Here is a 144,179-nt window from a genome sequence, read left to right as displayed (position 1 = left end):
ATTTGTACAAACAGAACGTTTTGACTACATATGGTAAAAAAAAAAAAAAAATAATAATATTTTCAATATGACAGCTTAATGATATCAAATTTTGTGAAATACCTGTGGGTTCAAAATGCTCAAAAAATACCCCTAGGTAAAATTCCTTGATGCATCTAGTTTTCAAAATGGGGTCACTTGTGGGAGGTTTCTGATGTTTAAAGTACCTTACAGGTTCTGCAAATGCGACATGGTGCCCACCATCTATTTCAGCTAAATTTGTGTTCCAAAATTCAAATGGCTCTCCTTCCCTTCCAAGCCCGGCTGTTTGTCTATACAGTGGTTTCTAACCATATGTGGGGTATCGGCGACCTCAAAAGTAATTGGGTAACAAATTTTGGGTTCCATTTTTTTATGCTATTTCATGTAAAAGGGAATAAATTGGAGTTAAAGCAACATTTTTAGGTAAAATGAAAAAAAATAAAATAAATTCCACTTTGCATTAATTCCTGTGAAGCACCTGAAGGGTTAATAAACTGTGGTTTGGGGTACTTTGAAGGGTACAATTTTTAGAATTGTGTAACCTTTAGGTATTTTCTGTCACATAGGCACTTAAAAGTCCCTTCAAATGTGATGTCGTCTCTAAAAAAATTGTTTTTGGTGGAAAAAGTAGATATTTCTGATAAACGTTTAACTCTTCTAACTTCCTAACAATAAAAAATAATGTTTCAAGAATGGTGCTAATGTAAAGTAGACACGTAGGAAATTTTATTTATTAACTATTTTGAGTGACATAACTCTCTGGTTTAAAGGACATAAAAATTCACAGTTTGAAAATTGCAATATTTTCAGCATTTTCACCAAACGTCCGATTTTTTTCACAAATAAACACAAAAAATATTGTCCTAAATTTACCACTATCATGAAGTACATGTCAGGGATCGGGTGTAACGGATGACCAAGGAAGACAGGGTAACCTATGGAGACCCTAATACTGGGGTCCCTGAGCTCATTCTCACACCGGAGATACCCTTGGTCTGGGCCCCCGACCTAGCCCTGACTCCTGTCCTGATCCTGATGACAAGTCCCCACCACACCCATCACCCAGTGGACTGTCCAGGACAGAGATCCCCAAAACCCCTACAACAACGAACTACAGACAGGAGTAAAATAAAAACTCATACACATCTAAAACCTACACCAGGGAACAACCAAGGATATACGGGTAAGGGATGACAAGGGAAAGGAGGTAGTACAAAAACAAAACAACTTGCAACAAACCACAACAGACAACAACAACTGCAACAACCACATCCTCTCTGCGCCCAGGCTAGCTCCTAATTGAATAGAATAACAAGCACCAAGTCCAGAAAGTAGAGGGCTTAAATCCCAGCCGGAAGATGATTAACTGCTGCCAGCTGAGCAAGTCTGCTGCTGCACCAGAGAAGTAATTAACCCTTAATGTGTCAAAAGGAAAAACTAGTTTAAAGTGCATGGTCCCAGATAGAAAGGTAAGAGCGAGCCCCGAGCCTGTCCCTATACAATTGACAGTACAATATGTCAAGAAAAAAAAAATCTCACTGGCATTCATTGAAGTATTCCAGAGTTATTATCTCATAAAGTGACACTGGTCAGAATTTTTAAGTTTAACCTGGTCATGAAGGTCAAAATTGGCTCCGTCATCAAGTGGTTAAGGTACACAGAAGGCCAGGCACAAGATTGGTAATTAGAGTAAAGCAGGCATTCCATTACTCTCGTTAGTGTCACAGGAGCTTCAATTAAGCCATTGTACTCCCAACCACTAGTCCCATTATGGGGATGGTAATAGTAGATCCAGTGGACCCATCACCACAAGGGGTCTCGGCCTCATGAAAATACCTCCACCAATGCACAGTTAGCATTGGGGGAGTGTTTCGCGGGGGCTGGGCTCAAACCTTGGTGGGTGGCTTGGGGTGCTTAAGACACTGAAGAGGGGATGAGGGGTTGTTGCAGTCTGGGGTTGGAACATGCGTTACGGTTGTATCTGTCGTCTTAAGGAGCATAGGCTGTGACTGCAGACCATACCGATGAGAGATACAAAAGCTGAAGGGCAACCAAACGTTTGGTAACAGGGGGTATCGCCTGGTACAGGGGCAGTGGAACTACCGGTCCCAGTTTGGGATTTCGTGGACAGGGAGTATTTCATTCTGGCCATCTACCCAGAGTTGCTGTAAGATCGTGGTTGGAAGAATAAAAATTATTGGCATTGTTAATCTGATTAAGGAATTAATACAATCTGCAACCTCAGATTCTCACAGTGACCTACTACATTTATTATCTGTTGAAAATCTTACAGCAACCCTCCTCTCTGTCATAAAAAGTATGTACATATTTGAAATTTATAGTCACCCTACTGAGTGCCCTCCATTTGCTTCCCAATGCTTCATTCACTAAGACAAGCATTTCAGTCCTCATGCATCCAAGATGTCGGCCGCAGTGGTAAGCCCAAACCTTTCCTTTACAGCACAGGAAAGGAAAGGGAGGCATGCTTCAGACTCATTACTGTGCTTTCTATGCCACTGTGCCAGTAAAGATGCAGGATGACAGGAGCACCCGTCTCAGCGGAGGCAGTGGGAAGCAAAAAGAGGACATCAGGTAGAGTGATTATGCTACCATGGATTGAGGCTTCTCAGGAATTGTCTCCCATTGAGCAACCCTGGTTGTCATTGGTCGGCAACTGCAAAGGAGGCTGCCAGCAGCAGATCTTGTTGATTTGTTTGCCAAAGTCCATGCAGCGTGGCTTAACATTCCTCAAACAACCATTAATAATCTCATTGATAGCATGTGAAGGTGTGTAAGTGAGCATGTTATGATGTATTGTGCTCATGCTTGATGCTGAATACATTGTGAGGTTTTGAAAATTTTGTTTCCATTTTTCATCATTTGCATATTATTAACTTGTCTATCAATCCTGTGATTTCCATAATTCCATTACTTTTCCCTCTTTCTGTTGCAATTTCAATGTTGAAGAGTATATGTTTGTCCTATTTATCTATACATAATATCAGGGTCAGCATCACCAACTGGCAGTAGTGGTGACCTTCTGTGCGGGCCCCCCCGCAGATTCCCAGGGACTGCAGTGCTCAGGCCGGCAGCCACATTTTGCTGGCTGCTGGCCCTTTAAACCTATTGCGTTGCGAGCGCACGCACTCAGTTTTCACTGCTGAACACTGCGCTGCGTGCACATGCATTGAAGAGCGGAGTTCACCTGTGGGTGGAGTTATCACGCAATGCACTTCCGTCACACAGATGAAAAAAGGATCAGCAGCTCCATCATCCCCCAGTTCTGTATGTGACCCCAGAAATGTGTATGCCCCCATAATGTCTATGCCATCCCAGTAATGTGTATGCCCCTCTCCACTGATGTGTATGTCCCCCAGTGATGTGTATGCCCCCAAGTGATGTGTATCCCCTGCCAATAATATATATGCCCCCAGTAATGTGTATGCATCCCCCAGTAATGTCTATGCCCCCAGAGTAATATCTATGCCCCCAGAGTAATGTCTATGTCCTCCAGAATTGACTATGGTCCCCTGGTGATGTCTATGCTCCCCCAGTGATGTATATGCCCCCCAGTGATGTATATGCCCCTCAATCTCCCCTGTGATGTATGTGCCCCCAGCCCCTCCTGTAATGTACATATTGTAAACACCATGTCTTCTGTGATGTATATACAGCAATCTCAGTGTGCACTGTGCTGCCTTGTCTAATAGCAAATGAGGTTGCCGAGCCAGCATACAAACAGAATTATTGTTACAGTGCATAACCGGCAGCGTCACTGCTAGCATACACGGCCTCATAGTGCACTGTGTGCTACTATGTCTGTTAAAGTGACAGCCATCAATCAGCGTGTCCTGCAAACCTATATGTCCTACAGGAGCTGGACATAAGACAAGCAGGGGAGGTGAACGAGACTTGTTGCCATCTTCCCGTATTAAAAATATGCATAACGTGTCTGTGTGTGAACGTATGATGTGTAAATCTATGTATGACAGTGTAAATAATCATGTCTATTTATATGGATTTTTGAGAATTTGTCTTCAAATATGTATATGTATGTATGCCTATATGTCTACGTATCTGTGTATGTGCGTGTCTGCGTGTTCTTGGGGCCCACTGAGACTCTTTTGCCCGGGGCCCATAAAAACCTGTAGCTGGCCCTGCATAATATAGCTGAACACCAGTATAAAACAATTAGTATTTTTTGTAAAATAGCACAGAAAAATTAGCAGTAAATAATTAATAATAACTTGCAAATCTACAAAATCATTTAATTCTTTATCATTTATTCCTTTATTACAAACAGCTTGTTTATTACCCTAGTTATTGTTAATAACATTGCACCCATGGTAACAATGAGATTTTATTGGCTGCAAGTAAAACAAACTTCTGCCTGGCGTACATGACTGCTAATTTAACCAGTTACAGTATATTCAAAAGCAAATTTTACATGAGTATAATCTAAGATTTAATGGACAATATAAATTCATGTAAGGCCTCTGACACACATCCGTGCCTTCGGTACGTGTTTGCCAGTTTTTTCACACACCAGCGGCATGGAGAAACGTACACAAATGCTACCCTATGGTAGCTGGCACACACACGTAAAACCACATGGAACGTGTGTCCGTTTCCGTTTGTACGTGTTTACGCTGACATGTCCGTTTTTCTCCGGCAGCACGGGTGTCACACGGCCCGCGCCCGTACCACACGGATGTAGTGTGGATGCGGTCCCATGTGACACGCGCCGGAGAAAACTCACGTGTCAGAGAAAAAAATAACAAACCTTTACTCACCTTCTCCAGCCCTCCTGTCTCTTCCGCTGCTGTCACTTGCTGCCGACCACTGCTCATTATGCTTATTTAATATTCACTTTACTCCGGCCAGCGGCAGCAGCAGCGGGGAGTCGGCAGGATCGGAGACCGAAGATCAGCACCACGGAAAGCAGCAAGGACCACGTGAGTATGCAAATTACCGGTTCTCCGTGTGTTATCGCGGATAGCACTCGGAGAACACACCTGGCCCGCACGTACCGGAAACACGTACTTATCTACACGCAACACGCAGGGAAAATACGTGTCTCGCGGCTCGTGCATGATTTTCACGTCAGTGTGGCAGAGGCCTAACAAAGCGAGAACAGAGAAGAACAAATACAGAGTTTTGCAAATTTTGAACAGGTTTGTAACTTGTAAATAATGTTAGAAAACAAAATGTTACGTTTCCAACTATGCTTAAAAAAGCAAAAGAAAACTTGTCAGTCAAATCAGATAACTCAAAAAGCAAAATAAACAGAACAATACATACTGTTATACAAGATCAGTCCCTAGAAGCAATTCAAATTACTAGAAAGGGAACAGCACATGGACTTATTGCTGGAAAGAGTAATGCTGATTTATTTATCACATAGTCGCAACATTTCGGCTCTACAGTAAAGCCTTTCTCAAGCAGCTAAACAGTTGTCACAGTTATAAAATAGGTATATCCTTATGTAGCATTGAGTAATCATTTTCTATAATGTTCGTTTGTTCCTTCCGGTGTTGTCCAATATTGACTATAGTAAATTGTTGCTAAAACAAAGACTAATGCGGGCGTCACACGAGACGAACCATCGTGCGATATGTCGTCGGGGTCATGGTTTTCATGACGCACATCCGGCATCATTTGCGACGTCGTTTCGTGTGACACCTACGAGCGTCTCAGAACGATCGCAAATCTGTTACAAATCGTGTATCGTTTACACATCGTTTATTTTTAAAAAATTGTTTATTCTTCTTTGCGCCGGTTGTTCATTGTACCCAGGGTAGCACACATCGCTCCGTGTGACACCTGGGGAACGATGAACTGCAGCTTACCTGCGGCCGCCGGCAATGCTGAAGGAAGGAGGTGGGCGGGATGTTTACGTCCCGCTCATCTCCGCCCCTCCACATCTATTGGCCGGCGGCTGTGTGATGTCGCTGTGACGCCGAACATCCCTCCCCCTTCAGGAAGTGGATGTTCGCCGCCCACAGCGACATCGCTCAGCCGGTAAGTACGTGTGACGGGGGTTTAACGACTTTGTGCGCCACGGGCAACTAATTGCCGTGACGCACAAACGACGGGGGCGGGTACGATCGCTCGTGCGATCGCACGATAGATCGTATCGTGTGACGCCCGCATTAAATCAGTTGAATCATTTTGGTTAACGGTTAAAATTGCAAAGTGTGTGTAAGAATAAGCTTTTTGTTCTTAAAATGGAACTGTAATTTCAACAAACTTTAAATAAATGAACAGTACAGGGAAACATAGGAAACTATATAATATATATATATATATATATATATATATATATTATATTTTAGCAAAGAAATCAGCTTTCTTCCCTACTTATCTGCCACCCCACTTCCACCTCCTAAACCTAAACTTATCATCCACTGTTTCAAAAAAAATAAAGCTCAAATCCATTTTACTCAGACAAGAGAGTACAGGTGACAGCCCATTATACTTTGTGGAAAGGAAATTGGGGATGAGGAGAGAGGAGCAGAGAGAGGAAACAGGCAAAGGGAGACACAGAACCATTATGGTGAGCTTTCTAAAAGTCTTTTTATCTCACTCCTGAGTTGAATCACATCACATCAGGACTGTTAAATAATTTTCCTTTGTGCTGCTGCTTGTCTCTGTGTGCAAAAAAAATGATTAAAGAGTGGGAGTCCCTCTCTGTGTGCTGTGCACTGCAGCTAGTCACCCCACACTAGCTCACAGTGGATTGCAAAGTAGAGACAGAGCCTGTAGACGGGTAAACTGGTTAAAATGCAGGATACAAGTAATGTAATGGCCAGATATAGTGCCATTTTTCATATACACGCACATATCCACTTATTCTGATAAGTTACTTGAAAGTTCCATTACCCTTTAAGAAGTGAGAGATTTTTTTTAATTTACACATTTTTGTCTTCTGCCAGGGTTACTAGTAAGCTATCAGAAGAGGGCATTTTACTGGGCAACGCACCCTCTGCTTGCAGCATAAAAAAGTGCCCAGGTCAGACCCCTGTTTCAAGAAGTCACTTATCTAAACTCTGAGGAATGCACTTCCCAGCAAGCAAGAAGCTGGGAAGTAAAGGATGGGTGCATTAATGGAGACAGACAATAAGAAAAGATATTAGGTTAGTTGTTTGTTTGTTTTTATTTATATTTCAAAGCTCTCATAACAGTTGATCTACATTAAATACATAAAAAGCACCTAATTAGTTATCTTCATGATAAAAAGATAAATTGAGTCCAGTTATCAATAGTTCTTTATACATTTTTATTATTGTTTATTCTTAGGATCTATCACCAGATTTCACAATACAAACTGTTTATAATAAAACAGATCGCTTAGACTTGAGGATAGTGAAATCCATGTCATAATCACTATATAATCCTATATATAAAACATTTGAGATCAGTGAGAGTGAAATATTAGACTTAAAAAAGCATGACTATTAGGCTAAAGTAGCCGAATCCACTGATATTGGCGTATTCTGCTGACACGCTCTCATCCTAACAGATGATGTCAAGAGAGAAAAGGATCCAGAACATTGGATTTCCATCGACATTGGATCTCTGATAGAGAACAAGGGAGCCTATGTAGAGAGGAGTTGGGGTATATAGCTGTCAGCTAAATGATTGTTCAATCGACAGCTATCTAATGTGTATGGAGGGGTTTTAGACAGTTACATGTTCATAAATTGTAGATTTGTTATTCTTTCTAGATTTAGCAGGAGATTCCGAGTCTAAAAGGTGCTTTACATGCTGCGACATCGATAGCTAGTGGTGTCGTGCGCAATAGCACCCGCCCACGTCGCTGTTTCGTCTGAGTGGTGATCGCTGCCGTAGCGAACAATATTGCCAAGGCAGCGTCACACGCACATACCTGCTTAGCGACGTCGCTGGAGACACCGAACAATCTCTCCTTTAAGGGGGAAGTTCATTCGGCGTCACAGCAGCGTCACTAAGCAGCCGCCCAATAGCAGAGGAGGGGCGGAGATGAGCGGCCAGAACATGCCACCCACCTCCTTCCTTCCTAATTGCCGGTGGACGCAGGTAAGGAGATGTTCATTGTTCCTGCGGTGTTACACATAGCGATGTGTGATGCCGCAGGAACTACAAACAACCAGCGGCATGCAACACCAACGATATTATGAAAAGGAGCGACGTGTCAACGATCAACAGTTTTTGACGTTTTTGCGATTGTTGATTGTCGCTCCTAGCTGTCACATGCTGCGATGTCGCTAACGACGCCGGATGTGCGTCACTTACACCGTGACCCCGACGATATATCGTTAGCGATGTCGCAGCGTGTAAAGCACCCTTTAATCTAGACCAAATTCTTAGCAATGGGAATGTGAATGGGGTGTTTTGTGCATCATTTACATGTTCTGGAACATATTTGGTGCAGAATAATTCCCACGCAAAAGATTTTATAATCTGCAGCATTCTTAGGCTAAACTCACAGATATGCAGTGCTCTACACTGAGAGTCAAAAGCAATAGCTGTTGGTTGAAGTAAAACTATTTATAGTCTTGTCACCTTAAGATATAAATATAAATATAGGTTCATTGGCTTTATGTGAATTTGAGATTGTGTGAGATGTGCTATACAAATAATGTAAAGTTCTAATAAAGACTATGAGGTGTGAAGCAGTCTTAATAATAAACACTGAAATAATGGCTTGATCTGATTTAGTTTTACATGTGAGTAATAACAACTTGCTGTTTTATTGCAGTCGTATGTCTCAAGATAGTATAAATTAACTGGATTTATTTGCAAATGCATATATCAATTTGGAAAAGCAGATTTTGGACAAGCGGATGATCTTATTCTGAATTGATTAAAAATGGATAAATAATAAGTTCTTAATGAAGGATTAGAGAGGTAATACAGTAAAGGATTGCACATACTGTTCATGTAGGTAAAGCACATTGTGATAAAGAAAGCCGTCTCCCCAGTTTTGTATATACTGCAGTGGTTGTGTTGTGAAGACATCTGGAGCATTAAGATTTCAATCCTTGAGGACACACTTGGCAGGAAACATATAAAGAAGGCGACTCCAACCAATATGATACATTTCACAGCCCTTTTAATCTTTGAATCTTTGTCCAAGTTCCTTTGTCTAAGTTTCCAGATGATGCTGCATGAGCAGAACAGGACGATGCACAAAGGGAAAAAAAACTCAATAATGAAGAGGAGGTCATGCCAATGGGAGTTGGCTGGACACACAAGAAAACTGTCACAGTACGCATCCCTGAATATGCTGGCACCAGTGTGGTCTTCTGTAAGAATAAAAACAGTTATGGCTATAGCAATAAGCCAAATGGAACAAGCAACAAAAACGGCATTTCTGACAGAGATGGAGTTGACTTGATGATGCGGATGGACCACTTTAAAATATCGGTCCAAGGCAACAAGTGTAAGGAAGAAGATGCTACCTGCCCTGTTCATGGCAAGCATAAAAAGCATTATTCTGCACGGGACATCTCCATAAATCCAGGTCTTCTGCTTCAGATAGTAGTCTATTCTGAAAGGCAAGCAGATAATCAAGAAAAAATCAGCTATTGATAGGTTGAAGAGATAAACTGTGCTGGATCTCCAAGACTTGACACGAAAGAAGAAAGCCCATAAGGCGGTCCCATTAAATATAGATCCTAGCACAAAAATGATTATCAAAAGCGTAGGAAGCACATTAGTCAGTACAGGATCCTCAAAAAAGCAACAGGTGTCATTGCTGTGGTTAGAAAATGAATGCGATCCATCCATTGGCATTGTATAAATCTTCTTAGCTGTGTGTGCTACCATAATGCGTATGTTGCCTGTTCTGTTAGGGAACTGGAAGTTGTTTAGAGAGGGACAAAAAAAAAGAGTGGTGTGAAGCAGCCTTGAGGAGGCTCCGTGATTCTAAGCATGTTTGCATATCTAAATTTAGCGTCTCTGTGCCATGACATACAAATAGCTCTCACACGATTGTGGTAAATCAATTCAAATGTGGTCATAAAAATACTGGCTCTCGTACAATATTAGCACTAGTAAGGGAAAACCATTTCATGTTTATGTCTTATGCATTATGCTGCTAGAATTTTTCCTCTTCCCCTGTAGATTGTAAGGCACACGTGTAGAGTACTCTCTGCGGTTGTATTGTAGGACATGGTCAGATCACCCCACTCCTACAATGTACATATGTTGTTAAAATGTTTAAGTGCTGCTGTCCGGCGAGTACAGTTGGTGATGAAGCAGAGTCAGAGCAGTGCAGCGGTCAATTTTACACTACACAATGTGTTTATTGTGTAGTGTAAAATATGTTAATGTTAAGAATGGATGTAAGCACATAGGTATAAGATATAAGTGAGGATTTTAGTATGTATAGCGTACTAGATACATCCTGGTTGCTTAGGGAACTAAAGCCAAGATTGGAGAAGTGTCAGAGAGCACAGGGTTAGTTTGTGAGACAGCCCAGGAAGAGAATCAGTTCTGCCAAGTGTTGCTGAAGGAAGGACAAGCTCTGTATCCGAGTCTGTTGCGGAACCAAGAGGTAACCTCCAAAGGTGCAGAGCCTACGGCTCACCTCAAGTCGGGCTTACAAGAGTCCAGGGACCAGTCGGGCAAGTGTATCACCGATGGATCCATCTACAGGTCGAGAGGCTAGAAGCTGTTGTCGCGGGCGGGGAGGGCGCCGCCGCTGCGCTCGCTAACGCTCGGGTCCGGCGCTGCTGCGATGGCTGCTCGGTGGCTCGAGCGGTGGGCCGGATCCGGGGACTCGAGCGGTGCTCCTCGCCCGTGAGTGAAAGGGGGTAGTTTGGTTTGGGGATTTGGTCCGTGACGCCACCCACGGGTTGTGGTGAGGTTGGGCACCACCGCTGCTGGTAACGGGGATCCCGGGAGTGATGGCAGGGAGCAGCTGGGATGTTGTTCTCCCCCTCCGTGGGTAGGGGTTGGTGGTCCCGGGGCCCGGTAAGGTGAGGCAAGGTCGGGAAGGTGCAGGGTCGCTTGGACTGCGCAGCGCGGTGCCGGATGGCACGGTAGTACTCACTCAGCCACAAATGTACGCAAAGTCTCTGGTAAACCAAACGGCTGGATGGACGGGTCCCGCAGCCGGCTGCTGTGGTTTCTCCCGGACGGTTGGTGGTGGCTGCCTTTCCTTGCACCTGTGTGTATGTTCGGTCCCGATGGATTCCCACCGGTAACCCGCTCCCCAGCGTGTATATGTGCCGGAGGAGCCCTTTTGCCCGCAGGCTCTGGCCCTTGGAACTCTAGCTGTGGCGGTAGCTGTATTTCCTTTTGCTGGTTGGACGGTTGCCTTCAAACGGGTCGTGGCTGCTAGGAAACCCCTGGGGTTCCGGTCACTGACGGATTTTACCTCTAATGGCAGCTCCAAGCCTGGTTGGGGTCCGCAGGCCCTGCCTGAGTGTGCTGGCTTCACTTCGCTCCCCGGTTCGGTACCGGCGGGCCACCGCCCGACCCCGGTCCTACGGTTCCGCGTTGATCTGCCTCTCCTGCAGACAGCCACCACCGTCTGCCAACCTTGCTCTTAGTGCCCGGGCCACACACCCGGACACGGTCAGATTGCTCCTCCACTACCACTTCACTTCTCTCACTTGCACTTCCCTAACTGATATGACTTCCTTTTCCCGCCTCCAGGACTGTGAACTCCTCAGTGGGCAGGGCCAAGCGCCTGGCTCCACCCCACCTGGTGTGGACATCAGCCCCTGGAGGGAGGCAACAAGGATTTTGTGTCTGGCTGATGTGCCTGTCTCGGGGTGGGGGTGTGTGTTGTAGTACCTGTGATGACCTGGCTAGTCCAGGGCGCCACACTGTCTGAGGTAGTGAAGTGGACCAGGGAAGCCACAGGAAACAGGGGAAACAGAAGGTTAGACTCAGCTACTGGAAGGCTAATACCCAGGGCAAGGGCTAGTGTAAGAAAAGTACCTCAGAATAAAGGCCGCAGAACAGAAGTGCATAAAGAAAGTGGCCATGTCTGTCCAGAAGATTGAATGCTCTTAAAGGAACAGTGCATTTTTGATGATCAGAGCTGTGTAGCTCTGATCAACAGAAATGCACAAGCAATTAGACTGCTGATCCATAAGGTACCCAAGGGGACTAGTGAAATAAATAAAAAATGTAATGAAAAAACCTTTAAAAAATATGAAAAAAATCAAAAAAACTAAAAGTTCATATCACCCCCCCATTCGCCCCTTTGAAAATAAAAGTAAAAAAAAAAATACAGACATATTTGGTATCGCAGTTGTTCAGAAATGCTCGATCTATCAAAATATAAAATCAATTAATCTTATCGGTACACGGTGTGTCGAGAAAAAAAAATGCAAATGCCAAAATTACGTTTTTCGGTTGCCGCAAATTTTTTTAAAAATGCAATTACAGGCGATCAAAACGTAACATCCGTACAAAAATTGAATAATTAAAAACATCAGCTCATGATGCAAAAAAATAAGCCATTACTGAGCCCCAGATGCTGAAAAATGAGAACGCTACTGGTCTCAGAAAATGGCACAAACAGCACAATTCTTTTTTTGGACAAACGTCTGAATTTTTTTTAACCCTTTAGATAAAAGTATACATGTTTGGTATCTACGAACTCATACCAACCTGAGACATCATACTGACACATTAATTTTACCATATAGTGAATACGGTTAATAAAATTTCACTGCACTTGGAATTTTTTTTCCCATTTTTCAATACACTATATGGTAAAACTAATGGTTTCAATCAAAAGTACAACTTGTCCTGCAAAAAAAATAAGCCCTCATGTGGCAAGTTTTACAGAAAAACACAAGTTAAGGCTCTTCACAAAAGGGGAGAAAAAGCAAAAACGAAGAAAAGGAAAATCGAGAGTGAAGGGGTTACCAGCATTATAATATACCGTACATTATATATATATATATATATATATATATATATACTATATATATATATATATATATATATATATATATATATATATATGTGTGTGTGTGTGTGTGTGTAAATATATATATATATATATATATATATATATATATATATATATATGTATATACATGTATATATACAGTGCCTACAAGTAGTATTCAACCCCCTGCAGATTTAGCAGGTTTACACATTCGGAATTAACTTGGCATTGTGACATTTGGACTGTAGATCAGCCTGGAAGTGTGAAATGCACTGCAGCAAAAAAGAATGTTATTTCTTTTTTTATTTATTTTTTTTTAAATTGTGAAAAGTTTATTCAGAGGGTCATTTATTATTCAACCCCTCAAACCACAAGAATTCTGTTTGGTTCCCCTAAAGTATTAAGAAGTATTTCAGGCACAAAGAACAATGAGCTTCACATGTTTGGATTAATTATCTCTTTTTCCAGCCTTTTTTGACTAATTAAGACCCTCCCCAAACTTGTGAACAGCACTCATACTTGGTCAACATGGGAAAGACAAAGGAGCATTCCAAGGCCATCAGAGACAAGATCGTGGAGGGTCACAAGGCTGGCAAGGGGTACAAAACCCTATCCAAGGAGTTGGGCCTACCTGTCTCCACTGTTGGGAGCATCATCCGGAAGTGGAAGGCTTATGGAACTACTGTTAGCCTTCCACGGCCTGGATAACCTTTGAAAGTTTCCACCCGTGCCGAGGCCAGGCTTGTCGAAGAGTCAAGGCTAACCTAAGGACAACAAGGAAGGAGCTCCGGGAAGATCTCATGGCAGTGGGGACATTGGTTTCAGTCAATAGCATAAGTAACGTACTCCACCGCAATGGTCTCCGTTCCAGACGAGCCCGTAAGGTACCTTTACTTTCAAAGCGTCATGTCAAGGCTCGTCTACAGTTTGTTCATGATCACTTGGAGGTCTGAGACAGACTGGTTCAAGGTTCTCTGGTCTGATGAGACCAAGATCGAGATCTTTGGTGCCAACCACACACGTGACGTTTGGAGACTGGATGGCACTGCATACGACCCCAAGAATACCATCCCTACAGTCAAGCATGGTGGTGGCAGCATCATTCTGTGGGGCTGTTTCTCAGCCAAGGGGCCTGGCCATCTGGTCCGCATCCATGGGAAGATGGATAGCACGGCCTACCTGGAGATTTTGGCCAAGAACCTCCGCTCCTCCATCAAGGATCTTAAGATGGGTCGTCATTTCATCTTCCAACAAGACAACGACCCAAAGCACACAGCCAAGAAAACCAAGGCCTGGTTCAAGAGGGAAAAAATCAAGGTGTTGCAGTGGCCTAGTCAGTCTCCTGACCCTAACCCAATTGAAAACTTGTGGAAGGAGCTCAAGATTAAAGTCCACATGAGACACCCAAAGAACCTAGATAACTTGGAGAAGATCTGCATGGAGGAGTGGGCCAAGATAACTACAGAGACCTGTGCAGGCCTGATCAGGTCTTAAAAAAGACGATTATTAGCTGTAATTGCAAACAAGGGTTATTCCACAAAATATTAAACCTAGGGGTTGAATAATAATTGACCCACACTTTTATGTTGAAAATTTATTAAAATTTAACTGAGCAACATAACTTGTTGGTTTGTAAGATTTATGCATCTGTTAATAAATCCTGCTCTTGTTTGAAGTTTGCAGGCTCTAACTTATTTGCATCTTATCAAACCTGCTAAATCTGCAGGGGGTTGAAGACTACTTGTAGGCACTGTATATTAAGGCAAAATAATATATATTTTTCTAAGCCAACATACAAAGAGGACGATTTTATGTCTACCAATCTAAAATATAGACAGGAGTTTAGCAGTAGTGAACAGTATAAATACACAGATCTCTCAATCAGTAAAAGTAAAGTCTGCTTTACACCTTTCAATTTCGCATACTATATCGTATGTGATGTGACCCACCCCCATCGTATGTTCGGCACGTTCAATTTTTTGACCGTGCCGCACAATCGATTAAAAGCTGTCACACGTACTTACCCGTCCATACAACTTCGCTGTGGGCGGCGAACATCCACTTCCTCGAGTGGGAGGGACGTTCGGTGTCACAGCGACGTCACGCGGCAGCCGGCCAATAGAAGCAGAGGGGCAAAGATGAGCAGGACGTAAACATCCCGCCCACCTCCTTCCTTCCGCATTGTTGGCGGGAGCTGCCGACGGAGGTGAGCTGTCGTTCAATGTTCCCGGGGCATCACACACTGCGATGTGTGCTGCCTCGGCAACATTCCCAAACCGCACATTCAATTTTTGAGAAATGAACGACGTGCATGCGATGAACGGATTTTCGTTCAATCGCAATTGCACGGAGGTTTTACACGCTACAATCATACTTACGATGTCGGATGTGCGTCACTTACGACGTGACCCCGCCGACACATCGTAAGATTTATTGTAGCATGTAAAGCGCCCTTTACAGAGGCCAACAATGGAAAATACCTCTGATACAATTATCTTTTAACATGTTCTTCTTATGGTTTTCTGTGCCGTGCACTGATTGCAATAATTCACTTTTTCTGTCTACTATTCTTGTAAATTTATTCTAATACTCTAGTTCCCAGACTTTTTTGGTGCTCCTTGACATTAAGATAGTTTATAGTGTGTTATTTTTAAAACTTGCTCATTATTAAAAGGGAGTTAGTTAGTTGCCAGCATGAAAGGCACAAAAAACCTCTAGAAGATTATTTCATACATATTCAGTAAACTCTATAAACTCAGATGACTGAAATATTAAACATGTACTTTTCATCCGTGTTTACCATTGAACTGCATGTGCCAAGTATCATTCAGCAAGACAGAAGTCAAAGTTCATCTGTGATGGTGGGATATTGTGGGTTATGTACCATGTTGTGTAGGTTTCTATTTTAGGCGTGGTTCACTGTCCATTCTGTATTCCTTGTGTGTACATTGTCCTGTTTGCAGGTTTAATCCCTCCCCTGCCAGGCTTTAATTCCTAAGTCGGGGGAGGGGGCGTGAGATCCACCTAAACTCTCTGCTTACCTGAAGAATTGGTCAGTCTGGCTGAGCAGGAGAAGAAAGAGGGAGTCTGTTTGAGAACTTGAAGAGAGAAGTATTGATCCTCTGGGAGAAGATGCGACTTCTCAGAGAGACCTGGACATTTATCACTGGACTAATTTTACCCTCTGTTTTGTGGATTATGTTATGGACCATTTGATTTGCTTGGAATAAATGCTCTTTGGATTGTACAGCCATCTCTCGCTCTGTTGATTGTGTGAGATGGGAGAAGGACCCCGTCACAACTGGTGGCAGCAGTGGGATCAACAGAGCACAGCCTAATGGAGATCCACCCACAGAATACAGAGACTGGACCGCATCCAGTCTACATGAGAGAGCCAGAGATCTGGGCCTGAACCTCCATAAACTGAGTAAAGAGGCCTTAATTGATCTACTGGTGGGTGCGAGCCAGACCACCTTCTCCCCGATGTCTGACAGACAAGCACTGGGGACAGGGATCCCTGCCCCAAAAAGCCAGTGGTTGGTGTGGTTCGAAGAAGAGATGGCAGCTCTGGGCCCAGGTGTATCTCAGGAGTATAAGGAGGAGGCTGCTCGTCGAGCACAGAGGAGACAAGAAGCAATGGAGTACGACAGAGGGAGTAATGTGAGTTGGAGTGTAAACCCAGCAATCTGGGATCCTGTACGGATCACCCGGGCGGCTTCAAGCCATTTGATGAGGCTTCCGGTGATGTGGAAGGGTTCTTCAAGGACTTTGAGCAGCAGTGTGTCATGATGGAGGTTCCCCACTCTGGCTGGATGCGTTTGTTAGTGGAACTTCTGAACGGAAGCCTTGCAGAGGCTTATCGCACCATTGACTCTCAGCAGAACCGGGATTATAACATTGTAAAACGGACTATCCTGGATTATCATGCTATCACCCCAGACTCACATAGGGCACAGTTCCGAGACCTCCCATGCACCACAGAGGGATCGTTTAAGATGTATGCCCATAAGATGTCCCAGGCATGTCGGAGATGGCTGGAAGCGGAAAATGCCTTCACTGTGGAAGATGTTATACAGGTATTTCTTATAGAACAATATCTTTACAAGTGTCCCTCAGAAATACGGGAGTGGGTCAGAGAGCGCACACCGTGCACCTTGGATAGAGCTTTTGCCCTGGCTTATGAGGCCCTTACTATCTTACCGCAATGGAGGGGGCTTCTGGACAATAAGCCACAGTCTTCTACTGCTCCCTGGCCCTCTCCAATTATATCTGCCCTTCCAACCAGCCACAGGCCGATGACAACCACGGCTCACAATCCTGGGCTACAACAGTTCCGACCACGCCCTGGGGGAATAACAGAGAGGAGATGTTATGGGTGCGGGCAACCTGGGCACATGCAATCCAGTTGTCCAGCAAGGACTCGTAGGGACCCCCACGCACCTCCATCTCGTCAGGTGCATTTTGTGCATTCCATCCCGCCTGAGGAAGAGTTACCACCACCTCCACCGGAGTGTACCGCTGACCCCTGCACCATAGATGCCCCTGTTGGAGTGTATGGCCTCTGGCCTTTGTCACCAGGTTCTCCTACTGCCTTCTCCAGAATGCACATTAGAAGGAGTACGATGCAGAGGAGATGTTATCGATGTGGGCAGCCTGGGCATTTGCAAAACACTTGCCTTGCTGGTCGATTGAGGAATGACCTTGCACCAAATCGACCTGTTCATTCTCTACAGCCACATACAAGGGGGGAAGAGTTCTCACCCCTTCAAGTTAACTTGCCTAATGACTCAGACACTCGTGGTAGACCACTAGGGGTTTATGGGGTGCAAGTGTGGCGCCCCTGACCTGGTCAGGCACCACTGAGTACTGCACCCATGCTGGGGACAGTACAATACAGGTAATCCAGAAGGCTGACAGGGGTGTGGTACACAGGCGCATAGTGATGAGCTCTCACACATGTACCCATGAGAGGACCCCTGGGGATCCCAGGAGGGGGAAAAGCCTTGACCTTCACTGGAATAGTGGAGGGGGCCAAAAGCCTCCATCTCCTCTCAAGGGGTGTGGTAAGAGAGTCTGGTTGCTAGGTGGCGTAGGCAAGAACAGGAGAGGAGGGGCAGTGAGTCAGTTAGAGCAGAACTCCATAGGGCTCAGTGAGGAGCAGACCTGTGGGGCTGTTGCTGTCTAACAGCGCCCGCGCAGTGGCTACTGACGGGGGAGAACGGTCAACTAGGAGTGCTACCCGAAATCCATCTTCAGCTAGAGAGAGAGCAACGGAGTGGGAAGTAAGGAGACTGCTAGAGAGAACCAGGCCCAAACGGGCGGCAGATCCCGAAGCGGAGATAGATCCAGCTTTCTTTTGCTAAACCTGCCGGTGTGGGGCTCTCAAAGCCCACGCCACAACACCACAAAAGCCGCAGCCACGTAGCCACAGTTAGGGCCCATAGCTCACAGGAGGCAAGAAGCTGGAGTGATCTGGCCCAGGCAACAAGCACACGGCAAACGAAGGGGAGTGAGGCTTCAGCAACTTCCCTGGGTGACCCCCATAGGGACTCAAAGTCGGGGTCACCCCAAACCACTAAGGGCTAAGGAAGGCGAGTTGGTAGTCACCCTCATAAAGTCAGCCTGAAGGATACCTGGTTCCCGCCTGGTTCATCCCAGCTACGCCCGGGTTACTCACCCTGCCATCAAATGTGAGTAAAGCCCTTGAAAGACAGTTCTGCCTGTGTGAGTCATTCTGCGACTTGTAGTACTACGCATCTACACTGGACCCTGGGGCATGCCTCACTCTCAGGAGGCTACTACATCTGACTGCACATATCATCAGCCCCAGGCACCCCTAACCTGCAGTGGCGGTCCCCACTGACCGCAATACTGAGAGTGGCGTCACGATCAAACAGAAGATTTCCTACCAGTGACGGAGATCCAGCAACGTGGAGTCCCTGAAGGTAATGCACCGACACCGACACTACACCTGTGGGGCTTCACATCTGGCGTCACGAACAGGATAAGGACTAGACCTGTTGAGACAGGTGACCATGTGCCTGGGCGGTCCGCTTGAAAAATTGGAAGCGCCGCCATATTGCCACCATGAAAAGCGCGCTGAAAAACAACAGCAGCCCGCGCTGGAAGAAGTTACCGCCCACGAAGAGGTGTGGCTACCCAGAGATCCCCTGCAGAGTTCTGACCTCGCTTGTGAAGAGAGCGGAAGCGTCCAGAGACGTCGGGACAGAAAGGGAGCCACAAGCCTGCTGCTGGGAGAGGAGCTGCTGAAAGAGGCAGAGCAGAAACTGAACAGCTTGCTATCAGAGGCAACGGCGAGTCCACAGCTGGAGAGTCGTGCAGAAGAGGGCGCAGAAGAAATGGCGTCTGACCGCAGAAATCCAGAACCGGGCTCCGCTGCCTGGTGGTATCGGGAGCTGGCCCAGTTCTGCGACCGACTGGAGACCCGGGTTGTGGAGCAGATCCGGGAAGAACGAATGGAAATGCTGGAGATGACCGCGGCGGTTCGGGCCTATGAAAGGAGAGCCGCGCGCCGAGTGCCAGACAGGACGGCGATGACGCAGACCCCGATGCTGCCACCGGTGGGTGAGTCGAGTGATGCCCCGGCCAGCGCAAGTGCCCCGACCCCTGCTGCCACGCCCGCGGTCCCCGAAGAGGCGTCCGGTGCGGCGACGCTGAAGCAGGCCGCAGCCACACCAGGTGCGGCCTTCCAAGCCCCAGCGGCCGCAGCGATGCCCTGCTCGGCCCACCAAGACCCGGTCCCTGCAGAAACGCCCAGTCCGGCCCGCAAAGAACCGGCTGCCACCGCGACCCTCATCCGCGCCGCAGGCGTAACGCTGACCCAGGCCGCCGCCCTGCTAGGCCCGGCCCGCCGAGACCCCACCGCCGCAGCAACGCTCGTCCGCGCCGCAAGTGAGGTGCTGAACCAGGCCGCAGCCACGCCAGGCGCGGCCCGCCAAGCCCCGGCCGCCGCAGCGATGCCCTGCTCGGCCCACCAAGACCCGGTCCCTGCAGCGACGCCCAGCCCAGCCTGCACAGATTCCATCACAGCTGCGACGCCGATCCAGGCCGCCGCCATACAGGGCGCGGCCCGCCAAGACCAGGCCGCCGCCATGCCGAGCGCGGCCCGCCAAGACCAGGCCGCCGCCAAACAGGGCGCGGCCCGCCAAGACCAGGCCGCCGCCATACCAGGCGCGGCCCGCCAAGAAGAGATTACCTCATCATTTACCCCGGCCTGCAAGGCCAGAGCAGACACCGCTCCCCAGTCCAAAGAGGTCCCTGCTAGGAAGACCCTGATAGGAGAGGACCCCGAATACTGGAAGCTGAAGGCTGACCTAGAGGCCCAGTTCCCACAAGAGATGGTGGATCGGTATCTGCTCCCTCCGCATACCCCCAAGGAGATTCAGGCAAGCCCTGCAGCCGCGCCAGAGAGTCCACCGCCCAGACCAGCTGAGGACCACTCATCTCCAGCGCTACCACAACCAGAGTGCTCAGAAGCACTAAGGGGGAGAGGAGGCCAGGAAGCTGAGGAGCTGACTCCGGAGCCACCGGCAGTGGAGCAATACTCAGAGCCGGAGATGTTACCCTATTCCCGTTGGGATGAGGAAGACCTGACACCGTCCGCTGACGAAGATCTGCCTAAAAGTCTCACCTGGGAGCTTGTAAGCTGCACTTCGCAGAATCCAGCCCGCAAGACAAGGCGTCGCAACAGAACAACGCTGTCCCCTGCACCACAGTCTCCAGAGCAGAGAGAAGTCACAGCCAGAGACCTACAGGAGAAAAGGTTCCTGAGAAGAGCCAAAGCCCAGGTCAGAGGACCCCTTTGCAGAGGAGTAGTAGAGGATTTCAATTTGAGAAGTGGATATGGATTCATTGTAGCCCCTGGTATCAAAGAAGGGATATTTGTCAACAGAAGAGATGTGAACGCTCATCTGCCTAGAGGACACCCTGGCAGAAACTTAAAGATGGGAAATACAGTACAATTCACTATGCATGAAGGCGAAAGAGGATTGTATGCGCTTGATGTAGTGCCATGTCCCAAGGAAGAAAGAAAAGACAGAGATACAGAAACAGATGCAGCAAAGGAAACAGATGAAGATCAAGAAAGAAAAGATAAGGAACCTACAGATGAAACTACCTCAGACGACGACAAAGAGCAAGAAAGCAGCAGGTGCCGCAGCCCAACAGGCCAAAGCCCTGGTATGGAGGAGTAAAGTAAAGAAAGAAGTTACCAGTTAAAGTTTTGAAAAAGTTTGTTTTGCAACGTTCTCAAGTTCAAGTAATGTGCCCACAAAAACTATTGTGAGAAATAAACCTTAAGGCTATGAACTGGCTATAGCCACAAACTCTCGCAGTGTAAATAGTTACACCAGAGGGCACCACCACCACCAGAGTCAGCCTGTTTAGGGGCTTGGCTCGTCTGCAACCAGGAGGAGCCCGTCCGTATATAGGGCCTTGGCTCGCCTGCGACCAGAGAGCATGCCTGTTTATGGGGCCTGGCTCTCCACCACAAAGAGGGTACCTGGTCAGCACCAACTGTGGAGGCCGCCTCTGCATCCTGCCAGAAGAGGCTGAAGGCGCGGATCCACCAGGCCAGGTATACCCTGAAACCACCAGCCCCTGGAAGCCGCCTCTACATCCTGCCAGAAGTGGCTGAAGTCGCGGCCAACGTGAAAGGGTTTTGGGTGGGTTAACGGACTTGTGGGTGGAGGGTGGTGATGTATGGTACCTGGTGCTTTTAAAAATGTTTTACATGTTTTAATGTTTTATGCATTTTAAAATGTTGTCTTGCAGCCCGAGGACGTGCTGGTGATAACTAAGGGGGAATGTGGCGCCCCTGACCTGGTCAGGCACCACTGAGTACTGCACCCATGCTGGGGACAGTACAATACAGGTAATCCAGAAGGCTGACAGGGGTGTGGTACACAGGCGCATAGTGATCAGCTCTCACACATGTACCCATGAGAGGACCCCTGGGGATCCCAGGAGGGGGAAAAGCCTTGACCTTCACTGGAATAGTGGAGGGGGCCAAAAGCCTCCATCTCCTCTCAAGGGGTGTGGTAAGAGAGTCTGGTTGCTAGGTGGCGTAGGCAAGAACAGGAGAGGAGGGGCAGTGAGTCAGTTAGAGCAGAACTCCATAGGGCTCAGTGAGGAGCAGACCTGTGGGGCTGTTGCTGTCTAACAGCGCCCGCGCAGTGGCTACTGACGGGGGAGAACGGTCAACTAGGAGTGCTACCCGAAATCCATCTTCAGCTAGAGAGAGAGCAACGGAGTGGGAAGTAAGGAGACTGCTAGAGAGAACCAGGCCCAAACGGGCGGCAGATCCCGAAGCGGAGATAGATCCAGCTTTCTTTTGCTAAACCTGCCGGTGTGGGGCTCTCAAAGCCCACGCCACAATACCACAAAAGCCGCAGCCACGTAGCCACAGTTAGGGCCCATAGCTCACAGGAGGCAAGAAGCTGGAGTGATCTGGCCCAGGCAACAAGCACACGGCAAACGAAGGGGAGTGAGGCTTCAGCAACTTCCCTGGGTGACCCCCATAGGGACTCAAAGTCGGGGTCACCCCAAACCACTAAGGGCTAAGGAAGGCGAGTTGGTAGTCACCCTCATAAAGTCAGCCTGAAGGATACCTGGTTCCCGCCTGGTTCATCCCAGCTACGCCCGGGTTACTCACCCTGCCATCAAATGTGAGTAAAGCCCTTGAAAGACAGTTCTGCCTGTGTGAGTCATTCTGCGACTTGTAGTACTACGCATCTACACTGGACCCTGGGGCATGCCTCACTCTCAGGAGGCTACTACATCTGACTGCACATATCATCAGCCCCAGGCACCCCTAACCTGCAGTGGCGGTCCCCACTGACCGCAATACTGAGAGTGGCGTCACGATCAAACAGAAGATTTCCTACCAGTGACGGAGATCCAGCAACGTGGAGTCCCTGAAGGTAATGCACCGACACCGACACTACACCTGTGGGGCTTCACACAAGCCTCTCACTATAAAAGTAAGCACTTACAGGAGTTTGTGCTGGATGGACAGAGAGTTATTGGATTTTGTGACTCCGGGGCATTTCTCACAATAGCTGACCCCGAGTGGTTTGGCTAGAGGCACTACATCATGGACCAGGGATTGTTATTGAATTGGCTGGAGGACAAAGGAAGAATATCCCAAAGGCGACTGTAGATCTGGACTTTGGCTTTGCGGTCAAGCCATGTATGGTTAGGGTGATGAGCAGCCTGCCTGCAGATATTCTCCTTGGAAATGATTTGGGAGATCTGTGGGTGCAGGAATCACAGTTTGAGTGAAGGAGGACACAAATTGAAAGTTGTCCTTCCAACCCTACTGATGTACAAGGGACTATCCACAGCTGAGCAACATGGACTTAAGTGAGGTGGCCAGAGGTCTCTGTAGACATCATGGCGTACTCACTTATTAAGAAGGAGGGAGAGGTTGTGATGGTGGGACATTGTGGGTTATGTACCATGTTGTGTAGGTTTCTATTTTAGGCATGGTTCACTGACCATTCTGCATTCCTTGTGTGTTCATTGTCCTGTTTACAGGTTTAATCCCTCTCCTGCCAGGCTTTTGTTCCTAAGTTGGGGGAGGGGGCATGAGATCCACCTAAACTCTCTGCTTACCTGAAGAATTGGTCAGTCTAGCTGAGCAGGAGAAGAGAGAGGGAGTCTGTTTGAGGACTTGAAGAGAGAAGGATTGATCCTCTGGGAGAAGATGCAACTTATCAGAAAGACTTGGACATTTATCACTGGACTAATTTTACCCTCTATTTTGTGGATTATGTTATGTTTCCATTCGATTTGCTTGGAATAAATGCTCTTTGGATTGTACAGCCATCTCTTGCTCTGTTGATTGTGTGATATGGGAGAAGGACCCCGTCACATTATCAATCAATATACCCAAATTAACACAAGAAAAGCCCCGAACCGGATGGTCTTCTTCCATAGATATTGAAGAAGTTGAATTCAGTAATTGACAGACCTGTATCACATCTTCTTAGATTCTCTTGTAACATGGTTGGTGGCACAAAACTGGAGGATGGCTGATGCGGTACCGATATTTTAGAAAGGGAAGAGGGAAAATCAAGGCTACTTCTGTCCGGTATGTTTGACATCAGTGGTATGCAAAATTTTGGAGCACATTATAAGAGATGACCTACAAAATTATATTGCAGAGAATAATATAATGAATGAAAACCAGCATGGATTCATAAAAGATAAGTCGTGTCCAACCAATATGCTGGGCTTCAATCAGGAGGGAAGTGCAAATCTGAATATTGGTCATGTGGTTGATGTCATTTATCTGAACTTTGCAAAGGCATTTGTAGGGTCGGACATATCACTGGTACAACATAGACACCAGCATAGTGGCCCGAGAAGTAAGGGGGCCCATTTTCACCTACAAAGAAGGTGGAATTTTGCATTATGATGAGCAATTGGACTACAAACGGCACATATACTGTTCTGGCACAGGAGCAGTTCTCTGTCGGTGTCCGTCTGTGGGCAATTGATTCTGGACTACACAACAGCCTTGTACTGAAACTTCAGATGCAGGTATTAGAGGACACTATATGTACATGGGAAATAATCAACTATCATATGCCTTTAACAGCTGTGGGTGAAGCAGAGCTCCGTCCATTGCTATTATCCTGATAAATCCCGCTGTCAATCTCTGACAGCAACATTTAACAAGCAACGGCAGGGGGAGCTCATGAATCCATGCTCCGATTGGCGCCCCCATGACATGATCATGGAGCACCAATGGATTGTCATGACTGCTGGGGTCCACTAATGACTCCTTTGCCGTTCGTTACAATTCCTCTGTGAAAACCATCCTATGGCTGGCATTCACTGGAGACTGTGATTTTAATTTTACATAGCAATGTTGATGCACTGATATGTATAGCACAAGCAATCAGATTATCGCAGCTTCAAGTCCCCTAAACACACTAGTAAATACAGTAAAAAGTGAAAAAAAGTTTTAAAAAATATAAAAAAGTTCAAATTACCCCCTTTTCCCGTTTTTGCGCATTAAAATAATAATAATAATAATAAAATACATATTTTGTATTGCTGTGTTTGTAAAAGTTCGATCTATCAAATATAAAATAAATCAATCCGATCAGTAAACAACATAATGAGAAAAAAAATGAAAGGGCATAATTATTTTTGGTCCCTACAAAATTGCAATAACAGGTGATCAAAACATCACATCTAACCCAAAATTGTGAACATGGTAAATAAAAACCCAAAAAACAATTGTGGAATTCCACTTTTTTTCCTGTTCAAGTTTTTTTTTCCTGTTTTTCAGTGCACTATGTGGTAGAATGAATAGTGCCATTGAAAAGTACCACTCATCCTGCAAAAAGCAAACCCTCATACAGCTATATTAATGGAAAAAAAATAAGACTTTTGGAAGAAGGAAAGGAAAAGACGGAAAAAAAAGGAAAATAGCCTCGTCATGAAGGGGTTATTGACCATGAAACAAAGAGTCATTATAAATGATACATTCTCTAAATGGGATAAAGTCAGAAGGCGGGACCACAAAGATCAATATTAGGACCAATTATTTTTTTCTCTCTATTAATGACCTGGGATGGGATTAAAAGTGTCAGTTGTTGCTGATGACACCAAACAATGTAGGATAATAAAAACTGAGCCAGACTATATAATATTACAAAAATATCTATACAAAATGTCTGCATGATCTAACATATGGCAGATGACGTTTAACCCTTTCGCGCCACAGCCTATTTTTGCCTTCTTGCCCAGGGCCAATTTTTTCATTTCTGACCAGTGCCCCTTTGACAGATTAGAATTCTGGAATGCTTCAACAGATCCGGGGGATTTTGAGAATGTTTATTTGTGACATATTGTACTTAATGATAGTGGTAAAATGAGGGCATGGTTTACAGAGGAGCTGAGCATTTGTGCTTTTTTTGAGCTCCTGCTTATCCCTCAAAAAAGCAACTCAAGAAAGCCTAAAGTGGATTAAAACAGCACATTAAGTGTACAAGACCTTCTAGACTAAGCCTACAGCCTTTATAAGAAGAAAATTGGGCTTAAAAAGATGAAATATGGGCTTTAAAGATAACAGCAAGAATCTCCGAGTCACCGCTGCTATGCAGGTAGCGATCACGTCACACAAGAAAGACTGCGATCCCCACAGTGAAAAGAATCGCATAGTGCCCATTGAAAATATAGATAAAAAGAAAGAAAAAAAAACAATACTTAGGTGGGGGTAAGGGTGGCCGCAGATACCAGACCAAGATGGGAGTAGGGAAAGGCGGAGACCCCACTGCGGAGTGCATCTGGTCCTGGGGATCGTGGCTCTGGGACCACAGTGGTGAAGCTGCTAGTGCCGAAGCGCTATCCCCGCTGCTGAAAAAGTTGATCTGTGACTAGCCAAAACGTGGATCACAGGGAAATAAAAGGGCAGACCCTAGTAGGACATACCTGTGGGGGACTGTCTGGTCCTGCATTGGAGGGGCACACTATTCAGGGACTCCGTCCACATACAGATCCAAACGTCCCCAGCTGGAAATGCTACAGCCGCAGTGAAACGGAATCAAACTAATGATTTTAAACAAGTTGTGACTCACCAGACAGTCTGGACTTTCATGTGATAAGTGAATTATGCTGACATAGCTTAATATAAATGAGGAAATACATTATACATTACGGTATACATATATTACAGAATAAGCTATTTTATGGTTTACCCATTAGGAGACGTGTTACGTATTCTTGGCTCCTAGCCAACTGATTCCTTTAAATGTGTCTTAACTTCCGTAATTAAACCAGTCATATTTTCTATGCAGATCCGTGTACATTTCTCATTGATGCAGTAAAGGCCTCTTCACACATAACGAGATCGTGAACGCGATCGTTGCTACGTCACAGTGTCTGTGATGCAACAACGACTTCACTAGCGATCTCGTCATGTTTGACACGTACCAACAATCCCCGCCCCTGCTGTGAAATCGTTGGTCGATGCTGAACAGCCTGGGCCATTTTTGGCTCGCTGGAGTCCTGCTGGGCAGGATGGATCTCTATGTTTGACACCTAGCTAACGATTTCGTTAACGACCTAGATTAGTGATTCGAGATCGGAATTGTTACCATAGCTGTTGTGTGACAGGGACCTGACGATTTACAAGATCGTTATATGGGTCGCATGCTCGTTCCTAAAGTCGGTGTGTGTGACACCTCACATACGATTTCACCAATGACTCAGCAACGATCTGGGAACTGTGACGTAGTCGCGATCTCGTTCACGATCTCGTTATGTGTGACTGGACCTTTACATGTAGCTGGAACTTGTACTAAAGAAATATGGAATGGGAGGGATGACCAGAGCCACAGCTATGGAGACTGCAACCCCCTGCTAAATCATGATGAGCCTGTCAATAACATTAAAGATAATAGTAAAAGTGGATTTCACTAGCCAGCGTACTTTCCTGATATATCCTATGATAGAAACGGATGTCATAGGGAAAATTTAGGGACCCCCTTTGTAAATATATCCGAATTGTCAGATGTGAAGCACTAATCACAGGATGCACCCACTAAACCCATTTTTATGGCCACCCAGATAAACAGTCCTATGGACATAACAAAAAATGCTGCACAGATCACTCCAGATCCCAAAACAACTATTATAATGACCGGATACCAACTAAAAAATAAAGAAGACCTTATTCAGAACTTATCTAAACTGACTACAATAGAGAACTCATCTTGGAGAACTGCTATTCAAAAATTCAGCAGCATATATATGAAAGGAATCAAAGATACACATGCTGAAAAAGATATGAATAAATATTTGAGATTTTTTTTGCAAGAGATAAAGAACAAAAAAGAGATCTCCTAGCTCAATATATAAACTACGGTCCATCTTCTATGCAAAAAAATGTTTTTAAACTGTTTTTCAAGAATACTCCCCACAAAAAAACCATACAACAAGACATATCCCCACAGACAATCAATCAATACAAGAAAGAAGTAAATTATTCAAGCTTTTTTCCAAACATTACGGACTCTAAAGTTTCTACCATGAAGGATAATGTCACGGGGTACGTACTGATGGAGCAGGGGCTCCTAGGCTGACCCCAAGACTGGGGCATCTGCGCTGTCCCTTATCTCGAAGGTAGGCTCGATGGTAGCCAGGTTTGAGCCCCCAGCGTGACCCTGTCTCCAGTCCGAGCCTTGATACTACCCCAACCCAACCAGGGAGGGGACAGGAAGCCCAGTAACGAAAATCCCACAAATAGGCACAGACAAGGATAAATCAAAACTCGTACACACTGCACTCAAACACAATAGAGGGACAGTATGTGAACTGGGGAGAATTTTAAAAGGGGTAGGAAATAAATGCACAACTGAAGAACTCACTCCACGCAGAACTACAACTTGTAGATCACCATAGAACTGGACAACCACAGGAATCAAGGTACCAGAATCTATATCCGGAAATCAGCCCCAGAATCCAGAACCTTATAAGGGGTGAAGGAAGCTGAAGATGGCAATCAGCAGCCTGAGCTTCCAGCAGATTATCACAAGCCAGCAGGAATTAACTTCTGCTGTACTGGGAAGCTGTGAAGCCAGAAATAGCCAATGCGCATGACAGGCCGTGCAACTAAGGGAACCCAGGCTGTTTCTCAGACCTTGTAGTGTGAACAGAGTCAGACGCAACAGCGAACACCACACGACAGTACCTATCCTTCCACGAGGGGCCTCTGGACCCTCTGAGACTATCAACCCCAGCTTCTCAGGATGGATGTGAAGAAAAGCCCTAACCCAGCGTTCTGCATGAAAATCTGATGCTGGTACCCAGGTCCTTCCAGACCATAGCACCGCCAGTGCACCAGGTATCACAGAGAACAATGAACCAACCGGGAAAAAAACATTAACGAAAACTGGAGGTGGAGGGGCAGGAATAGAGATCAACGAACCCACAGATCTCTTTAAAAGTGATTTATGTAATACAATATGGATCTTGTAGACCACCGATGATGCCAACCAGAAAGCCAGTGGATTGATGATGGCCGAAATCTGAAATGGACACATGAAATACGCTCCCAACTTCAGTGATGGTAACTTAAACTTGATGTTCCTAATGGGAGCCACACTCAATAACAAACACACAGGTCCATACCTGGCACACATCCACAGTCATCCACATGCTTATATCTAGTCCCCATGCTTAGCAAATGTCACTGAACATTACTTCAAGAGGACCCCAGTACAGATCCTAGCTGATCCTCCTCCGATACCCCGTAAGAGTGACCCCTACGTAAAGTACAAAATTGGGGATGTTGACCATAGACACAGAAAAATGGCGACAAACCAGAGGACTCATGACGGTGGTTGCTAATGGCAAACTCAGCCAGAGGAAGGAATGCTGACCACTCCTCCTGATTGTCCGAGACAAAGCAATGTAAATATTGTTTCAGATTTTGTACATACGTTCCGTCTGACCATTAGATTGTGGATGGAAAGCAGATGAATGCAACAATTTAATGCCGAAGTGAGAGCAGAATGCCTTCTAAAAATTTGTGATGAATTGTGTACCCCTATCAGAGACAATATCAGACGGAACACCATGGAGCCTGACAACCTCCCTTATGAATACCTGGGATAATGTATTGGCATTAGGCAAAGAAGGCAAAGCAACAAAATGAGTCCTTTTGGAGAGCCTGTCAACCACCACTAAAATCACCATATTACCAGCAGTGGAGGGCAGATCAGTAATGAAATCTATCGAGATATCCATCCATGGTTTGCTAGGAATGGACAACGGTAGCAAATACCTAGAAGAACGGGAGTGCGAAGGCTTAAGACCCATTTACACACAGCGACATCGCTAGCGATATCGCTGCCGATCGCACCCGCCCCTGTCGTTTGTGCGTCACGGGAAAATCGCTGCCCGTGGCGCACAATATCATTAGTCCCCGTCACACATACTTACCTGCCTAGCGACGTCACTGTGGCCGGTGAACTGCCTCTTTTCTAAGGAGGCGGTTCTTGCGGCGTCACAGCGACGTCACACGGCAGGCGGCCAACAGAAGCGGAGGGGCAGAGAGCAGCCGAAGGAAAGACATGCCCACCTCGTTGCCAGAGGACACAGGTACGGTGTTGTTCTTCGTTCCTGGGGTGTCACACATAGCGATGTGTGCTGCCTCAGGAACGACGAACAACCTGCATCCAGCACGAGCAACGATATGAAAATAAACGACATATCAACGTTCAGTGATTAGGTGAGTAATTTTGATTGTTAGCAGTCGTTCGTACGTTTCACACGCAACGGCATCGTTAACGAGGCCGGATGTGCATCACGAATTCCGTGACCCCAACGACATCTCGTTAGCGATGTCGTTGCGTGTAAATGAGCCTTTAGATAGTACATGCAGACACATAAGAGAAAACATCCCTACATATCATAGACCACCAAAAACGATGCAACAGGAGGTCCAGGGTACACTTCACCCCTGGATGACCAGCCAGAAGTGAATCGTGGTGCTCCCCCAATACCTTAAGATGAAGGTTCAAAGGAACAAATGACTTGTTAGCAGGAAACCCAGACGGTGCCTCATCCTGAGCCTCAGCAATCTCAGTCTCAACCTCAGTACTGAGAGCTGAAACTACAACATCTTTCTGTAGGATGGGCACTGGTTCCTCCTGGTGTTCTCCACCTGAAAAATACCTGTATAATGCATCTGCCAGGGTGTATTTAGACCCAGGGCAGTAGGTGACGATAAAGTTAAACCTATTGAAAAACAAGGAGCACCGAGCTTGTCTCGGAGTCAGTTGCTTGGCTGACTCAAGATCCAATAAGTTCTTATGGTTGGTGATGAGAACAATCAGGTGGACAGCCCCCCCAGGAAGTGCCGCCACTCTTCAAATGCCAACTTGATGGCAAGTAACTCCCAATTACCAATATCGTAGTTGCATTCGGCTGGTGACAAGATCTAGAAAAGAAGGCACAAGGACGGAGTGTACAAGGTGATGGACCCTGAGACAATACAGCCACTACCCCTATCTCAGACGCGTCCACCTCCACAGTAAAAGAAAGAGACAAGTCGGGCTGTATAAGTACCAGAGCTGACACAAAGCATTTCTTAAGACAATCAAACACTTGCAAAGCACTATCAGATTAGTCAGAGAAGTCCACCCCTTTTTGGTCATTTTGGTTAGGGGTCTTGGAATAGTTAAAAAATTCCTAATGAGTTTCCTATAATAAAAAAGCCTAAGAATTGCTGCAGTGCCTTCAGGTTCTCAGAACAGTCCCAATTTAAAACAGCCTGCACCTTAGAGGGATCCATTCTGAAACCAGTCGCGGAAATTATGTAGCCTAAAAAAGGTAGCTCCTGAACCGCGAAAACACATTTTTCAAGCTTTGCGTAAAGCTTGTTAGACCTGAGTAACTGCAGCACTTGTTTAACATGCTCCACGTGTGACCTAAGAACTTTGGAGCAAATAAGGATGTTGTCCAGGTAAATCATAACAAATTTACCTAAATGGTGAGAAAACATATCATTCACAAAATGTTGGAATACAGCAGGTGCGTTAGACCAAAGGGCATCACTAAGTTTTCATAATGACCCTCTGGAGTTTTGAACACCGTCTTCCACTCATCCCCTTCATGGACCCTGATAAGATTATAGGCCTCCCTAAGGTCTAGTTTGGAGAACCACCTTGCACCTGAAATCTGGTTGAAGAGATCAGAATAAGTGGTATGGGATATGGATCATGGACCGTAATCTGGTTGCACTCCGAAAGTCCAGACACGGGAGTAATCCACCATCCTTCTTTTTAACAAAAAAAAAACCTGCTGCAACCAGAGAGCATGAGGGCCTAATGTGACCTTTGGCCACACTCTCAGTAATATATTCTTTGAGAGCCAGTCTCTCCGAACAGGTTGAACAATCTACACTCAGCAAGTGCAACGCGAACACCGAACGAAAGATACACTGAAGAAACTTACAATTTCGTCCACAAGTGAAAATCCTATTAATAAACCTTTGGCAACTGAGAAAATGACAGATATAAGAAAAGGCCAGCAGGAGGAGAAGAAGAAAATAATTAAGTCAAGCTGTGGCTCATCTTCTACACAAAACAAATGTTTCCAAACTGATTCTCAAGAACATTCTCCACAAAAAAAAAACATACAACAAGACATCTTCCCACAGATCAATATATCAGAATCTGATTTATCAAGTGGATATGACCCCGACTTTATATATCCAAGGAAACGTATTCATAAAAAAAACAACGTTAACAATAAACTAAAACACCTATCAGCTACTAATAAACCATTACTCACAGCAAGTTGGGCTGCAGTGTGTACATCGCCCTGGCCAAAAACTGATGCTCTAGCAGGATACAGCTAAACCCCCACTAAGTGAAGGCATCACAGGTGCAGGAGAAGCAGATCACACACACACCTTCATGGAATGGAGGGGAGGTGACTGCTAGATGATAAAACTGCACACAAGTGGCTTGCATAGAGCGCTGTTCACATGCAGATGACACAGTCACAAACCCGCAGCCTATTAGGTAACGCCCTTCTATTAGATCAGGCGGGCTGCCAAGCCGTACTCCACTGTATATCATACACGGACAGACACTCTACAATGCAAGGCCCAACAGAAAGGGGCCTGGCTGTATCCTGTACAAACAAAAAAATATGAGGTTTTTGTTGGTATTTATGGCCATAAAACGTAAGCCTACACCCTCGTCAAGGGACCTCATGTCTGTAGGTCCCTACACTAAATATAAAAAAGCAACAATAAGAGGATAATGTCCTCCAAAAATCAAGTATTACTCACAGCAAGTTGGGCTGCAGTGTGTACATCGCCCTGGCCAAAAACTGATGCTCTAGCAGGATACAGCTAAACCCCCACTAAGTGAAGGCATCACAGGTGCAGGAGAAGCAGATCACACACACACCTTCATGGAATGGAGGGGAGGTGACTGCTAGATGATAAAACTGCACACAAGTGGCTTGCATAGAGCGCTGTTCACATGCAGATGACACAGTCACAAACCCGCAGCCTATTAGGTAACGCCCTTCTATTAGATCAGGCGGGCTGCCAAGCCGTACTCCACTGTATATCATGCACGGACAGACACTCTACAATGCAAGGCCCAACAGAAAGGGGCCTGGCTGTATCCTGTACAAACAAAAAAATATGAGGTTTTTGTTGGTATTTATGGCCATAAAACGTAAGCCTACACCCTCGTCAAGGGACCTCATGTCTGTAGGTCCCTACACTAAATATAAAAAAGCAACAATAAGAGGATAATGTCCTCCAAAAATCAAGTATTACTCACAGCAAGTTGGGCTGCAGTGTGTACATCGCCCTGGCCAAAAACTGATGCTCTAGCAGGATACAGCTAAACCCCCACTAAGTGAAGGCATCACAGGTGCAGGAGAAGCAGATCACACACACACCTTCATGGAATGGAGGGGAGGTGACTGCTAGATGATAAAACTGCACACAAGTGGCTTGCATAGAGCGCTGTTCACATGCAGATGACACAGTCACAAACCCGCAGCCTATTAGGTAACGCCCTTCTATTAGATCAGGCGGGCTGCCAAGCCGTACTCCACTGTATATCATGCACGGACAGACACTCTACAATGCAAGGCCCAACAGAAAGGGGCCTGGCTGTATCCTGTACAAACAAAAAAATATGAGGTTTTTGTTGGTATTTATGGCCATAAAACGTAAGCCTACACCCTCGTCAAGGGACCTCATGTCTGTAGGTCCCTACACTAAATATAAAAAAGCAACAATAAGAGGATAATGTCCTCCAAAAATCAAGTATTACTCACAGCAAGTTGGGCTGCAGTGTGTACATCGCCCTGGCCAAAAACTGATGCTCTAGCAGGATACAGCTAAACCCCCACTAAGTGAAGGCATCACAGGTGCAGGAGAAGCAGATCACACACACACCTTCATGGAATGGAGGGGAGGTGACTGCTAGATGATAAAACTGCACACAAGTGGCTTGCATAGAGCGCTGTTCACATGCACATGACACAGTCACAAACCCGCAGCCTATTAGGTAACGCCCTTCTATTAGATCAGGCGGGCTGCCAAGCCGTACTCCACTGTATATCATGCACGGACAGACACTCTACAATGCAAGGCCCAACAGAAAGGGGCCTGGCTGTATCCTGTACAAACAAAAAAATATGAGGTTTTTGTTGGTATTTATGGCCATAAAACGTAAGCCTACACCCTCGTCAAGGGACCTCATGTCTGTAGGTCCCTACACTAAATATAAAAAAGCAACAATAAGAGGATAATGTCCTCCAAAAATCAAGTATTACTCACAGCAAGTTGGGCTGCAGTGTGTACATCGCCCTGGCCAAAAACTGATGCTCTAGCAGGATACAGCTAAACCCCCCACTAAGTGAAGGCATCACAGGTGCAGGAGAAGCAGATCACACACACACCTTCATGGAATGGAGGGGAGGTGACTGCTAGATGATAAAACTGCACACAAGTGGCTTGCATAGAGCGCTGTTCACATGCAGATGACACAGTCACAAACCCGCAGCCTATTAGGTAACGCCCTTCTATTAGATCAGGCGGGCTGCCAAGCCGTACTCCACTGTATATCATGCACGGACAGACACTCTACAATGCAAGGCCCAACAGAAAGGGGCCTGGCTGTATCCTGTACAAACAAAAAAATATGAGGTTTTTGTTGGTATTTATGGCCATAAAACGTAAGCCTACACCCTCGTCAAGGGACCTCATGTCTGTAGGTCCCTACACTAAATATAAAAAAGCAACAATAAGAGGATAATGTCCTCCAAAAATCAAGTATTACTCACAGCACGTTGGGCTGCAGTGTGTACATCGCCCTGGCCAAAAACTGATGCTCTAGCAGGATACAGCTAAACCCCCACTAAGTGAAGGCATCACAGGTGCAGGAGAAGCAGATCACACACACACCTTCATGGAATGGAGGGGAGGTGACTGCTAGATGATAAAACTGCACACAAGTGGCTTGCATAGAGCGCTGTTCACATGCAGATGACACAGTCACAAACCCGCAGCCTATTAGGTAACGCCCTTCTATTAGATCAGGCGGGCTGCCAAGCCGTACTCCACTGTATATCATACACGGACAGACACTCTACAATGCAAGGCCCAACAGAAAGGGGCCTGGCTGTATCCTGTACAAACAAAAAAATATGAGGTTTTTGTTGGTATTTATGGCCATAAAACGTAAGCCTACACCCTCGTCAAGGGACCTCATGTCTGTAGGTCCCTACACTAAATATAAAAAAGCAACAATAAGAGGATAATGTCCTCCAAAAATCAAGTATTACTCACAGCAAGTTGGGCTGCAGTGTGTACATCGCCCTGGCCAAAAACTGGCTTACGTTTTATGGCCATAAATACCAACAAAAACCTCATATTTTTTTGTTTGTACAGGATACAGCCAGGCCCCTTTCTGTTGGGCCTTGCATTGTAGAGTGTCTGTCCGTGCATGATATACAGTGGAGTACGGCTTGGCAGCCCGCCTGATCTAATAGAAGGGCGTTACCTAATAGGCTGCGGGTTTGTGACTGTGTCATCTGCATGTGAACAGCGCTCTATGCAAGCCACTTGTGTGCAGTTTTATCATCTAGCAGTCACCTCCCCTCCATTCCATGAAGGTGTGTGTGTGATCTGCTTCTCCTGCACCTGTGATGCCTTCACTTAGTGGGGGTTTAGCTGTATCCTGCTAGAGCATCAGTTTTTGGCCAGGGCGATGTACACACTGCAGCCCAACTTGCTGTGAGTAATACTTGATTTTTGGAGGACATTATCCTCTTATTGTTGCTTTTTTATATTTAGTGTAGGGACCTACAGACATGAGGTCCCTTGACGAGGGTGTAGGCTTACGTTTTATGGCCATAAATACCAACAAAAACCTCATATTTTTTTGTTTGTACAGGATACAGCCAGGCCCCTTTCTGTTGGGCCTTGCATTGTAGAGTGTCTGTCCGTGCATGATATACAGTGGAGTACGGCTTGGCAGCCCGCCTGATCTAATAGAAGGGCGTTACCTAATAGGCTGCGGGTTTGTGACTGTGTCATCTGCATGTGAACAGCGCTCTATGCAAGCCACTTGTGTGCAGTTTTATCATCTAGCAGTCACCTCCCCTCCATTCCATGAAGGTGTGTGTGTGTGATCTGCTTCTCCTGCACCTGTGATGCCTTCACTTAGTGGGGGTTTAGCTGTATCCTGCTAGAGCATCAGTTTTTGGCCAGGGCGATGTACACACTGCAGCCCAACTTGCTGTGAGTAATACTTGATTTTTGGAGGACATTATCCTCTTATTGTTGCTTTTTTATATTTAGTGTAGGGACCTACAGACATGAGGTCCCTTGACGAGGGTGTAGGCTTACGTTTTATGGCCATAAATACCAACAAAAACCTCATATTTTTTTGTTTGTACAGGATACAGCCAGGCCCCTTTCTGTTGGGCCTTGCATTGTAGAGTGTCTGTCCGTGCATGATATACAGTGGAGTACGGCTTGGCAGCCCGCCTGATCTAATAGAAGGGCGTTACCTAATAGGCTGCGGGTTTGTGACTGTGTCATCTGCATGTGAACAGCGCTCTATGCAAGCCACTTGTGTGCAGTTTTATCATCTAGCAGTCACCTCCCCTCCATTCCATGAAGGTGTGTGTGTGATCTGCTTCTCCTGCACCTGTGATGCCTTCACTTAGTGGGGGTTTAGCTGTATCCTGCTAGAGCATCAGTTTTTGGCCAGGGCGATGTACACACTGCAGCCCAACTTGCTGTGAGTAATACTTGATTTTTGGAGGACATTATCCTCTTATTGTTACTACTAATAAACCAGCAACAGAAGTATTTGTAAAGAAAATGTTTAAGACATTTTTTAAACATAATAGCTAATTAATAATCCCTACATGATAAACAAGAAGTTTCAAATAAAGGAAATTAATGATTTGGAGGCAGACTACACAGATCTAAGGCTAGTTTCACACTTGCGTTGAACGGCATCTGTTGCATTGCATTGTGTGACGGATGCAATGGATGCGTTGCATATAGTGGCACAACTGATGCAACGGATCGTACAAAATTACGCAATCCGTTATAGGTTTTTTTTCTTGATTTTACACATCTGGGCATGCGCAGTTGTGTAAAGAGGGTTGCATTAACGGAATCCGTCAAATGACGGATTCTAACGGAACCTGCCCCCATAGGTGTCCATTATAAAAACAATGGACACCGACGGAATCCTGCCGGTTGCGTTTTTTTGATGCTCTGCCAAGCGCATAAAAACGCTACATGCAGCGTTCCATCCGCCAGGCGGATGCAACGCAGCGTCAGCTGACGGATGCAACGCAAGGACATCTGTTGCTATCCGTAGCTAATAGAAGTCTATGAGGAATAAAACGGTTTCCTGCAACGGTTACCATAATTCCTCAAGGCGGCGGATAGCAACGGATGCCGTTCAACGCAAGTGTGAAACTAGCCTAAGAAGTGAATCACCGCTATCATCCAACAAGGAATCTCAAAACTTCATATACCCAGTCAATGACAGATTAAGCTTTGATGAGGAAGAAGGAGGAATCTCACAAGAGATTCTAAAAAACTGCCGGACCCATACAGCTCAATTCTTCTGTTCAAGGACTTCTCGAAGGCGACTATCCAAGCCAGGAAATCTTACAGACAGATAACGAAAGAACTTTCACAAGCAGGTATTAAATACCAATGGACCAACTCCTCGACCCTACAGATTTATCAAGGCATCAAGATCACTTCAATCACTACACCAGAAGATGGCTTAGAACTCTTCTGACATTTGGGAAATGACAGAAGATCAAGATAAATATAAATCCATTTCCACCTTGGGACACTGAAGTGAATTAAAACCAAACTTTGCCCCCTACCAGATGGGATTTGTTCCCATCCATGACAAGCGTCAACGAAGCAAACCATGTTTACTGTATATCTATGTTACTAACCTTTTTTCTCTTTCAGCTTTTACAATTTCTACTTAGCAACGGTATTAGCAAAGTATAATCCATATTGTAAGTATATATATATATATATATATATATAGATATATATATATTAATGCTTGCCATTTACTTCCCTTTCTTTAAAGGGTACCTTCTTTCCTTAACTTTCCTTCCTCTCTTCCCCATTATTTCCTAATAAAAAATGTTTTCCTATCCCACCCCATGTGTTCCCTTTTCTCCCTTTTACTTTCTCCTTTAGTGGGTAAGTATATCTTAGTCTGTGTATACCTTTGTTTGTTTACGGTTATGTTGTTTAACTTTTTTTTGTCTTTCTTGTAGTTTTTAAATGAAAAATTTTAAATAAAAATAACATTGAAATTACGGTAAAATTACAATATATTTTGCGTTTATTTGTGAAAATATTGGAAATTTGGCCAAATTTTTGTAATCTTGAAATTTTAATGTTTATACCTTAAACTTATGTCACATGAAATAATTAATAAATAACATTTACCACATGTCTACTTTACATCAGCACAATTTTTGAAACATAACTTTTCTGTTAGGAAGTTAGAAGGGGCCAAAGTTCATCAGCAATGTCTCATTTTTCCAAGAAAATTTACAAAGCCATATTTTTAAGGATCACATCACATTTGAAGTGACTTTGAGAGGCCTAGGTGACAGAAAATAACCAAAAGTGATGCCATTCTAACAACTGCACCCCTCACACTGCCCAAAACCACATTCAAGAAGTTTATTAACCTTTCAGGGGCTTCATAGGAAGTTAAGCAATGTGGAAGAAAAAAAAATGAAAATTTTACTTTTTCCCACAAAAATTTTGCTTTAGCCTCAAATTTTGCATTTTCACAAGGGTAACAGGAGCAAATGCACCATACAATTTGTTTTGCAATTTATCCTGAGTACACTGATACCTCATGTGTGACGTAAATCTACTGTTTATGCGCACAGCAGGGCTTGGAAGGAAAAGAGCGCCATTTGAATTTTTGAAAGCAAGATTAGCTGGAATCACCATGATGTGTTTAGAGAGCCACTGAGGTACCTAAACAGTGGAGCTTCCCCACAAGTGACCCCATTTTCGAAACTAGACCCCTCAAGGAATATATAGATGTTTGGTGAGCACCTTGAACCCCCGGGAGCTTCACAGTTTAGAACGTTGAGCCATGACAATAAAATACATTTTTACCACAAAATTGTTACTTCAACCAGATAGCTTTTTTCACAAGGGTATCAGGAAAAAAATGCACTATAAAATTTATTGTGCAATTTCTCCTTGAGTAAGCTGATACCTCATATGTGGTGGAAATCAACTGTTTGGGCACACGACAGAGCTCGGAATGGAAGAAGCGCCATTTGACTGCAAAATTGGCTGGAATCATTAGCAAACGCCATGTCGCATTTGGAGAGCCCCTGATGTGCCTTAACAGTAGAGCTTCCGCACAAGTGACTCTATTTTGAAAACTAGACCCCTCAAGGAATTTATCTAGATGTTTGGGCACACGACAGAGCTTGAAAGGGAAAGAGCGCCATTTGAATGCAAAATTGGCTGGAATCATTAGCAAACGTCATGTCGCATTTGGAGAGCCCCTGATGTGCCTGAACAGTAGTGCTCCCGCACAAGTGACCCTATTTTGGAAACTAGACCCCTCAAGGAATTTATCTAGATGTTTGCTGAGCACATTGAACCCCCGGGGGCTTCACAGAAGTTTATAATGTTGAGCCATGAAAATAAAAAAATAAATTGTTACTTCCACCAAATAGGTTTTTTTTATTCATAAGGGTTTCAGGGAAAAAATGCACCATAATATTTGTTGTGCAATTTCTCCTGAATATGCAGATACCTCAAATGTGGTGGAATTCTACTGTTTGGGTGCACAGCAGGGCTCAGAGGGGAAAGAGTGCCATTTGAATTTTAGAGCGCATATTTGTCTGGAATAGATAGCGCACACCATGACGTATTTGGAGAGCCATGTGAGGTTTTGTTTTTTGTGGGATGAGTTGATGTTCCTATTGCTACCATTTTCAGGCACATAACATTTTTGGATCGTTTTATATGTCGGCGCTCTACAGTGCTCAGCAAGCGCCGACGTATATTTACTGTCGGCGGAATTGAACTGGTTAATATTGATAAACGTAGATTAATCTAGGCCACAGTTATTATATTGTTCCTAATACATTAAATGGAAATTTACTCGGGACTACAGAACAGAAGAAAGACTTTGCCATTCTGGTTACAAGTAAACTGTGATGTGGTAACTTGGGCCTGCTGGGGAACCCTGAAGTATCCTCCAAGGGTCAAGAGCCTACGGCTCACCTCGGGATGATCTTAGAACAGTCCACAGACTAGATAGATGTCCAGAGTGAGAGCACCGCGGGACAGGTCTAAGGAAGTCAAGTGACTAGAAGCCATCAGAGGCAGTGAGAGGACCACAGGTAGCCACAGAAAGAAGAACAGGAGATAGCGGGATAGGCCAAGCCGGTGTACCCTGGGGAAGTGCGGCAGAAGAATCGTATAAGTGTGGCCATGTCTGTCATGAAGGTGGAAGATGAAATAAACCATTTACAGTTATTTTGCCAAGAGTTCTCCAGTGTCCTTTATCTAACTACTACATCTATGATGGTGACTGGCTTCGGGGTGGTGGACGCTGCCCTGAAGAGTACAGTAAGTGTCGCACACCCTTCCCAAAATGGTCTAAAAGCACTGGCTTTTTATGCCGAACGAGTGCTGAGCCCTCGTAGCCCAGCATCCACACTTTTCTTCACCGGCGAATGTGAATAGCTGTATTTTACTGCTAATAACAGTCGCCGGAGTTGCAGTCCTGGATCGTGAATTATGTTAGAGCTTAGTCAGAATATTTTTTTTAATAAATTGGTGAACAATTTTTTTCCTGTGTGTGTGTTTAACTTTACACTTACAGGGGTAGTAATGGGGTTATCTGACAGAAACCTCTTCATTACTAATCCCTGCGCTTGATACAGGCTGACATTACACAGCTGACATCAATCCCATTAACCCTTACCCTGATTGCTGCAGTGGCAATCAGGAAGAGCCAGACAAAGCTCCAGAATTGGAGCTTATAATGTGATGCGCCAATTCTGGGATGACTGCAGGCTGCTATTTTTAGGCTGGGAAGGGTCAAATAACCATGGACCTTCCCAGCCTGATAATACCAGCTCACAGCTGTCTTCTTTACCTTGGCCACTTAGCAAAAATGGAGGGACCCCAGGCTGTTTTTTAAAATTGTTTATTTATAAATAAATAATTTTAAAAATGCCGTGGGGTCCCCTCTATTTTGATAAGCAGCCAAGGTAAAGCAGATAGGTATATAATATCCACAATGAACATTTTCAATGATGGCCTGACCACATAAGCACACAGATGGGGGACATGAAAGAGGATACAGTTAGGTCCAGAAATATTTGGACAGTGACACAATTTTCGCGAGTTGGACTCTGCATGCCACCACATTGGATTTGAAATGAAACCTCTACAACATAATTCAAGTGCAGATTGTAACGTTTAATTTGAAGGTTTGAACAAAAATATCTGATAGAAATTGTAGGAATTGTACACATTTCTTTACAAACACTCCACATTTTAGGAGGTCAAAAGTAATTGGACAAATAAACCAAACCCAAACAAAATATTTTTATTTTCAATATTTTGTTGCGAATCCTTTGGAGGCAATCACTGCCTTAAGTCTGGAACCCATGGACATCACCAAACGCTGGGTTTCCTCCTTCTTAATGCTTTGCCATGCCTTTACAGCCGCAGCCTTCAGGTCTTGCTTGTTTGTGGGTCTTTCCGTCTTAAGTCTGGATTTGAGCAAGTGAAATGCATGCTCAATTGGGTTAAGATCTGGTGATTGACTTGGCCATTGCAGAATGTTCCATTTTTTTGCACTCATGAACTCCTGGGTAGCTTTGGCTGTATGCTTTGGGTCATTGTCCATCTGTACTATGAAGCGCCGTCCGATCAACTTTGCGGCATTTGGCTGAATCTGGGCTGAAAGTATATCCCGGTACACTTCAGAATTCATCCGGCTACTCTTGTCTGCTGTTATGTCATCAATAAACACAAGTGACCCAGTGCCATTGAAAGCCATGCATGCCCATGCCATCTCGTTGTCTCCACCATGTTTTACAGAGGATGTGGTGTGCCTTGGATCATGTGCCGTTCCCTTTCTTCTCCAAACTTTTTTCTTCCCATCATTCTGGTACAGGTTGATCTTTGTCTCATCTGTCCATAGAATACTTTTCCAGAACTGAGCTGGCTTCATGAGGTGTTTTTCAGCAAATTTAACTCTGGCCTGTCTATTTTTGGAATTGATGAATGGTTTGCATCTAGATGTGAACCCTTTGTATTTACTTTCATGGAGTCTTCTCTTTACTGTTGACTTAGAGACAGATACACCTACTTCACTGAGAGTGTTCTGGACTTCAGTTGATGTTGTGAACGGGTTCTTCTTCACCAAAGAAAGTATGCGGCGATCATCCACCACTGTTGTCATCCGTGGACGCCCAGGCCTTTTTGAGTTCCCAAGCTCACCAGTCAATTCCTTTTTTCTCAGAATGCACCCGACTGTTGATTTTGCTACTCCAAGCATGTCTGCTATCTCTCTGATGGATTTTTTCTTTTTTTTCAGCCTCAGGATGTTCTGCTTCACCTCAATTGAGAGTTCCTTAAACCGCATGTTGTCTGGTCACAGCAACAGCTTCCAAATGCAAAACCACACACCTGTAATCAACCCCAGACCTTTTAACTACTTCATTGATTACAGGTTAACGAGGGAGACGCCTTCAGAGTTAATTGCAGCCCTTAGAGTCCCTTGTCCAATTACTTTTGGTCCCTTGAAAAAGAGGAGGCTATGCATTACAGAGCTATGATTCCTAAACCCTTTCTCTGATTTGGATGTGAAAACTCTCATATTGCAGCTGGGAGTGTGCACTTTCAGCCCATATTATATATATATAATTGTATTTCTGAACATGTTTTTGTAAACAGCTAAAATAACAAAACTTGTGTCACTGTCCAAATATTTCTGGACCTAACTGTATATCTTCCATAAAATGGGAACTACATATAGTTAATACAAAAGTGGAGGAGTTTGAAAAGAGGCTGGGAATAGCTGAAGACAGACTACCTCCATTAATCCGTGACCTGGGGAGAGCCATACATAATATATTGCTTCTGATTGCTAAAGTGGATGATCTTGGAACAATTAGCACATTGTAGGAATTCCTGAAAAAGCAGAGGGCAGGAATATGGTCACTTTTCTGGAAGCTAACAAACATGGGAAAAGAAGTTCTTTATTTTCCACAACTGAGAGAGCACATAGAGTCCCTTGCCACCCCCCTGGTGCTCCGCCATGTCCCATTCTCCTGAAATTGCTGTATTTCAAGGTTAGGGATTCTATCCTCCGGAAAGCCAGTTATTTAAAAGAACTCTCCATTGATGGCAATAAAGTTTCCATTTTCTTGGACTTTTCGCTTGAAGTGCAGAAGGGCACAGTAACAAGATATAAAGAAGCGTCTGGGGAGTCTTCAAGTACTCTATGCTATACTCAGCTAAATTACATGTGGTTGCTAAAGGGAACACTTGCTTTTTTGAATCATCCAGGGATGCCCTAACATGGCTTGGTGCCAATAAGAGAGACCTACGTAGGGGAGAGGTGTGACTTTACACTGTCCGCTGTTTGCCTTGCCTCCAGTTGGACTGCTGGCGATACACATTTTTTTGGTTCTGTTCTCCCTGTTGTCTGAAACAGGGAGACATATGCATCCAACGCACCTGCACTGTTACAAATTGGAATATAACTACTTAGTGTATGCCTCAGCCAATATTTGCCCCCACTTCTCTCGGTCTGAGAGGAATGTCAGTTTTGTGGTGTTGGACATGTTATGTATATATTTGTACTACAATTTCATTTGGTTTGTGCTTGTAACTATTTGCAATGATGATCTGGCTATATACAGTATTTCCCTGCATTGCCTGATAAGCTTACACTCATATACCTACATCAGAATACATGGGTTCGTTAGTGAATGTTTTGGCGTCAAATGTACGAGGCCTGGGAGAAGAATCTATATCCGGCAATCAGCCCCAGAATCCAGAACCTTATAAGGGGTGAAGGAAGCTGAAGATGGCAATCAGCAGCCTGAGCTTCCAGCAGATTATCACAAGCCAGCAGGAATTAACTTCTGCTGTACTGGGAAGCTGTGAAGCCAGAAATAGCCAATGCGCATGACAGGCCGTGCAACTAAGGGAACCCAGGCTGTTTCTCAGACCTTGTAGTGTGAACAGAGTCAGACGCAACAGCGAACACCACACGACAGTACCTATCCTTCCACGAGGGGCCTCTGGACCCTCTGAGACTATCAACCCCAGCTTCTCAGGATGGATGTGAAGAAAAGCCCTAACCCAGCGTTCTGCATGAAAATCTGATGCTGGTACCCAGGTCCTTCCAGACCATAGCACCGCCAGTGCACCAGGTATCACAGAGAACAATGAACCAACCGGGAAAAAAACATTAACGAAAACTGGAGGTGGAGGGGCAGGAATAGAGATCAACGAACCCACAGATCTCTTTAAAAGTGATTTATGTAATACAATATGGATCTTGTAGACCACCGATGATGCCAACCAGAAAGCCAGTGGATTGATGATGGCCGAAATCTGAAATGGACACATGAAATACGCTCCCAACTTCAGTGATGGTAACTTAAACTTGATGTTCCTAATGGGAGCCACACTCAATAACAAACACACAGGTCCATACCTGGCACACATCCACAGTCATCCACATGCTTATATCTAGTCCCCATGCTTAGCAAATGTCACTGAACATTACTTCAAGAGGACCCCAGTACAGATCCTAGCTGATCCTCCTCCGATACCCCGTAAGAGTGACCCCTACGTAAAGTACAAAATTGGGGATGTTGACCATAGACACAGAAAAATGGCGACAAACCAGAGGACTCATGACGGTGGTTGCTAATGGCAAACTCAGCCAGAGGAAGGAATGCTGACCACTCCTCCTGATTGTCCGAGACAAAGCAATGTAAATATTGTTTCAGATTTTGTACATACGTTCCGTCTGACCATTAGATTGTGGATGGAAAGCAGATGAATGCAACAATTTAATGCCGAAGTGAGAGCAGAATGCCTTCTAAAAATTTGTGATGAATTGTGTACCCCTATCAGAGACAATATCAGACGGAACACCATGGAGCCTGACAACCTCCCTTATGAATACCTGTGATAATGTATTGGCATTAGGCAAAGAAGGCAAAGCAACAAAATGAGTCCTTTTGGAGAGCCTGTCAACCACCACTAAAATCACCATATTACCAGCAGTGGAGGGCAGATCAGTAATGAAATCTATCGAGATATCCATCCATGGTTTGCTAGGAATGGACAACGGTAGCAAATACCTAGAAGAACGGGAGTGCGAAGGCTTAAGGCCCATTTACACACAGCGACATCGCTAGCGATATCGCTGCCGATCGCACCCGCCCCTGTCGTTTGTGCGTCACGGGAAAATCGCTGCCCGTGGCGCACAATATCATTAGTCCCCGTCACACATACTTACCTGCCTAGCGACGTCACTGTGGCCGGTGAACTGCCTCTTTTCTAAGGAGGCGGTTCTTGCGGCGTCACAGCGACGTCACACGGCAGGCGGCCAACAGAAGCGGAGGGGCAGAGAGCAGCCGAAGGAAAGACATGCCCACCTCGTTGCCAGAGGACACAGGTACGGTGTTGTTCTTCGTTCCTGGGGTGTCACACATAGCGATGTGTGCTGCCTCAGGAACGACGAACAACCTGCATCCAGCACGAGCAACGATATGAAAATAAACGACATATCAACGTTCAGTGATTAGGTGAGTAATTTTGATTGTTAGCAGTCGTTCGTACGTTTCACACGCAACGGCATCGTTAACGAGGCCGGATGTGCATCACGAATTCCGTGACCCCAACGACATCTCGTTAGCGATGTCGTTGCGTGTAAATGAGCCTTTAGATAGTACATGCAGACACATAAGAGAAAACATCCCTACATATCATAGACCACCAAAAACGATGCAACAGGAGGTCCAGGGTACACTTCACCCCTGGATGACCAGCCAGAAGTGAATCGTGGTGCTCCCCCAATACCTTAAGATGAAGGTTCAAAGGAACAAATGACTTGTTAGCAGGAAACCCAGACGGTGCCTCATCCTGAGCCTCAGCAATCTCAGTCTCAACCTCAGTACTGAGAGCTGAAACTACAACATCTTTCTGTAGGATGGGCACTGGTTCCTCCTGGTGTTCTCCACCTGAAAAATACCTGTATAATGCATCTGCCAGGGTGTATTTAGACCCAGGGCAGTAGGTGACGATAAAGTTAAACCTATTGAAAAACAAGGAGCACCGAGCTTGTCTCGGAGTCAGTTGCTTGGCTGACTCAAGATCCAATAAGTTCTTATGGTTGGTGATGAGAACAATCAGGTGGACAGCCCCCCCAGGAAGTGCCGCCACTCTTCAAATGCCAACTTGATGGCAAGTAACTCCCAATTACCAATATCGTAGTTGCATTCGGCTGGTGACAAGATCCTAGAAAAGAAGGCACAAGGACGGAGTGTACAAGGTGATGGACCCTGAGACAATACAGCCACTACCCCTATCTCAGACGCGTCCACCTCCACAGTAAAAGAAAGAGACAAGTCGGGCTGTATAAGTACCAGAGCTGACACAAAGCATTTCTTAAGACAATCAAACACTTGCAAAGCACTATCAGATTAGTCAGAGAAGTCCACCCCTTTTTGGTCATTTTGGTTAGGGGTCTTGGAATAGTTAAAAAATTCCTAATGAGTTTCCTATAATAAAAAAGCCTAAGAATTGCTGCAGTGCCTTCAGGTTCTCAGAACAGTCCCAATTTAAAACAGCCTGCACCTTAGAGGGATCCATTCTGAAACCAGTCGCGGAAATTATGTAGCCTAAAAAAGGTAGCTCCTGAACCGCGAAAACACATTTTTCAAGCTTTGCGTAAAGCTTGTTAGACCTGAGTAACTGCAGCACTTGTTTAACATGCTCCACGTGTGACCTAAGAACTTTGGAGCAAATAAGGATGTTGTCCAGGTAAATCATAACAAATTTACCTAAATGGTGAGAAAACATATCATTCACAAAATGTTGGAATACAGCAGGTGCGTTAGACCAAAGGGCATCACTAAGTTTTCATAATGACCCTCTGGAGTTTTGAACACCGTCTTCCACTCATCCCCTTCATGGACCCTGATAAGATTATAGGCCTCCCTAAGGTCTAGTTTGGAGAACCACCTTGCACCTGAAATCTGGTTGAAGAGATCAGGAATAAGTGGTATGGGATATGGATCATGGACCGTAATCTGGTTGCACTCCCGAAAGTCCAGACACGGGAGTAATCCACCATCCTTCTTTTTAACAAAAAAAAAACCTGCTGCAACCAGAGAGCATGAGGGCCTAATGTGACCTTTGGCCACACTCTCAGTAATATATTCTTTGAGAGCCAGTCTCTCCGAACAGGTTGAACAATCTACACTCAGCAAGTGCAACGCCGAACACCGAACGAAAGATACACTGAAGAAACTTACAATTTCGTCCACAAGTGAAAATCCTATTAATAAACCTTTGGCAACTGAGAAAATGACAGATATAAGAAAAGGCCAGCAGGAGGAGAAGAAGAAAATAATTAAGTCAAGCTGTGGCTCATCTTCTACACAAAACAAATGTTTCCAAACTGATTCTCAAGAACATTCTCCACAAAAAAAAAACATACAACAAGACATCTTCCCACAGATCAATATATCAGAATCTGATTTATCAAGTGGATATGACCCCGACTTTATATATCCAAGGAAACGTATTCATAAAAAAAACAACGTTAACAATAAACTAAAACACCTATCAGCTACTAATAAACCAGCAACAGAAGTATTTGTAAAGAAAATGTTTAAGACATTTTTTAAACATAATAGCTAATTAATAATCCCTACATGATAAACAAGAAGTTTCAAATAAAGGAAATTAATGATTTGGAGGCAGACTACACAGATCTAAGGCTAGTTTCACACTTGCGTTGAACGGCATCTGTTGCATTGCATTGTGTGACGGATGCAATGGATGCGTTGCATATAGTGGCACAACTGATGCAACGGATCGTACAAAATTACGCAATCCGTTATAGGTTTTTTTTCTTGATTTTACACATCTGGGCATGCGCAGTTGTGTAAAGAGGGTTGCATTAACGGAATCCGTCAAATGACGGATTCTAACGGAACCTGCCCCCATAGGTGTCCATTATAAAAACAATGGACACCGACGGAATCCTGCCGGTTGCGTTTTTTTGATGCTCTGCCAAGCGCATAAAAACGCTACATGCAGCGTTCCATCCGCCAGGCGGATGCAACGCAGCGTCAGCTGACGGATGCAACGCAAGGACATCTGTTGCTATCCGTAGCTAATAGAAGTCTATGAGGAATAAAACGGTTTCCTGCAACGGTTACCATAATTCCTCAAGGCGGCGGATAGCAACGGATGCCGTTCAACGCAAGTGTGAAACTAGCCTAAGAAGTGAATCACCGCTATCATCCAACAAGGAATCTCAAAACTTCATATACCCAGTCAATGACAGATTAAGCTTTGATGAGGAAGAAGGAGGAATCTCACAAGAGATTCTAAAAAACTGCCGGACCCATACAGCTCAATTCTTCTGTTCAAGGACTTCTCGAAGGCGACTATCCAAGCCAGGAAATCTTACAGACAGATAACGAAAGAACTTTCACAAGCAGGTATTAAATACCAATGGACCAACTCCTCGACCCTACAGATTTATCAAGGCATCAAGATCACTTCAATCACTACACCAGAAGATGGCTTAGAACTCTTCTGACATTTGGGAAATGACAGAAGATCAAGATAAATATAAATCCATTTCCACCTTGGGACACTGAAGTGAATTAAAACCAAACTTTGCCCCCTACCAGATGGGATTTGTTCCCATCCATGACAAGCGTCAACGAAGCAAACCATGTTTACTGTATATCTATGTTACTAACCTTTTTTCTCTTTCAGCTTTTACAATTTCTACTTAGCAACGGTATTAGCAAAGTATAATCCATATTGTAAGTATATATATATATATATATATATATATATATATATATATTAATGCTTGCCATTTACTTCCCTTTCTTTAAAGGGTACCTTCTTTCCTTAACTTTCCTTCCTCTCTTCCCCATTATTTCCTAATAAAAAATGTTTTCCTATCCCACCCCATGTGTTCCCTTTTCTCCCTTTTACTTTCTCCTTTAGTGGGTAAGTATATCTTAGTCTGTGTATACCTTTGTTTGTTTACGGTTATGTTGTTTAACTTTTTTTTGTCTTTCTTGTAGTTTTTAAATGAAAAATTTTAAATAAAAATAACATTGAAATTACGGTAAAATTACAATATATTTTGCGTTTATTTGTGAAAATATTGGAAATTTGGCCAAATTTTTGTAATCTTGAAATTTTAATGTTTATACCTTAAACTTATGTCACATGAAATAATTAATAAATAACATTTACCACATGTCTACTTTACATCAGCACAATTTTTGAAACATAACTTTTCTGTTAGGAAGTTAGAAGGGGCCAAAGTTCATCAGCAATGTCTCATTTTTCCAAGAAAATTTACAAAGCCATATTTTTAAGGATCACATCACATTTGAAGTGACTTTGAGAGGCCTAGGTGACAGAAAATAACCAAAAGTGATGCCATTCTAACAACTGCACCCCTCACACTGCCCAAAACCACATTCAAGAAGTTTATTAACCTTTCAGGGGCTTCATAGGAAGTTAAGCAATGTGGAAGAAAAAAAAATGAAAATTTTACTTTTTCCCACAAAAATTTTGCTTTAGCCTCAAATTTTGCATTTTCACAAGGGTAACAGGAGCAAATGCACCATACAATTTGTTTTGCAATTTATCCTGAGTACACTAATACCTCATGTGTGACGTAAATCTACTGTTTATGCGCACAGCAGGGCTTGGAAGGAAAAGAGCGCCATTTGAATTTTTGAAAGCAAGATTAGCTGGAATCACCATGATGTGTTTAGAGAGCCACTGAGGTACCTAAACAGTGGAGCTTCCCCACAAGTGACCCCATTTTCGAAACTAGACCCCTCAAGGAATATATAGATGTTTGGTGAGCACCTTGAACCCCCGGGAGCTTCACAGTTTAGAACGTTGAGCCATGACAATAAAATACATTTTTACCACAAAATTGTTACTTCAACCAGATAGCTTTTTTCACAAGGGTATCAGGAAAAAAATGCACTATAAAATTTATTGTGCAATTTCTCCTTGAGTAAGCTGATACCTCATATGTGGTGGAAATCAACTGTTTGGGCACACGACAGAGCTCGGAATGGAAGAAGCGCCATTTGACTGCAAAATTGGCTGGAATCATTAGCAAACGCCATGTCGCATTTGGAGAGCCCCTGATGTGCCTTAACAGTAGAGCTTCCGCACAAGTGACTCTATTTTGAAAACTAGACCCCTCAAGGAATTTATCTAGATGTTTGGGCACACGACAGAGCTTGAAAGGGAAAGAGCGCCATTTGAATGCAAAATTGGCTGGAATCATTAGCAAACGTCATGTCGCATTTGGAGAGCCCCTGATGTGCCTGAACAGTAGTGCTCCCGCACAAGTGACCCTATTTTGGAAACTAGACCCCTCAAGGAATTTATCTAGATGTTTGCTGAGCACATTGAACCCCCGGGGGCTTCACAGAAGTTTATAATGTTGAGCCATGAAAATAAAAAAATAAATTGTTACTTCCACCAAATAGGTTTTTTTTATTCATAAGGGTTTCAGGGAAAAAATGCACCATAATATTTGTTGTGCAATTTCTCCTGAATATGCAGATACCTCAAATGTGGTGGAATTCTACTGTTTGGGTGCACAGCAGGGCTCAGAGGGGAAAGAGTGCCATTTGAATTTTAGAGCGCATATTTGTCTGGAATAGATAGCGCACACCATGACGTATTTGGAGAGCCATGTGAGGTTTTGTTTTTTGTGGGATGAGTTGATGTTCCTATTGCTACCATTTTCAGGCACATAACATTTTTGGATCGTTTTATATGTCGGCGCTCTACAGTGCTCAGCAAGCGCCGACGTATATTTACTGTCGGCGGAATTGAACTGGTTAATATTGATAAACGTAGATTAATCTAGGCCACAGTTATTATATTGTTCCTAATACATTAAATGGAAATTTACTCGGGACTACAGAACAGAAGAAAGACTTTGCCATTCTGGTTACAAGTAAACTGTGATGTGGTAACTTGGGCCTGCTGGGGAACCCTGAAGTATCCTCCAAGGGTCAAGAGCCTACGGCTCACCTCGGGATGATCTTAGAACAGTCCACAGACTAGATAGATGTCCAGAGTGAGAGCACCGCGGGACAGGTCTAAGGAAGTCAAGTGACTAGAAGCCATCAGAGGCAGTGAGAGGACCACAGGTAGCCACAGAAAGAAGAACAGGAGATAGCGGGATAGGCCAAGCCGGTGTACCCTGGGGAAGTGCGGCAGAAGAATCGTATAAGTGTGGCCATGTCTGTCATGAAGGTGGAAGATGAAATAAACCATTTACAGTTATTTTGCCAAGAGTTCTCCAGTGTCCTTTATCTAACTACTACATCTATGATGGTGACTGGCTTCGGGGTGGTGGACGCTGCCCTGAAGAGTACAGTAAGTGTCGCACACCCTTCCCAAAATGGTCTAAAAGCACTGGCTTTTTATGCCGAACGAGTGCTGAGCCCTCGTAGCCCAGCATCCACACTTTTCTTCACCGGCGAATGTGAATAGCTGTATTTTACTGCTAATAACAGTCGCCGGAGTTGCAGTCCTGGATCGTGAATTATGTTAGAGCTTAGTCAGAATATTTTTTTTTAATAAATTGGTGAACAATTTTTTTCCTGTGTGTGTGTTTAACTTTACACTTACAGGGGTAGTAATGGGGTTATCTGACAGAAACCTCTTCATTACTAATCCCTGCGCTTGATACAGGCTGACATTACACAGCTGACATCAATCCCATTAACCCTTACCCTGATTGCTGCAGTGGCAATCAGGAAGAGCCAGACAAAGCTCCAGAATTGGAGCTTATAATGTGATGCGCCAATTCTGGGATGACTGCAGGCTGCTATTTTTAGGCTGGGAAGGGTCAAATAACCATGGACCTTCCCAGCCTGATAATACCAGCTCACAGCTGTCTTCTTTACCTTGGCCACTTAGCAAAAATGGAGGGACCCCAGGCTGTTTTTTAAAATTGTTTATTTATAAATAAATAATTTTAAAAATGCCGTGGGGTCCCCTCTATTTTGATAAGCAGCCAAGGTAAAGCAGATAGGTATATAATATCCACAATGAACATTTTCAATGATGGCCTGACCACATAAGCACACAGATGGGGGACATGAAAGAGGATACAGTTAGGTCCAGAAATATTTGGACAGTGACACAATTTTCGCGAGTTGGACTCTGCATGCCACCACATTGGATTTGAAATGAAACCTCTACAACATAATTCAAGTGCAGATTGTAACGTTTAATTTGAAGGTTTGAACAAAAATATCTGATAGAAATTGTAGGAATTGTACACATTTCTTTACAAACACTCCACATTTTAGGAGGTCAAAAGTAATTGGACAAATAAACCAAACCCAAACAAAATATTTTTATTTTCAATATTTTGTTGCGAATCCTTTGGAGGCAATCACTGCCTTAAGTCTGGAACCCATGGACATCACCAAACGCTGGGTTTCCTCCTTCTTAATGCTTTGCCATGCCTTTACAGCCGCAGCCTTCAGGTCTTGCTTGTTTGTGGGTCTTTCCGTCTTAAGTCTGGATTTGAGCAAGTGAAATGCATGCTCAATTGGGTTAAGATCTGGTGATTGACTTGGCCATTGCAGAATGTTCCATTTTTTTGCACTCATGAACTCCTGGGTAGCTTTGGCTGTATGCTTTGGGTCATTGTCCATCTGTACTATGAAGCGCCGTCCGATCAACTTTGCGGCATTTGGCTGAATCTGGGCTGAAAGTATATCCCGGTACACTTCAGAATTCATCCGGCTACTCTTGTCTGCTGTTATGTCATCAATAAACACAAGTGACCCAGTGCCATTGAAAGCCATGCATGCCCATGCCATCTCGTTGTCTCCACCATGTTTTACAGAGGATGTGGTGTGCCTTGGATCATGTGCCGTTCCCTTTCTTCTCCAAACTTTTTTCTTCCCATCATTCTGGTACAGGTTGATCTTTGTCTCATCTGTCCATAGAATACTTTTCCAGAACTGAGCTGGCTTCATGAGGTGTTTTTCAGCAAATTTAACTCTGGCCTGTCTATTTTTGGAATTGATGAATGGTTTGCATCTAGATGTGAACCCTTTGTATTTACTTTCATGGAGTCTTCTCTTTACTGTTGACTTAGAGACAGATACACCTACTTCACTGAGAGTGTTCTGGACTTCAGTTGATGTTGTGAACGGGTTCTTCTTCACCAAAGAAAGTATGCGGCGATCATCCACCACTGTTGTCATCCGTGGACGCCCAGGCCTTTTTGAGTTCCCAAGCTCACCAGTCAATTCCTTTTTTCTCAGAATGCACCCGACTGTTGATTTTGCTACTCCAAGCATGTCTGCTATCTCTCTGATGGATTTTTTCTTTTTTTTCAGCCTCAGGATGTTCTGCTTCACCTCAATTGAGAGTTCCTTAAACCGCATGTTGTCTGGTCACAGCAACAGCTTCCAAATGCAAAACCACACACCTGTAATCAACCCCAGACCTTTTAACTACTTCATTGATTACAGGTTAACGAGGGAGACGCCTTCAGAGTTAATTGCAGCCCTTAGAGTCCCTTGTCCAATTACTTTTGGTCCCTTGAAAAAGAGGAGGCTATGCATTACAGAGCTATGATTCCTAAACCCTTTCTCTGATTTGGATGTGAAAACTCTCATATTGCAGCTGGGAGTGTGCACTTTCAGCCCATATTATATATATAATTGTATTTCTGAACATGTTTTTGTAAACAGCTAAAATAACAAAACTTGTGTCACTGTCCAAATATTTCTGGACCTAACTGTATATCTTCCATAAAATGGGAACTACATATAGTTAATACAAAAGTGGAGGAGTTTGAAAAGAGGCTGGGAATAGCTGAAGACAGACTACCTCCATTAATCCGTGACCTGGGGAGAGCCATACATAATATATTGCTTCTGATTGCTAAAGTGGATGATCTTGGAACAATTAGCACATTGTAGGAATTCCTGAAAAAGCAGAGGGCAGGAATATGGTCACTTTTCTGGAAGCTAACAAACATGGGAAAAGAAGTTCTTTATTTTCCACAACTGAGAGAGCACATAGAGTCCCTTGCCACCCCCCTGGTGCTCCGCCATGTCCCATTCTCCTGAAATTGCTGTATTTCAAGGTTAGGGATTCTATCCTCCGGAAAGCCAGTTATTTAAAAGAACTCTCCATTGATGGCAATAAAGTTTCCATTTTCTTGGACTTTTCGCTTGAAGTGCAGAAGGGCACAGTAACAAGATATAAAGAAGCGTCTGGGGAGTCTTCAAGTACTCTATGCTATACTCAGCTAAATTACATGTGGTTGCTAAAGGGAACACTTGCTTTTTTGAATCATCCAGGGATGCCCTAACATGGCTTGGTGCCAATAAGAGAGACCTACGTAGGGGAGAGGTGTGACTTTACACTGTCCGCTGTTTGCCTTGCCTCCAGTTGGACTGCTGGCGATACACATTTTTTTGGTTCTGTTCTCCCTGTTGTCTGAAACAGGGAGACATATGCATCCAACGCACCTGCACTGTTACAAATTGGAATATAACTACTTAGTGTATGCCTCAGCCAATATTTGCCCCCACTTCTCTCGGTCTGAGAGGAATGTCAGTTTTGTGGTGTTGGACATGTTATGTATATATTTGTACTACAATTTCATTTGGTTTGTGCTTGTAACTATTTGCAATGATGATCTGGCTATATACAGTATTTCCCTGCATTGCCTGATAAGCTTACACTCATATACCTACATCAGAATACATGGGTTCGTTAGTGAATGTTTTGGCGTCAAATGTACGAGGCCTGGGAGAAGCGTCTAAAAGATGTGCTATATTTACATATCTGAGGCAGTTTAATCACGCCATACTATGTATTTCGGAAAACCATCTTGTTAAGGAGAAACTTTATCTGATACACAGGAGCTGGATGGCACATGAGTATGATGCAGTGTACTCTACGCATTCCAGAGGAGTGTGTATTCTCATTCATAAGGTGGTCCCGTTTTCTTGTATCAGATCTTATGTTGACTCGGAGAGAAAGTTTTTTTGGATTTTCGATACTTTATTGTGGTATTCAAAGTATCCTAGTGGCAATATACATACCCCTGCCCTAGGGATTCAGGAGAGCCATTGAAACGAGTATTCGCCTTTGTTGACTCTCTCCCGGTGGTGTATACCCTTCAGGTGGGTGATTTTAACAACTATTTACAGCCTCACTGGGACAAACTACACTCAGGCTCTATATTTGAGGGGGCCGCTTCAACAGTTCTTGCGAGGCTACTGGGTGAGATGGGCTACATTGATTTCTGGCGCTTTAAAAACTAAAAAGATATGACTGTTTTCTTGCTTCTCAAGCTCCCATAAATCACTCTCACACATTGATCTAGCAGTGAGAAATTCACAAATGCTCTCTCATGTGTCTGGCGTCACATATCTGGCCGGGGGTATCTGATCATTCCCCTAACCATATGTGTTTGGAGATGTGGGTCTCTAGCCACATCACAAAACGTTTGTGGCACCTGAATCCGTTCTGGGTTCATCTGATAGAGGCATCTCTACATACCCGGATTGAGGAGTACTTTGATATTAATGAGGGGTCTGCCACTAAACATATAGTGTGGGAGGCCATGAAAGTTTTTACCTGGGGCTTATACATCAGAGAAATATGTACCAGGAAAACTAGAAATAGAGAGCAAACCCACAGCTTAACGCAGTCCCTTACGAACGCGGAGGCGGTGATGATAATGAACCCTGCAGATAATACTAAAAAAGCGTTTGATGATGCACATCTATTGTTGAAAGACCACTTAATCTCACTAGCTAATAATAAACTTTTTTGTTAAACAGAAGTTTTTTATGGAGGGAGAGGGGTGGGGCACCTATTGGCTACTATAGTCGAGACACAGGCTAGAGTGTCCTATATTAATAGCCTGGTATTGGACAGTGGGGAAAATCGTAGAAAAAAGGGAGGAGAATATGAAGCCTCTGTGTATACTTCCGGTTGTATGCCTCTAAATCGACAAATATGGCGGAACAATTAGGGGAATTTTTATACTAATGTTCCTCTTCCACAACTAGCTAATGTGAAACAGGGAAGAATTAAATAAAGATATCACCTTGGAAGAACTGGAGGAGGCATTAGATCAGACACAGAATGAGAAGTCCCACAGTGTGGATGGGTTGCCTGCGGAATTCTTTAAACATACCAGTCCTTCCTGCTACCTAAACTGCTGGGGGTCCTTGAGGAGGCAGAGTGCATTGGCTTTCTTCCTGCATCAATGAGAAAAGCTATAATAGTGCTAATCCTAAAGCTCGGTAAAGTCCCGATGAGCTGAAGTCCTATAGGCCCATTTCCCTTCTCTCTGTTGATGTAAAATTATTTGCAAAGGTGCTGGCAAATAGACTGACCAAAATGACTGCCTCTGTCATTCACAAAAACCAGATGGGGTTCATCCCAAATAGATCCACGTCTTTAAATTTGGAACGCCTATACATGGAAATACAGCTTAGCTCTAGAGAGACAGGGCAATTCTATCTTTGGATGCAGCGAAGGCCTTTGACTATGTGACATGGGGCTTCCTATGGGAGGTCTTTACTCGATGGGATTTGGCACCAGGTTTATTGGCTGGATTAAATTATTATACAATTTCCTGACGACGAGACTGCGGGTTAATGGGAGCTATCTGATCCTTTCCCTTTGGGATGGGTGATGCGACAGGTGTGCCCTTTGCCCCCCATCCTGTCCGCGGTAGCTATCAAGCCACTGGCAGTGTTACATAGGATATCAGCAGAAATCCAGGGGTTTCAATGTGGCTCAGTGGAACAAAAGGTCTGCCTTTATGCCGATGACTTGCGCTTCTATCTGGGAAATGCCAAGCCATCCATAATACCAGCCATGAACATTATTAGAGAATTTGGAAAATGGATTGGGCTTATGATTAATTGTACCAAGTCAGCATTGTTATCCATAGATCCCCCTCTCATCGGAGGCCCTGCCAGTGCGATTGGAGATTCCAGTGCTCAATAAATTCACATATCTGGGGGTGGTGGTGAACGCGAGGCCGGGACACTATCAGACCCTGAACTTAGATTCTGTGCTAGTGAAATTCCGAGACAAAGTAGACGCCTGGTGCTGACTGCCATTGTTGATCATTGGACTATCCAATCTAGTCCAAATGGTGTTAATGCCGCAGTTATTATACCTCCACCATAATGCCCCAATTTGGATTAATATGTACTTTTTAAAGAAAATTAACACACTATTTAGAGAACTTGTATGGAAAAGTGACAACCGAGAATTTGGCTTCAGGTCCTTCAGAGGGGAAAGGGGCAAAGGGGGCTGGCTTTGCCTAATCTATGGTTGTACTCTTTGGCTTCCCAGTTGCAGCACTTTAGAGGCTGGGGAACACAGGAGAAATATGCTAGAGGTCAGTTAATGAGGTAGGGCATGAAATGGAAACACCCAGTATGCTTATTGGAGGTGAGGCGCACAACATCTAACAAACCCAAATGCCCAACACTGGCCATGATCTACAAGGTATGAGACATGAATAAATAAATATACTGTAATATATTTACACCCCCTAATAAAATAATAATAAATAGTATAGTTAACCTAATAATAGTAATAGCTAGGGGAACATTGTGTGAGACAATTTTGGACTATGTAATGCTCAAGCACCATATAACAGACCCTATAAACAAAAAGTGCATTAGGCTAAGTTCATACAGGGCATCTTTTGCTGCGTTTTTGGTGCATTTTGTAGGTCACAAAGATGCACCAAAATGCGTGCATTTTCTTCTCCCAGCAAAATCTATGAGATATCGATTTTGATGTCCACACTGGGCATCTTCTGTTGGCTGCATCTTGGCTGCATTTTTCAATATGCAGCCAAGATGCAGCATGTCAATTATTTTTGCGTATTATTAATTTAATATAGTAACAAAAAGTACTAGCAGCAAAATATATGTATTGTAAAAAGCATGAATATGACAAACCATACTGCAAGGACTAAAATGACTATTGGTATATTAGTATTAAAAAATGCAAAGCCAAAATGTGCCGAAACGCTCATAGGGAATAGTTTGTGGCTCCATATTGATACAGGTACTACATCTTACATTGTAAGGATGGTATATGCACAGCATATTAGCAAGGCACTTATGCACTTTGATTACTTCATTATCTATGCACTTTACATTCACCTTGAGTAGTGGATTAATAATAATAACAATAATAATAATAATCTTTATTTCTATAGCGCCAACATATTCCGCAGCGCTTTACAATTCAGGAGGAAAATATACATATCATATACATAAACATATACAAACAAGTAACAATTATAGAGGATACAATATTTAAAAGGAAAAATGGCAACCCTGCTCGTGAGAGCTTACAATCTACAATGAGATGGGGCGAGGGGCAAGGTACAAGTGTTTATTTAAAATGACAATCCAGCCAGCTCATGGGGGATAGATGATGGCTTCCTGGACCAGTTAGCCAGAGCCTTGAGATGCATTTGGGTGCCATGGAGTTTGACGTGGGGTTATGTTCTGAGAAGTTGTAGAGGGATTAGGTGAAATTAGTTTGGCTAGGGAGTGTGATAGGCCACCCTAAAAAGATGCGTTTTTAGGGAGCGTCATTATTTCATACACTTTGTAATTATACAATGCTATTAGCATATATCTTTAATCTTTAGCATTTTGGCTTTGCATTTTTTGAATACTTATATACCAATAGTCATTTTAGTCCTTGGAGTATGGTTTGTCATATTCATGCTTTTTACAATACATATATTTTGCTGATAGTACTTATTATCATGATTATGCACTTTAATTTCATAAAATAAATATATATACTGCTGCTAGTATTTAAATAGTCTATAGATATTTTAGATATCTAATACTGGTATACAATATAATATACATAATATTTTTGTGTACTATATTAAATTAATTTGATATAAAGAAATGAATGTATTCAGCTCACCCCTCTTCACTCTAGGATCCACCACCGATGCACGGAACGCCCTAGCCCGGGCGGAGAGACACAATCATGGAGAGATAAAATATCCAGCATCGGATAGATGGAGAGATTAGGATAAAACTGAAAAATGTATTAAATCCATTAAAAGCAGGATGCAACACAAAAAGGGCATGGGGACACACAGTGAAAAACACGGGACTTAACCTACGTGTTTCAACCTTGCGGTCTTAGTCATGGATTTTATGGTATCTCCAGAATAAAGTATTTAAGACATGTGCAAAAGGGCGTCATAGGAAGAGATCATTGTGCTAATTAAGAACAATCATTCACAAGATGTGCACTTGTTTAAAATTACAAAGAAAAACAATGAAATCGCAATATGATATAAAAACAGAGATATCAAGAAAAAAACACAAACTAGTGAAAAAAAAAATACATGAAAGACAGATAAAAATGAATGAGTGTGTATCATAAATTAATGATAAAAACATGGTATCCATGCATATGAAATTGAGGAAGCAAAAAGAAATTTATTATACACATATATATACATATATGCATGCATGCATACATGCATATATATACACACACATGCATATATATACACACACATGCATACATGTAGAATTTGTAAGGAGAGCAGGTAAAATATATCTTTGTACCGTGTTAGCCAGTAGAGATAAAAAAATTTGTTTAAAAGAACTGAGAGTCCTCAGTGGTTGATACCTTTTAATGGCTAACTGAAAAGATGGTAATAATTGCAAGCTTTCGAGACTACTCAGGTCTCTTCATCAGGCATGGTATAACACAAAATCTGAAGAGTCACATATTTATACACAACAGGACATAGAATGGGGCAGTAAAAAAAAAAAAAAAAACAAAAAAAAAAAAAACCAAAAATAAGAAAAATATGTCGCTGTCCAGTTGTGCGCGTTTCTTCAGAAGTGTCTTTAGTTCCATAAAGATGCGGTACATTCTGGTATCCTCCATTTTGATATAAGATTTTTGGTTCTTTTTTTTTTTTTTTTTTTACTGCCCCATTCTATGTCCTGTTGTGTATAAATATGTGACTCTTCAGATTTTGTGTTATACCATGCCTGATGAAGAGACCTGAGTAGTCTCGAAAGCTTGCAATTATTACCATCTTTTCAGTTAGCCATTAAAAGGTATCAACCACTGAGGACTCTCAGTTCTTTTAAACAAATTTTTTTAAGGAGAGCAGGAAATTTGTAAAGATTAATAAGCACCCTCCGATAAATATTGGAGTTGAAGACAACCCTGTTTTTGTATCATATGTCAGGTGCCTTGCAGGATTACTATTTTAGTGAGAACTGCCAAACTTATACGGAAAATGTTTGCACTCTTGCTGAGCCGCAGATGCGGCTCGCCGGGGCCGGACACTGAAACACCCCGCAGCGGAGGCTGCAGCGTGATTCGTATGCGGCCACGACAAGACCCGCAGCAGCGGCGCAGTGCGCACCAGCACCAACGAAGCATGTAATGAACTTATTGTTATAAAATTGAAGAAGTGTGGCGCATTATTGGGAAACTTGAAAGTTATAGTATATGTTAGTATAAGGACATCATTGTGAGTAATAGAAAAAGAGGAATTCTTTCATCAGGTATGTAAAAAGTATATGTATCAAAGATACATATGTGTGTGTTATGATACACACTCATTCATTTTTATCTGTCTTTCATGTATTTTTTTTTTCACTATTTTGTGTTTTTTTTTCTTGATATCTCTGTTTTTATATCACATTGCAATTTCATTGTGTTTTTCTTTGTAATTTTAAACAAGTGCACATCTTGTGAATGATTGTTCTTAATTAGCACAATGATCTCTTCCTATGACGCCCTTTTGCACATGTCTTAAATACTTTATTCTGGAGATACCATACAATCCATGACTAAGACCGCAAGGTTGAAACGCGTAGGTTAAGTCCCGTGTTTTTCACTGTGTGTCCCCATGCTTTTTTTGTGTGTTGCATCCTGCTTTTAATGGATTTAATAAATGTTTCAGTTTTATCCTAATCTCTCCGTCTATCCGATGCTGGATATTTTTTCTCTCCATGATTATGTTAAATTAATTGGTGTTTGAATATATATATATATTATATATATATATATATATTGATACAAGTACTAGTATATTATATTTTTTATGATTATATTATATATAGCTATAAGGATCTTTCTTTACTATATGATTTTTGTACATAGATTTTTTTTATGTAACATATATCTGTATACTTCCACTTCATTATTATTATTATTATTATTATTATTATTATTGTTATTACAATTCATCATAATTTACACTATGGGCGGATATGCAATAACTTATTTCCTGTATCATTGTGAGCGCCACCTTGTGGCCATTTGCGATTAATGTAATATAAATTCATATTTTAATGGAATTTTCAATAAATTATTTTTTAAAACGATTTTGTGGTGTTTAATGCACTTTTTGTTTGTAGGGTAAGGTATGAGACAGAAGGAAGGGTCTACTTGGGATGTCGGGTATAACTGAGTATTACCTGTTGTGGCACAACCCGGAACACAGGGAAACTTTCAGGCTCCCGCTCTTGGAAGGACAAAGGAATACAGTATGCCTGATATCCCATCTATACCATAATGAAGTATTTAAAAGCTTTGAACACCTTCAAAATTAATTTAAATTACCACGTACAACTTTCTATCAGTATTTGCAATTGCGGCATGCGACTAAAAAGCAGATGGATATCTCCAAAATTAAAATTTAATGGAATAACGTACTTGCGAACCTTCTCACCTCCGAATTCTCCAAGCGCACAGTTTCCATGTTATATAAATCACTGCTACTGGTTCATATACAAAAATCCCCTTTAACGGTTAGACTGAAATGGAAAATATTCTGGGCCCCTTAACGGATGATCAATGTATGGATATCTTGGAACAGATGCCAAGACTCTCAGTGTCAGAAAGTCAAAGACTGTCGCAATTATTCCTTCTCCTTAAAGTCTATAGGACGCCCAGATTTTTATATAAACTAGGGGATCGGTCTGATGCACTGTGCCCTAGGTGTGTGCAAGACGATGGCATCTTATGCACATGATGTGGGAGTGTGGCAACATTGGGGAATACTGGAGGGATGCATTAGGTTTTATAAGACAGGCGTTTGGTATTCAGATAGACCCAGATCTGCGTGTCTGTGTCCTGGGCCTGTGGGAGGGAGGATGAACTCCCCTATAGCGTTGGCTGTCACGCGGGTGTTATACCAGACAAGGAAATTAATTGCGTATCACTGGCTGGATATCACCTCCCCAACAGCCCCTGAACTCAAAAATAAAATGAACAACTCTGTATGGAAATGAATGTTTATTTCCCCTTTTTTCTCTGTTCTTATAAATACAAATGTTTATTTTATGTCTGTTTGTTGTATTGTAATATTTGGAAAATAAAATCAATAAAAATGGAGCCTGATTTAATAAAGAAAACATGATGACACAATATCTGATATCTTTACACAGTTTTGCATGACACAGGCAATGATTACATCACAGAGGTGATATTGTCTGACATCTCCACTTTAAAGGGAATCTGTCAGATGATTTTGTACTATAATACTAATGTTATCTTTAAATAGGGCTTAAAGAGACCTTTCAGGATCAGTAAGTTTTATAGCTCTACCTTATCCTGTTATCCTGCTGTAAGCTCCATAGATTTCAGTGTCTCATAAACCCTAGTTAAATGTATGTAAATACAATTTGCATATTCACTGCTCCCCCCTCCCACCTCTCAGTGCATTTCCTACCACTGCTGAGAGGTGGGAGTATGTACAGTGCAAAGTCAGATCAGTTTTCCTATCACTAATGTCATCACTGAGAGCTGGGAGGGGGAGCAGTACATATGCAGTTTGTATTTACATATGCTTGACTATTTACTACAAAACACTGAAACACTGAATTCTACAGGCTTACAACAAGATAACCGGAAGAGGGAGAGCTATAAAATGTAGTGATTCTGAATGGTCTCGTTAAGCCCTATTTAAAGATAACATTAGTTTGTACTACAAAATCACTTGACAGATTTCCTTTAAGGCTCCATGTTAAGTCAATGTCATACGAAATGCTGGCCTGTAGCTGCCAGAGTGATTGCACTTCGGGAGGAAGGATGAGACATAATGTAGTAGTGTGTCACCATTTAAGAAATGATAGTGAGTAAAGATGCAATGGGCATGATGTCATAATTGTCCATTTCCTTTTAAAAGATAGTGTAGACACTTTTGGTATGATGGTAAAAAGCATTTTATGGAGGGCACCATCAAATTAAAGGGATCAACCGGAAGACACCAATATTAATAAAATAAAAAAAAGAGAGAAAAGGATGTGCAGAACTCCAGTGATCACCTAAATGTAATACACTTTATTTTAATAATGACAACAGGTGAGTCAAAGATTAAAAACATTAAAAAAAAACAACCCATGTCTTAACAGATCACATTGCCCCACAACAAGGTAACAGTAATAACTCTGACACATGCAAATGCAGAAATAATACACAGATGAAAAAAATAATTATGTAGATGTATATGATGAAAAGCATATCTGCTAAAACTACAAGAAAATGCACAAAAAGCTGTTAATGGTCTTTTATAGTACAAAATCAAATACTACCAGCACAGAGATAGATAAATATATACAGTGTATTTTGTATTGGGGGTAGTATAGTCGGACCGCAATAGAACCACACCTACACAACATAACAGCTATAAGTGGATATTATATATATATATATATATAAAAATATAAATATATATATATATATATTTAAAAACCCCTCGTCATTTGATATATCTAAATTATGGTAGCTAAATAAGTACTAACAGAAATATGGCTAGAAAGTAAACAATATAAGAAGCCATGTCATTAGCTCCCACTTGCTAAGATAGATGCTGGGAAGTCGGCAATACAAGAATTCAATTAATAAATACAAAAATTGTTGATGTAAATGACCAACAAAAGGTGATAAGATGGCAGGTGAGCCTACAAATAAGATCTGTTTCAGAGTAAGAAAAAATCCCCAAGGATATCGCCACTCCAAGTGTGGTTTCTTCAGGGGTAGGGTAAGTATTGGAGACCCAAACCAGTATATATATAAATATTTGTAATAATCATACCTTGTCATCTGTGTTATTAGAGATCACAATATCCCCCATAGTAGTGGCGTTTAGGCCACTGATTGCGGAAGTATGGAGGCGAGGGTGACATAACGCAGGCACGCATCGGAACTGGTGAATCGCTACCCCGGCATTGAAACCATGATAAATATCTGGAAAGAGCATACACGTGTTGCAAAGCACCAAGCATGTGCAAAGCAACGCAGAAATAAATACAATGCGCAAATGCATGAAGTGCTGGCAGCATGGGCAGAAAGAATAAGCGCATGTGCATATGCAAGAGTATATTGTGCAGGCAAATGCGCAGGCACATAAGCACTACATAAAGGAGATGGTAAATAAAGACAAATAGTTGAGATTGTACAGACGCACATAATGCAAAAAGTAGATATCGCCTGAGAAAGACACTTGTCAACCCCCGGAGGTCACACAAAAAGCTCTACAAAAATAGAAGGAGGATTAAAATGATGACAAACAAACTGTTAAGCATAAAAAAAAATAATTCAGGTACTAAGGGAAAAAATGATACATAAGAAGCATATCCACTTTCTCACAGGTAGTGGATATGTGTTTGCTGAACCATGATATTTTATTTTAACAAGGTCACATATTAAGATAGACAGTCACCCAGAGGAGGAGGGCGCTGCGGCCTTTGTTGGAGCTCCTGCGGTCAAGGAACGTTGTATACAGCTGGGGCTTTCCTTTTCGTCTTCAAGTCCGCAGTGGCGGCTGAATGCACGTTCTTCACTCGCCAGCTGATATGGCATCCTTCTCAAAGGCCTTGAATCTTCCAGGAGTTGAAATTTCAGACTGGCCTTCTATTCCAACTAATTTTTCGTGGGGGTTCCCTCAGCGTCCTCCAAGAAATAACCGAGGGGAGAAGAAGACGGGAGGAGGAGGTCGTCTCCCCGCCAAGGGTTGAAGTTCGTCGAGACGGTGCTTGTATGCTTCTTACATTTTATACTTTACTTGAATATAATTGTTATATAAGTGTTGGAGACGGGGGGCCGTTTGAAGGGTAGAGTTTATGTAAATGAAGTCACGGGACTGGTTTACTGCTAGACATAATAACCAATGTGAGTTGAGATGGACCCTTTTCTCTCAGTAGCTATAATTTTGTCTCTTGCCCTGGATCCTCGTGGTCACATGTTCTTACAGATTTTTCAGCACTTTCACATTGGGCCTGTATGGTTAGTATTAACACGTCCCCGTCCTCGTCCTTGAGTTTCCTTCTGAGTCTCCTTTAGCCTGTTCTTGCCTCTCTCTTGTCCCAGCCTCCCTGCCCTTTCTCTGCTCCCTTTCTTTTGTCTTCTGGGGTCCTCCTTCCCCCCACTCCCCCCCCCCTTTTAGCTCCCCCCCTCTTTTTTTTTTTTCTTCTTTTCTCACCTTCTCCCTTCTTTCCCTGGGGGTTGGGGTTGTGGGGGTGTCGGAGGGTTTGGGGGGGGGGTTGGGGCCAGGGACTCCCTGAGGGTGGGACTTGCGGGCATGCATCTGAACAGGGGTTTGTCCGTGGCCTGGGTTTTATAATGAGACTTGGGAGGGGGGGCTCCCGTTCTGGAAAGCACACGTCTAGTTTGGGTTTACGCGTCGCAGGTTGAGTGACGCTTGAAAGTATTACCCAGAAATTACTGCATTTGTTTTGTTTACATTTTGTAATCTTTGTTTTCCCTTTCTTTTCCTCTTTCTCACAGTTCTACTCTTTTCTTGATCCTTGCCGCTTTCTTTGCTTCTTAATCTGGTCACTTCTCTTTCCCCTTCTTCACTCTTATCCTTAGGTGTGGGACCCCAGTGCATGACGCAACTTAACTTTGGCTCCCTTAATTGTAAAGGGTTGAATGTGCCGCAAAAGAGGTCGCAAATATTTTGTGCTGTGCATAAACAGAGGACTCAGGTGTTATTATTACAAGAGACTCATTTTAAAGCAGGCCAGGTCCCAGTTCTTAGGGATAGATTTTACACTACATGGTTTCACAGCCCTAACCCAACTGCTAAATCCGGGGGGGTCTCCATTGCTCCCCATAAGTCATTAGTGTTCTTTGTGATCGATTCTTTGATGGATCCTGAGGGTAGATTTATATTCCTGAAGGTCCAGATTGGTGTTGGTGTATATACTGTAGCTAATTAGTATTTTCCCAACTCCAGACCCACTGTGGCATGCTCTTCCCTACTGTCTCGGCTGGCGGACTTTGCAGAAGGGACTTTAATAGCGGGGGGGGACTTTAATTTCACCTTTGACCCGGCAATTGATACCTCCTCGGGGCGGCATTTTATATCTCAAAAAAGGTTGTTGGCTCTAGGGAAGAAGTTGCAGGCATTACAATTGGTTGATATTTGGAGGGCACTGCATCCCACGGAGAGGGATTACTCTTATTTCTCCCCAATTCATTCATCTTACAGCCGTATAGATATGTTGTGGATTAGCCAACACGCCATGCCATGGCGAGCCCAGGCCTCCATAGGGTCTATATGTCTTTCAGACCATGCACCGGTGTTCGTCCAACTTACTCCCCCAGACGGTTCGTGGCGACCATGGACGTGGCGTCTTAATGAACATCTACTTAAAGACAACTTATGTGTGGCGGAAATACGACAGGTGATAAGTGATTTCTTGGAATTTCACGTTCAGGATCACACGACCTTGCCGACACAGTGAGAGGTGCTTAAATGTGTCGTGCGAGGTATATTAATAAAACATGGATCGAGACTTAAACGGGAGAGGGCCTCTCTGACTACCTCCATGGTTCAGCGAATTTGGACCTTCGAGGCGTCCCACAAAAAATCCTTATCTGCCTCGGTGTATGCTGAATTGGTGGGATCTCGGGAAACACTTAGGGGGCTCTTAGATCAAAAATACTATGCGCAGAGGGTACGGTTACAGAGATACCTATACGAACATGCAGACAAGTGAGGGAGGGCATTAGCCAGGTTTATTCATCCGAGAAAACTCACAAACCATATTCCGAAAATTAAGGATAGAGGAGGACATATTATTCAGGACCCGGTTAAAATAGCTGAAGAGTTCTGTGCCTTTTATGGGGACCTGTACAACATAAAGGGTCAGTTTACTGATATGTCTTCGACGACACTCAACAATAAGTTCAAGGACTATGTCCAGCGAACTTCCTTGCTTAGACTAGCGCGAACGGAAATTGAGACGTTGCAGTCAAATTTTGCAGAAGAGGAGATATCTTCGGTTATCAGAGACACCCCAGTAGGCAAGAGTCCAGGACCGGATGGTTTTACGACCAAATTTTTTAAAGTTTTTAGGGAGCAGATTGTTCCCTTTTTGACACGGGTCTTCAACTCGGTGCCTGCTGGAGCATCTTTTGTCCCCCAGTCTTTGGAGGCGCATATATGTGTAATTCCAAAGCCGGGGAAGGATCCGGTTAACGTCTCCAATTACTGTCCCATATCATTGATTAATGTAGATGTCAAGTTCTTTTCAAAAGCTCTCGCCAACAGACTGGCCCCTATGCTCCCAAAAGTGATACACACAGACCAGGTGGGTTTTGTGGGGGGCTGAGAGGCAAGAGACAATACGAACAAGACCTTTCTTCTGCTCGCTCGGGCGAAGGCAAAGGCACTACCTACAATATGTGTTTACTTTTCATAGATGCGGAGAAAGCCTTCAACTGGGTCAGCTGGAGTTTCATGTTGGCATATTTGAGACAAGTGGGGATGGGTGACAGGTTCCTTAGAGGAGTGGCCTCCCTTTATAGTACACCGACTGCCAGAATAAAGGTAAATGGGTCCTTGTCCGCGCCAATTAGCATAAAAAATGGTACCCGACAGGGTTGCCGCCTAACCCCCCCCTATTTGTTCTCGTAATGGAGCATTTGGCTATGGCCATTAGATAGAACCCAGATATAAAGGGGATAGAGGTGGGAGGGCACCAATGTAAGGCGGCATTATATGCAGATGACCTCCTCCTATACATTACACAGCCTCACATATCCTTTCCCTCCTTGGTTAAGGAAATTGAGAACTTCGGACATATAAGTAACTTTAAAGTTAACTATAATAAATCAGAAGCCTTGAATTTCACTCTGCCGCGGAGGGAAGTAGACCTTATTGCATCCAACTTTCCTTTTAGATGGCAGACATCGGCCCTGACTTATCTGGGGGTGGCGGTACCACGGGACAGTTCTAAGATTTTTCACCTTAATTACCTCCCTTTGCTGGAACGCACTATAAGAGATCTTAAACACCTTGATAGACAGAAACTGTCCTGGTGTGGACGTATTAACATCATCAAGATGGATGTCCTCCCTCGTTTTCTATATATCTTTCAAACGGCCCCTACAGCACTACCTTCTTTTTTCTTTACCAGAATACAGTCAGTTATTAACAAATTTGTATGGGGGGGAGGAGCTCTCGGGTGGGGAGGAGAGTGTTGAGTAGAGTTAAGGGAGGGGGGGGGCAGGGTTGCCAGACTTTAACAAGTACCACAAGGCGTCCCTACTGCTGAGACTTCTGGATTGGCAATTTAATAGGAGCACTAAATAATGGGTGAGTCTGGAGCAGGTTTGCTCTGAAACGCCCCTGCGGTTCCTCACATGGATCACACCGCTGCGGAGGGGACGGATAGATGGAGAGGCGAAGTTTCTCAAGGCATCGCTGAGGGCCTGGGACATTGAGTGCAGGCGGGGATCTGTCTCAAGGGGTCCTGGTCCACTCTCACCTCTTTTCTCTAACCCGGAGTTTCCCCCAGGGGTGGGAGTTGAGCGTTTCTTATGTTGGAGGAGGAGCGAGGACACACGGATAGCCCAGACTTTGCATGGTTTGGAGGTGCCCCCCTTTTCGGCCCTTTTGCTCCCAGAGGGCTGGCATCCAACGGCTTGGCTGGAATACCTTCAACTTAGGTCGTTTTTGATGGCTGTTAACAGACTGGGGCTTTTTGCGGTCCCGCCCACAAAATTTGAACAATTATTTTTGCTGGAGGATTCTCCCGGGCATCTTTTGTCACTGGTTTACTCCTTCCTGACTACAGAGGCGGATATGGGGGACCTTAAATATATCGAGAAGTGGAATAGAGATTTGGGGACTCCCATTCCGGAAGAGGACTGGAAAAAGTCCTTTATCCTCACCCATAAATTTTCCATTGCCTGCGCAGCACAGGAAAAAAATTATGAGATTCTGACCCGTTGGTACAGGTGCCCGGATACTCTACACACAATATTTCCTGGGGTTTCAGATAGTTGCTGGAGGTGCGGAAGGGAGAAGGGGACAATGCTGCATATCTGGTGGGACTGCCAATTGATAAAGCCTTTCTGGAAGTCCGTGTTCAAGGCATATAATTAGCGGAGAGCAGTTGGTGGGTTCCCCTCAGATGGCATTGCTTTCAATCCTCCCGGGATCACTTAAATCACAGAAAATGGGCCTCCTGAGATTCTGTCTTACAGCGGCACGCATGGTGATCCAGAGATACTGGAGATCGACTGGGGTGCCATCTGTGAGGGAGTGGTTTGCGGAGATGGCCATCATTCACAGGATGGAGTCCCTCACGGCAGAGACCAATGACTCAGTGGATAAATTCCTTAGGATCTGGACCCCCTGGACCCTGGCTCTTGATTCCCTACCATTTCAGAACCTTATTGGTAACTCATAACCTGTGTTACGTCAGTCCAATGTAGCGGTCCGAGTACTGGGGAAGTAATCCCTACCATGCCTTCCCTCCCACTCTTTCTGCTGCTCTTCCCCCCCTTCCTCCTTTTCTTTTCCCTATCTTTCCCTCTTACTACTTTCTTTTCTTTCTGGTTCTAGTTAAATCTTCTAATTTTTTTTTGGCAGTGGCTTCGTTTTGGTTGAGGCGTATTTCTCCTTTGGAAGGAGACTGTTCGTATTATCAAATATTGTTACATGTCCTATGCGTGCCTTATGGTAGTTAGTAAGAGAGGATGTATTAGTTAGGACGTATTATATTATGTATTATATTTTCGTAGTAATCACTTATTTGAATCTTACTTTTTTTTTTTTCCTCTAAATTGTCTTGTTTACTTCAATAAAGAAAGATTAAACATAAGATAGACAGTCACTATCCTTATTATATATTATGCATGCCAATTTCAGATCATGCTGGCTCCCCTCTCAGTCACTATCCTTTGTCCTATATAAACAGTAAGAAAAAAAACAAAATAAAATAAGAAGGGTGGGGGGGAAGGGGATGGAGTATGTAAGTACTTTAGTACTTAGAACTTTTGTCACAAATGAAAATGTTTCTTCTTTGCATGTGTTGACAAGGGAAGCTCTTTAAACTGAGCATACAGCAGATGACAAGCAGTTGTGGCAACTGCATCAATTAGTGAAAGTGGCCAAAGTTAAAGGGAATCTGTCAGCAGGTTTTTGCTATATAATCTAAAAACACTATGTTGCAAGGGTTAGACATTTCAGTCATGTGTCTCTTATCACAAAGTGTGTTTTTGTTTACCTGATGTTAGTTTAAGCTTCAGTAGCTTTATCATTATTTGGACCTACTAGCATGTGAGCTCAAGTTAGACTCCGCCTCCTTCTATGATTAGCAGCTTCTGTCTATAGAAAAGTACACTGAAAGCCTGGTGTGGTTAGGGGAAAAAATAGAAAGGATCCAGCTCCATGTGCTCAGTAAAGTTTCCAAGGCTTTATTACAAAAATCAGTAAAATCCAAAAAGGCAGACTTACAAAGGTAATATAAAAAACGTCAAGGCGGGCAAATGATTATAGAAACCAGAAACGCGTTTCAGACAGGTTTTGTCCTTTAACGACAGCTTTGATAAAGGACAAGAACTGTCTGAAACACGTTGCTGGTTTCTATGATCATTTGCCCGCCTTGACGTTTTTTATATTACCTTTGTAAGTCTACCTTTTTGGATTTTATTGATTTTTGTAATAAAGTCTTGGAAATTTTACTTAGCACATGGAGCTGGATCCTTTCTGCTTTTTCTACTGATGTTCACACTGGACAGGGTGTTTTCCGTGCTCCAGGCACAGGTGAGCTGGATTTTTCTCTGTTATTGGTGTGGGCAGCTCTCTGGGCTCTGCTACATGCTAAAAATAAAAATTGTGATGGGATTGTCTCAGAATGGCTGCACCCAGTATTCTAAGTGATACATTGTTGGATTCAGAGTCTCTTTGCCTACATCATGCTGCTCTCAGATGAGGTAGCAAAAAAACCTACTGACAGATTCCTGTTAAAGAAGTAGTGCATCACCAAATAAGTTTCCACAGATAGTGAACACGCTTGGGGCATGATGTTACATGTGCTGAGGTCCCTATCATGTATTGTTCTCAAAACAGTGATATCTAAAAGAGGTGGTGATCAACCTGAGGCACTAAAATTGAGAAGAAACTATTTAAAAAATGCTTATCGTATAATTTATACAAATAGGAGGAAAAGGTTACAAAATGTCATAAAATCTTTCAAGAGCTTAGAATAGTAGTGCAATGGCTGACATCTGGAAAAAAAAGAAATGTAGATGACATGGAGAAGCTGATTGGTGGCGATAAGAGATAGATGGACTTTTAAATCGTTTATATCTCTTTACAAAGGAAGAACATGTCCTAGGAAGTCTGCTACAACAAACAGAACACACCATTAAGAAGACAAACAGGTGTTGAGATGATGAAAACAGCTAATAACCTTTTCATCTCTAGTCACTTTACCCACAACTCAAAGTTTTATTTGTTGATTTTATTTAATTAATTAATGTCCACAGCAACTTATTACAGACATCGTCTCCACTATCCCCATTGGGGCTCACAATCTAAATACCCTATCACTATGTCTTTGGAGTGTGAGAGGAAACCAGAGAACCAAAAGAAACCCTACAGGAACGCAGGGAGACACTACAAACAAAAACAAAACAGGGTTCTGGCCCAGAATTGATCCCGGATATCTGGCCGGATGCCAGTTCTATGTTCTAAGTCTATGGGCACCAGAATTTTGTGCTTAAAAATGGTGGTAGAAGGGATAGGGGGATTGGAGCAAGTGCGGTGTACTCACTGGGGCTATAACTGCTACCGGGCCACTCATTCTACATCCGTGACCGCTCATTATCGTTTATCCATATGCACTGATTTCCGTGCCCACTGGCAGTCTTGCTGTCTGTGATTGGTTGCAGTGAGACGCGCCCCCAGTCTGTGTGACAGTGTATCTGACTGCTTGCAATCAGATAAGGAATAACGTTTGGAACACCATTCTAAGTCTGAACTGGGTGCAAAAACCTAAAAAACATCACTATGGGGAGATAAGGTATGCACACCAGTGACTATGTAAGGGGAATACATGAAATAGCAGAAACTGCTGTGTGAATACTGACTTGAAAAATCCAATAGCTATATGTAAGAGTGAAAATGTGAAAAATGGAATCTGCATTACTGCCATGAACATATGAATCAAGAGAAATTTAGCTACTGAATTGATCAATGCAATAGAGCCCCAACACTACGCCAAAGTATTTCTCTACGTTGGGGTCCCTAGCTTGTGTGTGTCCTCTCATGCAGTTAAAAAACTTACCGTGTATGGGAAGCTGAGACCCAGGCTATTTATGCGTATGATATGGATTGGCAATAGGTGTGGTTGGGGAGGGTTCACAAACGAAAAACTACTAACAAATAAGGAATAACATTTGGAACACCATTCTAAGTATGAACTGGGTGCAAAAACCTAAAAAACATCACTATGGGGAGATAAGGCAACCACACCTATTGCCAATCCATATCATACGCATAAATAGCCTGGGTCTCAGCTTCCCATACACGGTAAGTTTTTTAACTGCATGAGAGGACACACACAAGCTAGGGACCCCAACGTAGAGAAATACTTTGGCGTAGTGTTGGGGCTCTATTGCATTGATCAATTCAGTAGCTAAATTTCTCTTGATTCATATGTTCATGGCAGTAATGCAGATTCCATTTTTCACATTTTCACTCTTACATATAGCTATTGGATTTTTCAAGTCAGTATTCACACAGCAGTTTCTGCTATTTCATGTATTCCCCTTACATAGTTACTGGTGTGCATACCTTATCTCCCCATAGTGATGTTTTTTAGGTTTTTGCACCCAGTTCAGACTTAGAATGGTGTTCCAAACGTTATTCCTTATTTGTTAGTAGTTTTTCGTTTGTGAACCCTCCCCAACCACACCTATTGCCAATCCATATCATACGCATAAATAGCCTGGGTCTCAGCTTCCCGTACACGATAAGTTTTTTAACTGCATGAGAGGACACACACAAGCTAGGGACCCCAACGTAGAGAAATACTTTGGCGTAGTGTTGGGGTTCTATTGCATTGATCAATTCAGTAGCTAAATTTCTCTTGATTCATATGTTCATGGCAGTAATGCAGATTCCATTTTTCACATTTTCACTCTTACAAATAGCTATTGGATTTTTCAAGTCAGTATTCACACAGCAGTTTCTGCTATTTCATGTATTCCCCTTACATAGTCACTGGTGTGCATACCTTATCTCCCCATAGTGCTTGCAATCAGAGGCACTGTGTCTGTCCTATTGTGGTGTAAGCATAAATGAAAAAGTGGTGTAGGGTCCCCCCATATTATGATACCCAGCGTAGCTAAAGCATGCGGCTAACGGCTTTAATCCCTCAGCCATGCACTCATTTTGGCTATGTATCAAAATAAGAGGATCCGCATGTGGCTTTTAAAAAAAAAACAAATAAAAAAAAATGTAAATAAATAATAAAAAAGGCATGTGGTCCTCCACTATGAGACCCCCCATTACTAATCTGTAAGTGAAAAGGATCTCGGTCCACCTCTGCCGCAGACCCTTCCTGCGACCTTTCCTCTCCCCAAAACTTTGTTACAGAATAAGGGTCCTCTTCGAAAGACTTTGTTGCAGAATACAGGTCCTCTTCGAAAGACTTTGTTGCAGAATACAGGTGCTCTTCAAAAGACTTTGCTGCAGTATTGCTCTGGTAGTGTGCACAACTGGTGCAACTATTTACAAGGCAAGTTTTTGCTACTACCAGTCCAGTAGCTGGTGGTCCATTTTTATCAAAACTTCAACATTATCAAAACCAGATTAAAGAAAAATCAACATATAAAACACACTGGTAGCAGGTTTCAGCTACCGGGGGCTTGAAGAAGGGGAATCCAATTCAGCCGGCTTCCTGGTTTGAGTGCACTGGTCCCTTGCACCTCAACTGCCACCTGGTGGTATGGGGGTGGCTGGTGCTGATGGAGAATAGTGGACTGGTGTGAGTTTTTAGATGACTAAATACTTATTTTCCATCATAATTTGAGAAAAAAACAGCCTTGCCAAATCAGACAAGGTGATTTTCTGAATTTGTTTTCTCATTTTGTCTTTCATAGTTGTGGTCTACTTATGATGTCAATTACAGGCCTTTTTAAGTGGGTGAACTTGCACAATTGGTGGCTGACTAAATACTTTTTTCCCCCACTGTACTACCCATTCCTATGGCATCAGCTGCTGAGGTACCGAGATCCCCTGGTACTGCCCTTGGTGTCTACCTACCAGCACTAGCCTATCTCCATCACCTGTGGCTTTAGCGAAGACTCGGTAGCCATACAGGTACGCTCCTCCAGGTGAAAGATTGGTGCCTTGGTCCAGTGGATTTACCATCCTTTCGCTTGACTTGTCGAGCATTAAAGTTTGCTCCAGTGCTGTCCTGCTTACCAGTCTGCAGCAAGGGGTGGTTCGGCGGCGAGAACAATAGGACCAGATCCTGACTGCCTTGATTTCTTCCAAAAATTATTTTTTTGTTCTTTTGCCATCCATGGTATCGATAACATCCTTTTCCAGCAACACATTTTGAAGGCGTTGATTCTTCTTTGGTCTTGTCTATCGTCTAGGTTTTGCATCCATACGTTACTACAGGAAAAGACCAGATTATGTATGATGAGCAGTGTAATGTTACTCCATTTGAGGACTTTGTACAGTGACTTCATTGTTGATTTGCCCATAGCTATTCTCCTATTGTCTTCTGGTGTCATCACTACATCTTGAGTGATTATTGATCCAAGTAGGTTGAAGTCCTTCTCAAATGCGGTATTATGTACTTCAAAAATTAAAACGCAACTTACCGTATTTTTCGCTTTATAAGACGCACCGGATTATAAGACGCACCCCAAACTTAGACATAAAAAAAGATAAAAAAAAGAAAAATGGGGTCCATCTTATAATCCGGTGTTCTCTTACCGGAGGGGGGAAGCAGTGGTGGTGAAGCGGGGTCACAGGAGGCAGAGGTTGTGCTGGCAGGCATGGCGGGTCAGTGGCAGCGGGGTCCGTGGTGGCAGGTGGCGTCCGGGGTGGCAGCAGCCGGGGGACCCGTGGTGGCAGAAGCCGCGGGGCCCGTGGTGGTGGCGGCAGCAGCAGCGTCGGCAGGTGAGTCATGCAGCAGGCTGGTGCAGTGAGTGTACCAGTGTCCGCGGTCCCGGTTCAAATAATGGCGCCTGCGCAGATGGAGCTCTCATCCAAGGGCTCCATCTGTGCACGCGCTGACTCCCGGGGGAGCGCGTGCGCAGATGGAGCCCTCATTCAAGAGCTCCATCTGCGCACGCGCCCGCTGCCATCATTTGAAACTGGGACCGCGGACAAACTGGGTAACTTGCTGCACAGCCGCCCGCCCCGCACGCACAGAGTGGCAGCCAGCAGGCTGCCCGCCCACCCTGCGTGCAAGTGGCTGGGTACCTGTGCTTGCGTGCGCGGACAAACTGGGTAACTTGCTGCACAGCCGCCCGCCCCGCACGCACAGAGTGGCAGCCAGCAGGCTGCCCGCCCACCCTGCATGCAAGCGGCCGGGTACCTGTGCTTGCGTGCGGGCGTCAGCCATCTGCCGCCCGCACAGGCACCCGACCGCCGCCCGCACACAGCACCCGGCCGCTGCCCGCACACAGCACCCGGCCGCCGGCCACTGCCCGCACACAGCACCCAGCCGCCGACCGTCGCCCGCACACAGCACCCGGCCGCCGGTCGCGGCCCGCACACAGCACCCGGCCGCCGCCCGCACACAGCACCCTGCCGCCGCCCGCACACAGCACCTGGCCGCTGCCCGCACACAGCACCCGTCCGCCGGCCACCGCCCGCACACAGCACCCGGCCGCAGCCCGCACACAGCACCCGACTGCCGCCCGCACGCTGCCACGGGTACCCGGCTGCCACCGCACGCAAGCACAGGTACCCGGCCGCTTGCACGCAGCCACAGGCACCCGGCCGCCAAATCACCGCACAGACAGGACCCCCAGGTACCACTATATTCGCTTTATAAGACGCACCCCCCATTTTCCTCTCAAATTTTTGGGAGGAAAAGTGCATCTTATAAAGCGAAAAATACGGTATTTACTGGGCTCTGCTGCCACCTTGTGATGTTTTGAATAACTACACGATTGACTTTTAAATCCTGGATTGAAGTGTTCTCACTGCATCAAAACATAGACCATTCATCAGAAAGCTTCAGATACTTAAACTTGACATTTTCACTGTGGTGGATATAGTGTGCACTTACCACGCCGCCTGCAAGCAGTTTCACACAAGCAGTATCTCGTCCTGATGAAGGTCTAAACTTAAGACCGAAACGTCTATGTTATACTGGACTGACTGATTTTCAAAATAAATATGTTTGCTCACCATATTGTAGTGCCCGGCTATACTGATATTGATATTACAGGTTTGGATCCTACTAGTGCACCCTGGCATAGTCAGAAGCACGGTGCTTTGTATACTATCATTCAGCCCTGGAGACTGGGTGTTAGTGATGATCTCTACGGTGGAGAGCAAGTTTATGGCGAAATGGCAGGGGACATACGAAGCGGTGGAAAAACTTGGGAAGGTGAACTATAAGGTCCAGTAGCCTGGAAGACAAAATCCCTACCAAGTATACCACGTCAACTTGTGGTGAGATGGTGTCACAAGTGTCGCATACAGCTGAGACCATTGCAGTATCTTTGATTAAAATGTCACATCAATTTTGAGATTGCAGGTTCTCTTTAACATGAGTGGAAAGTGGATTAAACTTAATATGGTGCGCAAGGGGTTAAGGGTTCTTTGTTGATTCTGCAGAGATTCCATTTAGGTATAATATCAATTACTGCACCTTCATTATTTAAACATACTCTTATATGCCAGGGATAGCGCATTCTATGCTGACCTGTGAAGTTGTCTCTGGATAAAGCTGTTGTCATTTTTCCAGTGGATGCAGTGGCGTTTCCTCTATGGAGAAAATGTGGAGTTCTATTGTTGTATCTTTCTCCTTGTTTGTCTCCCCTCCCTTGTGTTGTCTTTACATTAGTAGTAAGACTAGTGTCCAGTTCGCCTGCTCACTGGTCAGGACTAGTCCCAGGGTCAGTGTGAGGTGGTGACCTCTCTCCCCATCTCCAGGGCCTTCCTTTACATCTTCCCTGGTGTACTTATCCTGTTATGCCACACACTGGGCATTCCCTCACCCCTGCGTGAGGGATGGGGAGCTGGCTGAAACTCAATGTTTGGGGGCTAATCCCAAAGCCATTAATATTATTTATTATTATAGTGCCATTTATTCCATGGTGCTTTAAAAGTGAAAATGCGACTTCCGGTTCCGGCGCTGTGATGTGAGGACGCGGGAGACAGAGCTCCGCATGTTCCTCAGCCCCACACACCGACTACAAGAGCCCCACGGCCGCGGGAGGAGGCGGAGAACGGGAGGCGAGGAGCAGGAGGTGACCGTGCATGGAGCGGTACCTCCTCCGGAGCAGCGGCAGACAGCTGGAGCAGGGTGCTGCAGAGAGAGCAGTGCACATGGAGCGCAAAATGGCAGCCGCGGGCCGCGGCGGTATGCAGGGAGGTGAGCGGCGACGGATGGAGGAGGAGGAGGGGGAGCAGCTGAGAGAGCAACGGAGAGCTCAGCAATACGCACAGCAGACAGTCCAGCAGCACGAGCAGCAGACAGCCGAACAGCACAAGCAGCAGACAGCCCAGCACCACGAGCAGCAGAGAGCCCAGCACCACAAGCAGCAGACAGCCCAGCACCACGAGCAGCAGACAGCCCAGCAGCACGAGCAACAGACAGCCCAGCAGCACGAGCAACAGACAGCCCAGCAGCACAACCAGTTCCCAGGCCTGCAATTGATTATGACCGTCTGGCTGGAGCAGTGGCAGTGCACCTGGCAGACAAGATCAAAGACTCTCTAGAGGCCATGGTGAGGGCAGTGCTAGCACCCTTAAAGGAACAGATCACACAGCAGGGAGCCAGGATGTCAGAGATGGAGCAAAGAATCTCTGACACAGAGGACGAGGTGACAGCATTAAAGGGGCAGCTACAGGAGATGGTGGAGGGATCCCATGCCATGAGAGACAAACTAGAGGATCTGGAAAACCGCTCCAGAAGAAGCAATTTAAGGCTGGTGGGACTGCCGGAATCTATAAGCATGCGGCAATTGGACAACATATGTGAAGCAGAGCTCCCCAAAGCGCTAGGTCTAACGCACAAATGCAGGGTGGAAAGAGCGCACAGAGTGGGCCCTGTAAGAGAGCGTCCAGGCACAGGAGGAACAAATGGGAAGGAAGACAGCACGGGAGTGACGGGACCAGCCAGGCCACGCCAAGTGATAATAAAATACTTGGAATACAAAGACAAAGAAGAGATACTGCAAGCGTTTAGAGGAAGGAGGACCCCACTGTCTTTACAAGGGCATAAAGTGCTGATCTTCGGGGACTACTCGGCGTAGGTTACACGCAAAAGGAAAGCCTTTAGTAAGATCTGTATCGTAAAGGCATAAAATTCCAACTGCTCTATCCTGCAATACTGAGAGTAACAAGACGTGATGGATCCCTTTTTGCGACGAAAGACTTGAGTGAGGCGGAGAGATGCATGGAGGAGATGGAGAACAGAAACCAGACGGAGGACTTCCCGGAGAGGCAACATACTCAGCAAGGAAGAGAGGAGTAGAGCCGGGCATCGGGCCGGAACGACTGGATGGAGGGGAAGGAGATACATGCAAGAAGTCCAAAAGCAAGGAGGCCGCCGTCACGTTGGCCAGGAAACCAGAAGAAGGGAGCGCCATGAGAGAGGCTGCAAGGAGAAGAATCGATATTTTGAACTGAACTGAGGGGCCCAAGAGAGAGGGGACTGACGGAATGCAGGGGATGAGTAACATCTACTGTTTATTATTGCATTTTTACTCTCTGCTTCCACTTCCTACTTCCTCTTCCACCTCCCCTTCCGCTTCCTGCTTCCCCTTTCACTACCTCTTTCACTTCCTACTTCCTCTTCCACTTCATACTGCCTCTTCCACTTCTCTTACACTTCCTCTTTCACCCCATCTACCTCTTCCTACTTCTTTTTCCACTTCCTCTTCTAATTCCTACTTCCTCTTCCACTTCCTCTTCCACTTCCTTTTCCACTTCCTCTCCCACTTCCCTTTATATTTCCCACTTCCTTTTCCACTTTCATTTCCTATCTGCCTTGTGCTTTCTTTTTCTTTTCCTCCTTTTTTTTCTCTTCTTGTAGGCTTTTCCTTTCTTTTTTCTTTCTCTTCAGTTCCCCTCGCCTCTTCAATCTATATGGACCAAGGTGCCCTGCTCCCTCGGGGGTGTAGGGGATCCTAACATCTATGGGGGACCGGGTTTCTCTCTCTTTAGTATCTACTGATAAATCGCTCTTCTGGTAGCCAGGTCATTTATGCTGATGGGAGGTGAAGTGAAATTGAGACCAGAGGCAACAAATAATAGGTATGGACAATGAGGGAGGGAGTATTGTATGCTGGCACGGCTATTGACCAGGAAGGCCCTGCTCTGGTGTGTTGGATAACAGAACAATGGGGGACAGGCTATATGTAAATGTGAATCAGTAGGCTGAGAGGGGATTGCGGAGCCAGGAGCATCACAGAAAAAATGGAAGTGATGAGACGATTGATTGTAAAGGGGGGGACAGTTGAGGGGTTGTTAGTTGACAATAGATCTAGGTTGAATAGTTGGGTTCAGGGAAAGCAACGCTATAAGCACACCGAAAGACAACTGAGGGCAGTTGGGGGGGGTAGCCAACAGGTTTATAGTTAGTGCCAAGAAGGGGACACAAGGTTGCGCCCAGGCAAAACATAGTTGTCAGTACACAGCGGAGTTAAGGCAGGGAAAAGACCAGGGAAAGGCGCCAAGACACACACAAGTGAGAACATATAGCGACATAAATGTCCCGAGATGTTGGGATAATGGTTAAATTAGTCACTTGAAACGTAAAAGGTTTGAAGTCTCCACATAAGCGCATGATGATATTACGACACCTTAAAAGACTGAAGGTAGATATCGCACTACTGCAGGAGACCCACCTGCAAAAAGGGGATTTTTTTCGTATGCAAAAATTATGGGTGGGGGCGGTAGTCGGGTCGGGATCCCAGGGAAGGAAGGCGGGGTAATGATCTTAATAAACAAACACTTTACTCACGAAATAGTGTCCCAAGACAGTGATGATGGTGGGAGGTACATACATATCAAATTAACTAGCCCACAGGGAGAGTTTAGCATACACAATATATACGCCCCTAATAACGAACAAAAAGCCTTCTTTGACTTTATCACCAACAAATTGGGAGTAGAACCAAATAAGATAGTAGGGGGAGTAAATGCAGTAGTTTCGAAAGAGGAGGATAGGAGGTATGGCAAGGAACAAGGTAGGCAAAGTAGAACTACAAAGGGTTTGATGGCCAAATTTCTGGAAGACACAAATCTGCAGGACAGTTGGAGAACGCAACACCCATATGAACGTGAATTTACACACTACTCACACCCACACGAAGCATGGTCAAGGATTGACTTTATGTTAGTAGACCAAAGACTCTGGCACAGGGTCAAGGATGTAGACATAGAGAACATAGTTATATCCGACCACAGCCCGGTGACCTTAGACTTAAATGACAGAATACAGAGGGGCTCGGATTATTTATGGAGATTTCCATCATTCTTACTCAAAGATAAAGATTTTATTAAAACATTAAAGGAGTGGTGGGAGGAATATTGCGGCACTAACAGTGGCCACGAGGAAGAGCAATGCTATTCTGGGAAACAGCGAAAGTAGTATTAAGGGGGAGACTGATGGGGCATGTAGCCAAAATCAGGAAACAGAAGCAAAAACATTACCAGGAGGCAAGCACTAGTTTGAGAGAGAAATACACAAGGTACCTAGAAAACAAATCCCAAAAAGCAATAGAAGAGTGGAAGGAAGCAAAACAAGAGTTTGACATGTGGGTAGAAAAACGAGAAGAACTAGTAAGGTCTCAGCAGGAGGTTGACTTGCACCGATTTGGCAATAAGGCAGGTAAACTGCTGGCTAACCTGGCAAAGGGAAGACGACCGTTGACGTTAATAGCTAGTATGACAAGACAGGATGGGACCAAATCGACGAATCCGCAGGAGATCAACCAGATCTTGGGGGGATCTATGCCAAACTATATAGTAAGGGGGATGAAAATGGAGAAGGAGGGAGGGAGTGGCTAAAGACATTAGGACTTACACAAATAACCGAGGATAAACTGACTAGATTGAACGCGGACATCACAATAGAGGAAGTGCAAACAACAATAGGAGAACTGAGTATACATAAAGCACCGGGGCCTGACAGGTTCAATGGGGAATTCTATAAAGTACTAAAGGAGGAAATATCACCGACGCTGACACGTACAGTGCCTACAAGTAGTATTCAACCCCCTGCAGATTTAGCAGGTTTACACATTCGGAATTAACTTGGCATTGTGACATTTGGACTGTAGATCAGCCTGGAAGTATGAAATGCACTGCAGCAAAAAAGAATGTTATTTCTTTTTTTAATTTTTTTTTAAATTGTGAAAAGTTTATTCAGAGGGTCATTTATTATTCAACCCCTCAAACCCCAAGAATTCTGTTTGGTTCCCCTAAAGTATTAAGAAGTATTTCAGGCACAAAGAACAATGAGCTTCACATGTTTGGATTTAATTATCTCTTTTTCCAGCCTTTTCTGACTAATTAAGACCCTCCCCAAACTTGTGAACAGCACTCATACTTGGTCAACATGGGAAAGACAAAGGAGCATTCCAAGGCCATCAGAGACAAGATCGTGGAGGGTCACAAGGCTGGCAAGGGGTACAAAACCCTTTCCAAGGAGTTGGGCCTACCTGTCTCCACTGTTGGGCGCATCATCTGGAAGTGGAAGGCTTATGGAACTACTGTTAGCCTTCCACGGCCTGGACAGCCTTTGAAATTTTCCACCCGTGCCGAGGCCAGGCTTGTCCGAAGAGTCAAGGCTAACCCAAGGACAACAAGGAAGGAGCTCCGGGAAGATCTCATGGCAGTGGGGACATTGGTTTCAGTAAATACCATAAGTAACGTACTCCACCGCAATGGTCTCCGCTCCAGACGAGCCTGTAAGGTACCTTTACTTTCAAAGCGTCATGTCAAGGCTCGTCTACAGTTTGCTCATGATCACTTGGAGGACTCTGAGACAGACTGGTTCAAGGTTCTCTGGTCTGATGAGACCAAGATCGAGATCTTTGGTGCCAACCACACACGTGACATTTGGAGACTGGATGGCACTGCATACGACCCCAAGAATACCATCCCTACAGTCAAGCATGGTGGTGGCAGCATCATGCTGTGGGGCTGTTTCTCAGCCAAGGGGCCTGGCCATCTGGTCCGCATCCATGGGAAGATGGATAGCACGGCCTACCTGGAGATTTTGACCAAGAACCTCCGCTCCTCCGTCAAGGATCTTAAGATGGGTCGTCATTTCATCTTCCAACAAGACAACGACCCAAAGCACACCGCCAAGAAAACCAAGGCCTGGTTCAAGAGGGAAAAAATCAAGGTGTTGCAGTGGCCTAGTCAGTCTCCTGACCTTAACCCAATTGAAAACTTGTGGAAGGAGCTCAAGATTAAAGTCCACATGAGACACCCAAAGAACCTAGATAACTTGGAGAAGATCTGCATGGAGGAGTGGGCCAAGATAACTCCAGAGACCTGTGCCGGCCTGATCAGGTCTTATAAAAGACGATTATTAGCTGTAATTGCAAACAAGGGTTATTCCACAAAATATTAAACCTAGGGGATGAATAATAATTGACCCACACTTTTATGTTGAAAATGTATTAAAATTTAACTGAGCAACATAACTTGTTGGTTTGTAAGATTTATGCATCTGTTAATAAATCCTGCTCCTGTTTGAAGTTTGCAGGCTCTAACTTATTTGCATCTTATCAAACCTGCTAAATCTGCAGGGGGTTGAATACTACTTGTAGGCACTGTATGTTTAATAAAATGTTAGGGGGTACGGGAATGTCTAGCCACCTTAACACTGCATATATAAAACTTTTACCCAAGGGAGACAAAAATTTGGACAATCCAACGAATTATAGACCAATCTCACTAATCAACCAAGACCTTAAACTAGTGGCCAAATTGATGGCCAATCGATTGGCAGAGGTATTACCAAGGCTAATTTCTCCCGCCCAATCGGGGTTTGTAAAGGGGAGAGCAGCCGTGACAAACGTAAGAAAGGCCATGATAGTAATGGACGCCATCAGACACAGGGATCTACAAGGAGGGGAATTTCCAGCCATGATCACGTTGGATGCTGAAAAAGCATTTGATAATGTGCAGTGGCCATGGCTGGAAACAGTCCTAGATAATATGGGCTTCAGGGGAGCATTCAGAATATTTATAGGTATACTATATGCAAACCCTCAGGCAAGAGTGGCGACACCCGGATTTTTGTCACGACCCTTCTCTTTGACCAAAGGGACGAGACAGGGGTGCCCGCTGTCTCCTCTCTTGTTCAATCTAGCCATTGAGCCATTATCAAAACTGATCAATGGAGGAGACTGCTTTGAGGGCATTAACATTGGAACGGAAAAAGTACATTCAGCTCTATTCGCGGACGATATCATATTATTCATGAATAGACCACAGAATGACCTTTTAAAAACAATACACCAGGTTTTAAATTGAACAAGACAAAATGTGAAATACTGTTTCTGAATGAGCGAACCATGTCATCCCTGAAAACCTATGGAATAGGGGATAACATATGTGGGATACCGATAGCAAAAACTCACCTTAAATACCTGGGGATCCAGATGGGACGCCAGCCTGCCTCCATTTATGAATTAAACTTCAAACCGTTGATACAGAAAATAGAACGAGAGCTAAAGATGTGGGAGGGGCTGCTGCTATCCCTGCTAGGTAGAAACCACCTCTTAAAAATGATGAATTTCTCGAAGCTGTTATACCCGATGAAGACTATCCCTATATTATTAAAGCATGCGGATGTAAATAGACTGAATAAAGCATTTACAAGCTTCCTATGGAAGAGAAAAAGACCAAGAATTAGGGCGGAAAAACTAATGCTACCACTGGAAAAGGGAGGAATCAAGATGCCAAATGTGAGAGGCTACAACCTTGCATGCTTGATGAGGCACATAATAGACTGGCTGAGGAAGACAAATAGCTATTCTAACATAAAATTGGAAAGTGAGTACTGTAGACCATGGGACTTGGGGGAAATATTACACACGTCATTGGCCAATATTCCGAGGAAAATTAAGCACTCCCTGGTATGTAGAGATACAGTTAGGTCCAGATATATTTGGACAGTGACACAAGTTTTGTTATTTTAGCTGTTTACAAAAACATGTTCAGAAATACAATTATATATATAATATGGGCTGAAAGTGCACACTCCCAGCTGCAATATGAGAGTTTTCACATCCAAATCGGAGAAAGGGTTTAGGAATCATAGCTCTGTAATGCATAGCCTCCTCTTTTTAAAGGGACCAAAAGTAATTGGACAAGGGACTCTAAGGGCTGCAATTAACTCTGAAGGCGTCTCCCTCGTTAACCTGTAATCAATGAAGTAGTTAAAAGGTCTGGGGTTGATTACAGGTGTGTGGTTTTGCATTTGGAAGCTGTTGCTGTGACCAGACAACATGCGGTCTAAGGAACTCTCAATTGAGGTGAAGCAGAACATCCTGAGGCTGAAAAAAAAGAAAAAATCCATCAGAGAGATAGCAGACATGCTTGGAGTAGCAAAATCAACAGTCGGGTACATTCTGAGAAAAAATGAATTGACTGGTGAGCTTGGGAACTCAAAAAGGCCTGGGCGTCCACGGATGACAACAGTGGTGGATGATCGCCGCATACTTTCTTTGGTGAAGAAGAACCCGTTCACAACATCAACTGAAGTCCAGAACACTCTCAGTGAAGTAGGTGTATCTGTCTCTAAGTCAACAGTAAAGAGAAGACTCCATGAAAGTAAATACAAAGGGTTCACATCTAGATGCCAACCATTCATCAATTCCAAAAATAGACAGGCCAGAGGTAAATTTGCTGAAAAACACCTCATGAAGCCAGCTCAGTTCTGGAAAAGTATTCTACGGACAGATGAGACAAAGATCAACCTGTACCAGAATGATGGGAAGAAAAAGTTTGGAGAAGAAAGGGACCGGCACATGATCCAAGGCACACCACATCCTCTGTAAAACATGGTGGAGGCAACGTGATGGCATGGGCATGCATGGCTTACAATGGCACTGGGTCACTTGTGTTTATTGATGACATAACAGCAGACAAGGGTAGCCGGATGAATTCTGAAGTGTACCGGGATATACTTTCAGCCCAGATTCAGCCAAATGCCGCAAAGTTGATCGGACGGCGCTTCATAGTACAGATGGACAATGACCCCAAGCATACAGCCAAAGCTACCCAGGAGTTCATGAGTGCAAAAAAGTGGAACATTCTGCAATGGCCAAGTCAATCACCAGATCTTAACCCAATTGAGCATGCATTTCACTTGCTCAAATCCAGGCTTAAGACGGAAAGACCCACAAACAAGCAAGACCTGAAGGCTGCGGCTGCAAAGGCCTGGCAAAGCATTAAGAAGGAGGAAACCCAGCGTTTGGTGATGTCCATGGGTTCCAGACTTAAGGCAGTGATTGCCTCCAAAGGATTCGCAACAAAATATTGAAAATAAAAATATTTTGTTTGGGTTTGGTTTATTTGTCCAATTACTTTTGACCTCCTAAAATGTGGAGTGTTTGTAAAGAAATGTGTACAATTCCTACAATTTCTATCAGATATTTTTGTTCAAACCTTCAAATTAAACGTTGCAATCTGCACTTGAATTCTGTTGTAGAGGTTCCATTTCAAATCCAATGTGGTGGCATGCAGAGCCCAACTCGCGAAAATTGTGTCACTGTCCAAATATTTCTGGACCTAACTGTACGATAATGGCGTGGAAAGCAGTGAGGAAAAAGTTTAACCTGTCATGGCGAATCTCCAAATACCTAAATATCTGGAATTTTCCGGAATTCCCAGCAGGGAGGGAAAACAAACTATTTCTAGAATGGAGAAATAAGGGGATCGGTGGGGTGAAAGATCTGCTCCATGAAACGGAACATAGGTGGTTGACCCTTGAGGAGTTGGTGAACAGGTACGGGCTTTCTCCATTCCAAATCATACAATACAAACAGGTAGAAAAGGGAATAATGGGACTATTGAGGGATGTTAGAAAAGAACAGGTAATGAATGAAATGGACCAATTTATAATGAAGGATAAACAGGAGATTACTATCTCCTCCCTGTACAAAGATCTGAGAACAGCACTGGTACCACTGCACTCTGACCAGGTCTGGGGAGCGTGGGCACGACAACTAAAAGATACAGAGGCAGGGGAAAAGATACGGCAGGGATGGATGAGGATGAGGAAGGAGGTAATTAATGAGGGCTGGAGGGACACACAGTTTAGATTAATGCACAGAGCAATTTATGGTTTTAACATCCCTACCAAGCAGACGATGAATAAAATAGAACATTGCCCCAAATGTAAACAGCCAAAAACGGACTTATACCATGGGATTTGGCAGTGCCCAGAAAGTCAGAAATTTTGGGGAAAAATGAAGACACTTATAGAAAAAGTATGGGAAGTGGAAATGGAACTAGACCCATTGTTATGGATTTTCCACCACAGGACTAAAGAAAAGGAAGGAGAAGGAGATACATGGGGGACCACGATTCCAAGACTCTTTCATAATATTGCTATGATAGGGAAAAAGGCCCTACTACGCAGATGGCTCGAGGAATCTGTTCCATCAGAGGAAGAGGTGGTCAATCAGATTAAAAAGCTGCTCAATATTGAACAGTTGGAAGCCGAAAGAAATAAGGACGACCTAACGGGAAACTTTTTTAAAAAATGGAAGAGATTTATAGTACAACAGTATGGAGTTGCAGAAATACGGAAAGTGGTATCTCCTTTCACTAATACGGAATGGTATCTACTGGGAGACTTGCAAGGCACATTGGGAAAGCTGAAAATACACACGCAGTAGAGACACGACAGTAGGGCGAGACGAGGGTTTCAGAGAAATAGGGCTTCAAACGGGAATCAGAATATAGAGGAGCTGTGTGTTCTTTCGCGACTTATACCTGGTGTTCTGTGTATTAAAAATGTTGGGGGGGATAAAGTGGGAAAAAAAGAGGGTGGGTTAAGACAAGGGTGGGTAAATTGGTAAGATGAATTTATTCTTGTTCAAATGTTAGACATATTGTAATGATTCTGAAAACTGCAATAAAATTTGTGTTTAAAAAAAAAAAAAAAAAAAAAAAAAAAAGAGCAGCTCACGTCAACCGTTACCCAAACAGTAATCATAAATAATAGCAACAGAAATTATCGCAATAAATACAAATCTCAAATGTGGACATTAGTACCTCCAAGACTTGGGAATGGTGATCTAATAAAAAAAAATAACATGAAAAAAAAAGTGAAAATGCGTATACATAAAGACAAGTACAATGGTCATAAACAATAAAAACACAGGTTGGTATAGGAGGAGAGAGGACCATGCTAGCAGCGGAGAATCAGATCACAGTATAATGACACTCTACATATGCGAGCAGCGGAGAATCAGATCACAGTATAATGACACTCGGCTCACGCTCGCAGCAGAGAATCAGATCACAGTATAATGACACTCGGCTCACGCTTGCAGCGGAGAATCAGATCACAGTATAATGACACTCGGCTCACACCTGCAGCAGAGAATCAGATCACAGTATAATGACACTCGGCTCACACCTGCAGCGGAGAATCAGATCACAGTATAATGACACTCGGCTCACGCTTGCAACAGAGAATCAGATCACAGTATAATGACAGTCGCCTCTTGCTCGCAGTGGAGAATCAGATCACAGTATAATGATACTCGGCTCACGCTTGCAGCAGAGAATCACATCACAGTATAATGACACTCGGCTCACGCTCGCAGCGTAGAATCAGATCACAATATAATGACACTCGGCTCACACCTGCAGCAGAGAATCACATCACAGTATAATGACACTCGGCTCACACTCGCAGCAGAGAATCAGATCACAGTATAATGACACTCGGCTCACACCTGCAGCAGAGAATCAGATCACAGTATAATGACACTTGGCTCACACTCGCAGAGGAGAATCAGATCACAGTATAATGACACTTGGCTCACGCTCGCAGCGGAGAATCAGATCACAGTATAATGACACTCGGCTCACACCTGCAGCAGAGAATCAGATCACAGTATAATGACACTTGGCTCACACTCGCAGAGGAGAATCAGATCACAGTATAATGACACTTGGCTCACACTCGCAGAGGAGAATCAGATCACAGTATAATGACACTCGGCTCACACCTGCAGCAGAGAATCAGATCACAGTATAATGACACTTGGCTCACACTCGCAGTGGAGAATCAGATCACAGTATAATGACACTCGGCTCACGCTCGCAGCAGAGAATCAGATCACAGTATAATGACACTTGGCTCACACTCGCAGAGGAGAATCAGATCACAGTATAATGACACTTGGCTCACGCTCGCAGCGGAGAATCAGATCACAGTATAATGACACTTGGCTCACGCCTGCAGCAGAGAATCAGATCACAGTATAATGACACTTGGCTCACACTCGCAGAGGAGAATCAGATCACAGTATAATGACACTTGGCTCACACTCGCAGAGGAGAATCAGATCACAGTATAATGATACTCGGCTCACACCTGCAGCAGAGAATCAGATCACAGTATAATGACAGTCGGCTCACACCTGCAGCAGAGAATCAGATCACAGTATAATGATACTCGGCTCACACCTGCAGCAGAGAATCAGATCACAGTATAATGACACTTGGCTTAGGGGTGCTTCACACATAGCAAGATCGCTACCGAAATCGCTGCTACAGCACGGTTTTGGTGACGCAACAGTGACCTCATTAGCGATCTCGCTGTGTGTGACACTGAGCAGCGATCTGGCCCCTGCTGCGAGATCGCTGCTCGTTACACACAGCCCTGGTTCGTTTTCTTCAAAGGCGCTCTCCCGCTGTGACACACAGATCGCTGTGTGTGACAGCGAGAGAGCGACGAAATGAAGCGAGCAGGGAGCAGGAGCCGGCATCTGGCAGCTGCGGAAAGCTGTAACCAGGGTAAACATCGGGTAACCAAGGTGGTTACCCGATATTTACCTTAGTTACCAGCCTCCACAGCTCTCACGCTGCCTGTGCTGCCGGCTCCGGCTCTTTGCACATGTAGCTGCAGTACACATCGGGTTAATTAACCCGATGTGTACTGTAGCTAGGAGAGCAAGGAGCCAGCGCTAAGCAGTGTGCGCGGTTCCCTGCTCTCTGCACATGTAGCTGCAGTACACATCGGGTTAATTAACCCGATGTGTACTGTAGCTAGGACAGCAAGGAGCCAGCGCTAAGCAGTGTGCGCGGCTCCCTGCTCTCTGCACATGTAGCTGCAGTACACATCGGGTTAATTAACCCGATGTGTACTGTACCTAGGAGAGCAAGGAGCCAGCGCTAAGCAGTGTGCGCGGCTCCCTGCTCTCGCGGTTATGATCGCTGCTGCTTCTGCTGTGTTTGACAGCTAAGCAGCGATCATAACAGTGACTTACAAGGTCGCTGTTACGTCACAGAAAATGGTGACGTAACAGCGACCTCGTTGTCGCTGTCGCTTAGTGTGAACCAGCCCTTACGCTTGCAACAGAGAATCAGATCACAGTATAATGACACTCGCCTCTTGCTCGCAGTGGAGAATCAGATCACAGTATAAGGACACTCGGCTCACGCTCGCAGCGGAGAATCAGATCACAGTATAATGACACTCGGCTCACACCTGCAGCAGAGAATCAGATCACAGTATAATGACACTTGGCTCACACTCGCAGAGGAGAATCAGATCACAGTATAATGACACTCGGCTCACGCTCGCAGCAAAGAATCAGATCACAGTATAATGACACTCGGCTCACGCTTGCAACAGAGAATCAGATCACAGTATAATGACACTCGGCTCACACCTGCAGCAGAGAATCAGATCACAGTACAATGACACTCGGCTCACGCTCGCAGCAGAGAATCAGATCACAGTATAATGATACTCGGCTCACGCTTGCAACAGAGAATCAGATCACAGTATAATGACACTCGGCTCATGCTTGCAGCAGAGAATCAGATCACAGTATAATGACACTCGGCTCACGCTCGCAACGGAGAATCAGATCAAAGTATAATGACACTTGGCTCACACCTGCAGCAGAGAATCAGATCACAGTATATTGACACTCGGCTCAAGCTCGCAGCAGAGAATCAGATCACAGTATAATGACACTCGCCTCTCGCTCGCAGTGGAGAATCAGATCACAGTATAATGACACTCGGCTCACCCTCGCAGCGGAGAATCAGATCAAAGTATAATGATACTCGGCTCACACCTGCAGCAGAGAATCAGATCACAGTATATTGAAACTCGGCTCAAGCTCGCAGCAGAGAATCAGATCACAGTATAATGACACTCGGCTCACACCTGCAGCAGAGAATCAGATCACAGTATATTGAAACTCGGCTCAAGCTCGCAGCAGAGAATCAGATCACAGTATATTGACACTCGGCTCAAGCTCGCAGCAGAGAATCAGATCACAGTATAATGACACTCGCCTCTCGCTCGCAGTGGAGAATCAGATCACAGTATAATGATACTCGGCTCACGCTCGCAGCAGAGAATCAGATCACAGTATAATGACACTCGGCTCACACCTGCAGCAGAGAATCAGATCACAGTATAATGACACTCGGCTCACGCTTGCAACAGAGAATCAGATCACAGTATAATGACACTCAGCTCACGCTTGCAGCAGAGAATCAGATCACAGTATAATGACACTCGACATATGCAAGCAGGGGAGAATCAGATCACAGTATAATGACACTCGGCTCATACTCGCAGCAGAGAATCAGATCACAGTATAATGATACTCGGCTCACACTTGCAACAGAGAATCAGATCACAGTATAATGACACTCGGCTCACGCTCGCAGCAGAGAATCAGATCACAGTATAATGACACTTGACATATGCAAGCAGTGGAGAAGCAGATCACAGTATAATGACACTCGGCTCACACTTGCAGCAGAGAATCAGATCACAGTATAATGACACTCGGCTTGCCCTCGCAGCAGAGAATCAGATCACAGTATAATGACACTTGGCTCACGCTCGCAGCAGAGAATCAGATCACAGTATATTGACACTCGGCTCACGCTTGCAACAGAGAATCAGGTCACAGTATAATGACACTCGCCTCTCGCTCACAGTGGAGAATCAGATCACAGTATAATGATACTTGGCTCACGCTTGCAGCAGAGAATCAGGTCACAGTATAATGACACTCGCCTCTCGCTCACAGTGGAGAATCAGATCACAGTATAATGACACTCGGCTCACGCTCGCAGCAGAGAATCAGATCACAGAATAATGACACTCGGCTCACGCTCGCAGCAAAGAATCAGATCACAGTATAATGACACTCGGCTCACACCTGCAGCAGAGAATCAGATCACAGTATAATGACACTTGGCTCACGCTCGCAGAGGAGAATCAGATCAAAGTATAATGAAACTCGGCTCACACCTGCTGGAGAGAATCAGATCACAGTATATTGACACTCGGCTCACCCTCGCAGCAGAGAATCAGATCACAGTATAATGACACTCGGCTCACGCTTGCAACAGAGAATCAGATCACAGTATAATGACACTCGCCTCTCGCTCGCAGTGGAGAATCAGATCACAGTATAATGATACTTGGCTCACGCTCGCAAAAGGAGAATCAGATCACAGTATAATGACACTCGGCTCACGCTTGCAGCAGAGAATCAGATCACAGTACAATGACACGGCTCACGCTCGCAGCAGAGAATCAGATCACAGTACAATGACACTCGGCTCACGCTCGCAGCGGAGAATCAGATCACAGTATAATGACACTCGGCTCACACCTGCAGCAGAGAATCAGATCACAGTATAATGACACTCGGCTCACACCTGCAGCAGAGAATCAGATCACAGTATAATGACACTCGGCTCACGCTTGCAACAGAGAATCAGATCACAGTATAATGACACTCGCCTCTCGCTCGCAGTGGAGAATCAGATCACAGTATAATGATACTCGGCTCACGCTTGCAGCAGAGAATCAGATCACAGTATAATGACACTCGGCTCACACCTGCAGCAGAGAATCAGATCACAGTATAATGACACTCGGCTCACGCTCGCAGCAGAGAATCAGATCACAGTATAATGATACTCGGCTCACGCTCGCAGCAGAGAATCAGATCACAGTATAATAATACTCGGCTCACGCTTGCAACAGAGAATCAGATCACAGTATAATGACACTCGGCTCACGCTTGCAGCAGAGAATCAGATCACAGTAAAATGACACTCGACATATGCAAGCAGCGGAGAATTAGATCACAGTATAATGACACTCGGCTCACACTCGCAGCAGAGAATCAGATCACAGTATAATGACACTCGACATATGCAAGCAGCGGAGAATCAGATCACAGTATAATGACACTCGGCTCACACTCGCAGCAGAGAATCAGATCACAGTATAATGACACTCGACATATGCAAGCAGCGGAGAATCAGATCACAGTATAATGACACTCGGCTCATACTCGCAGCAGAGAATCAGATCACAGTATAATGACACTCGACATATGCTAGCAGCGGAGAATCAGATCACAGTATAATGATACTCGGCTCACGCCTGCAGCAGAGAATCAGATCACAGTATAATGATACTCGGCTCACGCTTGCAACAGAGAATCAGATCACAGTATAATGACACTCGGCTCACACTTGCAGCAGAGAATCAGATCACAGTAGAATGACACTCGACATATGCTAGCAGCGGAAAATCAGATCACAGTATAATGACACTCGGCTTGCCCTCGCAGCAGAGAATCAGATCACAGTATAATGACACTTGGCTCACGCTCGCAGCAGAGAATCAGATCATAGTATAATGACACTCGCCTCTTGCTCGCAGCAGAGAATCAGATCACAGTATAATGACACTCGCCTCTTGCTCGCAGCAGAGAATCAGATCACAGTATAATGACACTTGGCTCACGCTCGCAGTGGAGAATCAGATCACAGTATAATGACACTCGCCTCTCGCTCGCAGTGGAGAAGCAGATCACAGTATAATGATACTCGGCTCACGCTTGCAGCAGAGAATCAGATCACAGTATAATGACACTCGGCTCACACCTGCAGCAGAGAATCAGATCACAGAACAATGACACTCGGCTCACGCTCGCAGCAGAGAATCAGATCACAGTATAATGACACTTGGCTCACGCTCGCAGCAGAGAATCAGATCACAGTATAATGACACTCGGCTCATGCTCGCAGCGAAGAATCAAATCACAGTATAATGACACTCGGCTCAAGCTCGCAGCAAAGAATCAGATCACAGTATAATGACACTTGGCTCACGGTCGCAGCAGAGAATCAGATCACAGTATAATGACACTCGGCTCACGCTAGCAGCGGAGAATCAGATCACAGTATAATGACACTCGGCACACACTCGCAGCGGAGAATCAGATCACAGTATAATGACACTCGGCTCACACTCGCAGCGGAGAATCAGATCACAGTATAATGACACTCTGCTCACGCTCGCAAAAGGAGAATCAGATCAAAGTATAATGACACTCGGCTCACCCTCGCAGCGGAGAATCAGATCACAGTATAATGACACTCGGCTAACGCTCGCAGCAGAGAATCAGATCACAGTATAATGACACTCGGCTCACGCTCGCAGCAGAGAATCAGATCACAGTATAATGACACTTGGCTCACGCTCGCAGCGGAGAATCAGATCAAAGTATAATGACACTCGGCTCACACCTGCAGGAGAGAATCAGATCACAGTATATTGACACTCGGCTCACCCTCGCAGCAGAGAATCAGATCACAGTATAATGACACTCGGCTCACGCTTGCAACAGAGAATCAGATCACAGTATAATGACACTCGCCTCTCGCTCGCAGTGGAGAATCAGATCACAGTATAATTATACTCGGCTCACGCTTGCAGCAGAGAATCAGATCACAGCATAATGACACTCGGCTCACACCTGCAGCAGAGAATCAGATCACAGAACAATGACACTCGGCTCACGCTCGCAGCAGAGAATCAGATCACAGTATAATGATACTCGGCACACGCTTGCAACAGAGAATCAGATCACAGTATAATGACACTCGGCTCACGCTTGTGTGAAGCCCCACAAGTGCAGTGTCGGTGCATTACCTTCAGGGACTCCACTCGGCTGGATCTCGTCACAGGTAGGGAATCTTCTATTTGTCGTGACGCCACTCTCAGTATTGCGGTCAGTGGGGACCGCCACTGCAGGTTGAGGGACGCCTGGGGCTGATGGTGAGTGCAGTTAGTTGGAATAGCCTCCTGAGAGTGAGGCAAGCCCCAGGGCCCTGTGTAGGTGCGTAGAACCACAAGGCGCAGAATAACTCCACACAGGCAGAATGTCTTTCAGGGTTTTTACTCACTTCAGGTGGCAGGGTGAGTAACCCGGGCGTAGCTGGGATGAACCAGGCGGGAACCAGGTATCCTTCAGGCTGACTTCTGATGGTGACTACCAACTCGCCTTCCTTAGCCCTTGGTGGTTTGGGGTAACCCCGACTTTTAGTCCCTATGGGGGTCACCCAGGGAAGTTGCTGAAGCCTCTCTCCCCTTCGTTTGCCGTTTGCTTGTCGCCTGGGCCAGATCACTCCAGCTGCTTGCCTCCTGTGAACTATGGGCCCTAACTGTGGCTACGTGGCTGCGGCTTTTAGGTGTTGTGGTGTGGGCTTTGAGAGCCCCACACCGGCAGGTTTAGCAAAAGAAAGCTGGATCTATCTCCGCTTCGGGATCTGCCGCCCGTTTGGGCCTGGTACTCCCTAGCAGTCTCCTTACTTCCCACTCCGTGCTCTCTCTCTAGCTGAGATGGGTTTCGGGTAGCACTCCTAGTTGACCGTTCTCCCCCGTCGGTAGCCACTGTGCGGACGTTGTCAGACTACAGCAGCCCAGGGGAAGGGGTCAGCTCTCCTCGGAGCTCCCTGGACTCTGCTCTGAACCGGCTCACATCTGGGACCTTCACTGCTGCTCCTGTCTGAGCTCCACTTTCCTGCTCCTCACTCCTCCACACTCTGCTGCAGACTGTTTACTCCTCCTTCTCTTTTCCCTTTTGTGCCTGCCTACGCCACCTAGCAACCAGACTCTCTTACCACACCCCTTGAGAGGAGATGGAGGCTTTTGGCCCCCTCCACTATTCCAGTGGAGGTGAAGGCTTTTCCCCCTCCTGGGATCCCCAGGGGTCCTCTCATAGGTACATGTGTGAGACCTGATCACTATGCGCCTGTGTAGTCACACCTCGGTCAGCCTTCTGGATTACCTGTATTGTACTGTCCCCAGCATGGGTGCAGTACTCAGTGGTGCCTGACCAGGTCAGGGGCGCCACATTCCCCCTTAGTTATCACCAGCACGTCCTCGGGCTGCAAGACAACATTTTAAAATGCATAAAACATTAAAACATGGTAAAACATTTAAAAGCACCAGGTACCATACATCACCACCCTCCACCCACAAGTCCGTTAACCCACCCAAAACCCTCTCACGTTGACCGCGCCTTCAGCCACTTCTGGCAGGATGTAGAGGCGGCTTTCATGGGCTGGTGGTTTCAGGGTATACCTGGCCTGGTGAAGCCGCACCTTCAGCCTCTTCTGGCAGGATGTAGAGGCAGTCTCCACAGTTGGTGCTGACCAGGTACCCTCTTTGTGGTGGAGAGCCAGGCCCCATAAACAGGCATGCTCTCTGGTTGCAGGTAAGCCAAGGCCCTATATACGGACGTGCCCCCTGGTTGCAGACGAGCCAAGCCCCTAAACAGGCTGACTCTGGTGGTGGTGGTGCCCTCTGGTGTAACTATTTACACTGCGAGAGTTTGTGGCTATAGCCAGTTCATAGCCTTAAGGTTTATTTCTCACAATAGTTTATGTGGGCACATTCTTGAACTTATAAAATGTTGCAAACTTCAAAACTGGTCAAACAGTAACTTGGTGTACTTTACTTTATGCAGATTCCTCCTCTTCACCAGGGCTTGGGCCTGTAGGGCTGCGGCACCTGTTGCTTCCTTGACCTTTTTCTTCATCTGTAGTTGTCTCATCAGTAGGTCCTTTGTCTTTCCTTTCTTCTTCTTTAGGACATGGTGCTACATCTAGCGCGTACCAGCCTCTTTCTCCTTGATGCATGGTAAATTGTACGGAGTCTCCTGTACGCAGGTTCCTTCCAGGATGTCCTCTGGGCAGATTAGCTCTGACGTCTCTCCTATTGACAAAAATGCCTTCTTTGATACCAGGTGCAACGATGAATCCGTACCCTGACTTCAGGCTAAAGTCTTCCACAATTCCTCTGCAAAGGGGTCCTCTGACCTGTGCTTTGGCTCTTCTCAGGAACCGTTTTTCTTGTAGGTCTCTGGCCGTGACTTCTCTCTGCTCTGGGGATGGCGGTGCAGGGAAAGACTGGGTTCTGCTTCGGCGCCGTGTCTTGCGGACTGGATTCTGCGAGGTACAGCTTACAAGCTCCCAGGTGAGGCTTTTAGGCAAATCTTCTTCCGCAGACGGTGTTAGGTCTTCTTCATCCCAGCGGGAATATGGCAACATCTCTGGCTCTGGGCATGGATCCACTGCTGGTGGCTCCTGAGTCAGCTCCTCAGCTTCCTGGCCTCCTCTCCCCCTTAGTTCTTCTGAGCACTCCTTCGGTGGCAGTGCTGGGGATGGGCTTCCTTCAGCAGACCCAGACGGGGAACTCTTTGGCGTGGTTGCTGCAGGAGTCGCCTTGGGGGTGTGCGGAGGGAGTATGTACTGGTCCACCAACCATTGTGGAAACTTGGCCTCCATGTCAGCCTTCAGCTGCCAGTATGCGGGGTCCTCCCCCAGCGTGGGCTTCCCAGCAGGGACCTCCTTGGACTGGGGAGCGATGTCTGCTCTGGCCTTGCAGGCCGGGGAAAATGGTGATGCAATCTCTTGGCGGGCCGCGCCTGGCATGGCGGCGGCCTGGACTTGGCGGGCCGCGCCCTGTATGGCGGCGGCCTGGTCTTGGCGGGCCGCGCCCTGTATGGCGGCGGCCTGGATCGGCGTCGCTGTCGCGATGGAGTCTTTGCAGGCTGGGCTGGGCGTCGCTGCAGCGATCGGGGCTTGGCGGGCCGCACCTGACGGGGCTGCGGCCTGGTTCAGCACCTCACTTGCGGCGCGGACGAGCGTTGCTGCTGCGGTGGGGTCTCGGCGGGCCGGGCCTAGCATGGCGGCGGCCTGGGTCAGCGTCACACCCGCAGCGCGGATGAGGGTCGCGGTGGCAGCCGGTTCTTTGCGGGCTGGGCAGGGCATTGCTGCAGGGACCGGGTCTTGGTGGGCCGAGCAGGGCATCGCTGCGGCGGCCTGAGCTTGGCGGGCTGCACCGGGCGTGGCTGCGGCCTGCTTCAGCGTCGCCGCGCCGGACGCCTCTTCAGGGACCGCGGACGTGGCAGCAGGGGTCGGGGCACTCGCGCTGGCAGGGGCATCACTGGACTCACCCATCGGTAGCATCATCGGGGTCTGAGTCGTCACCGACCGGTCTGGCACTCGGCGCGCGGTTCTCCCCTCATAGGCCTGAACCGCCGCGGTCATTTCCAGAAACTCCTCACGTCCCGCTCTGATCTGCCTTCCGACCCTGGCCTCCAGTTGATCGCAGAACTCGGCAAGCTCCCGACACCACCAGGCAGTGGAGCCTGGCTCTGGGTCTCTGTGTTCAGACGCCATTTCCTCTAGCAGCAGGCTTCTGGCTCCCTTTCTGTCCCGACGTCTCTGGACGCTTCCGCTCTCTTCACAAGCGAGGTCAGAACTCTGCAGGGGATCTCTGGGTAGCCACACCTCTTCGTGGGCGGTAACTTCTCCCAGCGCGGGCTGCTGTTGTTTTTCAGCGCGCTTTTCATGGTGGCAATATGGCGGCGCTTCCAATTTTCCAAGCGGACCGCCCAGGCACATGGTCACCTGTCTGAACAGGTCTAGTCCTTATCCTGTTCGTGACGCCAGTTGTGAAGCCCCTCAAGTGCAGTGTCGGTGCATTACCTTCAGGGACTCCACTCGGCTGGATCTCGTCACAGGTAGGGAATCTTCTATTTGTCGTGACGCCACTCTCAGTATTGCGGTCAGTGGGGACCGCCACTGCAGGTTGAGGGACGCCTGGGGCTGATGGTGAGTGCAGTTAGTTGGAATAGCCTCCTGAGAGTGAGGCAAGCCCCAGGGCCCTGTGTAGGTGCGTAGAACCACAAGGCGCAGAATAACTCCACACAGGCAGAATGTCTTTCAGGGTTTTTACTCACTTCAGGTGGCAGGGTGAGTAACCCGGGCGTAGCTGGGATGAACCAGGCGGGAACCAGGTATCCTTCAGGCTGACTTCTGATGGTGACTACCAACTCGCCTTCCTTAGCCCTTGGTGGTTTGGGGTAACCCCGACTTTTAGTCCCTATGGGGGTCACCCAGGGAAGTTGCTGAAGCCTCTCTCCCCTTCGTTTGCCGTTTGCTTGTCGCCTGGGCCAGATCACTCCAGCTGCTTGCCTCCTGTGAACTATGGGCCCTAACTGTGGCTACGTGGCTGCGGCTTTTAGGTGTTGTGGTGTGGGCTTTGAGAGCCCCACACCGGCAGGTTTAGCAAAAGAAAGCTGGATCTATCTCCGCTTCGGGATCTGCCGCCCGTTTGGGCCTGGTACTCCCTAGCAGTCTCCTTACTTCCCACTCCGTGCTCTCTCTCTAGCTGAGATGGGTTTCGGGTAGCACTCCTAGTTGACCGTTCTCCCCCGTCGGTAGCCACTGCGCGGACGCTGTCAGACTACAGCAGCCCAGGGGAAGGGGTCAGCTCTCCTCGGAGCTCCCTGGACTCTGCTCTGAACCGGCTCACATCTGGGACCTTCACTGCTGCTCCTGTCTGAGCTCCACTTTCCTGCTCCTCACTCCTCCACACTCTGCTGCAGACTGTTTACTCCTCCTTCTCTTTTCCCTTTTGTGCCTGCCTACGCCACCTAGCAACCAGACTCTCTTACCACACCCCTTGAGAGGAGATGGAGGCTTTTGGCCCCCTCCACTATTCCAGTGGAGGTGAAGGCTTTTCCCCCTCCTGGGATCCCCAGGGGTCCTCTCATAGGTACATGTGTGAGACCTGATCACTATGCGCCTGTGTAGTCACACCTCGGTCAGCCTTCTGGATTACCTGTATTGTACTGTCCCCAGCATGGGTGCAGTACTCAGTGGTGCCTGACCAGGTCAGGGGCGCCACACTTGTAGCAGAGAATCAGATCACAGTAAAATGACACTCGACATATGCTAGCAGCGGAGAATCAGATCACAGTATAATGACACTCGGCTCACACACACAGCAGAGAATCAGATCACAGGATAATGACACTCGACATATGCAAGCAGCGGAGAATCAGATCACAGTATAATGACACTCGGCTCATACTCGCAGCAGAGAATCAGATCACAGTATAATGACACTCGACATATGCTAGCAGCAGAGAATCAGATCACAGTATAATGACACTCGGCTCACGCTTGCAGCAGAGAATCAGATCACAGTATAATGATACTCGGCTCACGCTTGCAACAGAGAATCAGATCACAGTATAATGACACTCGGCTCACACTTGCAGCAGAGAATCAGATCACAGTATAATGACACTCGGCTTGCTCTCGCAGCAGAGAATCAGATCACAGTATAATGACACTTGGCTCACGCTCGCAGCAGAGAATCAGATCACAGTATATTGACACTCGGCTCACGCTTGCAACAGAGAATCAGGTCACAGTATAATGACACTCGCCTCTCGCTCGCAGTGGAGAATCAGATCACAGTATAATGAATGATACTTGGCTCACGCTTGCAGCAGAGAATCAGATCACAGTATAATGACACTCGGCTCACACCTGCAGCAGAGAATCAGATCACAGTATAATGACACTCGGCTCACGCTCGCAGCAGAGAATCAGATCACAGTATAATGATACTCGGCTCACGCTTGCAACAGAGAATCAGATCACAGTATAATGACACTTGGCTCACGCTCGCAGCAGAGAATCAGATCACAGTACAATGACACTTGGCTCACGCTCGCAGCGGAGAATCAGATCACAGTATAATGACACTCGGCTCACGCTCACAGCGGAGAATCAGATCAAAGTATAATGACACTCGGCTCACGCTCGCAGCGGAGAATCAGATCAAAGTATAATGACACTCGGCTCACGCTCGCAGCAAAGAATCAGATCACAGTATAATGACACTCGACATATGCAAGCAGCGGAGAATCAGATCACAGTATAATGACACTCGACATATGCAAGCAGCGGAGAATCATATCACAGTATAATGACACTTGGCTCACACTCGCAGCAAAGAATCAGATCACAGTATAATGACACTTGGCTCACGCTCGTGACTCGCCCACCCCAGGGCTATGGGACACCCGGTGCCGGGCCGGACTAGTCCGGTGGTAGTCAGTGGTGGCTGGGCCCGGCTCCGTGGCCCTGGTGGGTGTCAGTAGAATATGTGGCTTGATGAATAAAGTTTGTGTTCGTGACGCCACCTGTGGTATGCGGCTATTAAGCCGCCGCTGCTGTGCGAGGCCACCGGGATGATGTTATGGCAGCAATGGTGGTACTGCTCCCCACAGGTGGAGCAATGCCCGGGGCACAGTTGGTGCTTGTGAGTGTCTATGCAGATGAAATAACAGAGGCAACTCCAAGGGTGCAGTTCAAGTTCTTTACTCACAGTTCTTGTCAGAGCTCTGTAGGACCCCTTGGACTGCTGGGACCACTGTCAGGGACCTCCGCCGTTTCTGGGTGATTCTGAGAGTGAAAGCCGGTACCCTTCTCTTAGTGTCTCTTTCTTCTGCTGTCTTCCTTAGCCTTGCCTTTGTTAGGATAAACCTGGCTTGGCCTCCACTACAGCCTCCAGGCTGGGGGGTCACCTGTCGGCTGATTACCCCTTTTCTGGAAGTCTGCTATGGGTTCTGGCCCTGGGAGCTTACAACGTCCCTGGGCCTCGGTTTTTACTGTTTGGAGATGATTTTGCACTCGTCCAGTCTCTAGGGACCGTCCCCTGTGGCAGCTTGATCCCTCCACCGATGTTATTGTGGAACAGGCTACCGTAGCCTACAACTACCCGTGGAGCCTCTAGGACCTCTCCGTGGTACCTCTAGGACTACCCGTGGCCCTGCGACTCCTTCTGTCTCCTACGTGGTGTCACCTGGACCTCTGGGTCCCAGGGTCTTCACCAGGAAGCGTCTCCTTCTGGTTCCCTGCTCCTGTCTGACTTGGAGCCTTCTTTCTTTCTTTTCTCCTCCTTGCCTGCCTCCAGCAGGCCTCCTCCTCCCTCCTTTCTCTCGTTCTTCTCCTCCAACTACATGCTCACTCTCTCACTCCCTGAGGTAGACTGACTAAACTTGACCTTCCTCTCTGTGTCTGCTCTCAGATGGCTCCTCCCACCTCCCCAGTTGCTAAGTTATACCCTATAGGAGCAGGGATGGGTCTTACGGCCCCTCCCAGCATGCAGCATGGGGGGGTAACTGCCACTTTCCCTGGTCCCAGTATGTACCTAACAATGGGTGTAGTGTGGATTTACCAGGGGACCGGAGTTCACTCTCTTCCTCTCCCAGAATGGGGCATCACACCGCTGGATGGGGTGCAATGACCTGTGGCGACGGAAGCCTCAGGGGCGCCACACTCGCAGCGGAGAATCAGATCACAGACTAATGACACTCGGCTCACACCTGCAGCAGAGAATCAGATCACAGTATATTGACACTCGGCTCACGCTTGCAACAGAGAATCAGATCACAGTATAATGACACTCGCCTCTTGCTCGCAGTGGAGAATCAGATCACAGTATAATGATACTCGGCTCACGCTTGCAGCAGAGAATCAGATCACAGTATAATGATACTCGGCTCACGCTTGCAACAGAGAATCAGATCACAGTATAATGACACTTGGCTCACGCTCGCAGCAGAGAATCAGATCACAGTATAATGACACTCGGCTCATGCTCGCAGCGAAGAATCAAATCACAGTATAATGACACTCGGCTCAAGCTCGCAGCAGAGAATCAGATCACAGTATAATGACACTTGGCTCACGGTCGCAGCAGAGAATCAGATCACAGTATAATGACACTCGGCTCATGCTAGCAGCGGAGAATCAGATCACAGTATAATGACACTCGGCACACACTCGCAGCGGAGAATCAGATCACAGTATAATGACACTCGGCACACACTCGCAGCGGAGAATCAGATCACAGTATAATGACACTCTGCTCATGCTCGCAAAAGGAGAATCAAATCACAGTATAATGACACTCGGCTCACACTCTCAGCGGAGAATCAGATCACAGTATAATGACACCCGGCTCACCCTCGCAGCAGAGAATCAGATCACAGTATAATGACACTCGGCTAACGCTCGCAGCAGAGAATCAGATCACAGTATAATGACACTCGGCTCACGCTCGCAGCAGAGAATCAGATCACAGTACAATGACACGGCTCACGCTCGCAGCAGAGAATCAGATCACAGTACAATGACACTTGGCTCACGCTCGCAGCGGAGAATCAAATCACAATATAATGACACTCGGCTCACGCTCGCAGCAGAGAATCAGATTACATTATAATGACACTCGGCTCACGCTTGCAGCAGAGAATCAGATCACAGTATAATGACACTCGGCTCACGCTCGCAGCGGAGAATCAGATCAAAGTATAATGACACTCGGCTCACACCTGCAGGAGAGAATCAGATCACAGTATATTGACACTCGGCTCACGCTCGCAGCAGAGAATCAGATCACAGTATAATGACACTCGGCTCACGCTTGCAACAGAGAATCAGATCACAGTATAATGACACTCTCGCTCGCAGTGGAGAATCAGATCACAGTATAATGATACTCGGCTCACACCTGCAGCAGAGAATCAGATCACAGTACAATGACACTCGGCTCACGCTCGCAGCAGAGAATCAGATCACAGTATAATGATACTCGGCTCACGCTTGCAACAGAGAATCAGATCACAGTATAATGACACTCGGCTCACGCTTGCAGCAGAGAATCAGATCACAGTAAAATGACACTCGACATATGCAAGCAGCGGAGAATTAGATCACAGTATAATGACACTCGGCTCACACTCGCAGCAGAGAATCAGATCACAGTATATTGACACTCGACATATGCAAGCAGCGGAGAATCAGATCACAGTATAATGATACTCGGCTCACGCTTGCAGCAGAGAATCAGATCACAGTATAATGATACTCGGCTCACGCTTGCAACAGAGAATCAGATCACAGTATAATGACACTCGGCTCACACTTGCAGCAGAGAATCAGATCACAGTATAATGACACTCGACATATGCTAGCAGCGGAAAATCAGATCACAGTATAATGACACTCGGCTTGCCCTCGCAGCAGAGAATCAGATCACAGTATAATGACACTTGGCTCATGCTCGCAGCAGAGAATCAGATCACAGTATAATGACACTCGGCTCACGCTTGCAACAGAGAATCAGGTCACAGTATAATGACACTCGCCTCTCGCTCGCAGTGGAGAATCAGATCACAGTATAATGATACTTGGCTCACACCTGCAGCAGAGAATCAGATCACAGTATAATGATACTCGGCTCACGCTTGCAGCAGAGAATCAGATCACAGTATAATGACACTCGGCTCACACCTGCAGCAGAGAATCAGACCACAGTATAATGACATTCGGCTCACGCTCGCAGCAGAGAATCAGATCACAGTATAATGATACTCGGCTCACGCTTGCAGCAGAGAATCAGATCACAGTATAATGACACTTGGCTCACACCTGCAGCAGAGAATCAGATCACAGTATAATGATACTCGGCTCACGCTTGCAGCAGAGAATCAGATCACAGTATAATGACACTCGGCTCACACCTGCAGCAGAGAATCAGATCACAGTATAATGACACTCGGCTCACGCTCGCAGCAGAGAGTCAGATCACAGTATAATGATACTCGGCTCACGCTTGCAACAGAGAATCAGATCACAGTATAATGACACTTGGCTCACGCTCGCAGAGGAGAATCAGATCAAAGTATAATGACACTCGGCTCACGCTCGCAGCAAAGAATCAGATCACAGTATAATGACACTCGACATATGCAAGCAGCGGAGAATCAGATTACAGTATAATGACACTCGGCTCACGCTCGCAGCGGAGAATCAGATCACAGTATAATGACACTCGACATATGCAAGCAGCGGAGAATCAGATCACAGTATAATGACACTTGGCTCACACTTTCAGCAAAGAATCAGATCACAGTATAATGACACTCGGCTCACGCTCGCAGCGGAGAATCAGATCACAGTATAATGACACTCGGCTCACACCTGCAGCAGAGAATCAGATCACAGTATATTGACACTCGGCTCACGCTTGCAACAGAGAATCAGATCACAGTATAATGACACTCGCCTCTTGCTCGCAGTGGAGAATCAGATCACAGTATAATGATAATCGGCTCACGCTTGCAGCAGAGAATCAGATCACAGTATAATGACACTCGGCTCACGCTTGCAACAGAGAATCAGATCACAGTATAATGACACTTGGCTCACGCTCACAGCAGAGAATCAGATCACAGTATAATGACACTCGGCTCATGCTCGCAGCAGAGAATCAGATCACAGTATAATGACACTTGGCTCAAGCTCGCAGCAGAGAATCAGATCACAGTATAATGACACTCGGCTCAAGCTCGCAGCAGAGAATCAGATCACAGTATAATGACACTCGGCTCAAGCTCGCAGCAGAGAATCAGATCACAGTATAATGACACTCGGCTAACGCTAGCAGCGGAGATTCAGATCACAGTATAATGACACTCGGCTCACACTCGCAGCGGAGAATCAGATCACAGTATAATGACACTCTGCTCACGCTCGCAAAAGGAGAATCAGATCACAGTATAATGACACTCGGCTCACGCTCGCAGCGGAGAATCAGATCACAGTATAATGACACTCAGTTCACGCTCGCAGTGGAGAATCAGATCACAGTATAATAACACTCGGCTAACGCTCGCAGCAGAGAATCAGATCACAGTACAATGACACGGCTCACGCTCGCAGCAGAGAATCAGATCACAGTACAATGACACTTGGCTCACGCTCGCAGCGGAGAATCAAATCACAATATAATGACACTCGGCTCACGCTCGCAGCAGAGAATCAGATTACAGTATAATGACACTCGGCTCACGCTCGCAGCAGAGAATCAGATCACAGTATAATGACACTCGGCTCACCCTCGCAGCAGAGAATCAGATCACAGTATAATGACACTTGGCTCACGCTCGCAGCAGAGAATCAGATCACAGTATAATGACACTCAGCTCACACTCGCAGCAGAGAATCAGATCACAGTGTAATGACACTCGGCTCACGCTCGCAGCGGAGAATCAGATCACAGTATAATGACACTCGGCTCACACTCGCAGAGGAGAATCAGATCACAGTATAATGACAATCGGCTCACACTCGCAGCAGAGAATCAGATCACAGTATAATGACACTCGGCTCACGCTCGCAAAAGGAGAATCAGATCACAGTATAATGACACTCGGCTCACGCTCGCAGCGGAGAATCAGATCACAGTATAATGACACTTGGCTCACACTCGCAGCGGAAAATCAGATGACAATCGGCTCACACTCGCAGCAGAGAATCAGATCACAGTATAATGACACTCGGCTCACGCTCGCAAAAGGAGAATCAGATCACAGTATTGTGGAGACACGGGGCTCAGTGGGCGCTCTCGTTCACTAAAACCCGCCGCCTTTAGAAAGACAGCGTGGCTCAGGGCTCATCCCAACTGAACGCCGGCCTCCTTAACCGTGGGCGTAACACTACTCAGACAACACAGGGTGAGGGAACCATAATAATTAGACTTTATTGGATCCCCAAAATATTAACGGCACATAACGCATAACCAGCAAAACACACAAATGTAACAGGCAACAGAGTCTCACCCTTCCGCTGGCTCACCAGGGATTAGAATGTCCATGCCTCACAGGTTCCAAGCTGTCTGAGGTCTGCAAAGTCTGTAACAGGTGACTGAACTGTCCCAACCTGCGTGTCCTCCTTAGGTAGTCCTGGTTTGATGTTACAATCCTGGCAGCCGGAGTCGAAATCCCTAGGCTGTGGATATGGTCTCCAACCGGATCCGGAGTCCCTAGATTGAAGCCATAAGGTGTCCTGATCCTCCAGTCAGCTCCAAAGAGCTTAGACTGAATCCATCAACCATCATCAACCCCTGGTGGCTTAAAGAAGTCCTTTTTATAGCCACAACCTTCCACTTGGGTACACTGCGTCCTCATCGATTGGTTGGACAAGATTGCTTCTCCCATTGGAGGAATTTCAAGCTGCATGGACAATGTTCATTTAAATGATATGGGTAGAAAGCCTGAGGGTGTACATGTAAACTGGGAGTCACCGTCTAGACAATGGCTACTAAGGTAATTACATTATCAATACACAACTACAATACAATGGTTACTGGAAATGTCTGGAGAACAATACGTTTGGCTTCCAGTGGCCAACACAATTACATTGAGTCAACAAGAGTCTTGTAAAAACAATGAGGGACTTCTCCCCCGTCTATAGACAATCTATCCTTCTGTCTGGCTGGATTTTAAGAAACTTTAACCCATGTCGTCACATTCCTCCCCCTTCTTAATATTAGCCAGACATGATAGGCTTCCGATCATCCTTCTCCTCTTGTCGGGAAAGCCCATCCGCATTTCCATGGTTCTTGCCTTGTTTATGGGAGATGGAAAAATTGTAAGATTGTAATGCCAGACTCCACCTGAGCAAGCGTCCGTTGTCCCCGGCAGTGCGATTTAGCCAAATCAATGGATTGTGGTCAGTGAGGACTGTGAACTCATTGCCATAGAGGTAGGGCTGCAATTTTTTTAGGGCCCAGACTATGGCCAGGCATTCTTTTTCTATGGTGGCATAAGCCCTCTCTCGGTCCAACAGTTTCCGGGAGAGGTAAGCTATCGGATGTTCCTCACCATTGTCCCCCACTTGGCTAAGTACAGCTCCTAGTCCTGTGTCCGATGCGTCTGTTTGGACAATGAATCTGCGACGGAAGTCAGGAGCAGTCAAGACTGGGCTTTGGGCTAGCCGGTCTTTCAATTGGAGGAACGCAGTTTCACATTCTGGGGTCCAGATAAGGTTACGGGCATATCTTTTGGTTGTGAGGTCAGTGAGCGGTTTTGCTATGGTACTGTAATTGGGGATAAACTTTCGATAGTAGTTTGCGGTTCCTAGAAATGCACGGACCTGTTTTTGATTGACCGGGCGTGGCCACTGGATAATGGCTTCTACTTTTGCAGGTTCGGGACGAATGCACCCACTTCCCACCCGATGTCCCAGGTATAGCACTTCGGCCATCCCCATTTGGCATTTGTCAGGTCGGATGGTGAGCTGGGCTTTGGCTACCCTCTGCAGCACCTGGGACACATGCTGAAGATGCTCTTCCCAAGTGTCGCTGAAGATAGCGATGTCATCCAAATAGGCCTGGGCATACCCCTGACATTCCTCTAGTAAATGGTCTACCATCCTCTGGAAGGTGGCTGGGGCGTTTTTCATCCCAAAAGGCATGCTGGTAAACTCAAAGAGGCCAAAAGGGGTTATGAAGGCCGATTTCTCTTGAGCGTCTTTTGTGAGTGGGATCTGCCAGTATCCCTTGCTCAAATCGAGGGTAGATATAAACCGAGACCCCCCTAACCTATCTAGTAGTTCATCCACCCGGGGCATGGGGTAAGCATCTGTAATCGTGACCTCATTGAGCCGTCTATAGTCCACACAGAAACGAGTACTCTTGTCCTTTTTTGGCACCAATACCACACTGGCAGCCCATGGGCTATGGGAGGGGACTATGACTCCCATATTTAACATGTCATCCACCTCGGCCTTCATCATTGCCAACACAGGAGGGGTCACCCGGTAGGCGGGTTGTCTTAGTGGGGTGGCTGCCCCTGTATTGACATGATGCTGGACCAGGGGGGTTCTACCAGGCTGACTTGTGAACAGGGTTTCATATGTTCCGAGTATGTCTGATATCTGTCGCTTCTGTGATGGACAAAGCTGCTCCCCTAGTGATACATCTTTTACCCCCATTTCCCTTTTGGAGTCCACTAATAGGTCTGGGATCTGGTCCAACTCTGGATCATCTAACTCTGGACAGCAAACTGCTAAATTGGTGACTTCTCGTTCCTCATAAGCTTTTAGCCTGTTGATTTGGTAGGTACGCTCACGAACACCTGCTCGATCCAGGGCCACAGTGTAGTCAGTATTGCCACATTTCTTGGTAATGGTGAATGGACCCGCCCACATGGCTTGCAGCTTGTTTTTCCGCACCGGTACGAGTACTAGGACCTTCTGTCCACAGGCAAATTCTCGGGGCCGGGCAGTGCGGTCGTAACATCGTTTTTGCCTTTCCTGAGCCACTTCTAAATTCCCATGGGCTAACGCCATGAGGTGCCTCATCCTTTCCCTAAACTTTTGAACATAGTCCAGTATGGGAACCTCTTCTGTGGGGAAGGTGCCCTCCCAACTCTCTCGTACCAGCTCTAGGGGCCCTCGTACTTTTCGGCCGTACAGCAATTCAAAGGGAGAGAACCCAGTGGAGTCCTGCGGCACCTCCCGGTAAGCAAAAAGGAGCTGCTGCAAGTTTTTCTCCCAGTCCCCCCCCTCGGACTCCACATATCGGCTAATGAGCTGTTTGAGCGTTTTGTTGAAGCGCTCACACAATCCATTTGTTTCAGGATGGTAGGGGGTTGTGCGCATGGGGCGGACTCCATGTTTTTCCCACAGGGTGTGAATCAGTTCACTTTGGAACTGTGCCCCCTGGTCAGTCAATACTTCCTGTGGAAACCCTACCCGGCTAAAGATGTCCAGTAGAGCTTGAGCCACGTGCTCTGCATCTATGGAGGTTAAGGCAACGGCTTCTGGGTAACGGGTGGCAAAGTCTACCAGGGTGAGGATGAATCTTTTTCCACTGCGGCTGGGGATGGCCAAGGGGCCTACTATATCAATGGCAACTCTCTGGAATGGTTCTCCTATCAAGGGCATGGGTTGAAGTGGGGCACGGCATGGGGCTCCCCCCATACGCTGACACACTGGGCAAGAGGCTCTGTATTTTTGCACTTCTTGAGTGACCCTTGGCCAGAAAAAACTACGCAGCAGGCGGGCCCGAGTCTTTTTGGTCCCCATGTGCCCAGCCGCAGGAACATCATGAGCTAAACGCAACAGTTGGGGTCGGTATGGCTGGGGTACCACAAGCTGATGTACACGGGTCCAGGGTTTTTCTGGGCAGGATGCGGGCTTCTCCCGATATAAGAGGCCTTTTTCCCATCTATATACCTCCCCCTGATTTCCTCCCCCAGGTTGGGTGGGCGCACTATGGATAAGCTCTAAGGTGGGGTCTGAAAGTTGAGCTTCCCTGAACTCTTTACGATCTATCTCCCCCCAATCAATGGCCACAGTTGGGTCTGATGTACTCACATTTGTTGGCTCTGATGAGGAGGCTGAAGATTGAGGAGTTGGGTTCTCCTCTGATGGGCTGGAAGAAAGACCTGCACCAGGATGGTGTTTAGCTTGGCTGCGGGTGATGGCGGTGACAAACTGGCTGGATAATCCTTGTCCTAGGTCATTTCCCAAAATTACAGGGGTGGGGAGGCCGTCCATGAGCCCCACTTCAACCTCTCCTTGGTCAGTTCCCCAGTCCAACTGCACTCGTGCCAGAGGGATGTTCGAGCGCTGGCCCCCAGCAAGGATGATGGTCACTTGGCGGCCAGGTAAATTATGTTCTGTGGGAACAATATCTGGGCTGACCAGGGTGATGGAAGATCCCGAGTCTCGAAGTCCCTGAGCCTGTATATCACCGACCTTGACCGTCTGGATGTGGGGATGGAGGTTAGCTGGTGTACGGTGTCCGGCCTGCCGTAGGGTGTGGACTGGATAAACCACTTCCTCAGCTATTGGTGTTTCTCGGGAGTAGCATTCCTCAGGTCTCCTTGGTTCATCTCGGCATATGTTGACTGGTAGACGGGCTCCAGGCATGGGGCCCCGGTTTTGTAGACACTCTTTGGCCATGTGTCCAAGGCGCCCACACGTATAACAGCGCCGTGGGTTAGACAAGTCACCCACCCTGTTGGTAAACCTTTGTCTTGTTGGGGCTTCTGTGGGGTAGCGAGTTAGTCCAGCACGTGAGTCTAGGGGTCGCTTGGATCCATGGTTGAGGGACCTATTGGGCCTCCAGCTGGGTCGGTTGGCTGTAAATTCGTCAGCCAATCGCGCTGCTTGCTCTGGGGTGTCGGGCTTCCTGTCAGCTACCCATTCTCGGATTTCCGGGTCCATCTGCACCAGCAGCTGTTCAAGCACTATCACATCACGGAGGGCAGCAGCGGAGTGGGCAGCCCGTCCATCGAGCCAGCGATTACAGTGTCGTCGGAGTTGACTGCCAAATTCGACGTACGAGACACCCATGCGAGACATAGTCCGGAACTTAGTGCGATGTCTCTCGGGTGTTATGGTAAAAAGGGCCAACAAAGTGTCCTTAATAATTCCGTAGTCCAAGCAGTCCTGAGGCCCAAGTGATCGGACAGCCTCCTGGGCCCGGACCGGCAAGCTTGTCCACAGGTATTTGGACCACTCATCTGTGGGCACCTGGTGCATACGCATTAGCATCTCAAAGTTTTGCAAGTGTTCATCTATCTCAGTGCTGGAATCATTAAACACTGGCACATCCCTGTAGCGAAGATGACTTCCTTGGTGGTGGTCTATCCTGGAGGTAGGTGCTGATGGTGAGGAAATTGGAAATCCAAACACAAATTGCAGAACACCAGCCCTCTCTTCCCTTGAAGCTTCAGGCCCCAATGCAGTAAACAATTCCTTGACTCGGTCTGCTTGGTTTTGGTTTGTCTCCAGACTGTCACTGGATCTAGGATGAGATACAGGGTTTACCTCCTCTGATACCACAACGGCAGTGTCCTCATCATCCTCTGCATCATTCTGGGCATCCCAACAGACTAATTTCCGGATCAAGTCTGACCGAGTGTCAGTGTTCCTGTAGTCAATCTTTCGCATCTGGCACAGATCCTGTAGCATCCATTTACTGCTGCGGTCGTAACTCCTCTCTGGTCCTTGTCCCATGGCTGAGCTGGTGGGGTTGGACATGGCAGCGTCCGAAACCTGAATGCCTCCCCTATGGCCTGCTGGGTATGCTTATGTGCCTCCCTGGTTGTTGAGCCCTGGACGGTGTCCGAAAACACCAGTCCACTGCAGCTCTCCTGGGTAAACCAGGCTGAGTAGTATCCCACTGCTGCCACCAATTGTGGAGACACGGGGCTCAGTGGGCGCTCTCGTCCACTAAAACCCGCCGCCTTTAGAAAGACAGCGTGGCTCAGGGCTCATCCCAACTGAACGCCGGCCTCCTTAACCGTGGGCGTAACACTACTCAGACAACACAGGGTGAGGGAACCACAATAATTAGACTTTATTGGATCCCCAAAATATTAACGGCACATAACGCATAACCAGCAAAACACACAAATGTAACAGGCAACAGAGTCTCACCCTTCCGCTGGCTCACCAGGGATTAGAATGTCCATGCCTCAAAGGTTCCAAGCTGTCTGAGGTCTGCAAAGTCTGTAACAGGTGACTGAACTGTCCCAACCTGCGTGTCCTCCTTAGGTAGTCCTGGTTTGATGCTACAATCCTGGCAGCCGGAGTCGAAATCCCTAGGCTGTGGATATGGTCTCCAACCGGATCCGGAGTCCCTAGATTGAAGCCATAAGGTGTCCTGATCCTCCAGTCAGCTCCAAAGAGCTTAGACTGAATCCATCAACCATCATCAACCCCTGGTGGCTTAAAGAAGTCCTTTTTATAGCCACAACCTTCCACTTGGGTACACTGCGTCCTCATCGATTGGTTGGACAAGATTGCTTCTCCCATTGGAGGAATTTCAAGCTGCATGGACAATGTTCATTTAAATGATATGGGTAGAAAGCCTGAGGGTGTACATGTAAACTGGGAGTCACCGTCTAGACAATGGCTACTAAGGTAATTACATTATCAATACACAACTACAATACAATGGTTACTGGAAATGTCTGGAGAACAATACGTTTGGCTTCCAGTGGCCAACACAATTACATTGAGTCAACAAGAGTCTTGTAAAAACAATGAGGGACTTCTCCCCCGTCTATAGACAATCTATCCTTCTGTCTGGCTGGATTTTAAGAAACTTTAACCCATGTCGTCACAAGTATAATGACACTCGGCTCACGCTCGCCGCAGAGAATCAGATCACAGTATAATGACACTCGGCTCACGCTCGCAGCAGAGAATCAGGTCACAGTACAATGACACTCGGCTCACGCTCGCAGCAGAGAATCAGATCACAGTACAATGACACTTGGCTCACGCTCGCAAAAGGAGAATCAGATCACAGTATAATGACACTTGGCTCACGCTTGCAGCAGAGAATCAGATCACAGTATAATGACACTCGGCTCACGCTCGCAGCAGAGAATCAGATCACAGTACAATGACACTTGGCTCATGCTCGCAGCGGAGAATCAGATCACAATATAATGACACTCGGCTCATGCTCACAGCAGAGAATCAGATCACGGTATAATGACACTCTCGGCTCATGCTCGCAAAAGGAGAATCAGATCACAGTATAATGACACTCGGCTCATGCTAGCAGCGGAGAATCAGATCACAGTATAATGACACTCGGCTCATGCTCGCAGCAGAGAATCAGATCACAGTACAATGACACTTGGCTCACGCTCGCAGCGGAGAATCAGATCACAATATAATGACACTCGGCTCACCCTCGCAGCGGAGAATCAGATCACAGTATATTGACTCTCGGCTCACACTCGCAGCAGAGAATCAGATCACAGTATAATGACACTCGGCTCACGCTCGCAGCAGAGAATCAGATCACAGTATAATGACACTTGGCTCACGGTCGCAGCAGAGAATCAGATCACAGTATAATGACACTCGGCTCACGCTCGCAGCGGAGAATCAGATCACAGTATAATGACACTCGGCTCACACTCACAGCGGAGAATCAGATCACAGTATAATGACAATCGGCTGACACTCGCAGCAGAGAATTAGATCACAGTATAATGACACTCGGCTCACGCTCGCAAAAGGAGAATCAGATCACAGTATAATGACACTCGGCTCACACTCGCAGCGGAGAATCAGATCACAGTATAATGACACTCTGCTCACGCTCGCAAAAGGAGAATCAGATCACAGTATGATGACACTCGGCTCACCCTCGCAGCGGAGAATCAGATCACAGTATAATGACACTCGGCTCACGCTCGCGGCAGAGAATCAGATCACAGAATAATGACACTCGGCTCACGCTCGCAGCAGAGAATCAGATCACAGTACAATGACACTCGGCTCACGCTCGCAGCAGAGAATCAGATCACAGTACAATGACACTTGGCTCACGCTCGCAAAAGGAGAATCAGATCACAGTATAATGACACTTGGCTCACGCTTGCAGCAGAGAATCAGATCACAGTATAATGACACTCGGTTCATACTCGCAGCAGAGAATCAGGTCACAGTACAATGACACTCGGCTCACGCTCGCAGCAGAGAATCAGATCACAGTACAATGACACTTGGCTCATGCTCGCAGCGGAGAATCAGATCACAATATAATGACACTCGGCTCACGCTCACAGCAGAGAATCACATCACGGTATAATGACACTCTCGGCTCATGCTCGCAAAAGGAGAATCAGATCACAGTATAATGACACTCGGCTCATGCTAGCAGCGGAGAATCAGATCACAGTATAATGACACTCGGCTCACGCTCGCAGCAGAGAATCAGATCACAGTACAATGACACTTGGCTCACGCTCGCAGCGGAGAATCAGATCACAATATAATGACACTCAGCTCACCCTCGCAGCGGAGAATCAGATCACAGTATAATGACACTCGGCTCACACTCGCAGCAGAGAATCAGATCACAGTATAATGACACTCGGCTCACGCTCGCAGCAGAGAATCAGATCACAGTATAATGACACTTGGCTCACGGTCGCAGCAGAGAATCAGATCACAGTATAATGACACTCGGCTCACGCTCGCAGCGGAGAATCAGATCACAGTATAATGACACTCGGCTCACACTCGCAGCGGAGAATCAGATCACAGTATAATGACAATCGGCTGACACTCGCAGCAGAGAATTAGATCACAGTATAATGACACTCGGCTCACGCTCGCAAAAGGAGAATCAGATCGCAGTATAATGACACTCGGCTCACACTCGCAGCGGAGAATCAGATCACAGTATAATGACACTCTGCTCACGCTCGCAAAAGGAGAATCAGATCACAGTATGATGACACTCGGCTCACCCTCGCAGCGGAGAATCAGATCACAGTATAATGACACTCGGTTCACGCTCGCATTGGAGAATCAGATCACAGTATAATGACACTCGGCTCACGCTCGCAGCAGAGAATCAGATCACAGAATAATGACACTCGGCTCACGCTCGCAGCAGAGAATCACATCACAGTACAATGACACTCGGCTCACGCTCGCAGCAGAGAATCAGATCACAGTACAATGACACTTGGCTCACACTCGCAGCGGAGAATCAAATCACAATATAATGACACTCGGCTCACGCTCGCAGCAGAGAATCAGATCACAGTATAATGATACTCGGCTCACGCTCGCAGCAGAGAATCAGATCACAGTATAATGACACTCGGCTCACGCTCGCAGCAGAGAATCAGATCACAGTATAATGACACTCGGCTCACGCTCGCAGCGGAGAATCAGATCACAGTGTAATGACACTCGGCTCACCGTCGCAGCAGAGAATCAGATCACAGTATAATGACACTCGGCTCACGCTCGCAGCGGAGAATCAGATCACAGTATAATGACACTCGGCTCACGCTCGCAGCAGAGAATCAGATCACAGTATAATGACACTTGGCTCACGGTCGCAGCAGAGAATCAGATCACAGTATAATGACACTTGGCTCACGGTCGCAGCAGAGAATCAGATCACAGTATAATGACACTCGGCTCACGCTCGCAAAAGGAGAATCAGATCACAGTATAATGACACTCGGCTCACGCTCGCAGCGGAGAATCAGATCACAGTATAATGACACTTGGCTCACACTCGCAGCGGAAAATCAGATGACAATCGGCTCACACTCGCAGCAGAGAATCAGATCACAGTATAATGACACTCGGCTCACGCTCGCAAAAGGAGAATCAGATCACAGTATAATGACACTCGGCTCACGCTCGCCGCAGAGAATCAGATCACAGTATAATGACACTCGGCTCACGCTCGCAGCAGAGAATCAGGTCACAGTACAATGACACTCGGCTCACGCTCGCAGCAGAGAATCAGATCACAGTACAATGACACTTGGCTCACGCTCGCAAAAGGAGAATCAGATCACAGTATAATGACACTTGGCTCACGCTTGCAGCAGAGAATCAGATCACAGTATAATGACACTCGGCTCATGCTCGCAGCAGAGAATCAGGTCACAGTACAATGACACTCGGCTCACGCTCGCAGCAGAGAATCAGATCACAGTACAATGACACTTGGCTCATGCTCGCAGCGGAGAATCAGATCACAATATAATGACACTCGGCTCACGCTCACAGCAGAGAATCAGATCACGGTATAATGACACTCTCGGCTCATGCTCGCAAAAGGAGAATCAGATCACAGTATAATGACACTCGGCTCATGCTAGCAGCGGAGAATCAGATCACAGTATAATGACACTCGGCTCACGCTCGCAGCAGAGAATCAGATCACAGTACAAAGACACTTGGCTCACGCTCGCAGCGGAGAATCAGATCACAATATAATGACACTCGGCTCACCCTCGCAGCGGAGAATCAGATCACAGTATAATGACACTCGGCTCACACTCGCAGCAGAGAATCAGATCACAGTATAATGACACTCGGCTCACGCTCGCAGCAGAGAATCAGATCACAGTATAATGACACTTGGCTCACGGTCGCAGCAGAGAATCAGATCACAGTATAATGACACTCGGCTCACGCTCGCAGCGGAGAATCAGATCACAGTATAATGACACTCGGCTCACACTCACAGCGGAGAATCAGATCACAGTATAATGACAATCGGCTGACACTCGCAGCAGAGAATTAGATCACAGTATAATGACACTCGGCTCACGCTCGCAAAAGGAGAATCAGATCACAGTATAATGACACTCGGCTCACACTCGCAGCGGAGAATCAGATCACAGTATAATGACACTCTGCTCACGCTCGCAAAAGGAGAATCAGATCACAGTATGATGACACTCGGCTCACCCTCGCAGCGGAGAATCAGATCACAGTATAATGACACTCGGTTCACGCTCGCATTGGAGAATCAGATCACAGTATAATGACACTCGGCTCACGCTCGCAGCAGAGAATCAGATCACAGAATAATGACACTCGGCTCACGCTCGCAGCAGAGAATCAGATCACAGTACAATGACACTCGGCTCACGCTCGCAGCAGAGAATCAGATCACAGTACAATGACACTTGGCTCACGCTCGCAAAAGGAGAATCAGATCACAGTATAATGACACTTGGCTCACGCTTGCAGCAGAGAATCAGATCACAGTATAATGACACTCGGCTCATGCTCGCAGCAGAGAATCAGGTCACAGTACAATGACACTCGGCTCACGCTCGCAGCAGAGAATCAGATCACAGTACAATGACACTTGGCTCATGCTCGCAGCGGAGAATCAGATCACAATATAATGACACTCGGCTCACGCTCACAGCAGAGAATCACATCACGGTATAATGACACTCTCGGCTCATGCTCGCAAAAGGAGAATCAGATCACAGTATAATGACACTCGGCTCATGCTCGCAGCAGAGAATCAGATCACAGTACAATGACACTTGGCTCACGCTCGCAGCGGAGAATCAGATCACAATATAATGACACTCGGCTCACCCTCGCAGCGGAGAATCAGATCACAGTATAATGACACTCGGCTCACACTCGCAGCAGAGAATCAGATCACAGTATAATGACACTCGGCTCACGCTCGCAGCAGAGAATCAGATCACAGTATAATGACACTTGGCTCACGGTCGCAGCAGAGAATCAGATCACAGTATAATGACACTCGGCTCACACTCGCAGCGGAGAATCAGATCACAGTATAATGACACTCGGCTCACACTCGCAGCGGAGAATCAGATCACAGTATAATGACAATCGGCTGACACTCGCAGCAGAGAATTAGATCACAGTATAATGACACTCGGCTCACGCTCGCAGCGGAGAATCAGATCACAATATAATGACACTCGGCTCACCCTCGCAGCGGAGAATCAGATCACAGTATAATGACACTCGGCTCACACTCGCAGCAGAGAATCAGATCACAGTATAATGACACTCGGCTCACGCTCGCAGCAGAGAATCAGATCACAGTATAATGACACTTGGCTCACGGTCGCAGCAGAGAATCAGATCACAGTATAATGACACTCGGCTCACACTCGCAGCGGAGAATCAGATCACAGTATAATGACACTCGGCTCTCACTCGCAGCGGAGAATCAGATCACAGTATAATGACAATCGGCTGACACTCGCAGCAGAGAATTAGATCACAGTATAATGACACTCGGCTCACGCTCGCAAAAGGAGAATCAGATCACAGTATAATGACACTCGGCTCACACTCGTAGCGGAGAATCAGATCACAGTATAATGACACTCTGCTCACGCTCGCAAAAGGAGAATCAGATCACAGTATGATGACACTCGGCTCACCCTCGCAGCGGAGAATCAGATCACAGTATAATGACACTCGGTTCACGCTCGCATTGGAGAATCAGATCACAGTATAATGACACTCGGCTCACGCTCGCAGCAGAGAATCAGATCACAGAATAATGACACTCGGCTCACGCTCGCAGCAGAGAATCAGATCACAGTACAATGACACTCGGCTCACGCTCGCAGCAGAGAATCAGATCACAGTACAATGACACTTGGCTCACACTCGCAGCGGAGAATCAAATCACAATATAATGACACTCGGCTCACGCTCGCAGCAGAGAATCAGATCACAGTATAATGACACTCGGCTCACGCTCGCAGCAGAGAATCAGATCACAGTATAATGACACTCGGCTCACGCTCGCAGCAGAGAATCAGATCACAGTATAATGACACTCGGCTCACGCTCGCAGCGGAGAATCAGATCACAGTGTAATGACACTCGGCTCACCGTCGCAGCAGAGAATCAGATCACAGTATAATGACACTCGGCTCATACTCGCAGCAGAGAATCAGGTCACAGTACAATGACACTCGGCTCACGCTCGCAGCAGAGAATCAGATCACAGTACAATGACACTTGGCTCATGCTCGCAGCGGAGAATCAGATCACAATATAATGACACTCGGCTCACGCTCACAGCAGAGAATCACATCACGGTATAATGACACTCTCGGCTCATGCTCGCAAAAGGAGAATCAGATCACAGTATAATGACACTCGGCTCATGCTAGCAGCGGAGAATCAGATCACAGTATAATGACACTCGGCTCACGCTCGCAGCAGAGAATCAGATCACAGTACAATGACACTTGGCTCACGCTCGCAGCGGAGAATCAGATCACAATATAATGACACTCGGCTCCAGGGCCGGATTAAGGTTGGTGGGGGCCCCTGGGCAGAAAATCTGGTGGGGGCCCCATAAACGTTAACATTTTTAGCCATAACAGTAGAGCACGAACTGTAGCATTTAGATATAAATTTAATGAACATTTATCTTCTCCTGTTCTGCCACATTCAGATTTACAGTACTACAATACAGATACAGTCCAGGATCACTCACAGCTGTCAGTTATACACACAGTACAATACAGATACAGTCCAGGATCACTCACAGCTGTCACTTATACACAGTACAATACAGACACAGTCCAGGATCACTCACAGCCGTCACTTATGCACACAGTATAATACAGATACAGTCCAGGATCACTAACAGCCATCACTTATACACAGAAAGTAGAGTTGCTCACATATTTTTTTATTCATCCCAATGTTAAGGCAGCCAGGGCCGGCTCCAGGTTTTTGTGGTCTCCGGTTGAGTCTTAGTGGGCCCCATCCACACACAGACACGCACATACACATACAGGCATACGTACATATACATATTTGAAGACAAATTCACAAAAATACATTTAAACAGACAAATATATACACAGTCATATACACTGACACACATGCAGACACAGACGCATTACAGGTGTTAATATGGAGAAGTCACAAGCAGCATCACTCACCTCCCCCGCTTGTTTCCGTCCAGCTCCTCCAGGACATGTGGCTGTGTTGCATGATGGCCATCACTAACATGACTGCACACCATGCACACTGACACAGCACTGCTGTATATACATCACAGCAGGGGCTAGGGCCTACAATATATACATTACAGGAGGGGCAGGGGGCATAGACGTTACTGGGGGGGCATAGATGTTGCTGGAGTGGCAAACAGCTCTGGTGGCGTACACATTACTGGGATGGGTGGCTTAGCGCTCTGGGGTGCCGCACTGACTGCTCTGATTCATATATACACACACAGCTCTGCTTCACACACACACACACACACAGCTCTGCTTCACACACACACACACACACAGCTCTGCTACACACACACACACAGCTCTGCTACACACACAGCTCTGCTACACACACAGCTCTGCTTCACACACACACACAGCTCTGCTTCACACACACACAGCTCTGCTTCACACACAGCTCTGCTTCACACACACACACACAGCTCTGCTTCTCCTACACACAGCTGCTTCACACACACAGCTTTGCTTCACTCACACACACACACACACACACACACACACACACACACACTCTGCTACACACACACACAGCTCTGCTTCACACACACACAGCTCTGCTTCACACACACACAGCTCTGCTTCACACACACAGCTCTGCTTCACACACACACACAGCTCTGCTTCACACACAGCTCTGCTTCACACACAGCTCTGCTTCACACAGCTCTGCTTCACACCACACATCTTTCTTCAGCTCTGCTTCACACACACACAGCTCTGCTACACACACACACAGCTCTGCTACACACACACACAGCTCTGCTTCACACACACACACAGCTCTGCTTCACACACACACACAGCTCTGCTTCACACACACACAGCTCTGCTTCACACACAGCTCTGCTTCACACCACACATCTTTCTTCAGCTCTGCTTCACACACACACACACACACAGCTCTGCTTCACACACACACAGCTCTGCTTCACACACACACAGCTCTGCTTCACACACACAGCTCTGCTTCACACACACAGCTCTGCTTCACACACACACAGCTCTGCTTCACACACACACAGCTCTGCTTCACACACAGCTCTGCTTCACACACACACAGCTCTGCTTCACACACAGCTCTGCTTCACACCACACATCTTTCTTCAGCTCTGCTTCACACACACACACAGCTCTGCTTCACACACAGCTCTGTTTCTCACACAGCTCTGTTTCTCACACAGCTCTGCTTCACACACCACACATTTTTCTTCAGCTCTGCCCTTACCTGCTCTGATGCCATCCTCCTGCTGCTCCGGTATAGGCCGCCGTCCTCCTGCTGCTGTTCCGGTGCCGCGGCCATCCTCCTGCTCCGGTGAGTCTCCTCTCCTGGCCGCGGCGCCGGTCTTCTCATCCGCGGCGCCGGTCTTCTCATCCGCGGCGCCGGTCTTCTCATCCGCGGCCGCGGCGCCGGTCTTCTCATCCGCGGCCGCGGCGCCGGTCTTCTCATCCGCGGCCGCGGTGCCGGTCTTCTCATCCGCGGCCTGGGCGGCGTCCTGCTGTGACGGCCGCGGCATTGGACCCCGCAGCAGAGCAGGGAGCAGGCATACCTCTGACCCCGGAAGTACAAACTACTTCCGGGGTCAATCAGTGTCCTGCGCCCGCAGTTTGTTTTTGCGTCTTAGAGACGCAGATACAAATAAATGTAGGTGTGCACACCTCTCCCCCCCCCGAAAACACAGCTGATGTATTAGACTGTCTTTACGGAGGGGGAGAGGGTGTGAAGAAAAAAAAAAAAAATTGCTGACGGGTGGCAAGTATGGCCCTGGTGGTGGGGGCCCCCTTGGAAGCTCTTATGGTGGGGGCCCCGGGGCTGAAGCCCCGCCTGCCCCGCCTATAATCCGGCCCTGCTCGGCTCACCCTCGCAGCGGAGAATCAGATCACAGTATAATGACACTCGGTTCACGCTCGCATTGGAGAATCAGATCACAGTATAATGACACTCGGCTCACGCTCGCAGCAGAGAATCAGATCACAGAATAATGACACTCGGCTCACGCTCGCAGCAGAGAATCAGATCACAGTACAATGACACTCGGCTCACGCTCGCAGCAGAGAATCAGATCACAGTACAATGACACTTGGCTCACACTCGCAGCGGAGAATCAAATCACAATATAATGACACTCGGCTCACGCTCGCAGCAGAGAATCAGATCACAGTATAATGACACTCGGCTCACGCTCGCAGCAGAGAATCAGATCACAGTATAATGACACTCGGCTCACGCTCGCAGCAGAGAATCAGATCACAGTATAATGACACTCGGCTCACGCTCGCAGCGGAGAATCAGATCACAGTGTAATGACACTCGGCTCACCGTCGCAGCAGAGAATCAGATCACAGTATAATGACAATCGGCTCACGCTCGCAGCGGAGAATCAGATCACAGTATAATGACACTCGGCTCACGCTCGCAGCAGAGAATCAGATCACAGTATAATGACACTTGGCTCACGGTCGCAGCAGAGAATCAGATCACAGTATAATGACACTTGGCTCACGGTCGCAGCAGAGAATCAGATCACAGTATAATGACACTCGGCTCACGCTCGCAAAAGGAGAATCAGATCACAGTATAATGACACTCGGCTCACGCTCGCAGCGGAGAATCAGATCACAGTATAATGACACTTGGCTCACACTCGCAGCGGAAAATCAGATGACAATCGGCTCACACTCGCAGCAGAGAATCAGATCACAGTATAATGACACTCGGCTCACGCTCGCAAAAGGAGAATCAGATCACAGTATAATGACACTCGGCTCACTCTCACAGCAGAGAATCACATAACGGTATAATGACACTCGGCTCATGCTCGCAAAAGGAGAATCAGATCACAGTATAATGACACTCGGCTCATGCTAGCAGCGGAGAATCAGATCACAGTATAATGACACTCGGCTCACGCTCGCAGCAGAGAATCAGATCACAGTACAATGACACTTGGCTCACGCTCGCAGCGGAGAATCAGATCACAATATAATGACACTCGGCTCACCCTCGCAGCGGAGAATCAGATCACAGTATAATGACACTCGGCTCACACTCGCAGCGGAGAATCAGATCACAGTATAATGACACTCGGCTCACGCTCGCAGCAGAGAATCAGATCACAGTATAATGAAACTTGGCTCACGGTCGCAGCAGAGAATCAGATCACAGTATAATGACACTCGGCTCACGCTCGCAGCGGAGAATCAGATCACAGTATAATGACACTCGGCTCACACTCTCAGCGGAGAATCAGATCACAGTATAATGACAATCGGCTGACACTCGCAGCAGAGAATTAGATCACAGTATAATGACACTCGGCTCACGCTCGCAAAAGGAGAATCAGATCACAGTATAATGACACTCGGCTGACACTCGCAGCGGAGAATCAGATCACAGTATAATGACACTCTGCTCACGCTCGCAAAAGGAGAATCAGATCACAGTATGATGACACTCGGCTCACCCTCGCAGCGGAGAATCAGATCACAGTATAATGACACTCGGTTCACGCTCGCATTGGAGAATCAGATCACAGTATAATGACACTCGGCTCACGCTCGCAGCAGAGAATCAGATCACAGAATAATGACACTCGGCTCACGCTCGCAGCAGAGAATCAGATCACAGTACAATGACACTCGGCTCACGCTCACAGCAGAGAATCAGATCACAGTACAATGACACTTGGCTCACGCTCGCAGCGGAGAATTAAATCACAATATAATGACACTCGGCTCACGCTCGCAGCAGAGAATCAGATCACAGTATAATGACACTCGGCTCACGCTCGCAGCAGAGAATCAGATCACAGTATAATGACACTCGGCTCACGCTCGCAGCAGAGAATCAGATCACAGTATAATGACACTCGGCTCACGGTCGCAGCGGAGAATCAGATCACAGTGTAATGACACTCGGCTCACGCTCGCAGCAGAGAATCAGATCACAGTACAATGACACTCGGCTCACGCTCGCAGCAGAGAATCAGATCACAGTACAATGACACTTGGCTCACACTCGCAGCGGAGAATCAAATCACAATATAATGACACTCGGCTCACGCTCGAAGCAGAGAATCAGATCACAGTATAATGACACTCGGCTCACGCTCGCAGCAGAGAATCAGATCACAGTATAATGACACTCGGCTCACGCTCGCAGCGGAGAATCAGATCACAGTGTAATGACACTCGGCTCACCGTCGCAGCAGAGAATCAGATCACAGTATAATGACACTCGGATCACGCTCGCAGCGGAGAATCAGATCACAGTATAATGATACTCGGCTCACGCTCGCAGCAGAGAATCAGATCACAGTATAATGACACTTGGCTCACGGTCGCAGCAGAGAATCAGATCACAGTATAATGACACTCGGCTCACGCTCGCAGCGGAGAATCAGATCACAGTATAATGACACTCGGCTCACACTCGCAGCGGAGAATCAGATCACAGTATAATGACACTCGGCTCACCCTCGCAGCAGAGAATCAGATCACAGTATAATGACACTCGGCTCACGCTCGCAGCGGAGAATCAGATCACAGTATAATGACACTCGGCTTAAACTCGCAGCAGAGAATCAGATCACAGTATAATGACACTTGGCTCACGGTCGCAGCAGAGAATCAGATCACAGTATAATGACACTTGGCTCACGGTCGCAGCAGAGAATCAGATCACAGTATAATGACACTTGGCTCACGGTCGCAGCAGAGAATCAGATCACAGTATAATGACACTCGGCTCACGCTCGCAGCAGAGAATCAGATCACAGTATAATGACACTCGGCTCACGCTCGCAGCAGAGAATCAGATCACAGTATAATGACACTCGGCTCACGCTCGCAGCAGAGAATCAGATCACAGTATAATGACACTCGGCTCACGCTCGCAGCAGAGAATCAGATCACAGTATAATGACACTCGGCTCACGCTCGCAGCGGAGAATCAGATCACAGTGTAATGACACTCGGCTCACCGTCGCAGCAGAGAATCAGATCACAGTATAATGACACTCGGATCACGCTCGCAGCGGAGAATCAGATCACAGTATAATGACACTCGGCTCACGCTCGCAGCAGAGAATCAGATCACAGTATAATGACACTTGGCTCACGGTCGCAGCAGAGAATCAGATCACAGTATAATGACACTCGGATCACGCTCGCAGCGGAGAATCAGATCACAGTATAATGACACTCGGCTCACGCTCGCAGCAGAGAATCAGATCACAGTATAATGACACTCGGCTCACGCTCGCAGCGGAGAATCAGATCACAGTATAATGACACTCGGCTTAAACTCGCAGCAGAGAATCAGATCACAGTATAATGACACTTGGCTCACGGTCGCAGCAGAGAATCAGATCACAGTATAATGACACTTGGCTCACGGTCGCAGCAGAGAATCAGATCACAGTATAATGACACTTGGCTCACGGTCGCAGCAGAGAATCAGATCACAGTATAATGACACTCGGCTCACGCTCGCAGCGGATAATCAGATCACAGTATAATGACACTCGGTTCACGCTCGCAACAGAGAATCAGATCACAGTATAATGACACTCGGCTCACCCTCGCAGCAGAAAATCAGATCACAGTATAATGACACTTGGCTCACGCTCGCAGCAGAGATTCAGATCACAGTATAATGACACTCGGCTCACACTCGCAGCAGAGAATCAGATCACAGTGTAATGACACTCGGCTCACGCTCGCAGCGGAGAATCAGATCACAGTATAATGACACTCGGCTCACACTCGCAGAGGAGAATCAGATCACAGTATAATGACAATCGGCTCACACTCGCAGCAGAGAATCAGATCACAGTATAATGACACGGCTCACGCTCGCAAAAGGAGAATCAGATCACAGTATAATGACACTCAGCTCACGCTCGCAGCGGAGAATCATATCACAGTATAATGACACTTGGCTCACACTCGCAGCGGAAAATCAGATGACAATCGGCTCACACTCGCAGCAGAGAATCAGATCACAGTATAATGACACTCGGCTCACGCTCGCAAAAGGAGAATCAGATCACAGTATAATGACACTCGGCTCACGCTCGCAGCAGAGAATCAGATCACAGTATAATGACACTCGGCTCACGCTCGCCGCAGAGAATCAGGTCACAGTACAATGACACTCGGCTCACGTTCGCAGCAGAGAATCAGATCACAGTACAATGACACTTGGCTCACGCTCGCAAAAGGAGAATCAGATCACAGTATAATTACACTCGGCTCACGCTTGCAGCAGAGAATCAGATCACAGTATAATGACACTCAGCTCATGCTCGTGTGAAGCCCCACAGGTGTAGTGTCGGTGCATTACCTTCAGGGACTCCACTCGGCTGGATCTCCGTCACTGGTAGGAAATCTTCTGTTTGATCGTGACGCCACTCTCAGTATTGCGGTCAGTGGGGACCGCCACTGCAGGTTAGGGGTGCCTGGGGCTGATGATATGTGCAGTCAGATGTAGTAGCCTCCTGAGAGTGAGGCATGCCCCAGGGTCCAGCGTAGGTGCGTAGTACCACAAGGCGCAGAATAACTCCACACAGGCAGAATGTCTTTCAGGGTTTTTACTCACTTCAGGTGGCAGGGTGAGTAACCCGGGCGTAGCTGGGATGAACCAGGCGGGAACCAGGTGTCCTTCAGGCTGACTTGTGAGGGTGACTACTAACTCGCCTTCCTTAGCCCTTTTTGGTTTGGGGTGACCCCGACTTTGAGTCCCTATGGGGGTCACCCAGGGAAGATGCTGCAGCCTCTCTCCCCTTCGTTTGCCGTGTGCTTGTTGCCTGGGCCAGATCACTCCAGCTTCTTGCCTCCTGTGAGCTATGGGCCCTAACTGTGGCTACGTGGCTGCGGCTTTTGTGGTGTTGTGGTGTGGGCTTTGAGAGCCCCACACCGGCAGGTTTAGCAAAAGAAAGTTGGATCTATCTCCGCTCCGGGATCTGCCGCCCGTTTGGGCCTGGTACTCTCTAGCAGTCTCCTTACTTCCCACTCCGTTGCTCTCTCTCTAGCTGAAGATGGATTTCGGGTAGCACTCCTAGTTGACCGTTCTCCCCCGTCAGTAGCCACTGCGCGGGCGCTGTTAGACAGCAACAGCCCCACAGGTCTGCTCCTCACTGAGCCCTATGGAGTTCTGCTCTAACTGACTCACTGCCCCTCCTCTCCTGTTCTTGCCTACGCCACCTAGCAACCAGACTCTCTTACCACACCCCTTGAGAGGAGATGGAGGCTTTTGGCCCCCTCCACTATTCCAGTGAAGGTCAAGGCTTTTCCCCCTCCTGGGATCCCCAGGGGTCCTCTCATGGGTACATGTGTGAGACCTGATCACTATGCGCCTGTGTACCACACCCCGGTCAGCCTTCTGGATTACCTGTATTGTACTGTCCCCAGCATGGGTGCAGTACTCAGTGGTGCCTGACCAGGTCAGGGGCGCCACATTCCCCCTTAGTTATCACCAGCACGTCCTCGGGCTGCAAGACAACATTTTAAAATGCATAAAACATTAAAACATGTAAAACATTTTTAAAAGCACCAGGTACCATACATCACCACCCTCCACCCACAAGTCCGTTAACCCACCCAAAACCCTTTCACGTTGGCCGCGGCTTCAGCCACTTCTGGCAGGATGTAGAGGCGGCTTACATGGGCTGGTGGTTTCAGGGTATACCTGGCCTGGTGGATCCGCGCCTTCAGCCTCTTCTGGCAGGATGCAGAGGCGGCCTCCACAGTTGGTGCTGACCAGGTACCCTCTTTGTGGTGGAGAGCCAGGCCCCATAAACAGGCATTCTCTCTGGTCGCAGGTGAGCCAAGGCCCTATATACGGACGGGCTCCTCCTGGTTGCAGACGAGCCAAGCCCCTAAACAGGCTGACTCTGGTGGTGGTGGTGCCCTTTTGGTGTAACTATTTACACTGCGAGAGTTTGTGGCTATAGCCAGTTCATAGCCTTAAGGTTTATGGTTTTTCTCACAATAGTTTTTGTGGGCACATGCTTAAACGTGAACGTTGCAAAACAAAACTTTTCAAAACTTCAACTGGTAACTTCTTTCTTTACTTTACTTTTACTCCTCCATACCAGGGCTTGGGCCTGTTGGGCTGCGGCACCTGTTGCTTTCTTGGCCTCTTTCTTCATCTGTTGTTGTCTCTTCATTAGGTCTTTGGTCTTTTCTTTCTTGATCTTCATCTGTTTCCTTTGCTGCATCTGTTTCTTTATCTCTGTCTTTTCTTTCTTCTTTGGGACATGGTGCTACATCTAAGGCATACCAACCTCTTTCTCCTTGGTGCATGGTGAACTGCACTGTGTCTCCCATCTTTAAGTTTCTGCCAGGGTGTCCTCTGGGCAAGTGGGCTCTCACATCCCTCCTATTAACGAAAATGCCCTCTTTCATACCTGGTGCCACAATAAAGCCGTATCCGCTTTTCAAGTTAAAGTCTTCCACTACTCCTCTGCAAAGGGGTCCTCTGGCCTGGGCTTTGGCTCTTCTCAGGAACCTTTTCTCCTGTAGGTCTCTGGCTGTGACTTCTCTCTGCTCTGGAGACTGTGGTGCAGGGGACAGCGTTGTTCTGTTGCGACGCCTGGTCTTGCGGGCTGGGTTCTGCTGGGCTGTTACCTCAATGCCTGCAGGGCCCCAGGTGAGGTTTCTGGGCTGGTCTTCGTCAGCAGACGGTGTCAAGTCCTCCTCATCCCAACGGGAATAGGGTAACATCTCCGGCTCTGAGTATTGCTCCACTGCCGGTGGCTCCGGAGTCAGCTCCTCAGCTTCCTGGCCTCCTCTCCCCCTTAGTTCTTCGCTGCACTCTGGTTGTGGTAGCGCTGGAGATGAGTGGTCCTCAGCTGGTCTGGGCGGTGGACTCTCTGGCGCGGCTGCAGGGGTTGCCTGAATCTCCTTGGGGGTATGCGGAGGGAGCAGATACCGATCCACCATCTCTTGTGGGAACTGGGCCTCTAGGTCAGCCTTCAGCTTCCAGTATTCGGGGTCCTCTCCTATCAGGGTCTTCCTAGCAGGGACCTCTTTGGACTGGGGAGCGGTGTCTGCTCTGGCCTTGCAGGCCGGGGTAAATGATGAGGTAATCTCTTCTTGGCGGGCCGCGCCTGGCATGGCGGCGGCCTGGTCTTGGCGGGCCGCGCCCTGGATGGCGGCGGCCTGGTCTTGGCGGGCCGCACCCGGCATGGCGGCGGCCTGGATCAGTGTCGCTGTTGCAGGGGGCTCTGTGCAGGCTGGGCTGGACGTCGCTGCAGCAGTCTGGGCTTGGCGGGCCGCGCCTGGCGTGGCTGCGGCCTGGTTCAGCACCTCACTTGCGGCGCGGACGAGCGTTGCTGCGGCGGTGGGGTCTCGGCGGGCCGGGCCTAGCAGGGCGGCGGCCTGGGTCAGCGTTACGCCTGCGGCGCGGATGAGGGTCGCGGTGGCAGCCGGTTCTTTGCGGGCCGGACTGGGCGTTGCTGCAGGGACCGGGTCTTGGTGGGCCGAGCAGGGCATCGCTGCGGCCGCTGGGGCTTGGAAGGCCGCACCTGGCGTGGCTGCGGCCTGCTTCAGCGTCGCCGCACCGGACGCCTCTTCGGGGACCGCGGGCGTGGCAGCAGGGGTCGGGGCACTTGCGCTGGCCGGGGCATCACTCGACTCACCCACCGGTGGCAGCATCGGGGTCTGCGTCGTCGCCGTCCTGTCTGGCACTCGGCGCGCGGCTCTCCTTTCATAGGCCCGAACCGCCGCGGTCATCTCCAGCATTTCCATTCGTTCTTCCCGGATCTGCTCCACAACCCGGGTCTCCAGTCGGTCGCAGAACTGGGCCAGCTCCCGATACCACCAGGCAGCGGAGCCCGGTTCTGGATTTCTGCGGTCAGACGCCATTTCTTCTGCGCCCTCTTCTGCACGACTCTCCAGCTGTGGACTCGCCGTTGCCTCTGATAGCAAGCTGTTCAGTTTCTGCTCTGCCTCTTTCAGCAGCTCCTCTCCCAGCAGCAGGCTTGTGGCTTCCTTTCTGTCCCGACGTCTCTGGACGCTTCCGCTCTCTTCACAAGCGAGGTCCGAACTCTGCAGGGGATCTCTGGGTAGCCACACCTCTTCGTGGGCGGTAACTTCTTCCAGCGCGGGCTGCTGTTGTTTTTCAGCGCGCTTTTCATGGTGGCAATATGGCGGCGCTTCCAATTTTCCAAGCGGACCGCCCAGGCACATGGTCACCTGTCTGAACAGGTCTAGTCCTTATCCTGTTCGTGACGCCAGATGTGAAGCCCCACAGGTGTAGTGTCGGTGCATTACCTTCAGGGACTCCACTCGGCTGGATCTCCGTCACTGGTAGGAAATCTTCTGTTTGATCGTGACGCCACTCTCAGTATTGCGGTCAGTGGGGACCGCCACTGCAGGTTAGGGGTGCCTGGGGCTGATGATATGTGCAGTCAGATGTAGTAGCCTCCTGAGAGTGAGGCATGCCCCAGGGTCCAGCGTAGGTGCGTAGTACCACAAGGCGCAGAATAACTCCACACAGGCAGAATGTCTTTCAGGGTTTTTACTCACTTCAGGTGGCAGGGTGAGTAACCCGGGCGTAGCTGGGATGAACCAGGCGGGAACCAGGTGTCCTTCAGGCTGACTTGTGAGGGTGACTACTAACTCGCCTTCCTTAGCCCTTTTTGGTTTGGGGTGACCCCGACTTTGAGTCCCTATGGGGGTCACCCAGGGAAGATGCTGCAGCCTCTCTCCCCTTCGTTTGCCGTGTGCTTGTTGCCTGGGCCAGATCACTCCAGCTTCTTGCCTCCTGTGAGCTATGGGCCCTAACTGTGGCTACGTGGCTGCGGCTTTTGTGGTGTTGTGGTGTGGGCTTTGAGAGCCCCACACCGGCAGGTTTAGCAAAAGAAAGTTGGATCTATCTCCGCTCCGGGATCTGCCGCCCGTTTGGGCCTGGTACTCTCTAGCAGTCTCCTTACTTCCCACTCCGTTGCTCTCTCTCTAGCTGAAGATGGATTTCGGGTAGCACTCCTAGTTGACCGTTCTCCCCCGTCAGTAGCCACTGCGCGGGCGCTGTTAGACAGCAACAGCCCCACAGGTCTGCTCCTCACTGAGCCCTATGGAGTTCTGCTCTAACTGACTCACTGCCCCTCCTCTCCTGTTCTTGCCTACGCCACCTAGCAACCAGACTCTCTTACCACACCCCTTGAGAGGAGATGGAGGCTTTTGGCCCCCTCCACTATTCCAGTGAAGGTCAAGGCTTTTCCCCCTCCTGGGATCCCCAGGGGTCCTCTCATGGGTACATGTGTGAGACCTGATCACTATGCGCCTGTGTACCACACCCCGGTCAGCCTTCTGGATTACCTGTATTGTACTGTCCCCAGCATGGGTGCAGTACTCAGTGGTGCCTGACCAGGTCAGGGGCGCCACACTCGCAGCAGAGAATTAGGTCACAGTACAATGACACTCGGCTCACGCTCGCAGCAGAGAATCAGATCACAGTACAATGACACTTGGCTCATGCTCGCAGCGGAGAATCAGATCACAATATAATGACACTCGGCTCACTCTCACAGCAGAGAATCACATAACGGTATAATGACACTCGGCTCATGCTCGCAAAAGGAGAATCAGATCACAGTATAATGACACTCGGCTCATGCTAGCAGCGGAGAATCAGATCACAGTATAATGACACTCGGCTCACGCTCGCAGCAGAGAATCAGATCACAGTACAATGACACTTGGCTCACGCTCGCAGCGGAGAATCAGATCACAATATAATGACACTCGGCTCACCCTCGCAGCGGAGAATCAGATCACAGTATAATGACACTCGGCTCACACTCGCAGCGGAGAATCAGATCACAGTATAATGACACTCGGCTCACGCTCGCAGCAGAGAATCAGATCACAGTATAATGACACTTGGCTCACGGTCGCAGCAGAGAATCAGATCACAGTATAATGACACTCGGCTCACGCTCGCAGCGGAGAATCAGATCACAGTATAATGACATTCGGCTCACACTCTCAGCGGAGAATCAGATCACAGTATAATGACAATCGGCTGACACTCGCAGCAGAGAATTAGATCACAGTATAATGACACTCGGCTCACGCTCGCAAAAGGAGAATCAGATCACAGTATAATGACACTCGGCTGACACTCGCAGCGGAGAATCAGATCACAGTATAATGACACTCTGCTCACGCTCGCAAAAGGAGAATCAGATCACAGTATGATGACACTCGGCTCACCCTCGCAGCGGAGAATCAGATCACAGTATAATGACACTCGGTTCACGCTCGCATTGGAGAATCAGATCACAGTATAATGACACTCGGCTCACGCTCGCAGCAGAGAATCAGATCACAGAATAATGACACTCGGCTCACGCTCGCAGCAGAGAATCAGATCACAGTACAATGACACTCGGCTCACGCTCGCAGCAGAGAATCAGATCACAGTACAATGACACTTGGCTCACGCTCGCAGCGGAGAATTAAATCACAATATAATGACACTCGGCTCACGCTCGCAGCAGAGAATCAGATCACAGTATAATGACACTCGGCTCACGCTCGCAGCAGAGAATCAGATCACAGTATAATGACACTCGGCTCACGCTCGCAGCAGAGAATCAGATCACAGTATAATGACACTCGACTCACGGTCGCAGCGGAGAATCAGATCACAGTGTAATGACACTCGGCTCACCGTCGCAGCAGAGAATCAGATCACAGTATAATGACACTCGGCTCACGCTCGCAGCGGAGAATCAGATCACAGTATAATGACACTCGGCTTACGCTCGCAGCAGAGAATCAGATCACAGTATAATGACACTTGGATCACGGTCGCAGCAGAGAATTAGATCACAGTATAATGACACTCGGCTCACGCTTGCAGCGGAGATTCAGATCACAGTATAATGACACTCGGCTCACACTCGCAGCGGAGAATCAGATCACAGTATAATGACAATCGGCTGACACTCGCAGCAGAGAATCAGATCACAGTATAATGACACTCGGCTCACGCTCGCAGCGGAGAATCAGATCACAGTATAATGACACTCGGCTCACGCTCGCAGCAGAGAATAAGATCACAGTATAATGACACTTGGCTCACGGTCGCAGCAGAGAATCAGATCACAGTATAATGACACTCGGCTCACGCTCGCAGCAGAGAATCAGATCACAGTATAATGACACTCGGCTCACGCTTGCAGCAGAGAATCAGATCACAGTACAATGACACTCGGCTCACGCTCGCAGCAGAGAATCAGATCACAGTACAATGACATTTGGCTCACGCTCGCAGCGGAGAATCAAATCACAATATAATGACACTCGGCTCACGCTCGCAGCAGAGAATCAGATCACAGTATAATGACACTCGGCTCACGCTCGCAGCAGAGAATCAGATCACAGTATAATGACACTCGGCTCACGCTCGCAGCAGAGAATCAGTTCACAGTATAATGACACTCGGCTCACGCTCGCAGCGGAGAATCAGATCACAGTATAATGACACTCGGCTCACCCTCGCAGCAGAGAATCAGATCAAAGTATAATGACTCTCGGCTCACGCTCGCAGCGGAGAATCAGATCACAGTATAATGACACTCGGCTCACGCTCGCAGCAGAGAATCAGATCACAGTATAATGACACTTGGCTCACGCTCGCAGCAGAGAATCAGATCACAGTATAATGACACTCGGCTCACGCTCGCAGCAGAGAATCAGATCACAGTATAATGACACTCGGCTCACGCTCGCAGCAGAGAATCAGATCACAGTATAATGACACTTGGCTCACGCTCGCAGCAGAGAATCAGATCACAGTATAATGACACTCGGCTCACGCTCGCAGCGGAGAATCAGATCACAGTATAATGACACTCGGCTCATGCTCACAGCGGAGAATCAGATCACAGTATAATGACACTCGGCTCACGCTCGCAGCAGAGAATCAGATCACAGTATAATTACACTTGGCTCACGCTCGCAGCGGAGAATCAGATCACAGTATAATGACACTCGGTTCACACTCGCAGCGGAGAATCAGATCACAGTATAATGACAATCGGCTGACACTCGCAGCAGAGAATTAGATCACAGTATAATGACACTCGGCTCACGCTCGCAAAAGGAGAATCAGATCACAGTATAATGACATTCGGCTCACACTCGCAGCGTAGAATCAGATCACAGTATAATGACACTCTGCTCACGCTCGCAAAAGGAGAATCAGATCACAGTATAATGACACTCGGCTCACCCTCGCAGTGGAGAATCAGATCACAGTATATTGACACTCGGTTCACGCTCGTATTGGAGAATCAGATCACAGTATAATGACACTCGGTTCACTCTCGTAGCAGAGAATCAGATCACAGTATAATTATACTTGGCTCACGCTCGCAGTGGAGAATCATATCACAGTATAATGACACTCGGCTCACACTCGCAGCGGAGAATCAGATCACAGTATAATGACAATCGGCTGACACTCGCAGCAGAGAATTAGATCACAGTATAATGACACTCGGCTCACGCTCGCAAAAGGAGAATCAGATCACAGTATAATGACACTCGGCTCACACTCGCAGCGTAGAATCAGATCACAGTATAATGACACTCTGCTCACGCTCGCAAAAGGTGAATCAGATTACAGTATAATAACACTCGGCTCACCCTCGCAGTGGAGAATCAGATCACAGTATAATGACACTCGGTTCACGCTCGCAGCAGAGAATCAGATCACAGTATAATGACACTCGGCTCACGCTCGCAGCAGAGAATCAGATCACAGTATAATGACACTCGGCTCACGCTCGCAGCAGAGAATCAGATCACAGTACAATGACACTCGGCTCATGCTCGCAGCAGAGAATCAGATCACAGTACAATGACACTTGGCTCACGCTCGCAGCGGAGAATCAAATCACAATATAATGACACTCAGCTCACGCTCGCAGCAGAGAATCAGATCACAGTATAATGACACTCGGCTCACGCTCGCAGCGGAGAATCAGATCACAGTATAATGACACTCGGCTCACCCTCGCAACAGAGAATCAGATCACAGTATGATGACACTCGGCTCACGCTCGCAGCGGAGAATCAGATCACAGTATAATGACACTCGGCTCACGCTCGCAGCAGAGAATCAGATCACAGTATAATGACACTCGGCTCACACTCGCAGCGGAGAATCAGATCACAGTATAATGACACTCGGCTCACGCTCGCAGCAGAGAATCAGATCACAGTATAATGACACTCGGCTCACGCTCGCAGCGGAGAATCAGATCACAGTATAATGACACTCGGCTCACACTCGCAGCGAAGAATCAGATCACAATATAATGACACTCGGCTCACCCTCGCAGCAGAGAATCAGATCACAGTATAATGACACTCGGCTCACGTTCGTAGCGGAGAATCAGATCACAGTATAATGACACTCAGTTCACGCTCGCAGCAGAGAATCAGATCACAGTATAATGACACTCGGCTCACGCTCGCAGCAGAGAATCAGATCACAGTACAATAACACTTGGCTCACGCTTGGAGTGGAGCATCAGATCACAGTATAATGACAATCGGCTCACGCTCGCAGCAAAGAATCAGATCACAGTATAATGACATTCGGCTCACGCTCGCAGTGGAGAATCAGATCACAGTATAATGACACTTGGCTCACGCTCGCAGTGGAGAATTAGATCATAGTATGACAGTTCACTCACACCTGCAGCAGAACTTAAGATAGGTGTCAGCATAATTTATATGATTCTCTCGCATAAGATGCCATACGCTCAACTGCACCCGGCCTAAGTGGTTCTGTATGACTATAATTTAGACATTTTCCTTTGTGCACAAATTGCGACATACTTTATTAGTTTATTCTACTTTTGAAAACTTTATAAAAGTAAGTTTGATGCAGTATTTGCCACGAAGCCGAGTAGCTAATATGCAACATGGCCTAAGTAGTGCCATTTCATGAAAATTATGGAAGGTTTCAAATTTATTGTTAGAAATGGAGAGTAAAACTTAGATGTTGATTGTTAAAGGGGTTGTCCAGCTTTAAGCTACAAATCTTGAGTCACTCTATGTGAGTGGAAACTTGTGAAACTTCCCATCGTGTGCAGCAAGCACTATGAGGATTCTTCAGCGCTGGGAGCGGCAGACACATGACTGCAAGTATATGATTTTGCCTGCATGAAGTTATGCTGACTAGATGGCAAGTGTAGTGAGTGAGGCCGGATACAGAGTAGCCGGAATTTGACAATAAATATGCAAATTGCATACTTGTGGTCACATGACGGACCATCCACTCCCAGCAGCGGAGTAAGCTCACAGTGCGCAGTGCAGGCAATGTTAGGATTTACAAATCTACAGTCACATAGAGTAGGGGTGGAGTTTAATTTTAACAACAGGTTCCCTGTTTGTGTTAAGAAACCACACCCATTTAAATGCCATGGATATTAGAAATGCCACACCCATTTCGCTAGCCACACTTAATTTCATGCATACTTTCCTCAACCAGAAAATACAATTTACGTTAGCTAAAAGTAAAAGCACTTCACCCTTCTTATAACTTAATTTATACTCTCATTGCCTCCTGTCAGTACACGTTATTTCAGTCAAACTGTCAGTCACTTTTTAGTATAGTGAATAGTTAAAGGGTTTTTCTACAAGTTTTGAAAATTAGTACTAAAGGATCCCTGCACAAATTGGAAAGAATGACCTCCTGTTCATCTCTAACCTCAATTGTCTGCTTCACATAACCTCTTCCCTCAGCAGCCACACTCCGTAAGCAGTTCACACATATCACCACAAAGGGACTGAGTACTACAATATACAAGGGAGAAATACCATCAGAAAAGACCACATATTACAGCTGAAGGTGACTGAAGAATGACTGAAGAATACCACATACAGAGGAAAAATACCACAACACCATATCAAAACCCCAGATTACCATTGTGACGACATGGACTCTCATGGGTTAACGTTTCTTAAAATCCAGCCAGACAGCATGATAGATTGTCTATAGATGGGGGAGAAGTCCCTCATTGTTTTTACAAGACTCTTGTTGACTAAATGTAATTGTGTTGGCCACTGAAAGCTAGACTATTGTTCTCCAGACATTTCCAGTAACCATTGTATTGTAGTTGTGTATTGATAATGTAATTACCTTAGTAGCCATTGTCTAGTCAGTGGCTCCAAGTTTACATGTACACCCTCAGCCTTTCTAAGCACATCAGTTAAATGAACATTATCCATGCAGCTTGAAATTCCTCCAATGGGAGAAGCAATCTTGTCCAACCAATCGATGAGGACGCAGTGTATCCAAGGGGAAGGTTGTGGCTATAAAAAGGACTTCTTTAAGCCACCAGTGGTTGTTGATGGTTGATGGATTCAGTCTAAGCTCTTTGGAGCTGACTGGAGGATCAGGACATCTTATGGCTTCAATCTAGGGACTCCGGATCCGGTTGGAGACCATATCCACAGCCTAGGGATTTCGACTCCGGCTGCCAGGATTGTAACATCAAACCAGGACTACCTAAGGAGGACACGCAGGTTGGGACAGTTCAGTCACCTGTTACAGACTTTGCAGACCTCAGACAGCTTGGAACCTGTGAGGCATGGACATTCTAAATCCCTGGTGAGCCAGCGGAAGGGTGAGACTCTGTTGCCTGTTACATTTTGTGTGTTTTGCTGGTTATGTGTTATGTGCCGATAATTGTTTGGGGATCCAATAAAGTCTAATTATTGTGGTTCCCTCATCCTGTGTTGTCTGAGTAGTGTTACACCCACGGTTAAGGAGGCCGGCGTTCAGTTGGGATGAGCCCTGAGCCACGCTGTCTTTCTAAAGGCGGCGGGTTTTAGTGGACAAGAGCACCCACTGAGCCCCGTGTCTCCACAATTGGTGGCAGCAGTGGGATACTACTCAGCCTGGTTTACCCAGGGGAGCTGCAGTGGACTGGTGTTTTCGGACACCGTCCAGGGCTCAACAACCAGGGAGGCACATAAGCATACCCAGCAGGCCATAGGGGAGGCATTCAGGTTTCGGACGCTGCCATGTCCAACCCCACCAGCTCAGCCATGGGACAAGGACCAGAGAGGAGTTACGACCGCAGCAGTAAATGGATGCTACAGGATCTGTGCCAGATGCGAAAGATTGACTACAGGAACACTGACACTCGGTCAGACTTGATCCGGAAATTAGTCTGTTGGGATGCCCAGAATGATGCAGAGGATGATGAGGACACTGCCGTTGTGGTATCAGAGGAGGTAAACCCTGTATCTCATCCTAGATCCAGTGACAGTCTGGAAACAAACCAAACCCAAGCAGACCGAGTCAAGGAATTGTTTACTGCATTGGGGCCTGAAGCTTCAAGGGAAGAGAGGGCTGGTGTTCTGCAATTTGTGTTTGGATTTCCAATTTCCTCACCATCAGCACCTACCTCCAGGATAGACCACCACCAAGGAAGTCATCTTCGCTACAGGGATGTGCCAGTGTTTAATGATTCCAGCACTGAGATAGATGAACACTTGCAAAACTTTGAGATGCTAATGCGTATGCACCAGGTGCCCACAGATGAGTGGTCCAAATACCTGTGGACAAGCTTGCCGGTCCGAGCCCAGGAGGCTGTCCGATCACTTGGGACTCAGGACTGCTTGGACTACGGAATTTTTAAGGACACTTTGTTGGCCCTTTTTACCATAACACCCGAGAGACATCGCACTAAGTTCCGGACTATGTCTCGCCAGGGTGTCTCGTACGTCGAATTTGGCAGTCAACTCCGACGACACTGTAATCGCTGGCTCGATGGACGGGCTGCCCACTCCGCTGCTGCCCTCCGTGATGTGATAGTGCTTGAACAGCTGCTGGTGCAGATGGACCCGGAAATCCGAGAATGGGTAGCTGACAGGAAGCCCGACACCCCAGAGCAAGCAGCGCGATTGGCTGACGAATTTACAGCCAACCGACCCAGCTGGAGGCCCAATAGGTCCCTCAACCATGGATCCAAGCGACCCCCAGACTCACGTGCTGGACTAACTCGTTACCCCACAGAAGCCCCAACAAGACAAAGGTTTACCAACAGGGTGGGTGACTTGTCTAACCCACGGCGCTGTTATACGTGTGGGCGCCTTGGACACATGGCCAAAGAGTGTCTACAAAACCGGGACCCCATGCCTGGAGCCCGTCTACCAGTCAACATATGCCGAGATGAACCAACGAGACCTGAGGAATGCTACTCCCGAGAAACACCAATAGCTGAGGAAGTGGTTTATCCAGTCCACACCCTACAGCAGGCCGGACACCGTACACCAGCTAACCTCCATCCCCACATCCAGACGGTCAAGGTCGGTGATATACAGGCTCAGGGACTTCGAGACTCGGGATCTTCCATCACCCTGGTCAGCCCAGATATTGTTCCCACAGAACATCATTTACCTGGCCGCCAAGTGACCATCATCCTTGCTGGGGGCCAGCGCTCGAACATCCCTCTGGCACGAGTGCAGTTGGACTGGGGAACTGACCAAGGAGAGGTTGAAGTGGGGCTCATGGACGGCCTCCCCACCCCTGTAATTTTGGGAAATGACCTAGGACAAGGACTATCCAGCCAGTTTGTCACCGCCATCACCCGCAGCCAAGCCAAACACCATCCTGGTGCAGGTCTTTCTTCCAGCCCATCAGAGGAGAACCCAACTCCTCAATCTTCAGCCTCCTCATCAGAGCCAACAAATGTGAGTACATCAGACCCAACTGTGGCCATTGATTGGGGGGAGATAGATCGTAAAGAGTTCAGGGAAGCTCAACTGTCAGACCCCACCTTAGAGCTTATCCGTAGTGCGGCCACCCAACCTGGGGGAGGAAATCAGGGGGAGGTATATAGATGGGAAAAAGGCCTCTTATATCGGGAGAAGCCCGCATCCTGCCCAGAAAAACCCTGGACCCGTGTACATCAGCTTGTGGTACCCCAGCCATACCGACCCCAACTGTTGCGTTTAGCTCATGATGTTCCTGCGGCTGGGCACATGGGGACCAAAAAGACTCGGGCCCGCCTGCTGCGTAGTTTTTTCTGGCCAAGGGTCACTCAAGAAGTGCAAAAATACAGAGCCTCTTGCCCAGTGTGTCAGCGTATGGGGGGAGCCCCATGCCGTGCCCCACTTCAACCCATGCCCTTGATAGGAGAACCGTTCCAGAGAGTTGCCATTGATATAGTAGGCCCCTTAGCCATCCCCAGCCGCAGTGGAAAAAGATTCATCCTCACCCTGGTAGACTTTGCCACCCGTTACCCAGAAGCCGTTGCCTTAACCTCCATAGATGCAGAGCACGTGGCTCAAGCTCTACTGGACATCTTTAGCCGGGTAGGGTTTCCACAGGAAGTATTGACTGACCAGGGGGCACAGTTCCAAAGTGAACTGATTCACACCCTGTGGGAAAAACATGGAGTCCGCCCCATGCGCACAACCCCCTACCATCCTGAAACAAATGGATTGTGTGAGCGCTTCAACAAAACGCTCAAACAGCTCATTAGCCGATATGTGGAGTCCGAGGGGGGGGACTGGGAGAAAAACTTGCAGCAGCTCCTTTTTGCTTACCGGGAGGTGCCGCAGGACTCCACTGGGTTCTCTCCCTTTGAATTGCTGTACGGCCGAAAAGTACGAGGGCCCCTAGAGCTGGTACGAGAGAGTTGGGAGGGCACCTTCCCCACAGAAGAGGTTCCCATACTGGACTATGTTCAAAAGTTTAGGGAAAGGATGAGGCACCTCATGGCGTTAGCCCATGGGAATTTAGAAGTGGCTCAGGAAAGGCAAAAACGATGTTATGACCGCACTGCCCGGCCCCGAGAATTTGCCTGTGGACAGAAGGTCCTAGTACTAGTACCGGTGCGGAAAAACAAGCTGCAAGCCATGTGGGCGGGTCCATTCACCATTACCAAGAAATGTGGCAATACTGACTACACCGTGGCCCTGGATCGAGCAGGTGTTCGTGAGCGTACCTACCACATCAATAGGCTAAAAGCTTATGAGGAACGAGAAGTCACCAATTTAGCAGTTTGCTGTCCAGAGTTAGATGATCCAGAGTTGGACCAGATCCCAGACCTATTAGTGGACTCCAAAAGGGAAATGGGGGTAAAAGATGTATCACTAGGGGAGCAGCTTTGTCCATCACAGAAGCGACAGATATCAGACATACTCGGAACATATGAAACCCTGTTCACAAGTCAGCCTGGTAGAACCCCCCTGGTCCAGCATCATGTCAATACAGGGGCAGCCACCCCACTAAGACAACCCGCCTACCGGGTGACCCCTCCTGTGTTGGCAATGATGAAGGCCGAGGTGGATGACATGTTAAATATGGGAGTCATAGTCCCCTCCCATAGCCCATGGGCTGCCAGTGTGGTATTGGTGCCAAAAAAGGACAAGAGTACTCGTTTCTGTGTGGACTATAGACGGCTCAATGAGGTCACGATTACAGATGCTTACCCCATGCCCCGGGTGGATGAACTACTAGATAGGTTAGGGGGGGTCTCGGTTTATATCTACCCTCGATTTGAGCAAGGGATACTGGCAGATCCCACTCACAAAAAACGCTCAAGAGAAATCGGCCTTCATAACCCCTTTTGGCCTCTTTGAGTTTACCAGCATGCCTTTTGGGATGAAAAACGCCCCAGCCACCTTCCAGAGGATGGTAGACCATTTACTAGAGGGATGTCAGGGGTATGCCCAGGCCTATTTGGATGACATCGCTATCTTCAGCGACACTTGGGAAGAGCATCTTCAGCATGTGTCCCAGGTGCTGCAGAGGGTAGCCAAAGCCCAGCTCACCATCCGACCTGACAAATGCCAAATGGGGATGGCCGAAGTGCTATACCTGGGACATCGGGTGGGAAGTGGGTGCATTCGTCCCGAACCTGCAAAAGTAAAAGCCATTATCCAGTGGCCACGCCCGGTCAAAAACAGGTCCGTGCATTTCTAGGAACCGCAAACTACTATCGAAAGTTTATCCCCAATTACAGTACCATAGCAAAACCGCTCACTGACCTCACAACCAAAAGATATGCCCGTAACCTTATCTGGACCCCAGAATGTGAAACTGCGTTCCTCCAATTGAAAGACCGGCTAGCCCAAAGCCCAGTCTTGACTGCTCCTGACTTCCGTCGCAGATTCATTGTCCAAACAGACGCATCGGACACAGGACTAGGAGCTGTACTTAGCCAAGTGGGGGACAACGGTGAGGAACATCCGATAGCTTACCTCTCCCGGAAACTGTTGGACCGAGAGAGGGCTTATGCCACCATAGAAAAAGAATGCCTGGCCATAGTCTGGGCCCTAAAAAAATTGCAGCCCTACCTCTATGGCAATGAGTTCACAGTCCTCACTGACCACAATCCATTGAGTTGGCTAAATCGCACTGCCGGGGACAACGGACGCTTGCTCAGGTGGAGTCTGGCATTACAATCTTACAATTTTTCCATCTCCCATAAACAGGGCAAGAACCATGGAAATGCGGATGGGCTTTCCCGACAAGAGGAGAAGGATGATCGGAAGCCTATCATGTCTGGCTAATATTAAGAAGGGGGAGGAATGTGACGACATGGACTCTCATGGGTTAACGTTTCTTAAAATCCAGCCAGACAGCATGATAGATTGTCTATAGATGGGGGAGAAGTCCCTCATTGTTTTTACAAGACTCTTGTTGACTCAATGTAATTGTGTTGGCCACTGAAAGCTAGACTATTGTTCTCCAGACATTTCCAGTAACCATTGTATTGTAGTTGTGTATTGATAATGTAATTACCTTAGTAGCCATTGTCTAGTCAGTGGCTCCCAGTTTACATGTACACCCTCAGCCTTTCTAAGCACATCAGTTAAATGAACATTATCCATGCAGCTTGAAATTCCTCCAATGGGAGAAGCAATCTTGTCCAACCAATCGATGAGGACGCAGTGTATCCAAGGGGAAGGTTGTGGCTATAAAAAGGACTTCTTTAAGCCACCAGTGGTTGTTGATGGTTGATGGATTCAGTCTAAGCTCTTTGGAGCTGACTGGAGGATCAGGACATCTTATGGCTTCAATCTAGGGACTCCGGATCCGGTTGGAGACCATATCCACAGCCTAGGGATTTCGACTCCGGCTGCCAGGATTGTAACATCAAACCAGGACTACCTAAGGAGGACACGCAGGTTGGGACAGTTCAGTCACCTGTTACAGACTTTGCAGACCTCAGACAGCTTGGAACCTGTGAGGCATGGACATTCTAAATCCCTGGTGAGCCAGCGGAAGGGTGAGACTCTGTTGCCTGTTACATTTTGTGTGTTTTGCTGGTTATGTGTTATGTGCCGATAATTGTTTGGGGATCCAATAAAGTCTAATTATTGTGGTTCCCTCATCCTGTGTTGTCTGAGTAGTGTTACACCCACGGTTAAGGAGGCCGGCGTTCAGTTGGGATGAGCCCTGAGCCACGCTGTCTTTCTAAAGGCGGCGGGTTTTAGTGGACAAGAGCACCCACTGAGCCCCGTGTCTCCACAACCATCATCTAGTGAGCAAATACTACGATATTGATCATTAATAAAAAAAATAAATAAAAGAAAAATACTAATCACTAAATACCATCACTAATGACATTATACACAAAAGCTTAGAATATAGTGATCAACAGTGACATTATAAACAAGCTCTCTACATGGTGTATAATGTACAGGTAATACAATGATTAGCAGTGACATTACACACAGGGACACTGTATATAGTGTACAACTAATATAGTG

At 46.6% G+C, this 144,179-nt stretch overlaps 1 protein-coding gene across 1 annotated transcript; it reads right to left on the bottom strand.

Moving 5' to 3' along the window:
- Positions 1-7,198: 7,198 nt before the first annotated feature.
- On the bottom strand, positions 7,199-9,833 carry LOC142299319 (hydroxycarboxylic acid receptor 2-like). The gene has a single exon (XM_075341822.1). It carries the CDS (start codon positions 9,829-9,831, stop codon positions 8,815-8,817), a length of 1,017 nt encoding a protein of 338 aa, XP_075197937.1. The 5' UTR covers positions 9,832-9,833; the 3' UTR covers positions 7,199-8,814.
- Positions 9,834-144,179: the final 134,346 nt, after the last annotated feature.

Source organism: Anomaloglossus baeobatrachus, chromosome 1 (assembly GCF_048569485.1).
Source record: "Anomaloglossus baeobatrachus isolate aAnoBae1 chromosome 1, aAnoBae1.hap1, whole genome shotgun sequence".
Lineage (NCBI taxonomy): Eukaryota > Metazoa > Chordata > Amphibia > Anura > Aromobatidae > Anomaloglossus > Anomaloglossus baeobatrachus.
Note: the sequence above shows the minus strand (reverse complement) of the source record. Positions and strands in the feature narration are given on the sequence as shown.

Excerpts from the sequence above, each read along its gene's own strand:
- LOC142299319 (XM_075341822.1), bottom strand. The coding sequence starts at position 9,831 with ATGGTAGCACACACAGCTAAGAAGATTTATACAATGCCAATGGATGGA.